The sequence below is a fragment of the Marmota monax genome, unplaced genomic scaffold (genome assembly GCF_021218885.2).
Source record: "Marmota monax isolate L192 unplaced genomic scaffold, Marmota_monax_Labrador192_F-V1.1 WCK01_AAM20220418_F8-fsc00006, whole genome shotgun sequence".
Taxonomy (NCBI): Eukaryota; Metazoa; Chordata; class Mammalia; order Rodentia; family Sciuridae; genus Marmota; species Marmota monax.
This window is the reverse complement of record NW_026693712.1, coordinates 30601306-30745484: the sequence shown is the minus strand read 5'-3', so window position 1 is coordinate 30745484 and position 144179 is coordinate 30601306. Positions and strand designations below refer to the sequence as shown.

The following is a 144179-nucleotide window of genomic DNA, read 5'->3' as shown; positions in this document are numbered from 1 at the left end:
TCTATTTTTATGTGGTGCTGAGGATCAAACCTGGGGCCTCTCACATGCTAGGCAAGGGCTCTACCCCTGAGCCACAACCCCAGCCCCTTGGAGGCCTCTCTTTTTACTCTCAGAATTGTTCACTCTGAGGGTCAACAATTCACCAAATGTGGTTCAGGCTTTTCTGCTCCAGAACTGGTTGCTTCAGTAGTTTCCCATTCATAAGTTTCTGCTATTGTTGGACATGGCTTCCTGTAAATAAAATTGTCTATCTACAATTAAAATTTTAGTATGCCAGTTTGCCTCATGTCCTCGTCTCTATTAGAAACCCAAGAAGAGCTGTCAATTTTTCTACCTTTTTACCTGTTATTAGGAGAGAATGGTGAGTTAGGAGAAAGTGGTGATCCAAGCTCCTTGTATGTGAAACTGAAAGTCAGACATGCAAGTCTATATTTAACACCACATAACACCTCAAAACTTCTTCTAAGCTGCATAGCCATAAATATACAATTTGCATTTCCTGAAACAATGGATAAAGTCATTCTTGTTCTGCATCTGACCAGCAGAAAGTATTGTCAAAGTTTTGAATTTTTGCTATACAAATAAGTATGTAATAATCATGTCACTATTCTTTAAATTTGAGTCTCTCTAATGAAAAAATGATTTTGAGCATTTGAAATTTGCATATTTGATATACATGCATCTTCTGTGAAGAATGTGTTCAATATTTTGTTACTTCTTTTCCATTGCCTTGCTTATTTTTTTTTAAGTTTTAATTAAGAGTCCTTTATATATTCTGGTTATGTGTCCTTTATCGAACAGTTGATTTGCAAATATTTTTGCATAGTCTCTTGTTTATCACTTCATTTCCTTTATAGTATAATTTTTAGATAAAATTTTATTTTGATAAAATCCAATTTACCTTTTTTCCTCTCTCAGTAATAACACATTTTGATTCTGTGTCCAAAAGAAATCTTTACTTATGCCATAGGGGACTCCAACTTTGCCTCTCTCCCTCGGAGTTGAAGGCTTTAATTTACCTTAAATTGACCCTTAAAACATTTTGCAAAACACTGGCTGCACTTCAGAGCTACACCTTGGAGAGAGACTCCTCAGTCTTCCCACTCACCCAAAATTTCTAGTGAATACCTGTTGAATTTTCATGGGAAAGAGCCTGAGAGTGAGTGTAAATTCCCTCTTTATTGGTGGCATAACAGGTAAAGGGCATCCTCTCACTGTAGTCCATACTCATCCCATATCAATTTGTTCCAAAATTTGCCTATATCTTACATGCATATTCCAAGAACTCAGTCTCCCCTACGATATACAGTTGAAAATATTGGGCCGTTTACCAGTGAAGAGATGTGTTTTTATAAAATATCTGGTAACTTGTTGGTCCTGTGACTTCAGTTCTCTAATAGGTATAAAAAATATATGATTTTTAAAGTTTACTTAACTTCTTCCTGTGGTTAGAGTGACAGACTTTTTTCCAGCTTTCCATACCCCAGGCAGAAGCATATCCTTGAATAATCTTTTAAATTGTTTTTGAATTAAAAACTCTGCAAATTCCTCAAAGGATTAAACAAACTTTATATGTATGTGTTTTGTGTGTAGATGCATATACAAGAAAAAAAGAACAAAAAGACAAGTTTCGTTTTTATTCAAATAAGTAAAGGTACAATGAGATTAGATTAATGAAGATTTTCAAAACTCTAAATTGTCATACAATTTATTACACAATTTAGGTTAATTTCATAATTGATTTATACAGCGGCATTTTCTATTAGATGCCAGTGAGCATAATGAGATATAAAATTATAAGACTACATGAAGCTTGTTAAGAGGACAGGAATATATATCAAACTTAAGTTACTGTTCAAGGAAATTACTGATTACTTGTCCTCTATACTAGATTATTAAAGATCAACATTTGCAAGCATAAAGTGATAAAAATGTATTCTAAGGACACCATTTCTGCTGTAATAAATGTAGTTTTATTGTGTATGCTAAATGAACAAATATCGGTCTTTCATGAATCTTGCTCCTGAAATAATTGAGGGCTTTTGGTATTTTGCCTGATGGAATAAATTATATAGTTTTTTTCCAAGCTAACTACTGAAAGAAATAGTGTTCCCTTCCAGAAACAACCTTTTTTAAAAAATCAAAAAAATGAAAAAAAATAAAAGGAATCATTAAAAAGATGGTGTCCTTGTCCCTCAAAAGACAGGCCAACTGTTAGCATCAACATAGCATTGGCTGTGGAGAGCAGTCCAGCAACATGACTCCCCACTGTTGAAAGCCTGCTGAGGAAGTGAAAGATTGATCTGTCAGGAAAGAGGGAAGGGAAAAGGTCACAAGTGGTGTGAGAAGAATACAGCATGGGAAGACATGCCATGTGTCTTGAATCATGCATCCCTCCTGAGCAGGATTCAAGCCACACTGCAAGTGAGAACTGGTGTGATACATTCCTCTGGCTAAAATAAGCATTTTATCAGATCTACTCTGGGAATTCACAACTCTTCACTGTGAACTCTCCCAGATTTAGAAGGACATATTCATTTGAATCATCAGAGAGAAATGAACATCCTGCCTAGTCACCAAGAATTTAAAATTCATGGAAAAGGTATTTTAAATTTAAAATACATGCTTAAACATTTTTTATTTGTTCTAATTAGTTATACCTGACAGTAGAATGCATTTCAATTCATTGTACACAAATGGAGCACAATTTTTCATTTCTCTGGTTGTACACATGTAGAGTTGCACCATTTGTGCAATCCTACGTGTACCTAGGGTAATGATGTCCATCTCATTCCACAATCTTTCCTACCCCCTGCATAATTAAACTTAAAAAGCATTGGAAGTATTTTGACTGGTTAAGATTGTGTAGAAATTTATCCAGCATGATAGATCAAAACTCACCAAATTCACAAAGCAAAACAATTTGTCACCAAATTCACAAAGCAAAACAATTTTTTTTTCCATGGTGCTAGGAATCAAACTCAGGGTTTCACATATTCAGGGAAGTACTCTAACCTTAAACTACATCCCCATCCTGCAGAATTTCATAATGTGTCCTTTCTTACTTGTTTTTTACTTAAGTTTCTATCGGTCCTGAGTTTCACCCTCACCTCCTCATCTTTTCCAAACTTTCCACACTTGTCAACCCTCTTTACATGTATAAATAAATAATCTTTCCTCCATAGATTATCGATTGTTTGCTTCTCTTGCATACTTACCCAAAGTTGCTGATGTTTGAATCTAGAATTAAATGTTTCCTGTCTCACTGATGAGTCAGTCTTAATGTAAACCTTTCTAGAAATTAAATAGATAGGAAAAAAAGAAGAAAAAAGAAGCAGGTATGGAGACCAAGACTCAATGACTCAGCTTATTCTGGGTGATCAAATTTTACTACACATATTTTGCACAGACTGAATATGTCAACACCCCCTCTTTTATTTTTGCACTGTTAATGAAATAAAATTTTTCAGAAAGTACAAAATTGGAAGAATTAACTAATTATGTTATTGTGGCTTCTAATTCAACATGCAGAAATTTCCATAATACTATTATTACTGACTTATTGAAACCAGCATGTAGCTTCATTATTCAATAAAGTTTGCCTTCAAACAAACACTTTTCAACCTCTATTCCCATTATTCCAGCCACATTTTATAAGTATCAGGTGACGACTTTTGAGTCACTTTCAGGGACTAATATTTATATTCAGTAAGTCAGATATACCTTCAAGTACTAAAAAATTTCATCCATCCTAAATTAATATTTAATCACATTTTCAATACAAAATGTTCCTCATTCAGTACAGACTGAACCACTGTTCAGGAACTATAATGGGAGAGGTAAAACCTCATCTTTTACTTCTACTTGACTTTTTTCTAGAGCCTGTTAGAAGTTTAGAGAAACAATGTGAAATTTTATATTTGGATAAAAAAAAAAAAAACCTCTGCATAGTGCATATAAATGTAGGCTTTTTTTGTGCAAAATGGGTAGCATTTTTTGCAGACCCTGTGAGAACTTTTGCCTTTGGTATTCCCCAGATAAAGGATATATATTTTTGGCCTGCAGATTTTTAACCCATCACCGCTTGGTACATACTCCCTAGAGGATTTAATGCAGATTTTTACTTTTGGATTCTATTTGCCCAACATACTGTGATATTAATTTACTATTTTTGTCAGTGAGACCAAGAGTAGAGAGCAGAAGCCGTTCCTTTCTATCATGTTGTCTGATTTCAGTACCTTTATTATTTTTAAAACTCATGGTAGTTCTATATTTGTTAATGTTTTCGATTCTACTTGCAAATGCAATGTATTGAAGATAAAGTGATATATCTTCAAAGCACTGGCATATTCTAAAGAAGTGAAAATTTGTGACTCTCACACATACCATTTCAGTAAATATATGCAAAGCTGATCAGACTCAGCCTTCTTCCTTTATTTTAAGAGCATTTTTAATGTTCATTTACAAGACATCTTGAAAATACAAGTCATCAACTCCTTACAATCTAAATCTTTCTCTCTACAATCCTGAGAATGTCATGAAGTTTCTTTTTTTGATAATATCAAATATAACTACACAATGACAAATTCACCCTACCTATGTAAATTTACTCTGCCTGTCAGTTTTACATTTTTTATTTTGTCACTGACCAGCTAAGAACCTGAATGTCAGTTTTATTCAGAATAATAAATTCAGAATTGCCAATGACAAAAGATGCTATTGTCACCTTCTATTTATATAAGAAAAACTAATAGAGGGCACTGGATTTTATAGACCTTACTCTGAAGCTTTTCATCATTGCAAACCCAAAACATTGCAAAAAGCAAAAAGACCAAGTAATCCACAAATAGACAAACAGAGGTCACAAGAAAAGGACACAAAACACAAAGTCTATGCAGACTGTTTAAAAGATCAAACAAACAAAAAATACCTCCTTTTTTTCACATGCTGAAGTTTGCCCAAATTGCAAGATTCTAAGAAATCAGGCAAATAAATATGAGTGTCATTTGCATGCTAATTTACATACACTTTTAAATAAAAAGTTCTACACACCCTGTTTGTAAAATTACCTGCCTACTTCAAAGGGAAGGCTGCCTGGTAGAAAAGGATGAAGTCCTGGGCTACCTCGAAAGCAGAGCCAACATAGGAAAAATCGTAGTATGCTAATCTCTCTCTCTCCTTCCTCCAATGTTCCACATGGGTGAAGCCAAGTTGAAACAAATAATAGACATAGTTTTGAAAGAATGAATACATGCATATACATACAAAAAAATACATGGGGGTTTCATCCAATTTACAAAACTTTACACCTTTATTTTGCTTTTCCCAGTCAACTCTCCAACTTTCTACATGTCTATTTGCTGCAGGATGCAGACCTGCACAGAAAACATCACAGAAACACCTGCTTTTTTCTTGTTTGGTTGAGCCATTCAGATTCCCCAGCAGGGTATGAGAAGAAAGAAGAGTGGTGGAGAGGTGATAGGGATGTTTATTCTCCAGTTCCTTCTGTGAGAAGCCACCTTAGATGAGCAGTGTCCTCCGTAATCATAACTTCTCTCAAGGTGGACTCTCTCCTTCCTTTTTCTGGGTTATAGAAGACACATCCTTCTCTTGTAAAGGGTTAAAATGTCTCTTTCTATCCCAAGAAAACAACCTTCTTTTCTGTTATTTTCATACACACTTGAAAAAAATATTCTTTATTTTTGTGGTTCTTGGGAAAATATTCTTTTTAGTAAACATTTTTTAAAGTATGCAATTTGGAATATATCAGCAATTCTTGCTGGAATCCTGGCTGAAAGACTTGAGGATAGATAATATTCCTGCTTCATTACACTTATATACTAAATGGATAAAATAATGCTAGAGAAGGGCACAGAATAAATATTTAATTTATGAATGAGCAAATAAAGTCTGTCAGTGGAACTTATACTTAAAATTAATACTAAAAATTCATGTTTGCTTTTGTGTTTTCTCCTTTGGTGATTATGGGGCAGGGCAGGATTTAGACTGATGATAGTGGATCTCTCTACCTTAGGTCTTCTCTCCAACATCTCATTGGGACTCTTAAAATAGCTTTGGTTTCTGTTTTTATTTTAGATCTCCTACTGTTTATTCCCTGTGTAGCATCCAGGACAGTTTCTTCAAAAATGTATATCTTAACTCTATAGCTTCCAAACTTTGAGATTAAATCCAAACTCCTGAAAGTAACACTTAGTATTTGCTAAAATTTTGGTGGCAATCACCATTGTCTTCAGACTTATCTATTAAATCCTTAATATCAACCCTCAAACCCTATTCCAGTTGCAAAACTTCTTCACTTCTCCAAATGTACCATGCATTCCTTCCTGTTGTGTTGACCTTATGTTTTCTGTTCTTTTTTTCCTTTTGCTTGTTCCTTGCCTGAATACTACCTACACATTCTTCAGGACCAAAAATGAGCACCTTCTCACTTTAAGAATTCTATGGCATTTGCAGAAGCCTCCTGAGCTCCCAGGGCACCACTGATGCATTCACTTTGCAGGGCACAGCTCATCATGAATTAAAATGTGCTGTTTATTTCACTCTCTGATTTTAATTTATAAGATATGCCTGGCACACTTAAAGCTCACAATAAATACCTGTATAATGGATGGATGAGTAAGTTAATCAATAAGATCAATGTGAACATAGTTGCTTCTTGATTTGAATCCTGTTCCCAACCCTGATAACCTGAACATCCTGAAGATTTTTTACTCTGACAATTCTCTGGCATGTGTCTCAAGAAAAACATATAATAAAAAATTAAAAGAAAAAAAAACACACAACAACAACAACAACAAAAAAAAAACTTTTGTTAGAGTAGATGTCCATCAGTCAAATACATTCTAGAAGTATAAAAGAGAAAATATCTTAAGTGTAGAGTAGACTTAAATGAGTAATAGTTATCAAATGACAAAAATTAAAATGCTTTGTGTTAAGGTCTGTAAACAAGTCTGGATGGCGCCTGGCATTTTGCCAGAGGGAGTGGTTTGTTAAGTAACGCCAGGGAGCCATTAAATGTGGAGATTCCTTATTGGTTGACTGCTGTATCTAGTTTATGCTAATTAATATAAGCTGTGTGGAATGTATAAATACCTCTGTTGTCCTACAATAAATGGCTCCCACTCCTGCTGTATCAATCTACACAAGTTCCTTGTCACACACACACACCCCCACCGTTAGTTTGCTGCAGCCGGACTGCGGCAGCTTTAATTTCTATACTTTAAATCTATTAGCTACTTATTTCATAATCTCTACAGAAAGCTGATATTTGAATGAGCAAATAAAGTCTGTCAATGGAACTTATACTTAAAATTATTTTGTGTACTCTTAAAGTTTTGGAAGAGTCAGAGATTTTGTTTTCATTGCTGTCAATATCAAGTGACTGTCTAACATGACTGAAAAAGAAATTTATTAGAAAGTTGCCAGGGAACTCTGAAATTCAGTGGTAATAACCAGAGATTCAAATCCAGTTAACAGGAGAGAGGCAGAGATGTTCTGAAGGTCACGGCTGCTGTTGCTGCTACAGAACATTCTCATGGAAGCCACCAACCACTGCAATGCATGAACTCCAATTATTTTTCTTTGCTCTGTCCATTAATCTTGTGCAGGGCATCTGGATATAACCTCTCACTACAGTTTTGACAACGGGAGAAGCACAATTCCTTAAAAAGAAATCCAATACCATTACCAACAAAATAGAGACTAAACTCTGAGTTAAGGAAACGAAGCCATTATGTGAAGCAGCAAATATCCACCAAAATTAGATTTAATTATTTTTTTTAACTTGGAAAATGAACAGTACCTACATTAGTAAATAACAGAGGTAATAAGAACTTTAAAATATAGAACATAGAAATAAAATAAGTGCATAAAAGCCAAAGGGGCATATTATTACTTTTTTTTTTAAAGTTTATATACAGGCTCATTTTTTTAAGAGAGAGAGAGAGAGAATTTTTTAATATTTATTTTTTAGTTCTTGGCGAACACAACATCTTTGTATGTGGTGCTGAGGATCGAACCCCGGCCGCACACATGCCAGGCGAGTGCGCTACCACTTGAGCCACATCCCCAGCCCCATATTATTACTTTTAATAGACAGAAATTTTAGATATTTATAGTATATAACATAATGGTTTGACTCAGGCATACATTGTGGAAAGACTAAACCAATCTAATTGACATGTATTATCTCACATAATCATTTTTAAGGTGTATGGTAAGAACTTTTAAAATTTACTCTCAGATATTTTCAAAGGGTATTATTATAATGTGTGCTTCAGATCCCCAAAATCCCATTAACCTCAACATAAGTTACCATAACAAAACCAAAAGTAAAAACTCCCTTTAATATTTGAATTTATTATTTATTCATTCATAACATAAAATAGTTAGATGTTTTAAATAATTTTTCATTGAAAGATTTAAAGATTATTTTAATTTTTCCTCTATAGGAAGCACTTTCAGTGGAGGAACACCTCTAATCAAGAGGGAAGCTTTTGGGAATAAAAAGAATTGATATACCAAAAAAAAAAAATTACATTGTAGAAACAGTGTAGAAAGCATTTAATCAATAAAATAGGATACATTTGTGTTGTTCTTTCCATGATGTGCACACTGAACACTGTGATTTTTGTGTTCCTGTTTCCAATAGCTTTCAGAACATAATTATAGAATTATATGTTGTCTACCCAGGGTGGATGCTTAATCTCAAAATAAAAAGATCAAAAAAAGTTTGTTCTGTTTGTTTTGGTCCCAACTTATATCAATTACAATGGCTATTGGTTAGGCACAATTTTAGCACAGAGATTAAAAGGTTAGACCTCGTTACATGTTACCCATGCAAGGAAAATTCGATATTTCTCAGCTTTATTATACTACCCTTTCCCCATCTGCCTTCAATAGTTACAGCAATAACTATTGTCTCCTCTAAGGAAAGGATACGTCAAAGTGATTAGGTCCTGTCAGCACAGACTACAATAAAACATAAGTACATATTTTTACAAGTGTGCTCCCTACCTTTACAATGCTTTGATTGTAAGCAAAGTTATGCCAAAGGCATTTGTTTAATGCTACAAAACACTGAGTGTTACTTTGCATTTTGGCATGAGATTGGTGCCAATGACCCCAAATAAAAAACAGGGGCTTGCAAGGCGCAGTGGCACATACCTGTAATCCCAGCAATTCCAGCATTTTGAGAGTCCACGTCATGAGGATCAAAAGTTCAAAGTCAACCTCAGCAACTTAGTGAGGCCCTAAGCAACTTGGAAAAACCCTGTCTCAAAATAAAAACAGCTGGAGGCGATGGCTTTAGCTGAGATACTGACACAGTATAGACACCATCACCAAATAGCTGAAGAATATTTGCTGCTGCTGGACGTGAAGCAACAAGTCCTATGTGAAGGATTTCAGTCTTATCCATTCATTAAATCCAAACTTCTGAAAGTAACACTTAGTATTTGCTAAAATTTTGGTGGCAATTACCATTGTCTTCAGACTTACCTTTTAAATCCTTAATATCAATCCTCAAACCCTATTCCAGTTGCATAACTTCTTCATTTCTCCAAATGTACCATGCATTCAGACCTTAGCACTACTGAGATCCATCTCTGCACATATGTTCAGAAAACAGAATCAGGATGATAGTCTCACATCCTGGGAAAAATATAGAAGAAGATTAGAAGATAGAAACTGCTGCTTGGTCCATCAGTGATGGTGACTTTCACCTTTCTCCATACCAACACTGTAGTCCCCTGATCCTCAGCTACCACCTCTTCTGGTCTCAAATGATTATATGGTGGTATGACCAAAATTTTTATCCCAGTGGGAAATGGACCCCAAGTCATCTTACTGTTTCAGGCAGGAGTTACTATAATTACTCATTCTAGAAAATATGAGGAACAAAAGCATAATAGAGTTTTGTTTTCTCTCAGCATCAAAGGCTGGCAGTTCAAGATCAAGCCTGGCAGGATTGGTTTATGGTGAGGGCTCTCCTCCTGGCTTTCAAATGGTCACTTTCTGTCTATCATTATGTGGCATTTCCTCTGTGCACATGCTGTGTAAAGAGCAAGCTCGGAAATCGTTTCTCCCTTCTCTAAGAACACTGATATTATTAGATTAGGGTTCTTTAATTTCTAGAATTTATAAATGTTACTTTGTAAGGAAACAAGATATTTGCACATATTATTAAATATCTGGATATGGACAGATAATCCTAGCTTATATGGGAGGTCCCCAAATATCATCACAACTATTTTTTTATGAGGGAAGATAAAGGAGATTTCATGAGAACAAGAGAGGAAGAGGCAATGTGAGCAAATAGGCAGAGATTGGAGTGATGTGTCCACAAACCAGGGAATGTTGGTGGCCACCAGAACCTACTAGTGCAAAGAATTGATTCTCCTAGTGACTAAAGGGGAAGCAAAGCCCTAGAGTTTGATCCATTGTTACTTATTTTGAACTTTTTTCTCCAGAACTTTGAAGAGAAAAAAAAAGGTTGTTTTAAAATATAAAGTTTATGGTAATTTGTAATAGAAACTATAGAAACCTAACATTAAAAATTCCTTTCTTCTTTTACCAGGCTCAACATTTCACCAGCTACATTGTAAAATGACTTAACCTTATAGTTATAACTAGTCTCTTCTGAGAGGAGGGGTATATATCATTATCATATATTGAAAATTATACATGTTTCTAAAAGGGGAGGGTGAGACAATTGACATTTTATCAATGAAAAATAAAGAAGTACTTTTGTTTTCAAATAAAATATTGACAATAAAAGTAACTCCATATTAAAAATTGTAACTATAAATTAGCTAGATTTGACCTTTGCACAATGTATATACTTAGCTGGACCATATTGTACACAAATAAATACATACTCTTTTGATATATCAATTAAAAGTTTACTTTGAAAAATAATAAAGAAACCCATAGATTTTGAAAAGCTAATGATTCAAAATCCACCAAAAATTATTAGCTATGGGACTAAAATATACTTTTCCTCCCTTTCTTCAAATAATTAAGTGTAAAATATACTAGAGATTCACTTAAGATAACAATAAACATTCCAGTGACAGAATTCTTTTCTTTATATCCAAAGAATTCCTTTTTGTAAATAGAATGAGATTTTAATAGGAATTAAAAACTAACAAAAATGCTAGTAACTATCAAACCCACTTACTGGGGTCAAGAACTATCATAAAATTTTTCATATTCTTTCTCTCTCAAGAATCACCACAATCCCACAAGGAAAGCATTTATTTTTTATGCAAATACTGGGAGACAAAAAGAGATTAAGCCACTTGCTCCAGGTCCCTTGCCTATTAAGTGACAGGCAGGATTTAGCCCAAGGCCAGCTGGCTGTTGAGTCCTACACTGACCATCCCTTAAGCCACAGTCAAGTAGGTTCTGCAGTCAGAAAGACCTTGGTTGAAATACAGGCTTTATTATTTACTAGCTGTGCAACCTTGTACAAGCCATGTAATCCAAGTCTCAGTGATATCATCCATAAATAAGGCTAATGATAGTATACAGCTCGAAGTGTTCTTGTGAGGATAAAATGAGATAGCTCTTAAATATTTATTCCTGGGTGGCACTTAAAAGTCATTCAGTAAATGCTTATTACAGGAGTTACACTTCCAGAATGGCAATGTGGGGAGCTCTATGGACATGTTATCCAGAAAAAGAATCATAACTGCCCCAAATTATTTTAAAATAATCATTTAAAATTTGTTATTTTTTCTAAACACATACAGAAAAGAAGACACATTGCTTCAAGGAAATTTACTAAATCTGGGACAGACATCCAAGAATCTGTGACACTTAAGTCACAATGCATTCCCTCCCTTTCGCATACCTAAGCTCTGTGTAATAGAAGCTCAAATCAAGGTAGTATGGCCAAGAAAATGGGACCTCTTCTCTCCTAAACTCACAGCCAAGGAATACCACATCGTGTGGGTTTGTGTGAACCACGAACACTTCCTGTTGCCTCAGCTCCAAGTTGCAAAGCCCACATTGTTGGTGATTATAGCAAAGAGGCAAGGGCCCCCTTCCTCCACCCGGTCCTAATTCATACAGGAATGGCAATAGATTGGTGGTTTAAACTATAAACATTTATTTTCACAATTCTGAAGGCTAGGACATCCAAGATTATAGAGCTGAGATTGTGGCTCAGTGGTAGAGCACTTGCCTAGCATGTTAGAGGCACTGGGCTCAAGCTTTAGAACCACATAAAAATAAGCTATTGTGTTCATCTATAACTTAAAAAATAAAAATAAAGAATATAGCCCACTGAATTCCAACATAAAGTATATCCACAAGACACTATTAAAAAAAAACTATAAATAAACTGCAGAAAGATCAGTAAAGAGAGGGGAGTAGAGAGAAAGTAAGTGCTGGGGACTGAATTAGAGCAAATTATATTTCATGCTTTTATGATTATATCAAAATGAATCTTAATGTGTTATATAACTAAAAAGAATTAATAAATTAAAAATGCTTTTAAAAAAGAAGATTTGACTGTAAAGGCATTAAGAGATGAATGTTAACTCCTTAAAAACAATATGAGGGGCTGGGGTTGTGACTCAGTGGTAAAGCGGTTGCCTCTACCACTGTGAGGCACTGAGTTCAATCCTCAGCACCACATAAAAATAAATAAACAAAATAAAGGTATTGTGTCCATCTACAACTAAAAAAATATATTTTTTTTTTAAATATGAACTCCAGGAAGCAAGTTTACTGGAGAGAACTGGGTAAAGAGACAGCTAAGAAGAGCCCTCAAAGTGTTATACCAAACCTTAAAATTTCATAAGAGTCCCCAAAAATTACCCCTGTAAAGGAACCCAAATGACTCTGGAGCAATTAATGTCTGGAGCATTGTCAAAAATAGAGTGAGGTGCTGCCACTGAGTGGAGGCTGGCAGCTGGATCTGAGATCCACAAAAGATTTTGCTTTGTGTATAGAGTGGTGAAAAATAAACTCCAATAGAACTTTGCTACAGCTATGGTTAGGTGGATGCCCATTGCTGTCCCTCTAAAGGGCTGACGCAGAGGCTTCAACATGTGAGAAAAATAAAAATTCTTACTCTTCTCACATATATAAGTGTTATAGATATTATTATAAAAATACATCCACAGCATAAGTGTATTTCACTTACATCATAGTTACTCATAGTATTGTGAGAATTAAGCAAGACTATTCATATAAAATACCCACTCTGAAGTTTTAGCTAACATGGATTAGCATTGTCTTTGCATTTCCAAAACAGAACTTTGGGTAAAAAAAAAAAATTTATCTGTGGCTTTACGACAGAGCTAAGATAATTTGTTCCCATAAAAATTGTCAACGCAGTACCAACTATGAGCATGACACAAACAACAATAACAATATTTACAATGGCATTTGTTATTGGTGTCTATGGGCCAAGGACTATACTAAATGTTTTACACAAATAATTTTCTTTATCTTTTCAAACTTTCTCTTCACTAGTTGCTTTATAAACATAAATTCTAGATAATAAGGAAGCAATCATGCCCTAGACTTATTAAAAAAAATAAGCATACACCTGCATATTTCAAACTGCATGGTCCTGAAACAGGCTAAACATTTCTGTATAATGAATTATTCTATATTCTACAACACTGATGCAAGTACTAAGTGATAAAATGTTTATAATGTAAAGTTAATCATACATTCACCCACTGAGTGAAACAATAAACTTTGAAGGAATTGTTAAATGACTTATCTGTAAATGAATAGGATTTATTGCCCTTTAAAATTCCTAACTTCTTGGTAGGAATTTACTCAGTCTATCTGTATGTCACAGGAAGAAAAATAAAATCAAAGTGTCTGCCTTTGTCCTCTAGTGCCAGTCAATGTCATTTGAAACCTTCTCATTACTGTGCAAAGGCAAAATCCAGAGACCTGCATCAACCACTGTACTGGAGCACTTCAGAGGAGAAAAGAAGGCAAGATGTGAGGTTATATTTTGCCCCAGTCTGAATCACTCTGACGGGAGGTCACCCATCTCCTGAACCACAACACAAATATTAATACATTGTGGGATACAGTTCCTTGTTCAGGTAAAGTATCTGCCTAAAGTGCATTGTTCCTTCTATAAGTCCTCTTAACTAAATAAAACAAAGCTTTCTAACCACTGATTTTATTCAAATTGTCACATTGCCATCTTGTGGCTGCATTTGGTAGGAGAGGAAACCAATAATCATTGTGAGGCCCACACACATTCTCTTCCTGCCCTCCATGATGTCATCTCAACTCCCTGACTAACTCACAGGAGGCTAAAAATGCTCTGCTGTTCTCATAGGCAGCTATGGGATCTCATGCAAGTAGAACTTCTATAGATTATAGGAGTGTGATCATTGTGCAGGCAAAGATATCTTCTCAATAAAGTATAAAGTAAGAAACTAAGCTGAAATCTCAGAACATCATTTTATGAAGCATTACACGGAACTCTAAAGAAGAACCATGAGGCCAAAATTTGCTTATGGGCCTTTACCATTGTCTCTAACTCCAACACTGGCAGAATGAAGGTTTCCAGCAGCATCATAAATTTTCTGACCTCCAGCTCAGGTAACTACATATCAAGCTGAAAGCTCTGGCCACTCTAAATAAGGCAAACTCTCCTTACTTGTCTATTACAAGGGTCCACAAAGACCTGCCTCAAGACCAGTATAATTGTCATGCCCACTTTGTTGCTTTAAATTCCAAGCCCTATGTCATTTTAAGATATTATTTCTATGAAATCTTCATCTGAAGCATAAATAGCATGCCTTAGTATAGCTTCATACTAACATCAAATTATATTTGTGTATGGAATCAACAATTCATCAAAATTGTCAGTTTTAGTATTGAGATCTAATCATGAAAGAATGAATTTTGTAAAGTGGAAGTGAGTTGGTGTTCCAGAATATTCCAGAGCAGGACAATTTTCAAGAGAAAGATGGTATAGTTACAAAGAAAGTAAGTAACTCCTGTTAGGTTAGCTGGGGAGGAAGAAAGGGTAGTTAACAATTCAGGGAACCCAGGAGGAAGAAAGAGGGAACAATTGGGAGAGAAAGGCACTTAAGGAATAGTTACAAAGTTTGGAAGACTGCATCTTAGTGCTTTAATTTGAGACTGATTTACAATCTATTACCCATACTGGCTCTATGATACTCAGAGAAAAGAGGGTTGTAACAGCAAGCAGCAGTTTCTAACGAAAACCTCAACAGCCCAAAAGGCTGAAGAGACACAAGTACCTCCAGGTTATTTCATGGAGCACTGCTGTGAGTTCTCCAACAAATAGACATGTCCACATTCATTATATTTATTTCAAAAACCCTGTTCATTGTGGGTGCTTCCAACTGAATAATAACCTCAAGAAATAGTTCTTTATACTCTTCAACTTATCCCATCTAGTCTTGAAGCTGTGGAAAAGACTTAAACTGCTTATTATGTTTAAAGTACCATTTTCCATTTCTTTTAAATCCCTGAATTTCCATTAATCTTAAAATGTTTTATGTTAGTAGTTATGTGGATTTTTATAAACATCAGAAACATATCTCTATCTCCATTTCACAAAATGTTTTATATTCCCTGTATTTGTGCCCTGCTGTTAATAGACACGCAGTTAAAACTATACTTTGGGGAACCTCACGGTACTCGTACACAAGGATATTCACTTCAGAAGTTAACAGACCTAACATTCCACTTCAGATAATGACTTACAGTTTGATGGCAATGGCAATTTCTTAACAAGGGTCAATATAGTAGTAGTCACTGGAAGCATTTAGGAATAAAATTACAAAATTATCATGCTTTTGATATTAAAGGAAGCAATGAAAAGAAATAATTTTAATAGAAATAAGAATTCTCATCTCAAATATGAATCCTTTAAAGAACATTTGTACTAGATAATTCTTATAAAGTATCATTACAGGAATTTCTGACTTAAGGAAAAGGAAAATAATCAATAATAATAAGCTAGTGTTCTGGCTCCACTCACTTCAATCATAATTGACATCTTTATTTGAGTACAGTAGTTTGCCAAAGGAACAAACTGGAAAATAAGAACAGTGCATACTTCCATTGAAACCTTTATAAAGTACCAGCTTGAGCTAAACTTGGAGATGTACTTGTGCTTATATCTGTTATTGTGTGTCCGAGGTCCCAGCTTGCACTCACCTTGCATTCTTACTGAAAATTAAAATTAGTCAGGCATGTCTGATATCTGCTGGAGGAGAAGAACAAGAAGGTGGTTTTTTGTGGCCTGAACTGATCTTCATGAGAGGAGGTGGATGATTGAAGTCTCAGTCTGTTCCCAGAATGGAAGTTGAACCCAGTGGTAAGGATGGCTGCAGGCAAATGTAATTGAACTGTATTTATGACATATTAGACTTAGTTCTAGTCCTTGGCAAAAAGATATAAGCTCAAGTCAGAAAAGCAACATTGTCTCCAATTCTACTAAATACACAGCAAAACTCTGAGGACTGTCCAATTAGCCACTTTGAATCTCAGCTTTATGAGTGCTAGAATCCTGGTTCAGACACTGATAGTGGCATTGCCAAATTAATCATCAACAGTCATGACAGACATATATCCATGGTTTTCCCACCCAAGCCATCCTGGGGAGGTCTGGAGCTACAGAGAAAGGATGTAGTAGGTATTCATAGGGTAGCTGGAAAGGAACTAGCCTTTTTACTTCTTTTGTCCACTTCTCTTCTTTCAGATTAACATGAACAGCACGATGAAAAGCAAGACTGCTGAGATAAAACAGCACAAAGGTGAAGAGCAGCATGGGTGCAGGTTACTCACCTGCCTTTCCAAAAAAAGAGTTGGTATTGCAAAGCAAGACTAATTTTTTTGTTTTGTTTTGTTTTTTCATTTTCCTCATGTATCGAGATAATTGCAAACTTCAGATTTCAGGATTTTTATTGTTGGTGATATGCATTAATTTGAAAAAAGGTAGCTTAATTTTATGATGATCAGTTGAGTTCACAGTGCTGGCTCTGAAAAATTATGAATTTGGTCTGATAATGTAACTGATATGAAAATCATCATTGGTTAATGAATATAGAACACTCGGATAACATTCATTATGCTGATTACTTTCATGGCTTTTCTTCAATTAGTTTCACCATTATCACATATCCCTTTTTATTTTTAATTACCATTTTATCAAAATAGAAAAGATGACTACCAATCTGAATAAATCCTAGAAGAACAGGAATATATATATATATATCTGCTGCCCTGGCAACAGTGGGCATGAGGCTGCTGGTGTTCTGGCTCCACTCAGAACCTTGGTAGTAAGATCTAATGCTCTTTTAAGCCATGAGAACTCTAGCTTGAAAATGATTTGTTTCTGATATTGGGTTGATTTTTAACAATCAAATCGAAGACTTCCTTATAATTAAACAACAAAATTTGTACAACTACTCTCATTGCTATAATTATTATTGTAGGTTTGATTTCAGTTTTCCTATTTAATGCTTTCACTTCCATGTTCCCTTGACACATTTTTTTAAAAAATATTCTTAATGCCAGGTGTGATGGTGCAGCCTGTAATCCCAGCAGCTTAGGAGGCTGAGACAGGAGGACACCAAGTTTGAGGACATTTAGAGAGTCTCCAAGCAACTTAGCAAGGTGCTGTCTCAAAAAAAAAAAAAAAAAAAAGAAGAAGAAAAGAAAATCTGGGGATGTGTCTCAGTGGTTAAGCACCCCCTGGTTATATCCCCAGTAACAATAAATAAATAGATAAACAAATAAGTAAATGAATAAATAAAAATTATCCTCAATGTATGCACTATATTTGTATTTGTTTTATTATTATTTAGAAAGCAAGCATCCTGAATTTTTTAACCAGAAATTATAATAAAACACAATTCATAGATATCCTTAATAAATTCTGTATTTGTGATTATCTAAACAAGACAAAAAAATTAATTTACTTAGTAGAAAGATACTAAATCCTTCTATTGAGTATTGTCACAATGAATTAAATCATTCCATCACATATTACAAAAAAAAAAAAAGATACCATGAGAAATACCATGTGGAAGTCAATGTAAATTTAAGATTGTGCAGTTGGTCTTTATCCTTAAAAAATAATTTCATTGCAATAAAAGAGTATGAGCATTAGCCATTGTAAAGAAATCCATCTTGTTTCTTTTCTTGTGTGTACCTTGGCTCTGATGTGCAAGTTCATTCATGAAGCCATGATGTCGGACACAGATCTATTGCTTCATCTTGATTCCCCATTTACATTCTGTTTCTCTCTTGTAACAAAGAGTGTCATGTTCCCTTTATTGCTCTATCTCTATCTTGATTAGGCAGCTGTTGCTAAATTATTTAATTCTTACATTCATCATACACAAAGGAAATCAAACGTGCTTTGAGACTTTTTCAAACAGTTTATACCATTTTTAGTTTTATGATTTAGATCCCTACCTTTTCCAAAAATACAAATAATCTTTTACTCTTCCAAAATTTGTGTTTTAAAAATATTATCATTGGGGTTTCACCTCTAGCTCTATAGGATTAAATTGCATCTGACAGAGGATGGGAATAGGAAAGACAGAAGAATGAATTGGACATTACTTTCCTGTGTTCATACACAAATACATGACCAGTGTAACTCCACATCATGCACAACCACAAGGATGGGATATTATACTCATATATGAAAATATTCTACTGGGCTAGGGTTGTAGCTCAGTGGTAGAGTGCTTGCCTGGCATATCTGAGACACTGGGTTTGATTCTCTGCACCACATATAAATAAATAAAATAAAAAGTCCATTGACAACTAAAAAAAAAATTAAAAATACATTCTACTGTCACATTTAACTAAAAAGAAAAAGAAAAATTTAAAAATAAGTAAATAAATTGCATCTGACATAACTTCCCATTAGGAAAAAAAAGGATAGAAATATGAACAAAAATATTTGTAAAATATCCTTGACAATACAAATGGAATACAAAGACAGGCACAATTGAAAATTTAAGAACTTACAGACAAATTTTTGAATGTCACCAGTTGCCCACCTTGGTCTTTTGTATCCACTGCCATTGCAATGCAGTTTTGTAGGTCTTGCAACTAAAAGATACACAGCAGTTTTATGTGTAATAGTCACAACTGAAAACAACCTAAAAGTCCTATGATTAGTGAATGTTTAAATAAAGGATTGCAGAATACTACACATGGAACGTTGTTCAGCAGTAAAATGTAGTGAACTATTAATGTGCCCAACAACTTGTATGAATATCAAGGCAATTGGCTGAATAGAAAAAGTCAATCTCAAAAGGCCACATACTGCATGATTCCATTTGCATAAGACTCTTTAAATGATATACAGTTTTCCTAGTACCATTTAATGAGGAGACTGTCCTTTCACCATTATTTCTTCTTGGAGATCTTGGAGAGAATTAGCTCACTGTGTATATATAAATTAAGTATAAATCCCGTGGGTTTACTTCTGAGAAGAGGAGAAAATGCACAAGTGTAGGCTAAGGAGAAAAAATTGCAATTATATAGAATGAATAAGTCTAGAGATCTAATATACAACAGAACAATAGCTAATATTATTGTACACTGAAAATTTGCTGAGAGTAGATTTTATGTACTCTTACCACATAGACACAAAAATAGAGAACTATAGAAGAAAATGAATATGTTAATTTGTTTCCCTGTAGTAAACATTTTGCTGTTAATATAGATATCAAAATAAATATCTTAAACCTATACAATATTAAATAAACAAATTGCTAATATGAAAAGATTTTAATAAATGAGGGCTACATATTTTAATCCATAAAACAAACACTTAAAACCCTAATAAAAGAAGGGTTAATGATTTAGCTCAGTGGCAGAGAGCTTGCCTAAATTGCACAACGCCCTGATTTAGGTCCTCTGCTTTGTCTCAAAGTAAAAATAAAAAAGAGCTGAGAATGTATCTTAGCGGTTAAGCATCCCTGGGTTCAATCCCTGGTTCCCCAAAAATAAAAACTAATAGAACAAATAAGGGGGTAAAAAAATCTGATCAGTCAAAAAGAAAAAAACTAAATAAAAGTGACATCAACAAGCAAAAAACAAATGTTATACATATAAAACAAATTTCCCAGAGGCTGGGATTGTGGCTCAGCGGTAGAGCGCTCCCCTAGCACAGGCGTGACCAGGTTCCATTCTCAGCACCACATAAAAATAAAGGCATTGTGTTGTGTCCATCTACAAAAAAGATATTCTCTCTCTCTCTCTCTCTCTCTCTCTCTCTCTCTCTCTCTCCCCTCCCACTTCCTCCCTCCCTCCCTCCAAAAAAAAAAAAAAATTCCCAAGTATTCAACCATATTCTATACCATTCTTAAGTAGCATTGTACTTAGTGTGATTAGACTAAATGTTCCTATAGAAGAAAAGTATTGTTATATTGCATTAAAAACATGACGAAATTCCATGGTTTTTTAAGTTGCATATTAAGATTAAAAGTAAATGAAAGAGCGAAGTGGCACACACCTGTAATCCCAGCAGTTCAGAAGGCTGAGGCAAAAGGATATGGAGTTCAAAGCCATCCTCAGGAAAGTTGAGGCACTAAGCAACTCAGTGAGACCCTATCTCAAACTAAAATACACAATAAGGCTAGGGATTTGGGTCAGTGGTCAATCTTCAGTATACCCTGCCACCAAAAAAAGTAATTAAAAGAGGGAAATACACTATTTGAATTGCATTACTAAAAACTGTTGTGGTCACACGACGTCAAAGGAGACTTTTTAAAAGATATATTCTAAGGGCTGGGGTTGTGGCTCAAGTGGTAGAGTGCTTGCCTAGCATGTGTGAGGCACTGGGTTTGATCCTCAGCACAACATAAAAATAAATAAAGATATTGTGTCCACCTAAAACTAAATAAATAATTTTTTAAAAAAGATATATTCTGTGGACAATGACAAAAGATTGTTCCCAGTAGGATAATATAACATTTCAAAGTGTATATATACCTTCTTTCTTGCTTCAAGACATTCAAAGCAAACGGAAAAGAAATAAATGGAGATAGATATAAATCTTTAATCATAGTAAGAAATTTTAATGCAGCTTTCTCAACAGCTTTGATATAACCAGAAAATTAAAACAAAAATCAGCTACGATATACAACTTGGAACAATGTTATCATCTCTCTCACAAATACAACTAAAAAGATCTATAAAAATATGTTAGGAAAAGCCAGGTGTGGTGGCACACACCTGTAATTCCAGCAACTCAGGAGGCTGAGCCAGGAGGATCTCGAGTTCAAAGCCAGCCTCAGCGAAGGCAACGTGCTAAGGGGCTCAGTGAGACCCTGTCTCTAAATAAAATACAAAATAGGGCTGGGGGTGTGGTTCTGTGGTTGAGTGCCCCTGAGTTCAATCTCCAGTATCCCCCTGCTCCAGAAAAAAATGTTAGGAAAGCACTGATCCAGCAATTTTAATCCTCGATATATATCCAAAGGAAATGAGTTCATATGTCAAAGAAACATCTGCATTCACATGTGTGTTTTTTTCTTGTTTGTTTTATGGAACTGGGGAAGGGCTTCAGAGGCATATTTACCACTGTGTTACATCTTCAACCTTTTTTATTTTTATTTATTTTATTTATGTATTTTTTTTATTTAAATAGGGGCTGGCTGAGGCAGGCCTCAAACTTGCAATCCTCCTGCGTCAATCTCCCTAATTGCTAGCATTGCAGGCATGCACACCACATAGATCACTCCAATGTTTATTGGAGTACTAGTCACAATAGCTTTGAAATTAGTGTATCAACTGATGAATGGATAGAGAAAATAGTGAGTACATATAATGGAAGACAACTTAGCCATAAAAAGGTAAAATATTGTCATTTACGACAACATGAACTAGAGTAAATTACATTATAATGAAGTAATCCACAAAAGGAAAGACAAATACTGCATGATTTCATACATATACGGAATCTTGAAAAGTTAATCTCTTGACAACTGGCACTAGAATAGTGGTTATCAAAGTCTAGGAAGAGTAGATGTAGGAGAGGGATAGGATGGGGTTGATCAACAGGTACTAAGTTATAATTAGATAAGAGAAATAAGTTGTAGTATCTAAATGTACATTAGCATAACTATAAGTAATTATATTTGAATAAAACTAGAAAAAATCATTTTGAATATTTTCACCACAAAAGAATGATAAATGTTGAAGGAGAACCTGATTTAATTCTTGCAAAGCATGCACACGTATCAAAATATCACATGGTACTTCATAAATATGTATAATTTTTATGTGTTAATTAAAATAAATAAATACATGAAAGGTTAACAGAGCGAAACTAATGAATATCTCACCTTGTACTGAATATTATTCCAGTGTTGAGTAGTTCATAATTATACTGACAATTTGATTTACCACTTTTTAAAGTATACAAAAATAATTTCACAAACTGTTTGAGTCAGCTTTTTTGCCACTGCAACCAAAAGACCTAACAAGAATAGTTAGAGGAGAAAAAGTCTATTTGGGGGGGGGCTCATGGTTTCAGAGAATGCAGTCATAGATGACCAGTTCCAAACCTCAGGGCCTGAGATGAAAAAGAACATAGTGGGAGTGTGGGGTGAAGGAAAGCAGCTGGGGACATGGCATCAGGGAGAAGAGAGGGAGCTCCCCTCAACAAGAAAATACATATCCCAAAGGCATGACTCGAGGGAGCCACCTCCCACAGCCACACCCTACCTGCCTGCAGTTATCAACCAGTTAATCCTATAAGGGGATTGACTGGGTTAAGGCTCTTTTAACCTAACCGTTTCACCTCTAAGCCTTCTTGCACTGTCTCAACACAAGCTTTTGAGAGGTATCTAATATCTAAACCCTAACACAAACAATGTAAAAATATTGTATAAAATTCAATATCCATTCATGTTTTCAAATTATTAACAAAAATACAGACAGGAATATACTCCTTTATATGATAGGAAATATCTATTAGATCCTAGCAGTTACTTCATATTTGCTGATTTAATGATGAAATTTAAGAGCTTGCTTCTTGAAATTGTGAATGAGACAGCTAAGAGCATCATTACCCCTTTAGCTCAACTCAACATTATGCTGAATGACATAACCTATATAATAATGTAGAAACCAAACAAACAATACATTGTCATTGATTGTATACACCTAGAGTATCCAATACTCTATAATTAAATATAAATGATAGAGAGGAGGGAAGATGGCGGCGAGGGGAGTGCATTACCCCCGTGTGCTGCTTCACTGTGTGGGAGTGTGACAAGTCAGGACGGCTGAAGGATATCTTGTTGGGAATTTCCAGCAATAGTGGGGTGCGCCGGAACCTGGAGGAAGGATTTCCATCGCATGAGGATCGGCTACGGGGACTCAAACGCGAGAGGTTTGTCGCACGGAGGGTAAAACTGCTTATTCAGCGAATCGCCCCGCGGCTGGAGTCTGCAAGGCGCGCTGGGATAGAGACGCAGGGTTACAGCGCTGCAGTTTCTGCCAGACGCGCAAGCACCGCACTCAGGGCTGAATTCTGGGTTCGAGACGGGGAAGGAAGCGGTCCATCTCGGTTCTCCACACCGGTCAGACCACAGAGGAGGCCAGCAGCCACCATGTTGGTAAACTGACGTCACCACACCTGTTTTTGACTGACCGCAGCTCATTCAGGCTGCAATTCGCCTGCGGCTTGCAGACAGATTGCTAGGGTTCAGCGCCTGGGGGCTTCTTAAAATCTGATCTTATCGGAGTGAACACGGAGCGCGGGGCGGCCGAGTCCCGGTTCCCGGAGCCGTCCCGGAACCGCCCTGGCTCCGGGCTGCGGAGCCTGCGGAGGCTGCTTCTTGGACCCTGCTAATATCAGAGCAAACACGAAACACCAAGAGGCCGAGTTCCGGCTCCCGGAACTGAGCCCGCGGGGACTGCTTCTTGGAGCTTACACTTGTAGGAGCTTACACCGAGCACAGAGCGGCCGAGTTCCGGCTCCCGGAACCGTCCCGGAACCGCCCTGGCTCAGGGCTGCGGAGCCCGCGGAGGCTGCTTCTTGGACCCTGCTACTATCAGAGCATACACCAAACACTAGGCGGCCGAATTCCGGCTCCCGGAACTGAGCCCGCGGGGGCTGCTTCTTGGAGCTTACACTTATAGGAGCTTACACCGAGCACGGAGCGGCCGAGTTCCGGCTCCCGGAACTGCCCTGGACCGGGGCTGGGAGCCCGCGGAAACTGTGTCTCGGTCCGGGTCCTGCTGAGGGCAGGTCAGGACTCACCCATTGCTTGGGTTGCCTGGCAAGGGGAACGAAATGCTGCCATTCGCATAGGATACCAACATGGCAGAGATCTGATGTCAGCAGAAAGCGGTGGAGGAGAGATCTTCATCAATACCAGCGGTGACATAAGCAGTTGGTCTCCTGGTAAGGGGGGTGAGGCTCAGTCACCCGAGTCTCCTCAATTTGTCCTCGAGCCAGAGGGAAGGAGCCGGGCCGCCGCCAGCCCCCGGAGCAGGCCCAGCGGCTCGCCAGCGTGGTGACCGCGTGACCCCAATTGGAGAGGGGGCGGAGCGGAGCCGCCACCCAAACCCGCCAGGTGGGCAGACCCACGACCCAGTAGTACATGGGCGTGGTAGGAGGGGCAGGGCAGAGCCGCCCTTCGCGCTTGCAAGGTAAACAGACCTGTGACAGCCTGGCGGGTCAGGCCCAGTGGCCTGCCAGTGTGGTACACACGTCACCCCAACTCGAGTAGGGGCAGAGCAGATCCTTATCCCACGCCCGGATCAGGCCCTGCCGGTGTGGTGGTCACGTGACCCCAATTGGAGTGGGGGTGGAGCGGAACCGCCACCCGTGCCCGCAGGGTGAGCAGACCAGTGATCAACCTGCAGATCAGGCCCAGGGGTCCGCAGGCGTGGTAGGAGGGGCAGGGCAGATCCGCCGCCCGCGCCTTCAAGGTAGGCAGACCTACAACAGACCTGCGGATCAGGCCCAGGAGCCTGCCGGCGGGGTACAAATACCACCCTAATTGGAGTAGTGACAGAGCAGAGTCGCCTCCCTTGCCAGGAACAGACCCAGCATCCTGCAGGCGGGGTAGTCACGACACCCCAATTGGAGTAGGGGCAAAGCAGAGCCTCCACTCGTGCCCGAAAGGTGGGCAGATCTGCGACCGACCAGCAGGACAGGCCCAGTGGCCTGCTGGTACGACAGACACGTCACCCCAATTGGAGTAGGGGCAGAACAGAGCCGCCACCAGCTCCCAGAACAGGCCCAGTGACCTGCCGGCGTGGTAGCCACGACACCCCAATTGGAATAAGGAGAGAGCAGAGCCGCCGCCCGCACCTGCAGGAAAGATACGCAAGCAGTATGAAAAGACAAGGAAAGAAAGGACCACAAGCAATGCAGGTCAACGCAACTTTAGAAGAGGTAACAGCTGCAGCAGATGGAATGTCAGATAAAGAATTCAGGATATACATGCTTCAGATGATCTGGAGTATCAAGGAAGACATTAAACAGCAAAATCAGACAATGAAAGATCACTTCGACAACGAATTACGCAAACAAATCCAGGAAGCAAAGGATCAACTATACAGGGAGATAGAGGTTATAAAAAACAAGCAATCAGAAATCCTAGAAATGCAGGAAGCAATAAACCAACTTAAAAACTCAATGGAGAATACTACCAACAGAGTAGAACACTTAGAAGATAGAACATCAGACAATGAAGACAAAGTATTTCAACTGGAAAAGAACATAGACAGCTCAGCAAGACTGTTAAGAAACCATGAGCAGAACATCCAAGAAATATGGGATAACATTAAGAGACCAAACTTAAGAGTCATTGGGATACAGGAAGGTACAGAGCTCCAAACCAAAGGAATGAGCAGTCTATTCCATGAAATAATACAAGAAAACTTCCCAGACTTGAAGAATGAGACAGAATCCCAAATCCTAGAAGCCTACAGGACGCCGAATGTGCAAAATCATAAGAGATCCACACCTAGACACATTATAATGAAGATGCCCAACATACAGAATAAGGAGAGAATTTTAAAAGCTACAAGAGAAAGGAAGCAGATTACATTTAGGGGCAAGCCAATCAGGATAACAGCTGATCTTTCAACACAGACTCTGAAAGCTAGAAGATCCTGGAATAACATATTTCAAACACTGAAAGATAATGGGTTCCAACCAAGAATTGTGTATCCAGCGAAATTAAGCTTCAGGATGGAGAATGAAATTAAAACCTTCCACGATAAACAAAAGTTTAAAGAATTCGCAGCTAGAAAACCATCTCTTCAAAACATCCTAGCCAAAGTATTACAGGAAGAGGAAATGGAAAATAACAATGAAAACCAACAGTGGGAGGTAGGACAGTAAAGGGGGGGGGGAAACAATCAAAGAGGAAAACAAACAATGTTTAGTAACAGAAATAAACAAATATGGCTGGAAGAACAACCCATATCTCAATAATAACCCTAAATGTTAATGGCTTAAACTCACCAATTAAGAGACACAGGCTAGTAGAATGGATCACAAAACAAGACCCAACAATATGCTGCCTACAGGAGACGCATTTGATAGGAAAAGACATACATAGGCTGAAGGTGAAAGGTTGGGAAAAATCATATCACTCATATGGACTTCGGAAACAAGCAGGCGTGTCCATACTCATATCAAATAAAATAGATTTCAAGCCAAAGTTAATCAAAAGAGATAAAGAGGGACACTACATACTGCTTAAGGGAACCATACACCAACAAGACATAACAATCATAAATATTTATGCCCCAAACAATGGTGCAGCTATGTTCGTCAAACAAACTCTTCTCAAGTTCAAGAGTCTAATAGACCACCACACCATAATCATGGGAGACTTCAACACACCTCTCTCGCCACTGGACAGATCTTCCAAACAAAAGTTGAATAAGGAAACTATAGAACTCAATAACACTATTAATAACCTAGACCTAATTGACATATATAGAGTATACCACCCAACATCAAGCAGTTACACTTTTTTCTCAGCAGCACATGGATCCTTCTCAAAAATAGATCATATATTATGTCACAGGGCAACTCTTAGACAATATAAAGGAGTAGAGATATTACCATGCATCTTATCTGATCATAATGGAATGAAACTGAAAATCAACGATAAAAGAAGGAAGGAAAAAGCATACATCAATTGGAGAATGAACAATAGGTTACTGAATGATCAATGGGTTATAGAAGACATCAAGGAGGAAATTAAAAAATTCTTAGAGATAAATGAAAACACAGACACAACATATCGGAATCTATGGGACACATTAAAAGCAGTTCTAAGAGGAAAATTCATTGCTTGGAGTTCATTCCTTAAAAAAAGAAAAAACCAACAAATAAATGATCTCATACTTCATCTCAAAATCCTTGAAAAAGAAGAGCAAAACAACAGCAAAAGAAGTAGAAGGCAAGAAATAATTAAAATCAGAGCTGAAATTAATGAAATCGAAACAAAAGAAACAATTGAAAAAATTGACAAAACTAAAAGTTGGTTCTTTGAAAAAATAAACAAAATCGACAGACCCTTAGCGATGCTAGTGAAGAGAAGAAGAGAGAGAACTCAAATTACTAGCATACGGGATGAAAAAGGCAATATCACAACAGACACTTCAGAAATACAGAAGATAATCAAAAACTATTTTGAATCCTTATACTCCAATAAATTAGAAGATAGTGAAGGCATAGATAAATTTCTTAAGTCATATGATCTGCCCAGATTGAGTCAGGAGGATATAGAAAACCTAAACAGACCAATATCAATTGAGGAGATAGAAGAAACCATCAAAAGACTACCAACTAAGAAAAGCCCAGGTCCCGATGGGTATACAGCAGAATTTTACAAAACCTTTAAAGAAGAACTAATACCAATACTTTTCAAGCTACTTCAGGAAATAGAAAAGGAGGGAGAACTTCCAAATTCATTCTATGAGGCCAACATCACCCTGATACCTAAACCAGACAAAGACACTTCAAAGAAAGAAAACTACAGACCAATATCTCTAATGAACCTAGATGCAAAAATCCTCAATAAAATTCTGGCGAATCGGATACAAAAACATATAAAAAAAATTGTACACCATGATCAAGTAGGATTCATCCCTGGGATGCAAGGCTGGTTCAATATACGGAAATCAATAAATGTTATTCACCACATCAATAGACTTAAAAATAAGAACCATATGATCATCTCGATAGATGCGGAAAAAGCATTTGACAAAGTACAGCATCCCTTTATGTTCAAAACTCTAGAAAAACTAGGGATAACAGGAACATACCTCAATATTGTAAAAGCAATCTATGCTAAGCCTCAGGCTAGCATTATTCTGAATGGAGAAAAACTGAAGGCATTCCCTCTAAAATCTGGAACAAGACAGGGATGCCCTCTCTCTCCACTTCTCTTCAACATAGTTCTCGAAACACTGGCCAGAGCAATTAGACAGACGAAAGAAATTAAAGGCATAAAAATAGGAAAAGAAGAAATTAAATTATCACTATTTGCAGATGATATGATTCTATATCTAGCAGACCCAAAAGGCTCTACAAAGAAACTATTAGAGCTAATAAATGAATTCAGCAAAGTGGCAGGATTTAAAATCAACACGCATAAATCAAAGGCATTCCTGTATATCAGCGACAAATCCTCTGAAATGGAAATGAGGACAACCACTCCATTCAAAATATCTTCAAAAAAAATAAAATACTTGGGAATCAACCTAACAAAAGAGGTGAAAGACTTATACAATGAAAACTACAGAACCCTAAAGAGAGAAATAGAAGAAGATCTTAGAAGATGGAAAAATATACCCTGTTCATGGATAGGCAGAACTAACATCATCAAAATGGCGATATTACCAAAAGTTCTCTATAGGTTTAATGCAATGCCAATCAAAATCCCAATGGCATTTCTTGTAGAAATAGAGAAAGCAATCATGAAATTCATATGGAAAAATAAAAGACCCAGAATAGCAAAAACAATGCTAAGCAAGAAGTGTGAATCAGGCGGTATAGCGATACCAGACTTCAAACTATACTACAGAGCAATAGTAACAAAAACAGCATGGTACTGGTACCAAAACAGGCGTGTGGACCAATGGTACAGAATAGAGGACACAGAAACCAATCCACAAAACTACAACTATCTTATATTTGATAAAGGGGCTAAAAGCATGCAATGGAGGAAGGATAGCATCTTCAACAAATGGTGCTGGGAAAACTGGAAATCCATATGCAACAAAATGAAACTGAATCCCTTTCTCTCGCCATGCACAAAAGTGAATTCAAAATGGATCAAGGAACTTGATATCAAATCAGAGACGCGCCGTCTGATAGAAGAAAAAGTTGGCTACGATCTACAGTCAGTGGGGTCGGGCTCCAAATTCCTCAATAGGACACCCATAGCACAAAAGTTAATAACTAGAATCAACAAATGGGACTTACTCAAACTAAGAAGTTTTTTCTCAGCAAAAGAAACAATAAGAGAGGTAAATAGGGAGCCTACATCCTGGGAACAAATCTTTACTCCTCACACTTCAGATAGAGCCCTAATATCCAGAGTATACAAAGAACTCAAAAAATTAGACAATAAGAGAACAAACAACCCAATCAACAAATGGGCCAAGGACCTGAACAGACACTTCACAGAGGAGGACATACAGTCAATCAACAAGTACATGAAAAAATGCTCAACATCTCTAGCTGTCAGAGAAATGCAAATCAAAACCACCCTAAGATACCATCTCACTCCAGTAAGATTGGCAGCCATTAGGAAGTCAAACAACAACAAGTGCTGGCGAGGATGTGGGGAAAAGGGTACACTTGTACATTGCTGGTGGGACTGCAGATTGGTGCAGCCAATTTGGAAAGCAGTATGGAGAGTTCTTGGAAAGCTGGGAATGGAGCCACCATTTGACCCAGCTATTCCCCTTCTTGGTCTATTCCCTAAAGACCTAAAAAGAGCATGCTACAGGGACACTGCTACATCGATGTTCATAGCAGCACAGTTCACAATAGCAAGACTGTGGAACCAACCTAGATGCCCTTCAATAGACGAATGGATAAAAAAAATGTGGCATTTATACACAATGGAGTATTACTCTGCATTAAAAAATGACAAAATCATAGAATTTACAGGGAAATGGATGGCATTAGAGCAGATTATGCTAAGTGAAGCTAGCCAATCCCTAAAAAACAAATGCCAAATGTCTTCTTTGATATAAGGAAAGTAACTAAGAACAGAGTAGGGACGAAGAACAGGAGAAGAAGATTAACATTTAACAGGGATGAGAGGTGGGAGGGAAAGGGAGAGAGAAGGTAAATTGCACGGTAATGGAAGGAGACCCTCAGGGTTATACAGTGGAGGGGGTAGAGAGAGAGGAGGGGAGGGGAGGGGAGAGGTGGGGAGGGGGGAGGGTGGATGATGGGAAAGGCAGCGGAGCACAACAGACACTAGTATGGCAATTTGTAAATCAATGGATGTGTAACTGATGTGAATCTGCAATCTGTGTATGGGGTGAAGGTGGGAGTTCATAACCCACTAGAATCAAAGTGTGGAATTTGATATGTCAAGAAATTTGTAATGTTTTGAACAACCCACAATAAAAAATTAAAAAAAAAAAAAATAAATAAATAAATAAATAAATATAAATGATATAACAATATGTTAATCAAAATATAAAATATCTAATATTAGGCATCATATAAAATGTATAAAACCCCAAGTAAAAGTAAGATGCAATCACTCCATACTATAAACATAGCATGTCTCTCTTAATCGAATTGACTCAATGCCACTCAATCAATATCCAAGTAGATCTTTTCATGAAAATTGACATGATGATTGAAAATTTTCTACAAAAAAGCTAGGATAGAATATATTAATGGGAATATGGTAAGTGGTACCAGTTCACACACAGCAATAGAACAGAATATAGTGTGAGAAACAACCAATGATAGAACCCAATTTGTGGCATAGTTGATATGGGTAGCTGTAAAAAACACACATCTTTCTATTTGGCATGACAAGATTTATTGGATTAGGTTAAAATAACTAATTGATTGCTGCCTCACATATATGAATACTGTTTTATGTTTCTATCTTCATGGTGCCTACCTGTATGTTCAGCTTGGGGAAAAAATCATACTTGACATTCTTTCCTGCATATACATTATGTAAATATGTAAATCTTTACATAAATATTTAAATAGCAAATACTATATATTATGTAGTATATATTTAGTGTTAAATTATAAAATACACTAAAATATATTCTAAAAGAACCTTGCAGATTTCTTCTGTAGATCAGTGGCACTAATGTCCTGTCTATACCCATACCTTTTGCTCAGAACTTTTCTGAGACCCCCTATAGTCTGTTAGGGCTGCCATAGCCAAGTGTTAGAGGCTGAGGGGCTGAAGTAACAGAAATGTATTTCTTATGATTATGGGGGCCAGAAGCCCCAAATCAAGGTGTCAGCAAGGTCTCGTGAGGCCTCTCTCTCTGACATACAAATAATCATATTATCACTGTGTTCTCATTAAATCTGTTTTCTGCCTCTCTTTTTTTGGTGTCTTTCATCCTGGCCATACTACATAAGGGGTCCACCCTTATGACTTCATTTAAGTATAAATATCTTCTTAAAGTGCCCATCTCCAAATATGATCACACTAAAGATCAGGACTTCAAGATATGGATTTAGAGAGGGAGGCACAGTTCAGTCTACAGTTACACCCATTCTGGTTTTAGGCCCAACCATGTGATTAGTTTTGCTAAATTGAATATGAGATAACATAAAGCAGAGTCATAACCTAGATTCAGGATTAAAGAGACAACAATAAGGATGTATCAAGCCATGGTCCCATCTTTCCAAGAATATGATGAGAAGATTCAGTGATACAGACAGTTATAGAAAAAACAGATATCACAAAATAAGGCCCCATTGCATTAAAAAAAAAAAACAGAACAGAAAGTGACACACATATTCTTTCACTCTCCTTTAGTCTGGCTCAGATTGGGGTCAGGAACAGTATGTTGGATAGTTTGAAAGAAAGCCAAAGACAGAGGATCTTAGGAATCTAAAAATTTAGAAAGAAATCACATTGTAGGCCAACCTATCCCATCTTGTATTCAGCCATGTTAAAAAATAAATAATAAATATGTATCAAGTATGCATCCTATACTTAGAACTCTGCAAGAATTTATTTTTTGGGGGGGTACTAGGAATTGAACCCAGGGGTACTTAACCACTGAGCCACATTCCCAGGAGCCCTTTATTTACTTATTTATTTATTTATTTGTAAATTTTGAGACAAGACATAACTAAGTTGCAGAGGGCCTCACTAAATTGTTGAGTCTATCTTTGAACTTGCAACCCTCCTGCCTCAGCCTCCAGAGCTGCTGGAATTACAGGGTTGTACCACCCCACCTGGCTCTGCAAGACATTTTAAAAGAATATGGAACATAAACTATTCTCCCTGATCTCAAAAAATATACAATCACTTGTTGAGAGAGAGAAGACTACACCCATCACAGAGTAGTATTATAATAATGGGCACAGATGGTCAGATTTAAATGATACAATGAGCCTTAGGGAAACAATACCTATGTTTGGCTGCAGATTATTGTGATACACACCTTGTTTTAAGATAAATTTGATATTCAGAAAGGAAAGTCTTATGCATTATGTGTTTCAAAGTACATTTGTGCATAAATATTTCATGTCACATTATATCAATAAAGCCAAATGCCACATGAATTCCCAATCTTCTATAAGATGACACATTTATATTTATAGAAACTGAGTTTACATTAATCACCAAATAAGCATGTGTCTACTCACTTCTTAAGGGAACCCACTGACAGGTGATAATGAAGTCAATTACATGATGTCTGATCTCAACCCCTTTGGGTAGTTCCGTTGATTTCATAATTGATTTAAGTAAGAAAGATGAATGGTTTATGTGTTGTCATATGTCCTCATGGCCTTAGGCAAAGAATTCAGATCTTCAAGACAGTTTCTCCCCTTCCTATTTAGTTTTAAATCAGTGTATAAAATGTACTTGCTGCTTTGCTCTTTAGAACTAAGAGATGCACAGACTATGCTGACAGGATTGAGTTCGGAGCTCATTTTACTACACATTGTAAAACACTGATAAGATAATAACCATTTTCAATTATATGCAGTCAGGCAGCAACACTCAAAAGTGATTTTAGTAAAATCTTATTCCTATTCTCCCAAATAGGAATCCAAAGACATGGTTTTAAAAGCATAGTCAAAATGTTCCATGGACATATAAGATTTTGCCAAAGTGCAGAGCTCTGAGGCAGGATTATACCCTCTATTTGTTAACCATTCTTATTCTCTTTCTTTCTTTGCTGCCATCAAGACCCTCATTTAGTCTGACTCCTCCCTTTGCATTGCTTTACTTTGTCCAGTTTCTTTTTCTCTCTCCTTCATTAATTGGTGTAGACTGTCTTTTCTCTCTCATGTTTTCTCCTTTTGTTTCTTTCTTATTCCTGCGTTTTTTCACACATGACAACAAGCAATTTGTCTTCCCCTCTCTAGAACCAAATTTTAAGTTTTTGCATCAGCCACATGGTATGAATTCAGGAGGTAGGTGGAAACTACTCATGAACAAATAATGACCCCCCGTGGAGGCAGCAGTTCCTATTAATCAGGCAATCTGTGATAGTTAGCTGACCAATAGCAGCACCTCATATTTCAGTCCAATGTACTTGCCAACTGAATGTATCAGGCTACATAGAATCCTTCTCTGGTGAATTTTCTATTGCTATTGATAGAAAAGATGGTCTTGTTTCCCTTGTTTAAATGTGGATATGTAATCGATGTGATTCTGCAATCAGTATTTGGGGTAAAAATGGGAGTTCATAACACACTTGAATCGAATGTATGAAATATGATATGTCAAGAGTTTTGTAATGTTTTGAATAACCAATAAAAAATATTAAAAATAGAATTACCATATGAAAAAAAAGAAAGAAAGAAAAGATGGTCTTCTCTCTCAGGATGTGTTCTAAAAGACATGTTTTCAGGAATGCTCAGAACCATGCCCCTTATCCAGGGACAAAGCTGAAGGTGACCCTCTGAGAGGCAAAAATGAGAGGCTGAGCAAATCTTTGCTACATGAATTGCCCAAGTCGACTCTCTGAAGACAAGGCTTCCCTCTACTCCACATTCATGCCTTCAAGCCCTCTCCACACTTTTCAAACATTTTTTTTTATTTTATTGACTTGAATATTGTGGTGTGTTTGTTAGAGATCATACTATGTTTCAGTTACTTGAAAGTAAGTCCTAATTAATTTTTCTTCAATCTCATTCCTTGACAAGGCTTTTAGGGAACAATCTGTCAATATTCATAGAATGCAAACCATCCCCAATCTTTGACTTGGAAATTCCACTTTTAGTAATTCCTCCTAAAGATATATACACTCTGAGCTGGAATAACACAATATTATTTATACATAGTGAAATATTAAAATGGCCTAATCAAACTGAAATATTGGTACAAGAATGGATTGTATGACCTCGTATATCATTAGTGTGGAAAATAGCACAATATTTAAAAGCATAATGTATAGCATATATAAAGTGATGTGGAATAATATCCCAAATAGTAGAAATAAATTAATTAAAGAGATAAGAGACCTGTATGACACACAAAAAAAATATTGATACAAAAAAATTAAGACCCAAGTGGAAATTATTCATATTAATAGGCTAGAGTCATTAACTTGTTAAAATGTTCATGTTACCAAACAGATCCACAGATTCATTGAGTTCAACATTAAAGATCCAATGGAATTATTAACAGACATAGAAAAATAATTCTAAAATTTATATGTAACCACAGATACCCTGAAAAGAGAGGTTTTGACCAAGAAGAACAAAGCTGGAGCTGTTATACTTCCTAATTTTCAAAATTTATTGCAAAGTTACAGTAATAAAAACAGTGGCATTGGCATAGGAACAGATAAATATATGAGAGGTGTTGGATAAACTTGATATTCAAAGGCAAAAGAATAAAATTGAATCCTTGTCATACCATGCACAAAAATCAACTAATAATGGACTAAATACTTATTTAAATATAAAACCTGAAATATTAAACTCCTCAAAGAAAACATAGGGAAACCCCTGTTGTTTATTATCGGTGTGAAGAATGATTTCTTTGGAATAAGATATCAAAAGCAGTGACATTCAAAACAAAAACAAACAAATGAGATATAGCATCAAACTAAAATTCTTCTTTACAGGAAAGAAGAATTCTATGGAATAGAAGAATATGACTGAAAACCTTATGCCCAATAAAGGATTAGTATCCAAAATATGTAAGGAACACATAGTGTCAACAACAACAAAAAAATATGTTTTTCATACTCCATTGATCTTATCCCCTCCCAAATGTCCTACCTCCTAACAACCTGACCTTGGGGTTAGGATTTCAACCTATGCTAAGGATGGAAGACAAGAAGATAGAGGGAGTCAGGACAACTGAAGGTCACACCAAGACCATACCAGTTTCCTATAGACAAAAAAAAAAAAAAAAAAGAAAAAGAAATATATCTCTCTTTTGCTTAATCCACTTCAGCTGATTTCTTCTTCTGGCAGCTGAATGTCATTACTAACTGCTACTGGAGGGAGTTTCAAGGAACTTGAAGAAAAAAAAATCATTGTGTGCTTTTAGGGATGGGGCATAAAAATAAACTGCTAAAACTCATTCTAAAATAGACAGCTGTTCAGGTCATTAAAAGCATAATGACCATTTTTTAAATGTTGAAGAATAGTGAACAACCGCAGGTTTTTGTATTTTTTTCATCATTTTGTTTAAAAATTGACCATTTTAAAAATGTTAAACAATAGTGAACAATTGCAGGTTTTTTCATTTTTTTATCATTGTGTTTTTTGAGTTGTGTACAAATTGAAATATCATATATGTGGTCATGATGCTCTTCATAATTCTCAATGAGGCCTTGATCTTACACAATGCAAACAGAGAAATGTTAAGACTGAAAAACTACAAAAGAAATTGAGAGTGGCCCATATGAGTTAATTGATAAAAACCATGAAAACCTTCAATAAAATAAAGAAAAAGATAACTATACAAAAATTAACATTATATACTTTCATTTTACAGATGATTTAATAATTGATATCCTTTCATGGTCTTTACCAATATATTGAAATCCAAATGATAAAATCTGAATTTTTCAAATAAACTCATTTATATTTTCTAAATACTTTCTAAAGACTTTTCAAGATAGATACCATTATTAGGATAATTAAATTTTCTTATGTTGAATGATGATAAATGATAAGTATTCCAATGAGGAATATATTTCAGTGAGACAAAATAATTTTTTTCTTTTCTTCCTTTCTTCCTTCCTTTCTTTCTTGGTGGTGATTGAACCCAGGGCCTTGCCCTAGCAAGGCAAGCACTCTACCAACTGAGCTATATCCCCAGCCCATAAATTGTTTCTTAATGGGAAATAATATTAATAGATAAGGGTAAAGATTTAGTTTCTTCTCATAGCAGAGATAATAATGACTGTTGACATGAACTATTTCAATAAAATTTTAAAAAATTCCAGTTTTTATATTAAAATATGTCATTGTTTTTCACTATATTAGAGACATGGTTATGATACCTGAAATTCCAATTTTATCTCATAATTGATTTCTCAGTTTTGTTTCTTTTATTATTGCTTGTACCTCACTTTTTAGTTTAAGAAGTCAAGTAGAAACACATGAGAAATGAAGCAGTTTTAAATGTGATACATCATTTAAGATTACAGGAGGAAATAAGTTAAGAAAGGAGGTCATAGTTATCTATGTGGGGCTCTCCTAGCAGAGCACACACCTAGAAGGATCTGAAAGCAGTCAGGACATTTTCAGAAGCTCTCCTTCATTGACTTTGCCACCATTGCCTAGGGCCAGACTTCAGATTCACCTCACTAATCTGAAACTTCATCACAGACTGCATGCAGTGGTGCACACCTGTAATCCTAGCTCAGGAGGCTGAGGCAGAAGAATTACAAATTAAAAATAAGTCTCTAGTGGTACATATACACAATAGAATATTACTCAGCTACAAGGAATAATAAAATTATGGCATTTGCAGGTAAATGAATAGAACTGGAGGCAACCATGGTAAGTAAAATAAGCCAATACCCCCCAAAACAAAGGCCTAATGAATGTTTTCTTTCTGATATGCAGATGCTGACCTGGGGGTAGGGACACAGGTGTAGGTTCACCAGATTATACAGAGGGGAATGAGGGAAGGGGAAATGGAAAAGACAGTAGAATGAATCGGACATAAATTTCTTATGTTCATATATGAACACATGACCAATATAATCCCACATCATGCACAAACACAAGAATGGGAGGTTATACTCCCTGTATGTATGATGGGTCAAAATATATTCTACTGCCATGTATAACTAAAAATAAAAAATAATAAATAAAAGTTTTAAAAAGTCAAAAAAAAAGTTGTATTTATTTTTATTATTTGGTACTGGGGATTGAATCCAGGGGCACTTAACCACTAAGCCACATCTCCAGCCCTTTTTTATATTTTATTTAAAGACAGGGTGGTGCTGAGTTGTTTAGGGCCTGGCTAAATTGCTAAGGCTGGCTTTCAGGTTCCCAAGCCACTGGGATTACAGGTGTGTACTACTGCACCTGGCTAAATTGTAAATTTTTAAAGTGTTGATTCTACATGAGACTCCTAAGAGTCCCATTCTTATGGTTCATAGTGCTTAGCTGAAGAGGTTAATTTAGAAAACTCTGACTCGGACTGAAAACCTATAGATGTTAGTTGTGATGCTTACTGTGCCATAAATTTATAGTGAAAATTTAGTGCATTATTGTAGCTACTAGAAGAACCTCATTCAGGTGTTTCATAGATGTTCAGATTCAAACAATATGAATAAAAATGTTTACTATCCTCTCAGTAATGAGATCTAATACAGCATTGCAAAATACCTAAATGCAATTGAATGTCCATTCCCAAGCCACATGACACTATACAATTTAGAACTAATAGAAATAAAGATAGAATAAATATGTATCTAGATACACCTGACCAGGTATGAAAGAAAGAAGCTGATGTGCCATGTGTGATTTACAAGCAGAACATCCCACATAGTTGCCGTGTCACAATGCTATTCTTTATGTTATTGGTTTATTTGTATGTGGTACCAGGGATTGAACCCAGTGCCTCACACATGCTAGGCAGGCACTCTACCACTGAGCCACAACCTTGGCCCCACAATGTTATTCTTTTTGATTTGGTCTTCATTTACCTAGATATTCATAATCATAATTTTTTACTTATTTTATTTCAGAAAAAGAGAAAGATTTTATCTGGATATTTAGTATTACTTGACAAAACAAAATAATAATATACTCCCTTTCACGAAGTTATATATTGGCATTCAATCACACTAGTAGGAAATTAAAAATAGGCCATATGAAACTAGTACTTGTGTTAAAAAATATTTCTGTTTGTATTCTAGTGTTTTTATAAACTTGTTTCTCCCTCCATACTCCCCACCTGTCATTAGGATCTCAAGAAAGGACACAGGGTGAATACCATTCTACAAAAAAGACACTGATTAAAGGGAATGGCAGGCAGACAATAAGAGAGTGGCCAGATACATTTGAGGCCTCATAGATGTTGAGGAAAAGAGTAAGGAAGGTGATGAGAAAGGTTTGCCACATCCACATTTTTTCCCTTGGGGGAAAAAGAAAAATCCTACTGGGAATGGTGGATCTTGAGAAGAGGTGTGGGAGACAAAAGGTAGTTACATTTACCCAGGATACACCACGAAGGCTGCAAGTCTTGAGCATAGGTACAGTCAGTAAATGTCATCTATAAAGGTCTTGGTAATAAATATTTTAGGTTTTGTAGCCCATGCAGTTTCTATCACATCTACTCTATTCTGCCCTCAAGAACATGAAGACAGCCAGAAACAAGTTGATAAATGGGGCTGTATTCCAATAAAACATTCTTAGAACATCAGGTGGCAAGTGGATTTTGCTTACAAATTGCTGTTTGCATCCACTGGCCTAAGGGAAGCCATGCCGGTGGCCTTGTTCAATATAGCATGTCAGGAATCACATAGGGTATTTCTACCTGCTTTCCTTTGCCATCACTAAGGTGATACTTTCCCCTTGCTTCCTCTCCAATTGTAGGGACCATACAGGGGAGTCAATGGATTTCAAGTTCCTTTATAAAGATAATGCAATGAAACTTAAGAAACACAAAGGACTATGATAAAGAGAATGCTCTGTGTAGGGACCTTATGACTAGTGATCAAAGATGAGAACCATGCTTTCCATTAATAGATGTCATGATGTGTAATGGCCAAACATCCATTGATCAATGTGATCACTAACTCAAGAAATGCATGGGATGACTCATTCTACAGCATTGACTAGAGAAAATCACTTGATTCCACAGACTTTGCCTCTTGACACTACCATAAGATCCCTGTGAGCCCCAGATCATATTATCAGAAAAGATATTGGCAAAAAGCTGAGAATGAGAGACACAATCTTGAGAATTCAAATCATCCCAAATAGAACAAGTTAACAAGTTACCCAGAGAAACTGCTTAAATTTCTGAATATGAATTCATTTACAGTATTTTAAATTAATGTATTGAGGTAGAAGTAGGACAATAGGGAGCTTTATTCTACCTTACAGAGTTGAAGCATTGTAAGGAAGAACAGATAAATCATAGGATAGAGAGAAACATGTTCATTTTATTTATTTTCTAGGAATACTTATTCCTAGAAAATTCATTTTGTGAAGAAAGGATGTTAGTCCAGTGGCAATCATCACAATTCTGCATCCTTTCTACATATTGAGATAGAAAAAAAAATCTCAATGCAATTTTTCACCTTTAGATTAAGGCTTAGATTCACACAAGAAGATTAAACACCAAAAGGAATCACAACTAACATCTATAGGTTTCAAGTCAAGTCAGTGGGATAATGCACTCCTACTGAAAAGAAAAAAAAAAAATTAAATGATTTTTATGAAAAGTAGAAATTTGCTTCACTTTTAATATGACCTTCTTCAACCTCAAAAATTTTAGATTATGAAATTATGACAATTTTGGAAAGGCTAAAAGGGGTTTTAGAATGTGACTTCTGTCAAAGCTAGATGATACGTCAAACTGAGACAAAAAGTTTGACTTGGTTAAAGTAGTTTTTTCCATCTTCAGTAGATTTGTCCTTGCCTTAGACTAAAAAGTTTTGATGAGCACCTATGCCATCTTTGTAATATGGTGGTGGTGAGATATATTTATATATATGAGCCCAGGGACACTCTACCACTGAGCCACATCCCTGGTCCTTTTTATTTTTAATTTTGAGGCAGGGTCTCACCAAGTTGCCCACAATGGCTTTGAACTTGGATCCTCCTGCCCCAGCCTCCAGAGTAAGTGGAGGCAATCCAAATTATTTCAAAGGCAACCTTTCTCTAACTGTTCCCATGGGGGGGAAGCATTTCTTACATGACATGGAGTCCCAGGGCAAAATGGAATCTGTTTGGTCATTGCCCAGATAGTCTGGCCCATAACACTGCTGAATATAGTGTCTAGATGATATGTCAAACTGAGAAAGTTTGACTTGGTTAAAATAGTTTAACCAAGTTTAATCATGACAAAATAAAGATAAATCATCAGACATCTCATTTTACGTTTTTAATTTGGAATTTTCAGGCAACTTTTATTCTGAGATAAGAAAAGATGGATCCATAGTGTAACCTTTTCTAGTTTCATAGTGATAACCAGATATTTAGTACTTCCTTGCTAGGAGAGTTTTTTAGGGAAGAAAAACAAAAGCTCCTTGAATCTTTTTCTGCCCTTTGAAAAGTGAAGTATAATGAGGACATTATTTGAAGTGAGATGAGAGGAAAGAGAAATAGGCAAATGTTTCTGAAGATTTTAACCCTTGCTATTAGGTAGTAAACTATTGGAAAGTGAACTGAACGGAGGTGGGGCATACGGGGTGGGGAGCATGGGCGCAGTGTGAATAATGAAATTCTTTTCTCTGTGAAGCTAACAACCCTTGCAAAGTGGCACTAGCATTTTTTAAAATTCCCCAGCTCTTCAAATTTGGCAGCTTGATGAAAAGCCAAAAGGATGGATTGGGAGAGTGGGGAAAACCAATTTGTGAGTTACAGAAAGGTGGAGAGGCATCTGGAAGGGAAAGTAGCATTGCCATTTCCACTCTGAATGGCTCAACAGTGGCGTTGCTGGACTACACATCTTTGATGCTGACACCACTTCATTTCTGACTTATTTTGTGAAGAGAAGTTAAAGTAATAAAAAGTGAAGAGTGATGACAATTGATGTATTTCATACTGTTGCTTCTTTCAGTATATTTATCCAACAAAAGTAAAAGTCAAAAACTGTTTTCAAATATTCCAGATGATTTCTTATGGTTTTCTACATACCAAAGGTATCCATCAGTTTACAGAAAATTTGTCACAAATGCTATTATTTCTGAGTACTAAAATAATTTCCCCCAAATATCCTCATAGAGTTACTGAAAACAACTACTTTCTGGATTCAAGACAGACCTAAAGACACCTTTTATGCGTGTTAGCATCGGGGAAGAGGAAATGAGGTCATGATGTAACTGTGCCAACACAGCTGCAAATTCTTTCATTCATTTTATAGGAATCAGCTTGAATACCAAACAGTAATTTAACCTTCTTAAACCATCATTTCCTCATCTATCAATACACCACAAAAGATTATGTAGACTAGCCAGGTATGGTGGTACATGCCTGTAATCCTAGTGGCTCCAGAGGCAGGCAGGAGGATTGTGAGTTCAAAACCAGCCTCAGCAACTTAGTGAGGTCCTAAGCAACTTAGTGAGACCCTGACACAAAATAAAAAATATAAAAGCCTGGGGATATGGCTCAGTGTTTAAGCACTTCTGGGTTCAATCCCTTGTGTCCAGAAAGAAGGAAAGGAAGGAAGAAAAGAAGAGATAAGGTTATGCAGATTAACGTAGTTGGCATACATGAAGACACTTGTATCGATTTCAGGAAAAGTAGGTTCTGAATCTATGTGATCTTTGTTGATTCATTAATTGCCCCATATGAAGGAGATGATTTGAATATATACAAGAGTTGCCACAGTCTGGCTGGGCACAAATGCCGCAGTCTGGCTGGGCACACAATCACGAGCCACCACACAGCTTGTAGATTCAAACAGCAACTCTTTATTCCCGAACTCACACCAGCCGTCTACAATCACGTTCTGGGGAAATCCACGTTCTCTGCCCAAATCCACCTCCACTGGGCTTCTATCTCCCAAAAATATACTGTCTGAATCCCGTGAGAACTCAAGGGGAACTCAGGCAGCAGGATACACCCTATTCCCAGCAGGAATAATCTTAAACCTTAAACCTGGAACCTAAACTGGGAACGCCCTAAACCCGATTATCCTAAACCGGGAACACCCTAATCTGCCCTGGTCCTTGAGCAAGGTCACCTACATTCAATGTCACTGCAAAATGTCCTATTTCCACGAGTCCTTCCACTAAGCAACATGGGGTACGCTGGCAAGGAAATTGTCATACCTACTTGGCTAATGGTTCCCAGCAAAGAGTGTTAGATAGTAGCTAGCAATGAGCAATGAAATGCAGGCAAGGTCACAAATGTTCTTTAAATTACTTTAGGGTATTCTTTAATCTACTTCTAAAGTAGACAAGAAAACAAAGAGTGGTAGTTAACTTGTAGAACATATACAGAAGCAGGGGAGCTAGTGGGAAATCACATCAAGAGAAAAGAATTAATAGGACTAACTCTTACCAGGGTCAACTGAGGTTGATGTGAAGTTAGGAATTATGGCTAAAAGTGTCTCCAATTGTCTGGGAAGGAAGATTCCTTCAGTAGCACAGGTGAACTAAGGTAATTTCTGACAAGTTACCGACTCTAGTGCCCACATTAACATGGAATTGACTTGTACATGAAACCCCCCTCCTAAATATGATGGCCACCATGACAGTTCCAGAGAGGATCAACTAAAGTCAAAAACTCTGCCACCTGACGTAAAGGAGGAGTTAAACCCCTGATTGGCAAAGAGGACAGAAGGTGATTCCTAGTTCTCCTGGTAAACATCAAACACTAATAAATTTGGAGGCAGAGTTGTTTCCTTTGTCATTCTTAGCTTGGAGATGGCCCACTTTCTCTCTTGAGAATGTTCTCTGCTTGAGTCTCACTTTGCTTTTACTTTACTTTCACCTCATTTTCACTTATAATAAAGTTCTCTTGCCTGACTTTTGGTGTCTTTTAATTTTCTTGCATTGGAACACAACAACCAAGGTTTAGAGTTTCAGATGCCTGCTTTTCTGTGACAAGATTATAAATTGCATATTCCATATGGTCGTTTTCTAAGGCACATTTGAGATTAGATCAATAGCAAAATTTGAAGCATGACACAATAAACTTGTTAAATATTAGAATTCTCTCCCTGACAAGGGTTTGCAGGTAGTTCCTTACATAATTCCTGCCTCAGCCTGGGGGACCTTATAGTAGGAACTTGGAACTGATGAGCACTTCGGTCAGATACACCAGCATGTTTTACACTATACAAAATCTCAAATTTACTTGGGCTTTCTCTACCATGGTTCTTTCCCTGTTGTGGCTTAGATAAGAGGTGTCCCCCAAAAGCTTATCTGTGAGACGATGCAAGAATGCTGAGGAGTGAAATGATCAGATTATGAGAACTTTAGCCAAATTGGAGGATCAATCCATGATATGGACCAACTGGGTGGTAACTGTAGGCAGATTGGGTATGTCTGGAGGAAGTAGGTCACTGGGAGTGTGACTTTGAGGTTTATATTTTGTCCCTGGTGAGTAGAGCGTGCTCTCTGCTTCCTGGCTGCTTGAGTTGATTTCCTCTTCCATGCCCTTCTAACTACCTCACCTCAGGCCCAGAGCTCTGGAGTTGGCCATGAACTGAAACTCTGAAGCCATGAGCCAAAACAAACTTTTCCTCTTTTATGTTTTCTCTGTTAGGTCTTTTAGTCTTGCAAAAAGAAAAATAAACAAACAAACAAAAAATAGACTAAACCACTCCCCAAGTCAGGATGCTTCAGTATTTCTTCAGTTGTAATCTTGCCTTATCACTTGGCAAAATTGTTAACAGTCACAGATAAGACACATGAAGAATAGCAAGATCGTAATAAATATGCTATGGAACAAATGATCAACAGATACTTTACCTTAGGAGCCTGACAGATAGGGCACTCATGTGCTGTATTTGTGTGACAAAGAATATAAATTTTATGATTCATTTAATCATATAGATTTCCACATCTTCTTTAATAGAATGGGTAATAAAATAAATAAATATATGTGTTATGCTTACACTGTGAGAACAACTTGAGATTTTTTTCTTTTCTGACAGGTGTTTTATAAATTTCTCTCTGATGTTACCATAAGTCATTAACTTATGATATAAAATTATGATTCTATGTCTTTGTAAAATCACAAAAATAACCTTCTCTAGGTGATTAACTTTAATACTACCTATTTTAATATACTACAGATGTTAGTTTGAAATGTTAGTTTTAATTTTAAGCAATTAACCTCCTTGCATTTCCATTCTGAGTAAAGCATGCTCCTATGAACAGGGAATTCCCTTGGCATGTCAACGAGTATGGTAATTACATGTGCATATGTTCCTGGGAGGGACTGAGTGGTATGACTGGGAATTGACAGAATCTTGCTATGGCTGGAATGCTAAAGAGTCAAAAGGATTTGATATTATTTGAATCTATATAAATCAGAGGTATCACATTTTTTGATTTAAAATGTATTACAAAACTACAGTAATAAAAACTGTATGGTAATGACTTAAAAACAGACATATAGACAAATGAAACAGAATAGAGAACCCAGGAGAGCCGCCCCCTCCCCCTGCGCCGGCAAGGTAGATGGAACTGTGACCACCCACAGAACAGGCCCAGCGGCCTACTGAGGAGCAAAGCCGCCCCCCACCCCCCGCGCCTGCCAGGTAGGCAGAACTGTGACCACCGACAGAAAAGGCCCAGTGGCCCGCGGAGGGGCAGAGCTGCAACCACTCCTGCAAGGTAGGCGGGCCTGCGACCCACCGACAGAAGAGGAGCAGCGGCCTGCTGAGAGGCAGAGCCGCCCCCCCCGCCACCCCCTGCGCCTGCAAGGTAGGCGGAACTGTGACCACCAACAGAACAGGCCAGACCTGCAACCGACAAACAGAACAGGCCCAGTGGCCTGCGGAAGGGTAGAGCTGCCCACCCCCCGCACCTGCAAGGTAGGCGGACCTGCGACCCACCGGCAGAACAGCCCCAGAGGCCTGCAGAGGGGCAGTGCCGCTGCCTGCGCCTGCAAAGTAGGCAGAACTGCGACCACCGACAGAACAAGCCTAGCGGCCCGCAGAGGGACAGAGCCGCCGCCCGCGCCTGCAAGGTAGGCGGACCTGCTACCGACCTGCAGAACAGGCCCAGCGGCCTGCCGGCGTGCTAGGCACATTGCCCCAATTGGAGGAGGGGCAGAGCCACCGCCCGCGCCTGCGAGGGAGACTTTGCAACTATACAAGACCAATATAAATATATAGGGGGAAAATTCAATAGCACAAAGTTTCACCAAGCAGAAAGAAACGCGAACAGTATGAAGAGACAAGGAAAGAAAGGACCACAAGCAATGCAGGTCAACTCAACGTTAGAAGAGGTAATAGCTGCAGCAGATGGAATGTCAGATAAAGAATTCAGGATATACATGCTTCAGATGATCTGGAGTCTCAAGGAAGACATCAGACAGCAAAATCAGACAATGAAAGATCACTTCAACAATGAATTACATAAACAAATCCAAGAAGCAAAAGATCAACTATACAGGGAGATAGAGGTTATAAAAAACAAACAAACAGAAATCCTAGAAATGCAGGAAGCAATAAACCAACTTAAAAACTCAATGGAGAATACTACCAGCAGAGTAGAACACTTAGAAGATAGAACATCAGACAATGAAGATAAAGTATTTCAACTTGAAAAGAACATAGACAGCTCAGCAAGACTGTTAAGAAACCATGAGCAGAACATCCAAGAAATATGGGATAACATCAAGAGACCAAACTTAAGAGTCATTGGGATACAGGAAGGGACAGAGTTTCAAACCAAAGGAATGAGCAATCTATTCAATGAAATAATACAAGAAAACTTCCCAGACTTGAAGAATGAGACAGAATCCCAAATCCTAGAAGCCTACAGGACGCCGAATGTGCAAAATCATAAGAGATCCACACCTAGACACATTATAATGAAGATTCCCAACATACAGAATAAGGAGAGAATTTTAAAAGCTACAAGAGAAAGGAAGCAGATTACATTTAGGGGTAAGCCAATCAGGATAACAGCTGATCTTTCAACACAGACTCTGAAAGCTAGAAGATCCTGGAATAACATATTTCAAACACTGAAAGAAAATGGGTTCCAATCAAGAATTGTGTTTCCAGCGAAATTAAGCTTCAGGATGGAAGATGAAATTAAAACCTTCCACGATAAACAAAAGTTAAAAGAATTTGCAGCTAGAAAACCATCTCTTCAAAACATCCTCGCCAAAAATTACAGGAAGAGGAAATGGAAAATAACAATGAAAACCAACAGTGGGAGGTAGGACAGTAAAGGGGGGAAAATAATCAAAGAGGAAAACAAACCATGTTTAGTAACATAAATAAACAAATATGGCTGGAAGAACAACCCATATCTCAATAATAACCCTAAATGTTAATGGCTTAAACTCACCAATTAAGAGACACAGGCTAGTAGAATGGATCACAAAACAAGACCCAACAATATGCTGCCTACAGGAGACGCATTTGATAGGAAAAGACATACATAGGCTGAAGGTGAAAGGTTGGGAAAAATCATATCACTCATATGGACTTCGGAAACAAGCAGGTGTGTCCATACTCATATCAAATAAAATAGATTTCAAGCCAAAGTTAATCAAAAGGGATAAAGAGGGACACTACATACTGCTCAAGGGAACCATACACCAACAAGACATAACAATCATAAATATATATGCCCCAAACAATGGTGCAGCTATATTCATCAAACAAACTCTTCTCAAGTTCAAGAGTCTAATAGACCACCATACAATAATCATGGGAGACTTCAACACACCTCTCTCACCAATGGACAGATCTTCCAAACAAAAGTTGAATAAGGAAACTATAGAACTCAGTAACACAATTAATAACCTAGACTTAATTGACATATATAGAATATACTACCCAACATCAAGCAGTTACACTTTTTTCTCAGCAGCACATGGATCCTTCTCAAAAATAGATCACATATTATGTCACAGGGCAACTCTTAGACAATATAAAGGAGTAGAGATAATACCATGCATCTTATCTGATCATAATGGAATGAAACTGAAAATCAACGATAAAAGAAGGAAGGAAAAAGAATACATCACTTGGAGAATGAACAATAGGTTACTGAATGATCAATGGGTTATAGAAGACATCAAGGAGGAAATTAAAAAATTCTTAGAGATAAATGAAAACACAGACACAACATATCGGAATCTATGGGACACATTGAAAGCAGTTCTAAGAGGAAAATTCATTGCGTGGAGTTCATTCTTAAAAAAAGAAAAAACCAACAAATACATGATCTCATACTTCATCTCAAAATCCTAGAAAAAGAAGAGCAAAACAACAGCAAAAGAAGTAGAAGGCAAGAAATAATTAAAATCAGAGCTGAAATTAATGAAATCGAAACAAAAGAAACAATTGAAAAAATTGACAAAACTAAAAGTTGGTTCTTTGAAAAAATAAACAAAATCGACAGACCCTTAGCCATGCTAGCGAAGAGAAGAAGAGAGAGAACTCAAATTACTAGCATACGGGATGAAAAAGGCAATATCACAACAGACACTTCAGAAATACAGAAGATAATCAAAAATTATTTTGAATCCTTATACTCCAATAAATTAGAAGATAGTGAAGGCATAGATAAATTTCTTAAGTCATATGATCTGCCCAGATTGAGTCAGGAAGATATAGACAACCTAAACAGACCAATATCAATTGAGGAAATAGAAGAAACCATCAAAAGACTACCAACTAAGAAAAGCCCAGGACCGGATGGTATACAGCAGAGTTTTACAAAACCTTTAAAGAGGAACTAATACCAATACTTTTCAAGCTACTTCAGGAAATAGAAAAAGAGGGAGAACTTCCAAATTCATTCTACGAGGCCAACATCACCCTGATACCTAAACCAGACAAAGACACTTCAAAGAAAGAAAACTACAGACCAATATCTCTAATGAACCTAGATGCAAAAATCCTCAATAAAATTCTGGCGAATCGGATACAAAAACATATCAAAAAAATTGTGCACCATGATCAAGTAGGATTCATCCCTGGGATGCAAGGCTGGTTCAATATACGGAAATCAATAAATGTTATTCACCACATCAATAGACTTAAAAATAAGAACCATATGATCATCTCGATAGATGCGGAATAAGCATTCGACAAAGTACAGCATCCCTTTATGTTCAAAACTCTAGAAAAACTAGGGATAACAGGAACATACCTCAATATTGTAAAAGCAATCTATGCTAAGCCTCAGGCTAGCATCATTCTGAATGGAGAAAAACTGAAGGCATTCCCTCTAAAATCTGGAACAAGACAGGGATGCCCTCTCTCACCACTTCTGTTCAACATAGTTCTCGAAACACTGGCCAGAGCAATTAGACAGATGAAAGAAATTAAAGGCATCAAAATAGGAAAAGAAGAACTTAAAATATCACTATTTGGGGAAGACATGATCCTATACCTAGAAGAAATAAAAGGGTCTACAAAGAAATTATTAGAGCTAATAAATGAATTCAGCAAAGTGGCAGGATATAAAATCAACACGCATAAATCAAAGGCATTCCTGTATATCAGTGACAAATCCTCTGAAATGGAAATGAGGACAACCACTCCATTCACAATATTTTCAAAAAAAAAAAAAAAATACTTGGGAATCAACCTGACAAAAGAGGTGAAAGACTTATACAATGAAAACTACAGAACCCTAAAGAGAGAAATAGAAGAAGATCTTAGAAGATGGAAAAATATACCCTGTTCATGGATAGGCAGAACTAACATCATCAAAATGGCGATATTACCAAAAGTTCTCTATAGGTTTATTGCAATGCCAATCAAAATCCCAACAGCATTTCTTGTAGAAATAGAGAAAGCAATCATGAAATTCATATGGAAAAATAAAAGACCCAGAATAGCAAAAACAATGCTAAGCAGGAAGTGTGAATCAGGTGGTATAGCGATACCAGACTTCAAACTATACTACAGAGCAATAGTAACAAAAACAGCATGGTACTGGTACCAAAACAGGCGGGTGGACCAATGGTACAGAATAGAGGACACAGAAACCAATCCACAAAACTACAACTACCTTATATTTGATAAAGGGGCTAAAAGCATGCAATGGAGGAAGGATAGCATCTTCAACAAATGGTGCTGGGTAAACTGGAAATCCATATGCAACAAAATGAAACTGAATCCCTTTCTCTCGCCATGCACAAAAGTGAATTCAAAATGGATCAAGGAGCTTGATATCAAATCAGAGACACGCCGTCTGATAGAAGAAAAAGTTGGCTACGATCTACATACTGTGGGGTCGGGCTCCAAATTCCTCAATAGGACACCCATAGCACAAAAGTTAATAACTAGAATCAACAAATGGGACTTACTCAAACTAAAAAGTTTTTTCTCAGCAAAAGAAACAATAAGAAAGGTAAATAGAGAGCCTACATCCTGGGAACAAATCTTTACTCCTCACACTTCAGATAGAGCCCTAATATCCAGAGTATACAAAGAACTCAAAAAATTAGACAATAAAATAACAAACAACCCAATCAACAAATGGGCCAAGGACCTGAACAGACACTTCTCAGAGGAGGACATACAATCAATCAGCAAGTACATGAAAAAATGCTCACCATCTCTAGCAGTCAGAGAAATGCAAATCAAAACCACCCTAAGATACCATCTCACTCCAATAAGATTGGCAGCCATTATGAAGTCAAACAACAACAAGTGCTGGCGAGGATGTGGGGAAAAGGGTACACTTGTACATTGCTGGTGGGACTGCAAATTGGTGCAGCCAATTTGGAAAGCAGTATGGAGATTTCTTGGAAAGCTGGGAATGGAGCCACCATTTGACCCAGCTATTCCCCTTCTCGGTCTATTCCCTAAAGACCTAAAAAGAGCATGCTACAGGGACACCGCTACATCGATGTTCATAGCAGCACAATTCACAACAGCAAGACTGTGGAACCAACCTAGATGCCCTTCAATAGACGAATGGATTAAAAAAATGTGGCATTTATACACAATGGAGTATTACTCTGCATTAAAAAATGACAAAATCATAGAATTTGCAGGGAAATGGATGGCATTAGAGCAGATTATGCTAAGTGAAGCTAGCCAATCCCTAAAAAACAAATGCCAAATGTCTTCTTTGATATAAGGAGAGTAACTAAGAACAGAGTAGGGTCGAAGAGCATGAGAAGAAGATTAACATTAAACAGGGATGAGAGGTGGGAGGGAAAGGGAGAGAGAAGGGAAATTGCATGGAAATGGAAGGAGACCCTCAGAGTTATACAAAAGTACATACAAGAGGAAGTGAGGGGAAAGGGAAAAATAATACAAGGGGGACAAATGAATGACAGTAGAGGGGGCAGAGAGAGAAGAGGGGAGGGGAGGGGAGGGGGGATAGTAGAGGATAGGAAAGGCAGCAGAACACAACAGACACTAGTATGGCAATATGTAAATCAATGGATGTGTAACTGATGTGATTCTGCAATCTGTATATGGGGTAAAAATGGGAGCTCATAACTCACTTGAATCAAAGGGTGAAATATGATGTATCAAGAACTATGTAATGTTTTGAATAACCAACAATAAAAAATTAAAAAAAAAAAAGAATAGAGAACCCAGAAACAAACTTAATGATCTGAAACTGTTACAGCAATTATGGAAAACAGTTCAAAAATCAAAACTAGAGCTACCAACGGATCCAGGAATCTAATCTCTCCTGTATATATCCAAACGAAATAAAATTAGTATGCTGAGGAGGTATTTGCACCCCATGTTCATTGCAGCACTATTCATGATTGCCAACATGTTTAACCATGTGTGCTTTTCCCCCACATCCTCACCAACACTTAGTTGCTTGTATTCTTGATAACTGCCATTCTGACTGGAGAGAGATGAAATCTTAGAGTAGTTTTGATTTGCATTTCTCTAATTGCTAGAGATGTTGAACATTTTTTCACATATTTATTGATCAAATGTATATCTTCTTCTGAGAAGTGTCTGTTCAGTTCCTTAGCCCGTTTATTGATTGGATGATTTGTTTTGGATGTTAAGTTTTTGACTTCTTCATATATCCTGGAGATTAGTGCTCTAGCACTAATGTGTGGAGCAAATAATTCTTTAAGACACACTTGGATCTAAATATTCCCCATACGATTGAACCACAGAACATGTCTTTCTGACCAACTTCTGTTTATTCCCTTGCCACAAGCTACTAGTATTGCATTTTAAAACGAAATTAAAGTTGTGCTTCTGGGCATAAAAATAAAGTATTCTGTTTGCACAAATTTATATTTCTGTGGTTAAGAAAACTTTTTAAACATCTCAGAAATTTACGCCTATAGAAAAAAAATACATATAGGTGTGCTTGTGTGTGCACACATGTGTACACCCAGCCAAGGCGGGGAGTTATGTTTAGCCATTCCATAACCAATTTGTTTCCAAAAACTTTCATATTAGTGCTGGAATGCACCAAGTTTGGGAGTACAAGATGAAGAAAGAACTTGACAATGAGTGCAGACTTTGATTCTTCCGTTTGGAGCTTATTATTTGGCATCATGTGGAGAGTAGACATAGAGTTATTGTCAGTATCTGTCACGACCCCTTGCCCGCAAGGAAGACGCAACTCAGGAATCTTCTTTCAGCAGTTTATTCAGGCCCTTGATATTTCTTCTTCTCCCTCTCGGATGCCCCTCCCAGCCTTAATAAAGCATCTCAAGCCCCAATGCGAAGCTGCCACGTGGAGCTTTCTCATAGGGTGGTGAAAAACCATGTGCCAACTCTCCCAAATAAGGAGTTGTTTGTCACAGACCACAGCGGAGCCAGCGCCATCTTGTAATGGCGACCATGGTCTGCAGAAACGGCAGAAGCGGCTCACCACAGTTCCCCCTTTCTGTTTTCTTAAAACAATACAGGCGAGAGTAGAGGTCCTATCCCACTGTGCAGAAGTGGCTGCATAGTATGGCTCAGTCCTAAGTAGGGCCCTTCCCCAGATCTGAGGCCATATCAGCCGACGCCTTTTTTCGTGGGGCGGGGCGTGGACGCGTCTAACCCGCATGCAATAGGACATGCTCTCCTTGAGGTCCACGTCAAGGATCACTCAAGTGCAGTGCCTTGCCTCGCATCCTGTATCGTGACGATGGTGGACGAAGGGGGATAGCTGAGGCTGAACTGTGGCTGTTTATAACGACAAACAAGTTGACAGCACCCTGAAAGAAAGGCACGGACTTTAAGACGATAGAAAAGCACTAGTGTGGAAACCCATCTGCGTGCAATGGCAGTAAGACCGGCAGAGTGCAAGGGCTTTCCAACACTAAGAGAATAACAAGGAAAGTCATGTCGATCCCAGTGCAATGTTATAATAACTTGGGGTGTAACGACCATGTCAAAGGTTTACTGTTTAAGATGCGCAAGCCAGACTTGAGGTGAGTTGCCATTTTCTAAAGCTGCAAGAGCTTGTATGATCATAGCCTTATCGTGAGCACTGTGGGCCTTAAGGCGACAGAGAAACCACAAACAGAGAAACATACCGAAGCAACACATTGCACCAAAAATGCCTACCCCCACCCACTCCTTAAAAAAGGAAAAGGCAGAGGATAGCCAACTGGTGAATTGACCCAAAGTCACTGGTTCGACTCGGGTACTATTCAAAACAGCCATCTGAGTTAGTTGAGACTGGATCAAGTTTTCTGCTTCCATGGACCAGGTTCCGGATAAATACTCTCCGATGATGCGGGAGGCATTTCTGGAATCATTAAATCTGACAGAGGTTATACATAAATGTGCACGTTGATCAATACAACCCAAATGTACTAGATAAGACAATTCCTCAACTTGAGCTTGAAGCAGATCTATCCTTTGAATAGCAGCCAGAATCCCAGATAAAATATGTTGATTAATTCTACTTTGAGATTCAAGTATGGTGGATGTTTGTTGAATAACCTGATTAATAGTGGCAGCAGTTTGAACCTGGCTGGCCATGGCTACTCCAGCGGTAACTGCTGCAGCAGCAGACACTGCCACAGCTGTCACTATAGCTGCCGTAATTCCAAAATCTCTACGGGCTCTAATCAGTTCAACAATAGGAAAGGATTCTGGATCTGCAGTAACCGGGATCGGGACAAAGGTTGGAATTTTCATAATCATTGCCGTAGTCCAGGAGCCATTCCAACACTCAGACAAATAACAGGTAATATTAGAACAATTAAGCATCCCCTGTGATGTATCATTAGCCAAAAGAAACAGGAACGGAGATCGGAGACAGACTGCTGCGGAGGGTAATGTAGCATTAAACAATTGTGAATTGTGTGAAGTAATTTTAAGTCTCCTACCTCGCTCCGAGTCTTGGGTACTGCCAGAAACATTAAACAGCCAACTTTGGACTCCTAATATTTCCCTGGGGAAACACAAGCGCGGACTAGACTAGCCCAATCTGAGGGAGTCATGCAAAATCTAGTAAGTCCCTCCACCTGAGTGAGAGTGAAAGAGGCATCTATGCCATAAGTGCGGACAGATTCTGCCAAGGTTTTAATTATCTTAAAGTCTAAAGGCTCATGATATCTTCCCCTGTTATTGTCCTGAAATACAGGGTATGCAAGACCCATCTCAGCGTTAACAGCCCTCCATGTTTGGGCATGGAAAGCTCTCCCCGAAACACCCCCACCATACGGCGGTGGATCCGGGGGATCGCTTTTCTTGAGCCCCTGTTTATTTCTGTTCCCTTCTCCTATAGCTAAACTCTCTAGCTGACGAGACAGCCTCCCGAGCTCTTCCTCCTCATCCTCCTCTTCCTCTGACCCACTTTCACATGGGGGTGTGCGCAGCGTACTGAGATCTGGATACAATCGTCTCCTCCCCTGTTTCACGCTCCGCACACTCCCATCCTTTTGAGATACCTCACTTCTTGCCGGAGACAATCGTCTCCTCCCCTGTTTCACGCTCCGCACACTCCCATCCTCCTGAGGCACCTCACTTCCTGCCGTCTCCGATTTCTCCTCATGTAATTGCTCTAGAACTTCCTGTCCTTTAGTAAGTGCTTCCTGACATCTGCCATCTGTAAGGCAACTACGGACCATTTTCCAAAGGGGTATCACCCCACCCTCTAATATGCCCTGCTCAGAAGCAAAGTCAAGATCTTTGCCTAATTTATCCCAACTAGGTACAGTAAGGCTGCCCAAAAATGCAAACCACGGTGCAGCGATATCTATCTTCTGTAAAAATCTCTGTAAAGTACTATGTTTCACTTCCAGGCCCTTGGAACGTAACAGGCCATCTAGGGCCAGGAGAAGCGGACTTGAAGATGCGGCACCCATGACACAACAACAAAAGAAGCACAAAAAACAAAAGCGAAATGACACAACAAAAGAAACACAGAAAACAAAAGCGAAAGTAGAAGCGAAAGTACACAGTGCAGCTGCAATAAAATGTAATGCTCTCTCTTTCTTTACAGAGGAGCTGCCCCGCTTTGGTCGCGGATCCCACTTATTGGGACTAACCCCGCTTTGGTCGCGGATCCCACTTACCTGGGACTAACCGGTGCACCACCCCTGACTGCTGAAAGTTCTGGTTCCCGGGTTTCGGCACCACTTGTCGCGACCCCTTGCCCGCAAGGAAGACGCAACTCAGGAATCTTCTTTCAGCAGTTTATTCAGGCCCTTGATATTTCTTCTTCTCCCTCTCGGATGCCCCTCCCAGCCTTAATAAAGCATCTCAAGCCCCAATGCGAAGCTGCCACGTGCAGCTTTCTCATAGGGTGGTGAAAAACCATGCGCCAACTCTCCCAAATAAGGAGTTGTTTGTCACAGACCACAGCGGAGCCAGCGCCATCTTGTAATGGCGACCATAGTCTGCAGAAACGGCAGAAGCGGCTCACCACAAGTATCTATTGCAAAATTTCAGACAAATTGTAAATCTCACCTTGACACATAGGAAAAAGTCTTTTTAAATTGTGTGCTTCACTTTGAGATCCATCAATTTCTGATCATCCTTTTCATAAGTACATGGAAGAGGTAGAAAGAAAGAGGATACGCTTGTGCAAGGTACATCAAAGTGTGGAAAATCATAACTGAAAGAAAATTTTAGATATTACTCTGAAAATGTTTCCCCCTAGAAATAATTTTCCTGTATGAATCAATAGGTTTCTAACTTTAATCTTTATATAAAAAAATATTTGAAGAGTTGAAAATAAATAGTTTTAAAAGCTTGGCAAACACAAGAGTATCACCAATGCCTGCCTCTTCACCCAGCCCTCATACTCAATAGCCTACAGGCCAGAAGTAATTGTTTTCCGGTCTGTTATTCATTTTTTTATATATTTACTTTCCATTACTCAATAAAGTTTTTTGTCAAATATTTGCTATTATCTTTCCACTCCCTGTTGTAATAAATGAAAATATTAAGGCTCTTACAATCTAGCTTGCCCTACACTTTGTCCATCAACTATAATAAATTCTTTTCCAATCTCCATTTATTTATGATTTGTATTATCAGATATTTCTAAGCCATGGAATATATTACATTTCCATTACTTTTCCTGACATTCTCTGTGGTGATGTTTTTCTGACAATTTTTCAAATTTGAACCTCATTTATTTTTTAACCTCAAGCTGTTATCCCTGAAACAGTCATCTTCTCAAAGCAACTATTGGTGAAATGTTAATAAAAACAAAAATCTTCCCCCAACCCAGAAATATCACCACAAATGGAGAAGGGAAAGAAAACAATCGTATTATTGAATATTCATTAAAACCCAAGCCTTATGTGCATCATAGCACAATTCACTAAAGAAGCAGCAAGAACAGAAGGAATCCCTACATGTCCATGTTGTCAAACAGATGCATCCTGTTATGTTCATATTCTCAAGATACAGAATAACTGATCCTCAGGTAAGAAGACCTGGCAGCGTCATTTGTCACATGTAGGATGAAGACTTGCTTTCTTAGGTTTACATGGCAACCAGAGAGACCATCTGAATTAGCTAATTGGCTTTATCCAAAAGATAAATATCTCATGTCATTATAATAGGAGGTAGTTTGGAGACAAGGAACCTGCCTGTTTTAGGCTTCCACCTTCCTAGAAATTGGCAGGTAAAGGCTGTCTTTCTTGATCATTTCATTACAAAGGATGGTTCCAGGTCTTTGAGAAAGACATACATAGGTCATTAACTGGAAAAGGGACCATTTGGCTTTTGAAAAGACTTACTTGTCTTTCAAAGAGACAATTACATGTTTTGTGAAAGGGGAATGGAGAAAAATCAGTTCTTATTTTTATCAGGAAAGAATGCTATTTTGTACTTTTAATTAATCCTGCTATTTTAAATTTGTATTTTTCCTTATGTACCCCAGTGTTCAGTAACAAACTCACAGGGGACCTGTGAGATATTAAAAATTGTTTGGAAAAGCACTAAATTACTTGATATCTTCCAGGCTCTGTTTAAACTGCTAGCTTGAGGAATTCAGAGACTTGATTGCTTAGTTCTTTTAGGTGATGCCATTTCTCTGCCAAAGCTGAGTCTTCAGCAATTGCTAAGATAAAGAGCAATTACTTGCAAAAAAAAAAAAAATGTGAGATAGGAAAAGAAGGTGACAGCATTCTATGAGTCCAAGGTTTGAGAAGTTATATAGTATTTAACAGGTGTAAACATTAGTAATTGTGCTTAAGAATAGAATAATTTTTTTTTTAATTTCAATTTATGTTTTTTTCAAGTAACCATTAAACTTCAGGGAATAAATTTATTAATTTTGACCTATTAGGTTAATAAACATAATTGTTATCCCATTGAGTCTATGTTTCATGAAAAAATGAATGAGACAAAAAATTTGCTGAAAACTGAGAAAATCTGGAATCCCCCGGACTAATACCTAATCTCTGCAAAAGTACTATACCAAGTAAAAGAATTACAGTAAACTCACCTCAGTCTGGGCCTCTTTTCTTCATAATTTCATTAACAAATATCTTTCCCTTCCATCCTCTGAGACTTTATTAGATTAGGAGGTTTCTTAGAAAATGATTTTATCTAGGCAGAAAGAACACAGATCTGAGGTGGTGCCTAACTTAGGTTTCATTCCTTTTACCAACTCCAGGGGCCACTGCTATATTGTCATAGGAATAATGAAGCTTACTATTCATAGTTATATATGGTGATAATTAGTTAATGGATAAGCATCTTTTGACACAAACAGAAACACCTAACCATGGAGCTCAAATCCTGGGTCAAAACATTCACTGCAAATTGATAAAATGCTCTGACAATGCAGCACTCCATTAACTACACAGCTATTGATGTATAAATCTGGCAGTTTTGTGACTGGCAAAGAGGATATGACATTGGAAAATTCTTCAGGTAGGTAAGCACAGCCTGTTCAACCTCCACCCTTTGAGACTTCATGTGCACAATTGCATATCTTCAATGTAGATAATTACCCAAGTCATAATAAAGGAGATAGAACAGAAAAGACACAGGAAAAAAAAAAAACACAAAAAGAGTTAATCTGTATGTTATCATCACTGGATTCATGAACCATTGCCAGTGAAGGTTATTCACTTTAACGGGAATAAAACACAATAGCAATGTGAATTTATTAATCTCCCATAAGAATTTCCTTCCATGCATTACATTTCCATCCCTCATTTCTTTTGTCTCATTTCATGTCTTCTATTATTTTGACCTTAATAAGCTTACTCCCCAATCTCTTATTGGCCTACATGCAAGCCACTTACTGTCAGTAATTAGCTTTAATGTGCCTGGGCCTTGTTATCTCAATCTGTGCTGTTTGCAGCCGTGTTTTATGATTACTCTTCTTATATCAGAATTTAAAGCATAAAAATAGGATCAATGTCTGTTGAGGACACTGTGGCTAACTTTTTTCAGTCTCTAGTAACTAATTGCTTTGTCATACTCATTTTCTTAAAGCCACAAATCCAGACAGATATGCTGTCTAATTAAAAAACAATAGGGTAAGTCAGATTAAAAATTAAGAAGTGCTTTTGCATTATCAGGTCCCTAAGTCCAAAATCAAATACTAAACAACTACAGGTTATGCTGTATAAACTTGTTTAGAGAGACCATGGGCAATTTGAAACCAATTAAAATAATTTGCATTCCTCTTACCAAGACAACCTTGACATTTCCCTCAGAGGGATTGTTTTTTTATTTTTTGGTGTGTTTATGTGTGTGTGTGTGTGTGTGTATGAGAGAGAGAGAGAGAGAGAGAGAGAGAGAGAGAGAGAGAGAGACCTGGGAATTGAACCCAGGGCCTTGTGCATGCAAGGCAAGCATGCAACCAAGTGAGTTATACCCCCATCCCAGAATTAAGTGTTCTTTATCAGCCTCATTGAGAGGTAAATATCCAAGAGTTATTGCTGAAGTCTTTCTCAAGGACCCAGAAGATATCCCATTTAAACTAATCATCCAGGAAGGTAGGGCTGGGATCTTCCAACGTCCTTAAGACGACAAGAGTCTGACTTCAGAAGCTCCTTTTTTTTATTAGTTACACATGACAGTACAATGATCTTAACATTTCATACATTAGAATCAAATGGGGTATAATTTCTCATTTTTCTGATTGTATAGGTTACAGAATAACTTTGGTCATACAGTCATGTATATACATACAGCAATAATAATGTCTATTTTATTCTGCTGCTCTTCCTATCCCCCCTTCCCCTCCCCTTCCGTCCCATCACTTCTCTCTACCCAGTCTAATCTGACACAGTTTTTTTTTTTTCTCCTCTCAACATCATACATGTATTCTGTATAACCATGAGGGTCTCCTTCCATCTTCCGTGCAATTCCCCTTCTCCCTCCTTTTCCCTCCCACCTCTTTTCCCTATTTAGTGGCAATCTTCTTCTCATAGCAAGCTCCGTGTTTCAAGTCCTGCAACTGCTTGTCTTGAAGATGTGAGAAAGTTTACTTTTCCTTTGGTAAGGCTAGTGGCAAAAACAAATGGTCCATGATCCACCTTCAACCAATCTCATAGAAACTCTACCACTTTTTGTTTCACTGGGGTGTAGTTCAGACTGAGTTCTGATCTTTCTTCCCTATTGTAATAACTTTGAATAAAGTTTACTTGCCTGTTTAACTCTGAGGCAGCTTTTTGTTTGACACTCCAATGTCCAATAATTATAGAACATATTCAAAACTATCAGTTCATTTCATAGCTTTTTCCCAGGGCTGGCTCTGGTGTATCAACTAGGTGTTGTGTAGCTAGAAGAGAATTCAAAAAAAAATAAAGCATTTACATGTCCAGTTTATATCAGCAAAAAACTCATATTTCATATTATCAAATTATAATAACAAATTTGTGAAATGATATTTTAAAATAAAAGTACATGAAGGAATGAAATTATTGTGTCATTCTGATTTTTCCATTAAATTGTTTCTCAATGATATATATAGAAAATGGATAAAAATATAATGACTATGACATTCAGCTTATTCTGTTTTAACATAGTAAAACATAGAAACATTAATGTTTATTTATCATTGTTTCCTTGAAATTATCATCAGTATATACAATGTTTGATGCTAGTTTACAGTCCATCAAAATGAAGAAATGGATGGCATCAGAAGGGAGGTAGTTGTTAAGTGCAGTTCCTGACAGATTGAGTTTAGGATGCCTAAGATTTACCCCAAGGGAGATGCCCGCAAAAGCCTGCATGTGGGGAGACAGAGCAAGGATAAAGACGGGCATTTCGAAGGCAGGAGAGGAGAGGAAGAATTTTCTATAGAAGGAAGAACTTTGAATTCTTTAAGTGAACAAGAGATGGGAGAGAGGAGAAATTAATATTTCTAGAGGCAGAAGTAGGTCTAACTAAACCAGTTTGGGGACAGAGCTGTGAAGTCATTTGTGATTAGGTATTGCCTTGTCACATTATGTTAATCCATCAATTTCTGTATCGCTACCACAGCTGGCACTTTCCTGCATAAAAGTTTCAGATATGGTTGGTGACTCTCCCATTTGTGTTCTGGTGAAAATTTGAACATTCTTAACAAAGACTTGGACTTGTCACTTTTGCCTGAAAAAGTTCAGTATGTGGCTAAAAGCAGGATCAAAGACCTGGCCTCTCTGCCTCCATTTTTGCATCCGTCCCCTTTGCTCCCAGTCACCTTGGATTCCAGAAACAAGATCTGATCTAGTGGAAGCTATCCTCTAGGCAACAGCAATTTTCTTACCTGGGATAAGACCCTGCCTGACCAGTCCTGAGATAGTAAACAACAGAATACATCTGATTAAGACCACAACACAATAATTATGGGTGACTTCAACACACCGCTCTCGCCATTAGACAGATCCTCTAGACAAAAGCTGAATAAAGAAACTATAGAACTCAATGATACAATCAATAACCTAGACTTAACCAACATATATAGAATATATCAACCATCATCAAGTGGATACACGTTCTTCTCAGCAGCACATGGATCTTACTCAAAGATAGATCATATATTATGCCATAGGGCAACTCTTAGTAAATATAAAGGTGTGGAGATAATACCATGCACCATATCTGGTCATAATGGAATGAAACTGGAAATCAACGATAAAAGAAGGAAGGAAAAATCCTGCATCACATGGAAAATAAACAATATGTTACTGAATGATCAATGGGTTACAGAAGACATAAAGGAAGAAATCAAAAAATTCTTAGAGATAAACGACAATTCAGACACAACATACCGGAATCTATGGGACACAATGAAAGCAGTTTTAAGAGGGAAATTCATTTCCTGGAGGTCATTCCTCAAAAAAAGAAAAAAAAAACAACAAATAAATGAACTCACACTACATCTCAAAACCCTAGAAAAGGAAGAGCAAAACAACAGCAAATATAGCAGAAGACAAGAAATAATTAAAATCAGAGTGGAAATCAATGAAATTGAAACAGAAAAAAACACTGAAAAAATTGATAAAACTGAAAGTTGGTTCTTTGAAAAAATAAATAAGATCGACAGACCCTTAGCCATGCTAATGAAGAGAAGAAGAGAGAAAACTCAAATTACTAACACACGGGATGAAAAAGGCAATATCACAACAGACACAACAGAAATACAGAAGATAATTAGAAAGTATTTTGAAACCCTATATTCTACTAAAATAGAAGACAGTGAAGATATCGATAAATTTCTTAAGTCATATGATCTGCCCAGATTGAGTCAGGAAGACACACACAATTTAAACAGACCAATAACAAAGGAAGAAATAGTAGAAGTCATCAAAAGACTACCAACCAAGAAAAGCCCTGGACCGGATGGGTATACAGCAGAGTTTTACAAAACCTTCAAAGAAGAATTAATACCAATACTTTTCAAGCTATTTCAAGAAATAGAAAAAGAAGGAGCTCTTCCAAATGCATTCTATAAGGCCAACATCACCCTGATCCCGAAACCAGACAAAGACACTTCAAAGAAAGAAAACTACAGACCAATATCTCTAATGAACATAGATGCAAAAATTCTCAATAAAATCCTGGTGAATCAAATACAAAAGCATATCAAAAAAATTGTGCACCATGATCAAGTAGGATTCATCCCTGGGATGCAAGGTTGGTTCAATATACGGAAATCAATAAATGTTATTCACCACATCAATAGACTTAAAGATAAGAACCATATGATCGTCTCGATAGATGCAGAAAAAGCATTCGACAAAGTACAGCATCCCTTTATGTTCAAAACATTAGAAAAACTAGGGATAACAGGAACTTACCTCAACATTGTAAAAGCTATATATGCTAGGCCTCAGGCTAGCATTATTCTAAATGGAGAAAAACTGAAGGCATTTCCTCTAAAATCTGGAACAAGACAGGGATGCCCTCTCTCACCACTTCTATTTAATTTAGTCCTTGAAATACTAGCCAGAGCAATTAGACAGACAAAAGAAATTAAAGGCATAAAAATAGGAAAAGAAGAACTTAAAATATCACTATTTGGGGAAGACATGATCCTATACCTAGAAGAAATAAAAGGGTCTACAAAGAAACTACTAGAGCTAATAAATGAATTCAGCAAAGTGGCAGGATATAAAATCAACACGCATAAATCAAAGGCATTCCTGTATATCAGCAACAAAACTTCTGAAATAGAAATGATGAAAACCACCCCATTCACAATATCCTCAAAAAAAAAATAAAAAAATACTTGGGAATCAACCTAACAAAAGAGGCAAAAGATTTATACAATGAAAACTACAGAACCCTAAAGAGAGAGATAGAAGAAGATCTTAGAAGATGGAAAAATGTACCCTGTTCATGGATAGGTAGAACCAACATCATCAAAATGGCGATATTACCCAAAGTTCTCTACAGGTTCAACGCAATGCCAATCAAAATCCCAACGGCATTTCTTGTAGAAATAGATAAAACTATCACGAAATTCATATGGAAAAACAAAAGACCCAGAATAGCAAAAGCAATTCTAAGCAGGAAGTGTGAATCTGGAGGTATAGCGATACCAGATTTCAAACTGTACTACAGAGCAATAGTAATAAAAACAGCATGGTACTGGTACCAAAACAGGCAGGTGGACCAATGGTACAGAATAGAGGACACAGAGACCAATCCACAAAATTACAACTTTCTTATATTTGATAAAGGGGCTAAAAGCATGCAATGGAGGAAGGATAGCATCTTCAACAAATGGTGCTGGGAAAACTGGAAATCCATATGCAACAAAATGAAACTGAACCCCTTTCTCTCGCCATGCACAAAAGTTAATTCAAAATGGATCAAAGAGCTTGATATCAAATCAGAGACTCTGCGCCTGATAGAAGAAAAAGTTGGCTCCGATCTACATATTGTGGGGTCGGGCTCCAAATTCCTTAATAGGACGCCCATAGCCCAAGAGTTAAATACAAGAATAAACAAATGGGACTTACTTAAACTAAAAAGTTTTTTTCTCAGTAAGAGAAACAATAAGTGAGGTAAATAGGAAACCTACATCCTGGGAACAAGTTTTTACTCCTCACACTTCAGATAGAGCCCTAATATCCATAATATACAAAGAACTCAAAAAAATTAAACAATAATATAACAAATAACCCTATCAACAAATGGGCCAAGGACCTGAACAGACACTTCTCAGAGGAGGACATACAATCAATCAGCAAGTACATGAAAAAATGCTCACCATCTCTAGCAGTCAGAGAAATGCAAATCAAAACCACCCTAAGATACCATCTCACTCCAGTAAGATTGGCAGCCATTATGAAGTCAAACAACAATAAGGGCTGGCGAGGATGTGGGGAAAAGGGTACACTTGTACATTGCTGGTGGGACTGCAAATTGGTGCAGCCAATATGGAAAGCAGTATGGAGATTCCTAGGAAAGCTGGGAATGGAACCACCATTTGACCCAGCTATCGCCCTTCTCGGTCTATTCCCTGAGGACCTTAAAAGAGCATACTATAGGGATACTGCCATATCAATGATCATAGCAGCACAATTCACAATAGCTAGACTCTGGAATCAACATAGATGCCCTTCAATAGATGAATGGATAAAAAAAATGTGGCATTTATACACAATGGAGTATTACGCAGCACTAAAAAACGACAAAATCATGGAATTTGCAGGGAAATGGATGGCATTAGAGCAGATTATGCTAAGTGAAGCTAGCCAATCCTTAAAAAACAAATGCCAAATGTCTTCTTTGATATAAAGAGAGCAACTAAGAACAGAACAGGGAGGAAGAGCATGAGGAAAAGATTAACATTAAACAGACGAGTGGGGGCAGAGAAAGGGAGAGAGAAGGGAATCTGTATGGAAATGGAAGGAGATCCTCATTATTACACAAAATTACATATAAGAGTTTGTAAGGGGAAAGGGAAAAAAAACAAGGGAGAGAATTGAATAACAGCAGATGGGGTAGAGAGGGAAGATGAGAGGAAGGGGAGCGGGGATAGTAGGAGATAGGAAAGGTAGCAGAATACAACAGTCACTAATATGGCATTATGAAAAAATGTGGATGTGTAACCGATGTGATTCTGCAACTTGTATTTGGGGTAAAAATGGGAGTTCATAACCCACTTGAATCAAATGCATGAAAGATGATATGTCATGAGCTTTGTAATGTTTTGAACAACCAATAAAAAAAAAAAAGATCACCAGTTTGGCAGTTGTGAAAAGCCCCTAACTGAGCAAACCTCCTAGCCCTTGTTTTTGTTCCCCTTTTTATAAAACCTCAAAGTCATCCTCAGACCCTGGAAGACAAGGATAAGGACATTGGTCCCATTGTCTTTCCAGCGTAGTTGCACTAATTAAAATGTGCACAATTGCATATGCTTCTCACCATTATGGTTGAGTAATTGGAATTGACTTGTTGATTCACAGAATCAGGCCTCTGGCCTAAGACTTCCATAACATCTTCATTGTTTTATCATAAACACTGTCTGATGAGGAAGGGGTGCTATATCTGTATGTATCTGTATTACTTGTTCTAGTCTGACTCTGAATGCCTACATAATAAAACTCCTGGTGAAATATTGAATTGTCTTTAATGTTTAATAGAATTTATTATTTATACTTCTATTTAAGCCCAGCACAGTGGGGCATGGCTTTGATCCCAGCAGCTCAGGAGGCTGAGGCTGGAAGATCACAAGTTCAAAGCCAGCCTCAGCAAAGGCGAGGCACTAAGCAACTCAGTGAGACCCTGTCTCTAAATAAAATACAAAATAGGAAAATAAGGCTGGAGATGTGATTGAGTGTCCCTGAGTTCAATCCCTGGTACCTACCCCAAAACAATTTTAATATATTTATATTTTATAATATATATTATATATATTTCTATTTACAAAAATCCAAGAGCCTATTAATAATATGAGCAGAGTTCTTCTTTCTCTCTCTCACAAGTTTTTGAAGCTTAAAACATTCCTCGAATTAAGAAAAGGGCATGTAAATGTTTCTAGAATCTGAATGTATTGTCCTTGATTTTTTGTTTAAATCTTTGATTGTTTCACTTATTAATTTTCCACATACATACACACACTTCATATTACCAGTTAGATTTTAGGTTTATGAGAAAGTAATTCTAGTCACAATGTTGCATATTAAAGCTTCAGATAACTTGGAAAAAACTTTGGTAAAGGCTATTTTATATGAAAATCACATTACATAATGTGTAGATTGCATGGCTATCCAAAATAATTTAAAATAATGAAACTTGCACCTATAAAAAAAAAAATTGTTGTTAGCTACTAGTTTATCTTCTAACTGGCAATATTTCAAAGGATCTGCAATGAGAAAGTAGTATAATGAGAATAATGCTGCTGAGAAAATGCAAATATAATTTTATAGAAGGGCCAGAAATACTACATCAGGAACAGAAACAGGTTCAGGGGGAAAAAAAAAAAAAAATCCTTTGTTGAAGTAGTAAAAGCAACACTACCACCTTGTGGCCAAAAGATAAATTGCATCCTGGAAAGAAGAAAATATAAATTTAACAATTTCTGTCCTTGAAACAATCCACATTTTTATGCCTACTGCCTCAAATTTTCTTATTTAATAAAATATAAACATAGAATTAAAAAAACATTTAGGTTAATACCTATAAGAGTTACGCGTTTTTGTTTTTGTTTTTTTTTTTTTGTTTTAACCTGTGAAGTTAACTTACTCTAGCGAAAAACAAAAGCCACAGCTGGGTAACCACAGATATCTGGATATCTTACATTACCTTTATGGCCTTGGCAGATTAGTTTCCTTGAGTTTTAATAGTCTCACATGTGAGTGCCAAAGGTGTAATTCATCTGCACGTTTCCTTATCCATGGTAAATAAACAATAACTGATAACTACCTTATTTTCATGTGAATTATCTGAAATTTGCTAAACTTCTGTTGAAAGTATTTTCATGGAAAATGTTGTACAACAAGTTTTTTCTGCTTATAATTTTCAGACTTTTGAATCACCTCTCAAAGACATTTTGTGATTATCAGTGTATCATTTACTCAAGAAAAACCATATCCATTAGATTGACATGGTCCAGCCACACACACATACACCACATACCACCTCCCGATCCCCCCATCCATACACCCCCACCCCACACACATACCACACCCTCCACACATCCCACACCCCACACACACCCCACACACCTTACACACATCCCCACACACACGTGCACACGAGATGTATAAAGGACAAGGAGTAGAGAGTTGAGAAGGAAAACAAATTCGGACACATGTGATAGTGATTTGCTCTTCCTGTCCTTAAGTAAGCTTTGGGTTCTCTAACAACCAAATGACAAATTGTCATTTGGTAAACAAGTGGGTTCTGTGTTGTTTGAAAGAGCTCAGGAATCCAGAGCCGCAGAGCACATTGCCAGGATGTTTTAAGTCTGTCAATGCCTTTCTCACCTCCAACTTATTTATCCAAAACCTGTCCCTATTATTTTTATGGGATAATAACATTAGCATCACATGGTTCCTGGTGCTTAATCCAACCACTCTTGGAGCTCTCCATGGAGGATCCTGTAGAGTTATGCCCATGTTAAGGAAGTTGCTCACCTGTTCTTGAAAAGAAGGAGTTTACCAAGCAGGGTTCACTAATTTTTATTGTCTCAGAAAGGATGAGCCTTAGGCAAAATTTTACAAAGTGTCCGTCTCTCTCCAATGCTTTCTAACTTTCTAGCACATTTTTTACCTAACTCCTCGCCCCACCACCCAGAGCTTCTGTATTTTCACAAGCTCCAGTTACCTCAAAATTACCCCTATTTCTTCCCTCTCTTTTACTTTTAAAGTATATTTATAGTCTCACAATGATCAAAATTAGAAATAAGAGAACATGATTAAACCATTGACCACACAATGTGAGCATGCCTACCCACAATCTTCTACAATGCGTTAGTTTATATTTAGTAGTTTCCAACCTGGATTCATCTCAGAATCTCCTGGAAATATTTTTAGCAACTTATTTTATTTATTTATTTATTATGTGGTGTTGAGGATCCAGTGTAGTGTCTCACATATTAGGCAAGCGCTCCACCACTGAGCCGCAAACCCAGCCCCACCTGGGAAATGTCTAACAGGCAAATGTAATTAGTCCTGGGTAGAACTTGAGTACTCTTAGTTTTAAAAGTTCTATAAAGTACCTAAACTGTCATCATTATTGCCATCCACTCCACTTAATCTCTGCTTAATTAACGTTAAAAGTAAGAAACAGATTTTTGTATTGGTCTGAGAGGAAGAAATGTAAGAAAATCTTAATGTTTATTTCCTCTGAATACGTATAATAGGGTACTCATATACCAAACTAACTAATAAAGGTGAAACCTGCAGGATGTAAACTGTAAGGGCCTTATTTCTATCCCACTGCTGCCTTCAAATTCATCATGTATGACTTACTTTCCACACCCTCATGGCAATATTCTTAGATTCCATAGCTATGGAGCCATTTTAGAAATTAAGGTCTCATGTCTCTTATTTCCCCCAAATTAGAACTGACTGTGTTCTTCTGCATCCAGAAATGCATGGAAGAAATGTTACCAAAAGCTTTGTCCTTGTCCCTGATGCCAACCCAATTATGAGGACTCAGTTTTGAGAAAAAGGAAAAAGAAGTTTGTTTTACTAGTAAGAGAGAAACACAGGAAACTCCTGTCCCAGAGGCTGTGATTCTGCCCATCAAGGGGAGCAGGGACTTTTAAAGAGGTGATTCAAAGGCTACATTCTACCATGTTCTCCGTCAGAGTTGTAATGCACTTTTTTAATTTGGGAGAGTCATTTCTGAGATTTTCTAGTACCATCCCCAAAGTCTGAATTACTTCATTCTTAAAGCCAGTGTGTGTTCCAGGACTGATAACACTGCCTAGGATGGTGAAGAAAGGTAAACTGTTTCCCCTGGGATTAGGGAGAGGGCGAAACTAGAAAGGAGCAGGGAGAGAGGAAGGGAAAGAAACATGTCTGTTTAAAAAATAAGTTTCAGTGGCAGAGAAGCAAGGGCTATATTCAAAGCATAAAGGGACCACTGCTACAGAAAAAGAGGAAGAAAGGCAAAAATATGACACTGTCAGGCCTACTTAGTCTGCTCTAGGATATCACTGACAGACCACTGTGTCCTCCATTGTGGCAGGCCTTCAAAGGCTGGTTCATTTATGGAATGCAATTGTAGGTCCAGGCTGAACTGAGGGTCCCAGGTATGTTGATGCTCAATTGACCTGACTTCTTACAGACATTACCCATTTTTGTTCTAGCTTCTGGTATGAGCTCTTAGCAGAGAATGGTTAGGGACAAGTTCCAGGAAAACTGCACAAGTTACATACACAGTAACACATCAAAGCATCTTAACACATGGGAAGTTCTGATCCCCAGAAGTTGCAAATGTATCTATTCCTCTTTGTATTATGGTCTAGAAAGGCTTTTCTGTGTTCCTTTACCCTTTCAACGTATTAGGGCACAAACTCCATTCTTCTGGTGGCATAGCAACTCAGCAAATATTAAACTAGGGAAGAAATATTAGCCTCAATTCTACAGACATTTTCAATTTTCATCACTAGTATGATTCTCTTAGGGCCTTCTCTCCTTTGACTTGAGGGAAACCATCAATAGCTGTTTCCTTAAAAAAATAAAGTATTTTAACAAATTTTATGGGGGTAAAATTATATACAGTAAAATATCATTTTTAAGTTTAATTATTTTTAAAAAGACACTAACAGTCATTATTGTTGAGTCCTTTTGCAGATGGGATAGATATTTTTCAGTACAGCAATAACTGTCTCTCCAGAGATTTCCAGTTTTTTATAAAAGTGTTTTTCAGAAAGGAAGGTCTGTTTGTTTCTCCCAGCATCTTGGCCTCAGGCAGGCTGCAAGACTGGCCATTTACATTGATAGTATCTGGAGAAATGCCCGGTGGCCTTTGGTTTTACTGTGTTCCACTCCAAATCAAGTTAGCCTCCTCCACCACCAAAACTGCTAGTTTTTACTCTGCCTCCAACGCATAGTAACTATAAAGATAAGAGAATGGGAGTAACCCCAGCTACCACACCCAGGCATTCCCATTGTTCTTATCAGAAATTTAGTGGTTTATTGGTGAATACATATATCCTAATTTATTATATGCCTTTGAGTTCCTGAGACATGAAATAGTTAAATAATTCTTCCTAATTATGTTACATCACCAAATTTTAGGAAAGCATCTGATAAGCTTCTCCTGCCACCATCCCAAATGTTTTTCTCAGTAAATCAGATCTTTACAGCATATGCGGCAGTGATAGACTTACTTATGTGTGTATCAGGTATGGCAGATTAAATTCTAAAGATTCCCTTCCCTTGGCCTGTTCAATGAAACACTCATGCAAATGGTGTGGTAAAGAGAATTTGCAGATGAAATTTGCAGGCCCTTAAAATAGAGCTTTTATACTGGATTGTCTGAATTGGCCCAATCTAAATATATGAGCCCTTTAAAAGCAGATAATTTTATCATGCTAAGTGGAGAAAAATGCAGCAATACAGAGAGCAGGAAAGGTGTGAGAGAGAGGGAAGTCAGAGAGATTCAAATCTTAAGGAATGGCATGTCCTTGCTTGTTTGTAGATGAGGAAGTGAGGGCAGGTGCAGGAGTCAAGACATGTGGATGATCTCCAGGACCCAAGAACAGTAGCTTCCAGATATTAGCCCTCAAGGAAACAGAGACCTTACTGATAAAATGGTCTGAAGCTGAATTTACCCAACAGCCTGAATGAGCTTGCAAGTGTATCCTTACCCAGACCTTCCACAAACACACAACCTTACTTTGGCTTCAACTTGAGAAGAACAGGATTGAAAACAAGCTAAACCAGTGTGCCTGGACTTCCAACCAGCACAAATGAAACTTACTAATGAATATTGTTTTATGACACTAAATTTGCAATAATCTGTCATATTAGCAATAGAAAATCAATGCTTCAATATAGGACAAATGATTTGTAGATAATGAGAGCCAGGTTTCTCACTCTCAGAGGAAGGGTTTACAGGTAAAAATAAGGGAAACTGAAATGAACTCAGTGGCACTAGATCTCAATTGGAGGTATTCATGTGCATATTCACATATGAAAAAAAAAAGAAATAGATGTTGAGATTTGTGTTGACATGAAAATCTTGGTTTTTAAAAGCCATCTTCAATACAAGGAACTAGGAATTCTGGTAGAAGGTAAAGTACAGGAGCAGAACAACCAGGAACATTTATTTATTTATTTATTTATTTATTTATTTATGGTACTGGGGATTGAATCCAGGAGTAATTTACCATTGAGCTATACCCCTAGTATTTTTTTTTTTTTTGGTACCAAGGATTGAAGCCAGGGGGCCTTTACTACTGAGCCACATCCCCAGCTCTTTTGTGTTTTATTTTGAGACAGGGTCTTGCTAAGTTGCTTAGGGCCTCTCTAAGTTGCCAAGGTTGACTTTGAACTTGAGATCCTCCTGTCTCAACCTCCCACGTCACTGGGATTACAGGTGTGCATTTAGCTTTTTTAATGTTAAGACAGCTTTTTGCTGAGTTTCAGCATTCTCACTAAATTGCTGCGCCTGGCACGGAATTTGCAATCCTCCTAACTCAGCCTCCCGAGTCACTGAGATTGCAGGCAACACTGTGCTCAGCTAACCAGGAACATTTTATGGTGCTGAGCTGTACAAATATGCTCAATAATGATGTGCATTTGAAACAAACAAAGAAACAATTACCAACATGATAGTGTTCCCAACTACCGAACGTAAGACAATTTAATGAATAAAAATAATATTCCACAGAATAAAAAAAAAATCAATGTATACTTACACAATTGAGCAAACTTATCTGGGATAGCTCTTTCTTAGAGTAGAATCCTAATTAATATAAACTTAAAGAAGTGATGGAAATAGAAAATCATTGTTGGCAAAAAACAGATTAGAGTGCATGTAAGAGTCATCAACAAATGTCAGACTTGGGTGAAAGCTTGCTGAGAAATAAATATTTGCATGGTCTCCAAGTATATACACAAGAGATATTTCTTAAAAACAAAGAAGGAAATAAAGTTAGACCAGTCATTGCTGGCAAACACAAAACTTATCAAAATGATCAAAAATCTACCATATACAGTCATCATATTGATACAATGTGCTAGAAGATCAGGGGCACCATTTTTAGAATTTTTGCCAAAAAATATATATCAGTATTAATCATTAGGAAACATCAGACAAACCCAAATTAAAGGATATTTTACAAAATCATTGGACAATCCTTTTCCAAAACATCAGGATCTTGTGTAGTAGCCAGCTTCTAGGATTACTCCAGTGACCCAGCCTTTTCATTTCTGTGGTTTCCTCCCACATTGTATCAGACGTGATAGGCAGACTTCTAAAGATGTCTCCCCCTCCCTGGTTGTTTCAACCTATGAATTTAGGTGCTGTGGTGAAGCATCTTTGCATAAGTGATTAGGCTTGCCATGGTTCTCTGAATGACAACAGAATGCAGCTTTTAGAAGGGATATGTCACTAATACTAGGTCCCACTAGATACTATAGTTTGAGTGTTGGTTGTTCTACCACTCTCCTTTCTATCCTTCACCCCTGCCATGTCTTCAGGCCCTATGAAGGGGACCACATGTTGGGGAATGGAGCTCTCTCACAGCCACATGAACACCCCTTCTTACAAGCAGATGATCCCATCCCAGGCAAGTCTTTCTAGGATTATAGTCCTAATTAACTTCTTTACTGAAAACCCAGCGGAACTGCTCCTGAATTGCTGACCCACAGACACCATAAGAAAATAAATATTTTAAGTCACTGAAGTTTGGAGTTAATAAATATTCAGCAATGGAAAAGAAGCACAATAAGAAAGAAAGACTGAAGAACTATTTCAGATTGGAAAAGACTAAGAAACCATGAGAAATAAATTTAATGTGGGATTTTAGGAAAGAGCCAGACTAGGTAAAAACTATTAGAGTCCCATGTGATTTCTTCACAAGTATTTTACTGAGCATTTTGATAACCAAGATGAACTAAATATGTCCCTTATAAACCATATTACTTAGCCTACTCATATAAATCTTATGTCACTCTGTCACACAGAAACTATCATGTGCAAGAATGTTTCTAGTATATATCTAATAACAAATGTTTTCTATTAAATACATCTGTTGAGTTACCAAAAATCATTGAATTCGTTAAATTTTATTCACCAAGTTCAAATGTGCACCAAGGTCCCTTTCCCATCCATAAACGTGTTTATATTCACAAACAGAGACAAGCCAAAATTTCCAAAACTGTGTTATTTAATAAGATCAAATGCTTAAAATAATCTAATACAAACTTTCTGATTCAATGAAATATATGTACATTTATTTTGTATAATTGTTTACAATAAAAATCCTGAAAGAAATTTATACCTATATATTCCTCCAATTTACATGGTAAAGTCAAATATATTCAGTTTTTCTATATATAACAGTTTTACATTTGCATTTTCTACAATTAAGACAAAAATGTCTTAAAAGTTTTAAGATATATATCCAATTATGTACAAAATCCCATATGTCAACATATAAGTTCAACCTTACTTTAAAATCATTACAAATTGTGAGAAACACATATTCTGAAAAAATTTGTCCTAGAAGTAGCATATAACCTAGGTGGATACAAAAGTAAAAACCCATATAACCTAGGCAGATACAAAAGTAAAAATGATGATTATAAATTATAGTAGTGTCTGTATCACCTATTGTCAAAGGAGGTATTCTTTCTAAATATATATATCATAAATAATGAATCCTTTTAAAGGCTAAAATTATTGGTTTATTCTATTTTCATTAAAATGTTTGTTAAAAATGTTATCATCTTATAAAACAGAGTATACTGAATACAATGTAGCCCTTGAGTACAAATGCCAATTATTTGATGACTTGTTCAAACTGTTTCTATGCATGGGGTGATTTTTTTGTTCTTCTCCCTAAATTAATTGGTCCTAGACTCACATGTTTGTATAATTACTTTCTATAGTTTACTTTCTTATTCTCATTTCACATTTCTATCAGTAAGTGTCTCAGATTTACCATTAGTTTACTTGCTATGAAATTTTCCCTTGCAGTTCTTTGTGTCCACACTAGCACCCTTCAGCCTAAATTCTATTTTAGCCTTGGTCCCAACAGGTAGCAGCATCTGAATGTGTCTGGCTGGGTGAGAGGAAGAGTCTCACATGAGGTAATGACATATTTGTTCCCCTAACTCTCACATTTGATTGCCGAAATTTCCCACTTCCCAAATACCTGAATTTTTGGCTTTCCAGGTTTAATTTTTGGTGCTTAAATGTTCCAGTTTAAGCAGCTCTATCTATCCCTCTGCTTCCTGACCTTCTGCTCCTCCCATCTAATAGCCAGGTATGCTTGCTTCATAACACCTCCATCCTTCTCCTTGAATTTCAGCTTATGAATGCTCCTAGGATCCTGAATACTCATCTATCACAGATTTCCACCAACCAATCTCTTAAATTCTGCAAATGTCTAGTCCTTCTGATCCTGGCTTCCCACTAGGTCTTTACTCTCTCTGTGATAACCTCATCACAGTCTACTAAAACCCTGCTTGGAAAAAAAAAAAAAAAAACCTAGGGGAAGGCTCTGATGGGGGAAATCTGATAACACTTTTCTAGTCAGTAAAATTTTTAACAATAGTAGAAGTTGCTTTGGTTGATTTGAACTAGTTCCTCTATATTCTGAGTAAATTTGACATAAATATGACCTACATAAATGAAGTTTATTTATAATTTTATCAGGTTCATGAAATACTTCACCTTTATACTAAATGCAGCAAAGAACAGGGTTTAATGTTTTAATCAAATAACAATAATAGATGCCTTCTATGTGCAAAGCCATATTGTAGGTAGTCTAAGTAATGTGCTAGGTTATCAGGTTTAAAATTAAGAAAAATTATTCTGTATACAAGTAATATCACATTAAGGAATCTTTTTATGTCTAATTGGCACTTTTCATTGTGGAAGCTGGTTCTTTCTTCTGAAATATATATAATTGAATAATACTATCACAGAACAAAAAAATAAGTATTAAAAATCAGCAACATAAAAAATCAGCTACTGGAAATCTTATGTTGAAATGAACTTGTATATTTGATGTTGAAATTTTTCATATACTGGGACACAAATAAGGTAACTAACTTATATTCTAAATAGTTCAACAACTTAACTTTAGTAAAATAAAGATCAGATTAATATATGTAATTTAAAAACAAATTACATTGTAAAGCTGCCTTTAAATTCATGGGCTTTCACAATTCCAAGAAACAATGACATAACAGTGATTAGTTTAAATTTTTACATTACAAGTTTTCCAAATACGCTTAGATTATTAGAGACAAAAATTAAAATGCAACAAGTTGTAAACAAAATAAAAACTTTTCATCATGGTGTTTTTTAAATATGGATTTTAAACTAATTTTTAGCTATTTTTCTTGCTATTGGTTGGAGATTTCATACCTAGACAGTGAAAAATAAGTGAGCCTGTGTGTGTTTTGAGGCTTTGGTTGGCTTTGAAGGCACAGGTCTGTTTCTTGTATGAAAATCAAGAGTCCATACATATGCAACAAACACATGTGATTATAAACCATCAGTGTTTAAAATACCATTGACTATACTCGGTAGATAATGCTGCTGTGGCACTGTGTTCTTAGAAATGGAGGTCAATTTTCCAACTGTCAAATAATCTTTTTCTCTTCACCCTTCATTTCCTGCTTTGTTGAGATCCCTTTCTACTGCAACCGTTGTCACAACTGCATTCTGATTTTGAAATGACACATCTGTGTTCAGTGGTGGTGGTTTATACAAAAAGATTGCAAATCCATTGAAGAAAATGGTGATAACTTTACAAGTAACAGCTAAATAGAAAAATAAAAATTAATTATGTATTTGGCCCTTTACTTAAATGTACAGTAATTATTGTATCCATGGTCATGATTGCACATTCTTGTCAAGTAATTGTTGTGTAGGATTAAGTAAATCCACTTTCCATTTATAACTTCAACACACTATCATATCTTAAGAAATTCATAAGTAACCAAGTGTCTGTGATAAAATAAAATAGCCTATATCATCCTTAAACTTGAATAAGTTGCAGGGTTTTCATGTTCAAATGGGAAAAAAAAAAAAAAAAAAAAAAAAACCCTTTGGAGTTCTTAGGAGAAATCTTCTACAGAAATATATCACATTTACTACTTAACCAAATTTACCCTGCTGTATTACCTAAAAATATGAAACATTAAGATTTACTTCACAAACTTTGATCTGTTTTCAAAGAACTCTGGTTTTGAAATCAATGAGGCAAAGAAAAACTAGCTCCAACCATAATACTAAGCATTTAATAAGTGCCAGTAGAATAAATTAAATGTGATCTTGCCATGTAGTTTTTCTAGAAGCTGATTTCTTTTTACTAATCATTACTATTTTATTTAAAAATGTATATTTGTAAATCAAGAATGCTCACTGATACAACCATTACTATATTTGTAGAAAGAGGAGCTACATAGATATACAAATATATTAGACTTCTCTATTTTTAAATATTCTAATTCCTTGAGTTATTTTTGAAATTTAAATTTTAAATTTATCATACTACTACACATTACATGTGCTACTCTACTTCCTTAATCTTAACTTTCATTTGCTATTTAACCAAAATATCACAGACCATAAAAGGTGAATAGGGTTAAGCATCAAGGCTAACCTTATAAACTATAAAAAATTTCTTACAACATGTCTCAGAACCAAAGGACACTTCCCTACAGCAGGTCTATGTTTTCCAAAGCCTGAACACCTAGATGACCATCATTCTCAGAATTTATCTTTATCTTTTGGGTAAACTCCCATAAAAAGTGTGAAAAAAAATTTAAAAAGAAAATTATACGATGTGTGAAATAATGAAAGTTAAAATTATACTTTCTAGTTAAGACTAAGCCTTGTGGGCTGGGGATGTGGCTCAAGCGGTAGCGCGCTCGCCTGGCATGCGTGCAGCCTGGGTTCGATCCTCAGCACCACATACAAAAAAAGATGTTGTGTCTGCCGAAAACTAAAAAAAAAAATAATAATAATAAAATATTAAATGTTCTCTCTCTCAAAAAAAAAAAAAAAGACTGAGCCTTGAAGACTGTCTTCAAAGACTCTCATTACATAGTATAGCAAATGATTTCTGCTCAGGACTCCAGGATTGTCCATCAGTTTGCATTGAACTTTCCATAACTCCTATGACTTACGGAACCAAAAATGAGATTTTTTTTACTTCACATTTACTCTAAAGTTTTCAAGAAGTCACTTACCTATACCTACTAGCATATGAGCCATCTTTATGTTATCATAAATCCAGCAAGCACCTTTAATTCCACATTGATTAATATCCCAGAGAATACATGTGCTGTCAATCGTGACACCAAATATAATTGGTCCAGGTATTGTGCCTAGAAGAATTATAGGCAAAATACAAAAGGGTAAAGGTTACAGTTTGCAATCACAAGTTTTTAATATACATAGCTATATGTGTATTTATATACATAAAAATGGGCACTAGATTGTCCATGAGAAAGTTAATCATTTCATGTACAAGGCAAAAAGACAGATAAAATACTTTAAAATAAATATATTTAATTATATATTTGTAATCAGTTCAAAAATACTAACAGAAATCTTAAGCATATATTATATTAAAATTTAACTTAGTAATTCATTGTTTTTATAATTTAATGAATATGCATTTGAAATTAGCTATTATAGATTTTAAAAATTAAAATGCTTATTCATAATATAAAAGTAAGTCTATTGAACTATAATACATGTGTTGTGTATACAAATTAATATGAATTTGTATGAGTACACTCATATATGTAACATGTTAATAAACATGAGTATTTCTTACACACACACACACACACACACACACACACACACATTATTGGAGCCAACCAACAATAGGTTGAAAATGTTTTTTAAAATATTCATCTATACTGAACACGTGCAGACTGTTTTTCTGTCACTATTCCTTAAACAATATAGTATAACAGCCGTATTGTTACATAGCATTTACATTGTTTATGTATTATAAGTAATTTAGAGATGATTGACCTATATGTATTTGTATATTTTTATGTGGTGCTAAGCATCTAAGCCAGTGCCTCACACATGCTAGGCAACTGCTTTGCCACTGAGCTATAGCCCCAGCCCAGATTGACCTATATGGAAGAACAGGATATGCCTAAATTATATAAAAATACTAAGCCATTTTACATTAGGGACTTGAGCATCCAGTGATTTTGGTATCTGCAGGGGTTTGGAACAAATCCTCCAGTGACACTCAGAGATGACTGTAGTCAAGACACTTCCAACAGTTACAAGTCAAATGTCAGATTTCCAGTAGTACTTCTGAGAAAAAAAAACAGGCTATATCTGCTCTGTGCTTTCATGACATGTAGCATGATAGAGTCAAAAATAACTTGATTGGGGCTGGGGCTGTAGCTCAATGGTAGAGTGCATTCCTAGCATGTGTGAAGCACTGGGTTCAATTCTCAGCACCACATATAAAAAAATAAAAAATAAAAAAAGTCTATCAACAACTGAAATTTTATATATTAGTGCAATTGACTGAAAAAGGACCATTTTCCTGGTCTCATTTCCATTATTAATTGTGTAACTATGGACAAAACCCTGAATCCTTCAGAAACTTAATTTACTCATCAGAAAAATAAGAAATTTGTTTTAGGTAATCTCTAATGTTCTTTTTATTTTTATTTTAATAAATTATCACAATATTATGTTTATTATATTTCTTTTTTATTCTTCCTACATCTGCAAATTCCCATATCTAAAAACTTAGAAAATTCTCTAGACTATATTATTTCTCCCATCGGTTCTTAGTTTGTAAAAATGTCTACACCACTGTTGCTACTGACATATTTTAACTCATTAATTTTTACTGTTAATGCATCATAACAGTGTCACAAATAAAGATAAAAACAGGGATAAATTAAATTATGTATTAAAGATTTTATTTTATATTCTAAGTAAATTTGATACATCTTATAAAGTTATATTTGCAACAGGGTTGGAAACAACCCTGGGTTGTGAAAAGTTGTCATCATGCTATCATGTGGTATATAATTAATGTTACATCCTGAGTATTAGAAAATAGCTTTCTTAAATGACAATTATATAGTTTTCCTCTTTATTTTAATTATTTTCTTGGCATATACCATATAGAAATAGATTCATAAAATCAATGAACCAAAATAGCCAACAATTACCAATGAAATGACATACCTAATAATCGAAGTAACATGAACTGTATTCCTAATGCTAGAGATCGTTGATTTTGATTAACACACCTGGAAATATTAAATGCAAGTGAGACCAAAAAAGGTTATATAGAATAATCACTCTTCGAACAAGTTCATATCTATATCAGTTTAGCATTTTGATATAAAAGTAAATGTGCATATAAATAAACAGGTTATTTAAAAGATCTTATAGTTTATTCATTCTGGGATTATAAAAGAAGAAAAGTTTCATCAGAATTAAATAACACTAAAAAACATCACCAGACCCTATGAATTTTAACAAAGGTAAAGGAGAAGAGTCACGTTTAAATGTTCCCTCTACACCTAATCTCTCAAATATTAGGTATGGAGGGAACATTTTCATATATGAAAAACCTATAGCTAGCATCATAATTAATGGTGAGAAACTGGAAGCCTTTCCTTTGAGATAGGAATATAATATCACAATTTCTGTTTATCACAGTATTTGAATTCCTGACCAAAGTTCTTAGGTAAGAAAAAGAAATAAAAGGCATAAAAATTGGGAATAAAGAATTAAAACTGTCTTTTTACAGATGATTTATATTAATTATTTATATGTGTGTGAAAAAAAATATATATATGACTCCACCAAAAATATTAGAATTAACAAATGAATTTAGTACAATTCTGGGACTGATACAATAACAATAAACTATTCAAAAATTAGGTAAATCTAAGTAATCAATCCCATTTACAATTGCATAAAAATATGTAGGAATAATAGTAATCAAAGGAGTATAGTTTGTGCACTAAAAATATAAAAAAAATAATGAAAGAAATTGAGGAAGACACAAATAAATGGAAAGGTATCCTATGCTCATGGATTAGAAAAATTAATATTGTTAAAATATATCTACTACTCAAAGTATTCTACAGTTTCAATATAATTCCTATCAAAATGCCAATAGCATCATTTACAAAAAATAGAAAATATAATACTAATATTCATATAGAAAGATTCAGAATAGTTAAATCAATCTTGAACAAAAAGAACAAAGCTTAAGGCATCATACCAACCAATTTCAGAGTATAGTACAAAGATATACAAAGGAAAAAATATGATTCTGGCATACAAGATACACACACACACACACACACACACACCACCCACCAATTGAACAGAATAGGAAGCCACAAAGTAAATCTATATAATTGACCTTTGATGGAGGTATCAAGAACATACTATGGGCAATTAAGATTTTCTTCAATAAATTGCATTGTGAAAACTAAATATTCACATGAATAAGAATGAAATTGGATCCTTAACTCGTAACATGAGTAAGATCAATTCAAATGGATTAAAGACTTAACCACAAGACTTGAATATTTAAAACTTAAGCAAAAAAATAGCATATAACAGTACAGTTACTTAGCATTAGTCTGGTCAGTGAATTTTTAAATGTATGAAACCAAAAGCATAGGCACAAAAGCAAAAATAGATAAATGAGATTATATCAAACTAAAATGTTTCTACACTGCAAAGGACACAATCAAAGTGAAAAGGTAACCTATAGAATTGAAAAAATATCTGCAAACCATACATTACATGAGGGGTTAACATCCAAAGGAAATCAGATTCTAAAACAAGAAAATAGCTAGAAAGAGAATCCAATTCAAAAAATAACCAAAATATAATTTTGCAAGGAATATATACTAATGGTCAGCAAGAATATGAAAAAAAGTCTCAACATAAGAAATCATCAGGGAAATGTACATCAAAATCAGAATAAACTAAATAAATTAAATAAACTCACACCTATTGGTGTAAATATTATAAAAAAATATATAATGGATAACAAATGTTGGCAAAGATTTAGAGAAAAGGGAAACATAGCATATATTAGAAAGAATGAACACTGGTATGGTCATTATGAAAGGTAGTATACAGAGGGTCCTCAAAAATTAAAATTAGCATGTGATTCAGCAATCTAACATCTGATTGCATATGAAAGGGAATGAAATAAGTATGTCCAACAGTGTTCATTGAAGTATTCCCAATAGCTAAGATATGGATTCAACCTAAGTGAATGGATAAATAAAATGTGACAGATGATACTATTCAGCCTTATAAAGCAAAGGAAATCTTGCTATTTGTTACAATACGAAGAAACTTGAAGATATGTTAATGGAAATAAATAAGATAAAGACAAAATACTACATGATCTCATTCATATGTGGATACTTTAAAAAACAACAACTTCACATAAGTATAGGGAACAATTAATGATTGGCAGAAGCTGAGGGTGAGGAAAGGGGGTGATGTTAGTCAAAGGGTAAAATGTTTCAATTACTCAGGGCAGGTTCTGGAGATGGGATGCACAGCATGGGGACTGCACTTAATAACACTGTATTGTATGCTTGAAATATGTTAAGAGTAGATGGGAGGGCTGGGATTGTAGCTCAGTGGTAGAGGACTTGCCTCAGTAAGGCAATCGTGAGCCACTAGGTTCAGTCCTCCGCAGCACATAAAAATAAATAGATAGATAGATATTGTGTCCATCTACAGCAAAAAAAATTAAAGTAGATGGCGAACATTCTCACCACACACACAAATGATAATTATGTAAGATGATATAAATATATATATGTGTGTGTGTGTGTGTGTGTTTGATTGTTATAATCATTTCAGTGTATATATATTTTAAAATATTGTATTACACACCTTAAATATATTCAAATTTCATTTGCCAATTAAATCAAATAAATCTGGAATTTTAAAAAAATAAACTAAAATTTATAAAAAAAAATGCTGAGTTTTTACTATCATTTTTAAGTTGCAAGCACATAATTCTTATTCCCTTTCTAACTTTGATACAGAAATCATACCTATGGAATAGGGTATATATCTGAGACAGATTCAGGGATGAATCTGAAGCTCCATTTGACTCAACAATAATTCTTCAAGTCATAAGTGTCAAACATTAAAGAGACACAATGTTGATCACAAGAAGAAAATCATATGAAAGATAAAAGACAACCACCAGTCTTATAAAACAAGTAGCTGAAAGTAATTTCTATAATTTTTCAAAAAAAATTAAAAGCATTTTCCTCTTCTCTAAATACTTCCAATTTTCATGTTGTGTAGTGTTAACTACTTAATGTTTTCAGAATAGAATCCAGAAACATTTTTTTCATCAAAAAATACATGAGGGAGCTGGAATTGTGGCTCAGTGGTAGAGCACTTGCCTGGCAGGTGTGAGGCCCTGATTTCAACCCTCAGCACTGCATATAAATAAATAAAAGATCCACTGACAACTAAAAAAATATTTTTAAAAATACATGAAAAGGTAGCAAGTGACTATTATGAAACAAAATGTTGAAACAAGAAAATCTACAGCTTGCTAGGAAAAATACAGAAAAGGCTGGTGAGTCCAAGGTAGGGCAGCTAGCAAATAGTTTTGTAAAGCTCAATATGGAAAAAAAAAAAAAAAAAGGAACAATTGAAAGCATAAAAAGCAAACATCCAGGTGACAGCCAGCTCCTTATTGAAGCCCTGTCTCCAGGAGGATTTACTTTCAGAGCACCTCATGTTTAAGGCAGAATGCATGTCATTTCTAATTCTGGCTTACAGGGAGTGCTCTTCATTTCCATGATGCCCAAATTGAATTAAATGTATCTTCAGCTCACACAAAAAGAAGCTTTATAAAAACAGGCAGAGAAAAACCAAGTACATCCCAGGTAGTCAAAGTTAAGATGCTTTCACACAATCTGATTTAAACTCCATATATCTGGGGATCTGTGAGGTTACTTTTCCAATGCCACAGAATTAATGAGTTTGCAAGGGCTGAAGTTGCCACAGAGTCTATTTTTCTTTTAACTCAACATGTCGCCTCAGAAAATGCAGATTCACAACTGATACATACCTTAATATGGACACAGTTATTGGAGTACCAGCCATAAAGGTAAAAATAATTGCAACAAAGAAAATGCCAAGAAATATGGGCAAGTTTGCACAGTGAGTTTCACATTTTCCTGCTTTAGCTTCAAAACCAAAATTATCTGCCATAGGTGTTATTTCTGCTTTCCTTTCAATACAGGAACAGTTGTAATATACCTGGAAAAGTTAGATATAAAACACTGTATTTATTCTGAAAATAGATTGTTATCATTGTAAATAAGCTGATCTCTTTAGACTTGGCAAAACTTTGCATACTGTCTTAATCCATATACAATAAATAATGATGAGAAAGAGTAATTAACCCTAAAAAATTAAGTAGAAACAAACCATACATTTGCAGTAGAATCATCTGTAGTTTGACTTGTGTCGTTACTTCAATATGTAACTTACTACTGTCTCATAACTTACAAAACAAATTGATAGCAGTTATGTGATCTCACACACTTTAGGTTTTCATTAGACCATAATTGTTTAAATAACTTTATTCTTTTCCACTACAGAAAGCGAAGACTATAGTAACAATCTTATTATCTGCAATAGTTTAACAGCAAACACTAGAATTGTGACAAGTGTCATAACTAACACATCCTAAGGATTTGGAAAAAACAACTTGCTTCTAACTGTAATTTTTTGAACTTATTGGAATTACTTTAGTGCAAGTAAAACTATCCTTCCTAACACAGTAGGTTGATGACAACAAAAGAATAGACATGACAATATCATCATCCTACAGACTATTTTACATATATACTTAGTATGTATAGAAATATACTTATGCATATAATGATAATATGAAATATTAAAAGCTAGCATGATCAAAAAAATCACATGGTTTTCCTTTGTAGAAAAAATAATTCAGATAAGTAAAAAGTTGGTTAGGCTATGCATGATGGTGCTCGGGACCATCTGTAGAAGGATCACAAGTAGAAGGATCACAAGTCTGAGGCCAGCCTCAACAATTAACCAAGATGCTGTCTCATAATAAAAAGGGCTGGGGATATAGCTCAGAGATAAAGCATCACCAGCTATAATCCCCGGGACCACAAAAGGCAACTTAAGAAATAGATAAACAAATAAAATAAAAAATAAAAAGTTGGTTAGCCACAATTTTTTCTTAAAAGCATTTTAAATCTGAACTGCATTCCTACTATAAATCTTTTAACACATTTTAAATCACAGCCACCATCAAAAAAAAGTCAGGAAAGTCAAAGAAAGTTGATGTTTTATAGTTCCAATAACCAGAGACCTTTCTTCAGTGCTAAGAAAGCAGTTTTAAGACCACTGGCATGGATACAGGAAACCAAATATGAAGATGAGACCTCCAAAACTAATACATACTAAGCAATTAGATGTATCAAATAATAAAGTAATTAATTTAAAATTGTAAGAGGGTAAACTGAAAACAGGATTTTTTATTATGATAAAAACTTCACAGCTCTCTTACATAAAATACACATTTGCCCATGAAGTCTGTTTTTGTAGTTGAGGGCACAGGTATAAAATATAAGATGAATATTGTTGTGAGAAAATGTGCATATGTATTTATTACTTTTTATGCATTTTTCATATATTTATTTTTTTATTTTGTCTTTTTTGCATTTTGCCTATTTAAACTATTCCATAAGAACAAATGTCTTGTGAATCAATGGTTAGTGATGTGGACTTGCTGAACATAAAAATCCAAGACAAAGACAATATTTGGAAGTCAAAATAACTTGTTCTTACTATACAATATCCAGATGGCAATTTTCTGTGTAAGGAGGTAATCATCTTATTACTTGGTCAAAAATACAAATGCAAATTAACCATATCAAAATCATCAAAGGTACTCCAAGTGTGCTCTGGGTGTTAGATTTTTCATCAGCATTTCCTTAAGCAGGATGGTATTTGTGTCTGTACATTTTTAGTTATGCATTTAAAATCTTTCTAATAATTTAACTCTTTAATATTTATATGTAAGAAAATGCTACCTACTTATCCACCTCTCAAAGGAATAGCTACCTGCTAAGTAGTTCTGATTCTAAGGTATCCACCAAGGTCACTTGTGGAATTTGATTCTTTTTAACTGATACAAACACCTGGTTTTCTTTAGGTGTTTTGAAGCTAAAGCAGTTCCAGATATCTACTTGATTTGAAGGAAAATAAACCTCTGGGGATTAAATTCTTTAAACTTCTTCTGAAGTTTTTTAAATTTTCTCTAGCTACTTCTTGATAATGATCTAATTATCAAAAATATAATTCTAAAGATTAAACTTCCATACAATATCATCAAAATATTTTATCAGGTATATTATGAGTTGCCACTAACATTTATATGACAGATTATTAAATGTTGTTTGATAGTAATTTAAAAGTATATAGGATAGAAAATACAAAAAATGTTCACTGTTTCATATTTTGTTTTACCCCAGGCAGGATGCTCACATGTTGAGATACACATTGAATGTAATTATTACACATAAAACCATTAAGGATATGTGTGTGTGTGTTTGTGTGTATGTGTTTATATATATACAAATGAACATATAGTGTACATAATTCACACACATACACTCACACATGTTGGTTTGGGAAGAAATTGGAAGTCTTTCTAATAACATAAGTGATGTTACAAAAAATATGTGAATAATTGCCAAATTGATATTTCAACAAGAACCACTTGAGTCATAAAGGAAGAAAGGTGTTTATCATCAGCAGGTTTGGGGTTTCTTAATGGAGGAGGGACAGGAAGATAAAGCAACTCCACTATAGGATCAAAAGAACTATCATAAATACACACATTGCCTCATTAAAGGTAAAGTAGCAGACACACTTACCTTTGTTTTCTTATCTGAAACAGAATTTGAACAACCTGCAAAGCATGGAGAAAAATACTGGACTCCATCTATTCCACAGAGTGGATAATAATAGGATCGTGAACAGCTACAATTGCTATTACAAGGGGCTGTCAATTTTCCCAGTTCTCCTGTTCTGTAAATAAGAAAAGACAGAAGATCAAATTCTCTATGACATAACTTTTTTTAAAATTTGTTTTATTTTAGTTACACATGACAGTACAATGATCTTGACATATCATACATTTGAATCAGATGGGGTATAATTTCTCATTTTTCTGAGTATGTCATAACTTTTTTGTGATACTAAGATTTGAACCCAGGGCACTCTATCACTGAGGTACATTCTCAGCACCACCCTCCTTTATTATTATTATTTTTTTTGAGACACAGTTTCCCTAAGTTGCCCAGGTTGGTCTTGGCCTCTAAGGTCACTGGGATTTCAGTTGTGCACTACCACACTCAGCTCTAGGTCTTAACTTTTAAAGTTCAGAGCATTGTCATATCTTCACATTCAGTCATTTATTCATTCACTGAGCACAGATTACTGACCATATAACACAAAATTTCCACCTTTGCACATACGCTTACTTTCTTGTGATGAGAAGCAGTAAAAATAATAGTTTTATAATGCCTGCCAGTGATGAAGAAGGAGGAGGAGGAGGAGGAAGAGGAGGAAGAAAATCAGAATAAGCAAAGAAGGCAGATTTTCATTCTGGTGATAGACAATGATTGTGTAGACTGGTTCTGTGAATTGTGGGATGTTAAGCAGCATCCCCAAACTCCAGCCACCAGATGTCTGTCAATAGTGTTTTCCTTGGTTTTGAAAGCCAAAAAGTCTCCAGACATTTGCCAAATGTCCCCAGGTATTATGTTCCCAGAATTTTTATCCAAAAAGGATGAATAAAATCATGTCATTCAATATATTCAATTTACCAATGGGAAAACTGAGGCCTTGAAAGATTAGGTTACTCTTCTGTATTTGCCAAATATACTTTTCCTGATCCCCAGGCCTAGGGTCATTTTAAAACTGCTTAACAGAAAGCAATATCTTTCATGATATAATGAGTTACTTTAATCAAAGATGCTTCCTCAATGCATCATTCATTCATTCAACCATACATATTGAACAAGTGTTAGGACCTATGCTAGGTAATGGGAATACAAAGCAGCATAGGATAGTCCCTGCCCTCAGAGACTTCAGGGTCTAGGAATACAGTAATACATAGACAATTGCATAGTAACATGTAACATGAGTATGGTTAGATATTTCCAAAGTGCATTCTAGAAGAACCAGAGACAGTCACCTAACACTAGCCAGAGTTTGGAGGAGAGATACTGGAGGAGCTACTGCCTGAGATGAGTCTTAAAGGATGAGTAAGATATGGCTGGGCAATGAGGTGGAGAGGGGTTCAGAAAAAGCTGGCACAAAGGTATAGTAGTGAGAAACAGCATCCTGTGGATGTGGAAAAATATAAATGGTGTCTGAAGTCAAGAGTGAGAGGAAATGTACTTGGAGAGGAATTAGGGACCAGATTAAGTAGGCTCTTCAAGGGCCTTGTTACAAATAATAAACTTTAACCTACGGGCAAAATATAATAAGTATTTTTTTTGGGGGGTGGGAGTACTGGGGATTGAACTTAGGAACACTCAATCACTGAACCACATCTCCAGTCCTATTTTGTGTTTTCTTTAGAGACAGGGTCTCACTAAGTTGCTTAGCGCCTCATTTTTGCTAAGGCTGGCTTTGAACTCACAATCCTCCTGCCTCATCCTCCCAAGCTGCTGGGATTACAGGCATGTGCCACCACACCAGCCAATAATAAGTATTTTTATAACAAAAACGACATTGCAGAAGTTCATTTTCAAAAAGTAATCCTAGAGGTTGTGCAGAGTATGGACTTGAAGAAAGGAGACCATCTAGAAGACCCCAGACAACAGGTGATGACTATACAAAGTAGAACTGTTATTTTAAGATAAAAAACATGATTACATGTAACTATTATTTTGACTGTCTTCCCCCCACAAAGAGATAAGCCTATGTGCAAAGACAGATATTTCATTTTTTTCATTCAGTGGTCATATGTTGAATGAAAAAAATAAATAAATGGCAAGATATGGCAATGCTCTGACCTGTTCATTAAAAGTTTATAACTTTTAAATCAACCAAAAATATGAAAAAAATCATAACTTTTAATGAACATAGATAATTTGATCTTTTGTTTTATTTACAGTACAGGAAAACTGGGAAACAGCCCCTCGGAATGCAATTATAACTGTGATTCTATTGTATTTTAAAATACAAGAAAATGTGCAGGAAATAGGTTGGAGAAAAATTTTGGTTGTGCAGTCAGTAATATCTGATGATTTGCTAACTGATTGAAGACTGAAGGATGGAAAAGTCAAAGGCAACTCCCAGTGGTGCAATAGAGAAGGAGAATCAGTTTTGAAAAATAGGTAACAAGTATGGTTATATATGTACAGAGATTAAGAGTCTCAAATTTGGTAAAGAACACTAGCCTGAAGCTAGAAATCTTAAAATCTATTTGCATACAAATATAGCTAAAACCAGGAGCCTTATAAAACCAGCCAAGTAGAGCCTTGTGAGAAGAGCTTAAGGTGTAGGGGGCCCACCTGCTAATGACCGTGCAGTGAGCTCCAACTTTGCACTAAACTACCAAAGTGGTAGCAATACATCTAAAAGTGTTTCTAAAATGCACTTACCAGATATCTAACCAAAAAACCAGGGCCAGAGGTGAAAGGGAGAAAAACAGAAAGAGAGAATGATAAATCCATGCCACCTTGAAGCTAAGCTAACTCTTTCACACTGGAAATCAAACAGTAAATGAATTAGCATATCCAAGTACTAGCTGATAATATTGCTAAACTGAAAAATGGCATTTTAGTAGGTAGAGAATGAGAGGTTCGTGAAGGAGATAGATTAAAGAGAAAGGTAGAAAACACACCATAAACAAGTGCATGGGAAGTGTGAAGGAAAGTGTTGTCAAGAGTAGATTATTATAAGTTATCTGTCACTCTGCCTGGAGTCTCTCCTTAGTCTAACCTATTCTACAGGCTGTTGCCAGGTTTATGATTTTATTGACAAACACAAACATTACCACCTCAACCCACAAAAAATTTCCAGCACAAATATAGAGAGAGGACTAGAGAGAAACTAACCCTTCACCTTTAGAAATAGCCTTAATACAATAATTTTCAAATTTAAATTTTCTAATATATAATTCTCATGTTATTTATAAATAATTACTGAGAATACACAAAGTATAAGATAGAACTGTGAAAACTACAGTGCATAGAATGTACATTTTATTATGAAGAGTAGGTCACTTTAGCCTACCTATTTTATAAAGATTTATTTTGTAAGGCAAAGGAGAAACTATTAGTAGAAAAATAGTAAGAGTTTGCCAAGTATATGGTTTATATGTACATACCTTTAGAATTACTTTTAAATATTTTACTTTAAATATTTTAATGTTTTAAAAATAGGCATGTTTATCACAAGTAGTAGAATTTAAACACTAAGTTTTTATTTAAATTCAAACTATCACTCTAAAATTATGCCTCTACAATAGGCAAGTAATTCCCTGAAACTATAGCAATAATAGTTATGCCTTTTTCAAGAGCTATTTCATAAGCAAAGAAAATGTAGCTATGGATAAATTCAGAAAAAAATATTGTATGTACTTACTATGGAATATCATATTTTATAAGGTTTTAAATACAAAATGAAACACAAATCACCATCACCAGCACTAATTACCAAATTAAAACACAAGGATTTTATCAAATGTCAAGGCAATATAAAAATGTTAGAAAATTGTATGTGGCAGAGTAAAGATTCTCTGCACCTCTATACTAGAAACTGCATCCTCACAACCTTTCTCTTCCTCCCTGAAGTGGCCCTTCTTGAGCTTCTTGATTTGCTCTTTCCTTTTTCTTATACTCATGTTTCTTGGATGAAGCTATTTTGACTAAGTGGTCATGACATAAACATTTTAATGTGCAGGTATAGAGGCTAAAATTAAGAATCGGGGGGGGGCACAGGGAAAAATAATCAGACATTGTCACACCTACTTTGTGACTTCAAGCCCTATCTCTATTCATAGCTCTCTATACACACATACATAAACATGGGTGAATGTGGGTTTGTGTATGACACTAACTTTCAGGGTTTTTTTGCACCACCAAGAGATGTGCATATATATTAATCACTATCTTTGTGTTCCAGATTTTGACATACCTTGATAATCAATCCCTATATCCTCCTCAAACTCAAATAACACACCTTGACTTTTTTACTGATTATGCTAAGGAAAGCTCACCTGGTAGTAACACTTGTGCAGAACAGAAAAATATCAAGTGAATTCATATCTATCTTGTTACTTGGAATAATAAACTATTTAAAATTTTGTTTTTCTAAAAAGAATATAGAAAAAAAAGTGCTTTGTTGTGATAAGTTCGTGTAAAGTTTATAAGGATGAAAGTCAGGTCTACACAACTTACTTCTACCTACTTTTCAACATTCCTAGATATTTTTCTAATATTTCTAGACATATAACATAAGAAGCCCCATTCAAACTGATCCTTGAATCTAGCCTTCACTTTTTAAAGCATTTACACCTTTGGCTTAACATGGTTCCTCTCCTCTATCTTCCCCTCTTCTCTAACCTATCAATCTCAAAATTCTTGTATCTCTAACTGATTTAAACTCAGTTTTTTATATGGCCATGAATTCATTCTGAATCTAATCAAATCAAATAGAAAGCTCTCCTTTTGATTTACACAGCACTTTGTACATCCTCAATGACTTAAGTCATTGTTCATTCACTATTGTGCTTTCAAACCTCTCCTTTAGAATAAGGATTTTGCAGAGCAAGCATTCAACAAGTGTTGAATACATGTTATGGAGCTTAACCAAACACTACTTTAGAACACTGGGCATCACACTGATGTGAAGGAATGACAGACATGTGAATAACAACTACAAATCATGATTATTGGTATTGGCAAACTTTCCAAACAAATTACAATTCATTTTACCATCTGAAATGCTGAATAACACAGAATTATGGTGTCCTGGACCTGGAGTACCACCTCCCTCAACAGCCTCATGCATATCTAATGAAATAATTAAAGCACTACTGTGAACTAGAAAATGCACTGCTGTGTAATGCCTCCTCCCTCTCGTGTCTTAGGATTTCAAAGCAAAATAAATAAGGCAAAGAAAGAAAGGCAAATAGTCTGGTTAGAGGTAGAAACACATTTATAGCACAGATTAGCAAATTACATATTTCTCTCCAACACACATAAATTTCTAAGTAAATACAACAATGGTATAACTGGGACTAGCCTCATTTTAATCTTTTATTTTATTTTCAACCCAACTATTAAGAAAATTTAATATTATGGAATAATCTTAATTTTAAAAAATTAATGGGAAAATAAAATGTGAAATTCTACCCACACTGTTTTCTTAGTTTGTTTTCTTGTTGCTATGACAAAATACCTTAGTCTGGGTAATTTACAAAGAATATAAATTTATTTGGCTTATAGTTCTGGAGGCCAGGAGAAGTCCAAGGACACAGTGCCAGTATCTGCTCAGTATTTGGTAAGGGCCTTCTTGCTACATCAGAGCATGGTAGAGGATATCATAAAGCAAGACAGAGAAAGAAAGCCGGCTTGAGGTCTCTCTTCCTCTTCTTATAAAGCCATTAACATCATCAGGGAGGTTGTACTCTAGATACTTCCTCTTATTCTAAGTATCTTCTAAAGACCTTACCTCCAAATACTATTGACTGGCCTGGGGATATAGCTCAGTTGGTAAAGTGCTTGCTTTGTGTGCATAAGGCCCTGGGTTTGATCTCCAGCACCACAAAAAAAAAAAAAAAAAAAATACTATTGCCCTATAAAGATGGAAATTATTTCAACACATATACTTTTGGGGAACACATTCACATGGTAGGTGTGAATCTCTTAAGCAAATATTGTGTTGTATTAGTCTTAGTAACCCTGAGGCAGGTATAGTGCCCACCCAGTATGTGGTATTTGCTTCTTAAAAGCTCTTTGAACAAACGCAATTTTTTTAAAGAAAATATCAATTATTCAGACTAAAAGCAAAATAAAACAAAAAATTCTACATGCTCTTTCATAGAAATAAAAAGCCTTCTAAGTAAAAAAAAAGTCAATTAATCATAATTTAAGAATGCATATACTTGTAAATGCATACATAGTTTGCTATTCTGATAGTAATATAAAAAAGCATTGAAATATATTTACCCATTATATGATTCAGACACACCAGCAAATGGCTCATTTTCACATTTGGCATAAATAAATATAAGACTCAGCACAAGTGCAACTCCAGATGTGAACAATGCAAATTTCATTGTATTTTTACATGTCATTTTGAACTTTGAAACAAGAACACCTCCTAAAATCTGACCAAGAGCAGCTCCAGGAATCAAAACAGCTCCTAAGGAGAAAAAAGGCGAGAGAGAAAACACAGGAATACTGAGTAAATCAGACTGACAACTGGGAAAACGTAAAAAGCAAGCAACAATATGGTTTAACATACAGAAGTTTTCAGCCAACATAAAAATACTGCATAAATGAAAGTAGTTTTATTAAGTAAGGGTTTAGTAAAATTAACTATTGAACATGAAGATATCCTCTTTAGCCTGATAGAATTGTCTATCTCAGATTCATACAATGAATTGTCATAAAATCAGAAACTTTTATCCAAACAAGTATAAAGTGTAGAGGCTGGGGTTGTGGTAGAGCGCTTGTCTCACACGTGTGAGGCACTGAGTTCGATCTTCAGCACGACATAAAAATAAACAAAATAAAAGTATTGTGTTCATTTACAACTAAAAAGAAGAAAAAGAAATTGAAAATGTTTTTTTTAAGTATAAAGTGTATATTTCAAGGTGCAAGATATTCAAAATTATATATTATCCTACTGAAAATGTGTTGTTGTGGTAAAGTAAAATTATTAGATTAAGTTAGGACAAAGAAAAAGTTTTACCTCCAAGGGTAGCTGCAAAGCTGGATGACAGTCCAAATTGATTTTCTATAAATTTAGGTAAAAATGTTGCAAATCCAGTAGTAACTAAGGCTTCTGAAGAAGTTGATAAAACTAAACACATAAAGACAGTATTCCTCATCAAATTCTAAAGAAAAAAATACAGTTCACCAAATGAATAACTAAGATTATACTGCAAAGTGCAGCATTAAAATGGTAGCATTGTGGAAATATCAAAACTTTTAATAAACACAATATTAGCCTTTAAAATTACAGCATTCTCTCCAGCATCAAAATATAACTAAGGATAATTAATAGATTTACATATGTATCAGTGAGAAAATGGGTAGGTGAAGCATCTAGAGAATAGAGACTTCATCAATGCCATGATCATGCCTTTATTACACTCAACAGGCTAGAGACAGAAGGTAGAAGCTCACTTGGAGAGGTTTCCTTACCCACACTTATTATTATAGATGCATGTACTATATATCCACTTATTTGATTTTTAATTGTGTTTTGAATTCTTATGTCCACTAAACAAAAACCTTGAGACTATGAGCACAGATGAGATTGGTCTCTAAGGATCATAATGACACTCATAGAATCATTTCATGATTAAAAGGAGTCTGAAATTTAGAATAAAGTTGAGCAAATAAATAGGTGTCTTTTTACTGGAATGCTTCTAATCTTTATGCTTAAGCATTAACTAGAAATCAGATACATGAAAATTTTTGCAAGTTGACACATGGAAAATCAATATCATACTAACCTAGAATTTCAACTGCAACACATTTACATAGAAAAGAACAAACAGTACCCCAAAACTCCTGGAATTAAAGTGGGATGACCCTCAAAATATTCATTTAGTCAGAAGTATTATTCAGACATTCAAGGATATTAGGTGATATCCCATCTAAGGAAAAGCAGCAATAAAACTCCGTACTCATAGAGAACTGAATCAGTATAGGAATTTCTACAAAGAAGGTATAAGGATAAAAAAAAAATGGAAACCAATAATTCTTGAAAGTACTTTTGTAAATTATAATTTATAAAATAAGTTAAGGAAAATATATGAAACAGAACAGACTTACTGTAAGAGAAAATAATAGTAGTTGGAATTAAGTTATGAACAAGCTTACAAGATGTGCACATGTGGAGAGGAGAGGAAAGGTGGCTGAGGGAAGAAGTAAAAGGCTTCAGTGATAAGTGATCAGGCACTGCATAAGGGAAATAAGAGAGGAAAATGGGCTAGTGTGCCCAAGAGGGACCACAGATTATTGATATCACCAATAAAATAACTCATGCTTTTTCAGCTATTCTACTCTGGAATAGTTGTTCTCAAGGGGAAAAAAACTAAATCTGAAGAGATGTTGATAAAATGTAGAATTTCAGTAAATGAGCAAACAAAAATATACTACAAAAAGGTTTGTATGTGTGTTTTACATATGCATTATGTACATGCAGATGAGGGATGGAAGGAAAGTAAGGGGAAAAAAGTGAAAGTGAAAACAGTTTATTTCACCTTCAGAGCAGCTGGGAAATCTTTAAAACTTTTTCCAAAATTCTCATCTGTGTGTTGCAAGGAACTACTCTTATTCTGATGAGTCTGGGAAATTTTTCCAGCTTGAATTTTTGCTGTACCTGGGGAAAAAATAGTAAACGTACTTGCTCTATCATTTCACTCACCATTTCAAAAAATGCTTACTTTTTAATTGACACAAACATCCACAGCTATGTAAATTCCATAACAAAAGAGGTCAGTTCCTCTCTGTCAACAAAATAGTACAAATATTTATGTCTGCGATGAGGCCGCCCCAAGAGCTAACTTTCATTACACTACCTAAGGAAGTTCCAACCAGTCTAACCATTAAAATGAGACAATTTTGCTCATCTCCTATAAACTTTCTTCATTTCAAGTCTCTTAACATGTTGTCTACATTTCAAATGTTTCTCTTTCTCATCATTTATATATTAAAGTACATTGTAGCTATTTTCTCTTTTCTTCTAAGATGCTTGGCAGATGAAAAATAATATTTACTATCACAATGTCCCTTTTATTTTTAATTTTATTATTTAATTTTGTACTGGAGATTGAACCTAAGTGCACTTTACCACTAAGTTATATCCCCCAGTCTTTTTTTTTTTTTTTTTTAAGTAAAAGTCTCACTAAGTTGCTGAACGTCTACATTGGTGTGGCTGGTCTTGAATTTGCAATCTTCCTGCAAATTCCCAGCCTACCAAAGTAGCTGGTATTACCAGGCCTAGCTTCATTTTTCAATAGTACTATGTGAATAAATCTGAGAAAATAGTCAACATATGGAATCATAAATTGGAGGGCCTGCAATAAAAAGAAATCAATGAGTTCATCTACTTTTAATCTGTCAAGTTCTCTTTTGCCCATTTCCAAAAATTAATCATCTATTTTATTACAAATGACAATGGGAATCACTAAATATCCCCAACCTAGAGAAGAGTACTTCTATATATACCTATTTCAGATACAGAGGCAAGATCTCAGAGAGGACAATGAACATTATTTTCTATTAAAGTTTTCCTTTTGGATACATGTCTAGTATTAAGATATGATAAAAATGAATGTATGGCAATATGACTTCAATGATAATTGAAAAAAATAAGCACTTGTACTTTCAACCACAAATAACTAACATGAAGGATTTGAGGCAGAAGGTTCCTTGAAATTAGTCATTAACAAAATGCAAACTAAGAATTTTAAAGATATTGTGTCTTACATATAATAAAGCAGGACTCCAGATAAAAGATAAAAAACAAATTTAGTAAGTAGTAAGGAGATGAATATATATATATATACACACACACACATATATATACATATATTTTTAATGAGAAATACATGCATATTAAAATTGCAAGTAAACATTGTCTAAAATAAAGTTAGGTATTCAAAAGTTTGCATATGCACACAACTGAGATTCTATACAAAAGTAAAGAGGACAAATGTACAGTCTTATTAGTCATATAGAAAACAACATCTGGCTGGGCCCAGTGACTTTCACTTATAACCAGCAACTCTAGAAGTAGAGGTAGGAGGATGGCAAGTTCAAAGCTAGCCTCAGCAATTTAGCGAGACCCTAAAAAACTTAGTGAGATCCTGCCTCAATACACAAAAGAAAAGGACTGGGGGTTTAGCTCAATGGACAGGGTCCTGCTTCAATCTCCTGTACCAAAAAAAGAAAAACTATATTATTGCTAGAATTGGAAAAAAACACTCTGGTTTTAAAGAGAACTTTTTTACCTGGTAAATGTTTTGGGAAGCAAGAGAAAGGTACTATCAAAGACCAAGCAATGAAGCAAGATATGAGAAATCCGATCCACCAAGCCCCCAACCATCGTGGATCATCCTCAGTGATACCAGAGCTAAACCAAAAAAAAAAAAAAAAAGGAGGTAAAAGCCAAGTCAATGTTGTTAATTAAAACTCAGTTATAATCATAGACTCGAAAATTAAAGATAATCAAGTATGATATTATCATAATAACCAAATTTTTATTGATGCCTTTTTGATAATCAGACAATGGTAGCAGACATTAATAAGTTAAAAGAATAATTATTTACAAAGTTTTTTAAAACAGTAAATGTGACATAAAATTTTAAAATATTTAACAGTTAATAAGTATGATGGATATTTGAAAACATATATAGAATTTTCTGAGGATTCTTTATTAAACCATGGCTGTTTTTACCCGCTACTGTGTTAAAATTACTTAAAATTATTATAATTATTTAAAATTAATTAAATATATCTCACAAAAAAAAATCACTGACCTACGTTGAAAGCCCACATTCAGGGCTTCACATTTGGCATTTACTTAAGTATAAACTCGTCTAAAATGATTTGGAGTCACTAATATTTCCACACATGCATACTGTGTACCTTGATCCTATCCACCCACCCATCTTTACACTTACTCCCCTTGTCCTCTGGCACTCATCTCAAGTCCCTCACAATCACTGTTCTACTTTCAAGTTGATTTTTTTTTTTTCAGTTTCCTCATATAAGAGAGAGCATGTGATAATTTTCTTCCAGTATCTGTCAAAGGATTACCAATACCTTTCATTTTGCTATAAGTGACAGAATTTTATTTTTCTTCATGGTTGAATAATTATATATATATATATATATATACATTATATATATATATGTATTTCTGATATATATGTAATATATATATGTATTTATTTCTGATATATGTAATACATATATGTATATATAAACACATATAAATATATGTGTATATATGTTTTCTTATTTAATCCTGTCATATATATATATATATATATATATACACACACACACACACACGTGTGTGTGTGTGTGTGTGTGTGTGTATAATATTTTCAGATGTCCACTCATCTGTACCTAGATTGATTCCCTATCTTGGCTATTGAGAAGAGAGCAGTAACAAACGCGGGTATGCAGAAATCTCTTATTTATTCTATTCACTTCCTTTCTATGTACACCCAAAGTAGCATACCTGGATCATTTGGAAGTTCCATTTTTCATTTTTGAGGAACCTCCATACTATTTTCCATAGTGGCTATACAAATTTAAATTCTCACCACAGTGTATAAGAGTTTCCTTTTTTCTCCACATTCTTGCCAAATTATTTGTATAACAGCAATTCTAACTCAGATCACTTGCCATTCTTTAATTGAATAACTTGTGTTAAATTTGTGTGTTCTAAAAAAAAAAAAATCTGGATATTAACAATCCTAAATCAAATGGTAACTAGCAAACATTTTCTCCCATTCTGTAGAGTTGTCTCTTTGTTGTTTCCTCTTCTGTGTAGAAGCTTTTTCATTTGATGTAATCCAATTTGTCAATGTTTGCTTTTGTTCCTGAAATTTTGGGGTCCTACCCAAAAAATCATTTCTTATTCTGTATCCTGAAGTACTCTTCCTATATTTCCACTAGTAGTTTCAGAATTCTAGGTATTGCATCAAAATCTTTAAACCATTTTGAGGATTTTTTTCTTTGTTCTGTTTTAACTTATCTTGTCACAGTCTCTAAAAGGTCATACTAAGACTAAAAGCTCTAGGGGGACAAAATCACATACGAAGGACCACATTTCCTTATTCATTGCTTATAATCAAGCAAAGGATTGTGCAGTTATGATTCCCAATGGTAAAATGAAAAAACAGATTCTCAGCAAAGGTCATTAATTTGTCTATTCAGGAAAAGGTAAAGGCAGGTAATGTGGATTTTGCAATCAAAAGTTCTACTTCAATTAATGTTGTGGCTACTTACCAACCTGTAAGTATCAGCTGCTTTAAAGGATTATTGGGAAAATTAAGTAAGAAAACATGTAAGTTATGTTTATTGGAAACATTTGCTCTCTGGAATATAGTATAGGATAAATATTATATATCATTATTACTATATTGCCACGTTATTAAAATAGTGATCTCTCTGACATTATAATTATAATTGTAATCTGTATGACATTATCAGAGCTACCAGAAAATTTATTCTGAGAATCAAAGCCCCATCAGACACTTCAGGCTAGCTGTCCCCAACTAAATCTACAGAAAACATGACTACTTTATATTGAATTGTTGATTTTGAACAATGCATGAAATCTTAGAAAAAAATGTATTTCTAAACATTTAACCACATAACCCTATTAAATATCCTTATTTATGAATAAATACATTATTACACTAAGAGATGGTATGGTATTTATTCATGAAGCAATGTAGCCAGAATAAGATATCATATAAAAGTTGTATATGGTCAGTTTTGTGGCTTAAAAATCCCATGACATATTGAATAAGTACTGTGAAAATTATGATGTTAGTATATTGAAATCAAATAGACTCAAATGAAAGAAAAATAGATATTGCCTTGCCTTTCTCCCATAGCAACATCAATGTACATGGTTAACAGTTGTCCTCCCAAAACATAGCCAATGGCTGGGCCTAAGATTGACATAGAATAGCCGATTCCTAGAAAGAAAAAAAAAAAAAACAGACATTGGAAATAGCCAAATGTACAACTTTGTTTACATCTCTAACAACAGTGAAAAAAGACAAATATTTTGCTATAGAAAAATATAAGTAAGGAGGTCTACTTCAAAATTACAAAAAAAAAATCAATAAATATACTATTTGATGGTATCATTTTATCAATAATTATGTTAAGGAATCTAAAATGTATGTCAGTAGAAAATCTGTCTAACTGTAATAATTACAACAAGGCAAAACAATTGCAACTCCATGGAAAGTTAGATTACGTTCACTGGTTAGCATGAGTAGCACATCTACTATTATTCTGTACTAAGAATGATAATTAGTGTTTACAATCTCAGGAAATAAAACAATGTGAAACAAGAAGTCTCCTCACTTTGCACCCACTTGGAGAGTATTTAACTTGCCATACAAAAGATTTTGAAACTTCTATCTGCCGTTAATTCCATTTCTTAATAGATATTCATTTAAACCTCTTGTTTTTAGACACTTTCCATTTTAACTATAGGCAAGATTTAATTGAACTTATTTGTGTCTATTATATATTTAACATTTTCCTGTGTATAAAAAAAAATTAACTGTATTACAAACGTACAGACGACTGCTGGGTTTTTCATTCTTATACAAAAAAAAAGAACAGGAAACTTAGTTTTTACCTAAACTAAGTACATCTCAATGGCAAAAATGACTAATGTACTAAATCAAGTCTCCAAAATGAAGCTCATGGAAGATGATCTGAAAACATAATTTTTATCTATCTGTCAACTTTCTTAATTTATAATATAGCTGTGTTTTAAAAAGTAAAAATTACTTTAGTAGAAAAATTAAACTATATAATTCATAAGTAGTTGTGCACATATAAAGAATTCATACTCAAAAATACTTTATGAATAAAAGGGCATGCTTAAAAATGCTAGAAATCGGTAATTTATAAATTCTTTTTGGTGGTGATCTTGTTTGTTTGTTTTGGTACTAGGGATTGAACTCAGGGGTGCTCAACCACTAACTCACATCCCCAGCCCTATTTTGTATTTTATTTAGAGACAGGGTCTCACTGAGTTGCTTAGCGCCTCACCTTTGCTGAGGCTGGCTTTGAACTCATGATCCTCCTGTCTCAGCCTCCAGAGCTGCTGGGATTACAGGCATGCACCACTATGCCTAGCTTAGTGGTGATCTTTTAAAGAAATGATTTCCAATTCAGTTAAACCAACAATTTTGTAAGGACATCTTAAAACTTTTGTAAAGCATACAGTTGCTATAGAAGTTTCCATATTACAGATGTACCCAGATCTGGGCATATGGATCAGTGGTAAAATGGTTATCTAACTGTACAAAGCCCCCAGCTTCAACTGCCAGCACTGGAGGCAAAAAAAAAAAAAAGGAAAAAAAAATTAAAGGATGTGCCCAGGTAGAGTTAGTAGTCTGTCAGGGCCACTCCATACATACTGACTTTCAGTACTACAGCAATGAGTTTCCTATGATAGAATAAAAAACAATAAAGAGAAAAACTCATATAAAAATTAATCAGGTTGGGGCTGGGATTGTGGCTAAGAGGTAGAGTGCTCGCCTAGCATGAGCAGGACCCGGCTTAGATCCTCAGCACCACATAAAAAAATAAAGGCATTATGTTGTGTCCATCTACACCTAAAATATAAATATTTTTAAAAAATTAATCAGGCAATAATTAGATGAAGCACCTTGCATAGTCTGGTTAGCTCTAGACTTTAGGGAAGGAATTTTACCTAGAATTAGTTCACAAAGGGGAAAAAAAGGACTCATATAAAAGTGTTAATCTAAAATGAAAATTTAAGAGTTTCTATACACCCTCTGGTTTTTGTTTTTTTGTTTTTTGTGGAGTCTATTCAAGTTAACGTTGATATAACCAGTCACAATTGCCACACCCTGTGTAAGTTCCCCAGGATTTAGGCAACCCAGACAAAAGGCTTCTCCAGTGGTTCTTTCCATCCAGGAAGGTTAGCATGCCCAGAGGAGGATATAAGCAAAAATCATTATGCATTTTATTAATCATCTGGTTGTAGCAGTGAATAGTTAAATAAAGGAAATATTGCATTTACCTAATGGAAATGCCTATCACATTACAAATAACTTTTTACCAAGCCTGTTATGCTTTAGTTATAAAATGAGAACCGTTTCTTTGCCTTTTGACAAAGATCAAGAATACTCATAAAGTAAACAATAGGACAAAATGATCAGGGGATGATTATATTAGAGGTTAAACCTACCTATATAGAGAGAAGACTTGTGAGTGGGCACAGAATCATCAATAAAGGCTGTTCCCAGGGTGTAGAGAGGGGTCCCTCCAGTCCCCAGCAACAGTTGCCCCAAGATGAAGACATACAAGTAGTTAGAAAGCGAAGAGTTGGATGAGGTACAACTGGTGCTATTCCTTGTTGTTGAGCAAGTATCTTTAGTAAAAAAAAAAAAAAAAAAGTGAATTTACAGAAATTCATCAAGTAAATATCTAGCGTACAAATGATTTTTGCTTAACATAGTCCTTACTTTTTTTTTCAATCACTTCACTTTGATTATATTTTTACTTTCTAAAGTTGGATGGTATCAGTCTCTCTGCTGGTTGCAACCCATTTTACAGCCCCAAATGAAAGTTTCTGTTAAGTAATGAAACCTACTGCAAACATCTTACAAAGAGCTAATTCACCTCACTGAAAGATAAATAACAACCAAAAAAGAAAAGCAAATTGTATGACAGAATTCTCCATAAAAATATCATAAGAATATAGTTTCTAAATTATCACATCATGAACCTCCATACTGCTTTCCAGATTGGTTGCACCAATTTGAAGTCCTACCAGAAATGTAAAAGTGTGCCTTTTATCCAACATCCTCACCAACATTTATTGTTGCTTGTATTCTTAATAACTGATATTTTGACTGGAGCAAGATGAAATTTTGAGCAGTTTTGATTTCCATTTCTCTAATTGTTAGAGATGTTGAACATTTTTTCCTATATTTGCTGCCTGATCATGTATCTTCTTCTGAGAAGTGTCTTTTCAGTTCCTTAGCCCATTTATTGACTGGGTTATTTGTTTTTTTGGTTACTTGGTTATTTGTTTCTTTGACCCAGCTATCCCACGCGTCGGTTTATATCCAAAGGATTTTAAAACATCATACTACAGTGATGCAGCCACATCAATGTTTATAGCAGCACAATTTATAATAGCTAAATTGTGGAACCTACATAGATGCCCTTCAGTAGATGAATGGATAAAGAAACTGTGGCATATATACACAATGAAATATAACTCATCATTAAAAGAGAATAAAATCGTGGCATCTGCAGGTAAATGAATGGAACTAGAGAATATCATGCTAAGTGAAATAAGCCAATTCCAAAAAAACCAAAGACTCAATGTTTTCTCTGATAAATGGATGTTGATCCATAAGGGGGGTAAGGAGAGAGAACATGGGAGGAATGGAGGAACTTTGAATAGTGCAAAGGGTAGGAAAGGGAAGGAAGGGGGGATGGGGAAGGAAAGATGGTGGAATGAAATGGACATCATTACCCTAGGTACATATATGAAGTCTAGTTTGTGTACAACCAGAGAAAAGAAAAATTGTGTTCCATTTGTGTACTATGAATCAAAATGTATTCTGCTCTCATGTATAACAATTTAGAATAATAAATAAATTTTTTAAAAAATAAAAATAAATAAAATCACATTATGATACTTAAAAAATAATAATGAAAATCACCTCTTAATGTTGAGAATTAAAACATGGAAGCATGCTGATATGGAAAGAATATATATGGGCTGATAAAATTGAGAAAAGACATGAAAATAAAACAATAAAACTATCAGAAATGAGGATCACACTGGAATGATCAAAAGGAAATAAAGATTAAGAGAATTATAAGGAGAGAAGATGCAAACATGAAGAATATTAAAGAAAAATTAAAATACCACAATTTATAAATGTGAGAGAATATTATATATAAGGATTCAAAAAATGCAAAGAAATACCTAATCATCTAGAAATATTATATATATATATATATATATATATATACACACACACACACACACACACACACACATATACATACATACATATACATGTATACATCTTCCAGGGTAAAATAAGGAAACTTCCCTGAAATAAATGAAGACTAATCTATAATTTAAAAAGACATAGAATGTCTGAGTGAAATGTGATGCAGGATTTTTGAAACCAAGATATTCCCTTGCAAATTCACTGGATTTTAGAAGGTAAAGAAATAGCATTTTGAAAAACAAGACACAAAGGTAAAGTTATTTATGCAGAGGGAGATAAAAATCAGTATGTTTGGCAGGCATGATGGTGTATGCCTAAAAATCCCAGAAATTTGGAAGGCTGAGGCTAGCCTCAGGCTAGCCTCAAGAACTCAGTGAGACCTGTCACAAAATAAAAAGGACTGGGTATGTGGCTCAGTGGTAAAGTGCCACTATATCAAAACAAATAAAAACCCAGTAAGTGTGTACTTAATCCAACAAAAGAACGAAGGAATGCCAAAAATGTATTAAATAAAAGATAACATGATGCACAAACTTTATACTCAAACTCTTTCAGATATAAAGACAAAAACAAGTGTTTTAAACCTTAAACATCTTAAACCTCATAGAATAAATCTTGTTTGAAAAAAAAAATTGCTAGAGTACAGTCAATCTTCCAAGGAATCCTCCATTCAGAGTTGAATGTGGACCTGAAGAACTTCAGAAGCAAATACAAAATACTTTATTAAATTGGACTGTTATAATATCATTTTATAAAATGGATTCAACTACTCTTTGTATACTGTTGAGGAAACTATTTGAACCTACGATTTTGACTTTCAATGGAAAATCAGTTTTGAAAACACTCTCAACATTGCTTAATAGGGAGGAATTGGATAATAGCTACCGAAATACAGGTAGATAGAAGAACCAATTCTGGTGTTTCACAGAGCAGTAGTATAACAAAGGACCACTTTATGTTTTGAATATAGCCTTTACTGCTCTTCCACTGCAACTTATTTTTTTACATGGGCATTTTTCTTTCTCTCTCTCTTTTTTTTTTCTCTGCCCCTCTTCAGTCTCTCTTCCTTCCTAACCTCAGGGGAAATAGGATTACTCTTCTTCCCCATCTTAGGCAGATTTACCTGCCCTTGACCACACACCTACCCAAGGAACAAAGTAAACCAGACTGAGGATGGAACCAGAAGATCTCAGAAATGACTATCACCCAAATTAACAAGTCAATCACAGCTCCAACAGAGAACACTTGGAATGTAGCCTTTGAATCACCTCAGTTCCTGCAGAAGAATCACAGCCTCTGCCACAGGTGTCCCAGTGTGTTTCTCCTTTGATACCAAAGCAATAAACTTCCTTTTCCTTTTTCTCAAAGCTGTGTTCTCATTGGATTGACATCAGGACCAAGAACTAAGCTTTCGGTTACAGTAGGGACATTATTAGTTTACGACAACAACCTACTATAAAGATTATAAAGACCCTCAAGAAAGGAGTTTAAAGGCTCCAAATAAAAAGAAATGACAAATGTGGAAGAGCATAGAAATACTAATCGCAAAATTTTGAAATGGCTAACAGAACATAGAAATACTAATGTACTGACTTTATCATGACACACTGTCTGCATGTGAATTATAACACTGTCCCCCATACTTATGTAAAGTACTATGTAAATTTTAAAAAATCTAAATTGAAACAAACAAACAAAAAAGAGGCATGTTATTTGACAACACACCACAAGGTGGAGTCCCTATGTTGTTTATGAATTCCGAATAGGGTTGCCATTAAAATCACAGATTAGAATTTCACTTAATAGAGAATCCAGTGGCAGGTCCTTCCTATAATATTTGCAGAGTCTGCAGCAAAAGAACAAAATCCATATACCATATGTCAGAATATTTATAAGTTAAATATCAAGCTCAGCCCAACCCTTAATCCCACATAGACCCAGAAACCCACAGCCTTGTTCCCAAGCATTTGCCCTAAACACCTGGAAGCTGAAGAAATCTCTTTCCCTTTGGCCCATCCTGTAGCCAGGGGTAGGGAAGGATGGATGCTGCTTCAGGGCAGTGGAATTCCACTCCCCCAGTCCCTTTTCTGAGAGAATTTCTAGGAGCTGCCTGAGTCTCCCAGGTTGGATTGAAGAGGCAAGGTTTTACAGAGAACTCACTCACTTTAATTACCTGCATCAGGTAGATTGAGCTGGCAACCTTTCCTGCGGCCTCACTTTCTCTCTTCCAGGAAAGTGTAATTTTCTTCCCCTGTCCCCACTCTCTATTTCCCAGACAAGGCCCTACAGGGTAGAAAAACCTGCTGGATTGTTATATTTGGTCACCCCCTCCCCCCAGTCACAAGAGCACCTTCCTTCCTGGGAAGCTCAGCTCATTTCTGCATCTCCTTTACAGCCTTTTTCACTAACCCTGTTACCAGTCTTTCAAACCTTTCTTATAAAATTTGAAAAATAAAAGATCTTTGAATGTCAATGTTTGCAAGGTGTGGGGCCCTCTTGAGCACTGGGCTCAGGGAAGGGTCCTTCTTCCACAGGACAAAGATGGCTGGTGGCATCTAAAACATCTAAAACAGCAGAAAGGAAAATGTTCTTCCTGCAGGTGAGGATCAGCAATACTCCCAAGTCTAAACTCATATCCTTTGTCTGTAACAGGAAATGAGCCAGGGAGCAGCAAAGCAGTTTTGATTCTTTAAGGAGTGTGAGTGGGAGGAGTTTACACAAAGACTCTCACAGGCAGCTCTGCCCTCTTTGTGGGAATTGAAAAGCAGGTAGCCTTTACCAGCACAGCCCACCTGCCTGGGATGACAGCCTGATTACTCACCATCTCTGGGGGCCTAACAGGAACTGAGTCAATGAAATAATTTTCAAAAAACAGCTACTGCAGCCTCTTAGAAAGATGTTATAAGAAAAACCAGCAGCATAATTATATTAAATTAACATTAGGCCAAAAGAAGTGTCTTTCTACGTTCCGTTAGCCATTTCAAAACTTTGCAAATGTAATGACCAATTCATTAGAAAGAAACATCTGAGAAGAAAAATAAATAGAAGAATTAAAACTAAATTAAATTAATGTTAGGGCATTAGCCCCAAAATATTTTCATGGAGCAAAGGAAAATTTTTAAACATAAATTTCATATTGAAACAAAGCAATTGTTTATGTGAAAGAAGAAAGCGAAGCAGAAACAAAATTTTTTAAAAAAAGATGAAATATGCATTGGCAGGAAATCTAAAAGAAAAAAAAAATAAAACTCCATAGAAATGAAGATACAATGTAAAGAGATCCAATGTAAAGGGACTAAGAAAATAGAGCAATAGACACACTGAATAGAAATGAGAAAAGTAATTAAAAGAGTGATTAAAAAATTAATACATAAGCTAGCCAATGGGGATCATGTATACATATAATCGAAGTATCTGAGAAAGAGAACTAAAGCTGTGGAACAAAATATGCAAATATAAGATTTAGGAAATGATAGTAAAATCTAAAAATATGAATGTAAATTAATTTTTCATAACTGGGTACTAAGGAAATATGACCTAATGAGTCATCCCCAAGATACAGCATAGGCAAGACTTTGAAGAGACTCCAAACCATAGGCACTGGGGCTTGAGATACTTTGCAGATAATATCAGCAGTACACAGTATGTCACACATTAGAAGCACTTCTAAATGATTTCAGAGTTGACAATGGTGAATGAGTAGTTTGTGTGCTCCCTCCTAGAAACTAATAAGGGATATAGCGTGCATCGAAACAATCAATGAGTACAGATGAATGAATCCATGACCTAAGAGTTTGAATAGACGGTATTATATTTCTTGCCTTTTTTTTTCAGCATTTTTTTGTTGTTCTTTTAATATCCAGTTAGCCTAAGGTTCTGTATTTTAGATAAGCAGATTGACTGTTAATAATTATCTCAAAAATGTTTGTCATTTTATCTTGATAGAAATTATTATAGAAATGTTTTCAATTTCCATCTCAAGTTATTTAAGTAACTATCAAGCACATACACACACCTCTTCCTTTTTCTTGCATGACACACATGCACAGGCCAGGGTAGCCTCTGGTATGTCCAAGGAAGAAAGGAAAGATTGGGGGTTTTACAAAGACAGAGAAATCTTCTGAAGTTAGTATGAAATTTATGGGTACTTTTGGTGCCCAAGGGAGCTTATAAGCACTGCTTGGTGAGCAGTAGCAGTCACTATGTGAAAGCCAGATTTTTTAAGTTATAGTTTTCAATTATTTGTAAATTACTAAAATAATCTTAAAGGTAAGGCCTTCTTTCCCTTTATCTAAGTGAATTTGTGTTTATCATTGCTTTGTAGAACATGACTGGGCTGTTATTCACAGCTACTTTTGTTGGGTGCCAGAAAGCTTGCAAACTCTGTAAAGCAAGCTACACTTCCTCCTCTGCCTGCCAGTCATGGGGAAATCTCTGTGAGGTCTTTACAGTGAGGACACCTAAGTTTTCGTAGTAAGGCTTGGTTAATTTCTGTAATGATGACCTTTCTCCATTTTCAAATGGGAAATGCAAGACACTAAAAGCAAATAGGACAGTTTTATGTGAGCTGATTGCTCACATAGATGCTTATGATTTCCATAACTACTTCTGTCATTTCATTTAACAATGAATGCTATGTCGTGCATCTAATTTATGCTTTGTTTGACAGAAAGCACATACTTCATAATGGGAAGTACAGGTCACATGGTGAAGGTAAGCATATTTAAGTCTGACCTACTAGTATCTAGGCAGAATTCAAGATCTGCTTTTCAAATGAAGAACAGTTGTAGGCAGGAGACACTATAGTCTTACTATAAAATCTTGATATCCCTATGATTTCCCTATGGAGACTCTCCAGAAGCTTCCTACATCCTCTCTGCTATAAACACTGCCTGTACCTGGTGCAGAACTTGCTTTGCTTCACTTCCTACTAAACTTTGGCAGCTTCATGCATTATCTAGTAAATGGGCAGATGTATGTGCACAAACGAGGTCATGGATGCCTCCAATACTCCAAAAGGTGCACCAAGTACTATGTTTCCTTATGCGCAAGAAGCACAACAGGTAATATGACATGGCCCAGGCTGCCAAACTACTACTGCTACGGTAGGCCTCTAAAGGATTTGTGGTTTATCTCCTTTCCTCTGGCATGCATATGTTTTTCTAAGGCATCTAAAATACTTTTCATTTCTTCATACCTAACAAGCTTCATTCCATCAATGTAAAACCCAGCATGGTGTTCTGTGGAATGATAAAATGATCATGGTACCTCTAGACCATAGTTATAGCCTTAGCACTACTGCCATTTGAGACCACCTTATTCTTTGTGGTGGAGAATTCTCCTGTGGTATGGGGTTTATGAATGTCTCTGGTCTCTTCCTACCAAATGCCAGAAGCATCCTCCTTCTCAGCTATAATAATCAAAAATGTTTCCTGACATGGAAAATTGCCCCAGTTGAGAACCACTTCTCCAGACAGAGATCAAGATGATTCTTATAGTACTGAGATAAGATAATAATAATATAATCTAACTCTTTGAGTGAAAGTGGGCCACCCTAATATTCTTTGCAGTAGTCAAAGAAAACATCTATAATGTAAATAGCTACATATTAAGTATCTAAAACTGTTTTGGTTTCCTTCAGAGATAGCACCAACTGTGGTTAGTGTCACCACCAGACTATGTTTACAATGATCTATGTCATGCTCCATTACTTTACCTTTCATTTGCACTAGAAATTGTGTAGAAAAAAAAGGGAATATTGTTAGGAATAACTACTTCTAAGTCTTTCAGATCTTTTTTTTTTTAAACCTTCATTTTATTTATTTATTTATTTGTTTGTTTTTATGTGGTGCTGAGGATGGAACCCAGCGTCTTGCACATGCTAGGTGAGCACTCTACCACTGTTTCAGATCTTTGATGGTGTCACAAAACTCTTTAATTCCCTTAAGGATAAAGTACTACTTCAGGCTAAACATCTTATTTGGGGACTGGTACTTAGCCCTTCTAACCATAACAGCTCTTAGTTCACAAATTCTGCCAGCTGGTGGATCAGTACTTCCCTTCCCTGTCAACATTCTGCTGTAAGGCTTCTAGCCCATCCAAGACGGATTTAGAACAGACATATTACATACTCCTGGCCCTGTTGTAAAGTCCTCCAAACAGATCTGTTTTCCCATGAATAATGAATTCTGAGTCCATGGACTGACTTAGACTTGGGAATCTGACAGAGGGTTGTGAAACTCCATTATGTAGATTTAGATCAGGTTTTTGTTCATAGGACTTAGAATTATTATATTTATATTTGAATAATTGGACCAACTTTGCCTCTAACGCATAGTGTGGTCATTTAGTTTCTCTCTCTCCAGGCTCTGAATGAGCAAAAGAAGAATATGCATTACAAGGTCCATTCTATAGGTCTTAAATTAATTTTTGAAAAGGAAGGGTTACTATGAAAATATAAGATTAATTTGGATTTCATAGCAAAAAGGCCCTGGGTGCTAATTCTAATTATTAAACACTTACAGAATAGCTAATATGAGCCACAGCTATTTCAGTTACTGGAAAGATGAACAAACTATGACTCCTATACTCCCAAAAAACTAAGTTTGTATAGTAGCAGTGGTAGTTTATAATATATAAATTAAAGCCTGAAATTTTCAGAATTTATATGATCTAAATACTACAGTAACATTTTAAAAATTATACAGAAATGCAAAATAAAATTGAAATTGTCAGAATACAACAGATCAAACTGAAAACAAATATGTAGAAATCATAAACTAAACAATGTACTAATGAAATTAAAGTGATACATTAGATCTAGAGAATAAACTTCATTTTGAACTAGAGATTTATCACAAAAAAATATATCCTGAATATAGGTGCATTTAGCAAAAACAAAAGCAATAGTATTTTATGGTGTTTCAGATCACAATATTATAGCACTTAAACTACACCCATAAAACAAAAATTTAGAAATGTCCAATCATATTGTTACATAATATTTTAGTAACACCAAGTCCATAAAACATCAGAAAACTCTAAAATACTTCTGTTACAGATGTATTGTTTGTATGAAATTCAACTTGGAAAACTGACTAGATTGATAATAACATTGAAATGATAGGAAATATCATCTACAAAAATAAAGTGGCATTGATATAGATAATTTTCCTACTTATTCAAAATAAAAATCCTCCACATATTATTCCTAGTGACTCCACAAGCATTTTAGTAATATTAAGTATCCTTGGACTTCTTTCAATAAATATGTGATTTAACTTTGTTCCTTACGTTTTTGAAACACTCCTTTATTTCTTCTTTCCTCCATTCCTTTAATCAACAAATACCTGTTCTCCATAATATATGGGATAATATGCTGGAAAATGGTGAAATCTGGTGTGCTGGAACCCTTTTACGAGTTATATATTTTAACATTCTACACAAACTTGTGGTACATTTCTTTTCTGACCCCATCCTATAACAAATAACAAGCAACAACAAAATTTGTGGTAGACATTGGATCTTTGCCAAATATTCTAGGTAAAAATGAAAGGAAATAGAAAGACTAAGACTTAGGAGTAGAGAAGACCAACTGCTTCTCTCATCTTGATCCTATAAAAGATCAAAGATGGTCCTACTCATTACCTATAGGACTGAAAGGATTAAAGTGAAACCAAGAAAATAATTTTAATTGGAAAACATGGGTCAAAGTAAAAATATGCTTTCAGTGAGACTGACAGGATTACTAAACTCTAGAGAAAGATATGATGTTCGGAAAGATAAGAAAGGTGAACTATCTGGGCACAACAGCACACACCTGAGATACCAGTTAAGGCAGGAGGATTACAAGTTTGAGGCCAGTCTCAGAACTTAGCAAGCCTCTAAAAAACTTAGCAAGAACCTGTCTCAAAATAAAAAATTAAAAGGACTAGGAATGCATCTCAGTGGCAAAGTGGTATTGCCCCTGGATTCAATCTCTAGTACCACCATCCTCCCTTCCCACAAAAAAGTTAAGGCATATACTAAATCTAAAAGGAATATGATTAAGAGACCAACCAAACAAAACCCCCCAGTAAGTGTGGCATTGATATTAGAAATCAGTTAAGTAAGAAATGTTTTCTTAAAAAATTGTAGTGCCCAAATTACCCCCAACATCTAAGAGAAATTATGATTGATAAGTGTTTACATGACCCTGAGTTCCCAACTCTATACAGGCAGGAAACAGTCTGAAAGGACTCCTCCTTGGCATTCAAGACCGATGATCTCCATGTGCTCTCCTCAAATGTAGCCAAAGATGGTAAAGAAAAAAAAAAAAAAAAAAAAGACCCAGAGAAGAATGATGAAGCCGTTTACTGGAGGAATACTCATAACACCCTGAATTCACAATTTCTACAAAACAGTGACTCTGGTTTTTCTTCTTCTTTCAACTACCAGAAGGAAACAGAATGCTAATTGTAAATAAAAAAGAGTCAAAAAGGATGTTCTCTTTTCTTTTTAATGTGTATTGCTAAAGGAATATAGCTAGGAGAAAAGTGGGTTAAAGATACATGAGAGACAGTAGTTGAAGTGTACACCAAATCCAACCTGGAATAAAGAAAGTGGTAGCATACAATGGGAAAATGCTAAAAATGTCCATTGTTTTGTTACATGAGATAAAGAAACAAGGATGAAGAGAATAAAATCCAAGAGTTTTATGTCCAATGGCCATTATTATCTCATCAATTTGCTCAATAACCTTCTTGAACTATGTAGCTTTCCTGTGAACATTTACTGATGCATTCATGAAAGGTGTCAAAATCTGAAAACCCATTCCATTTTTTAGCAATACATAACTGTCTTCTTTTAAAATATCAACTACAATTTATTTTAGAGTGATCAAATATTGATACCTACTTTATTCCATTTATAGCTATACTTACTATATTAGATAGAAAATAAACAAAGCGATTACTCTTTCTTCCAGTCTAGTGGAGGGGGAAGCAAAAGGTTTCAAGAGAAATTATGGATTTTCTCTAATAATGAAAAGTTCACAGTTTTTATCTAAAGGGTATCTAAGTATTTTTTGAACCAAGAATTATTCATTCATTTTAATATATTTATTTAGCACCTACTTTATATACTATCCTAATGCATGGGAAGTATAGCAATGAACAAGAGACCAATCTACTTTCTGGTCCCACTGAACTCATTGTTTCATAAAGATAGTTTAAATTTTAGGCAGATGGCATACTCCAGAGACACTATATTTGTTTTCTAACATAGGAAAGTAGCACTGCACAGCTCCAAAAAACAGCAGGCACTTAGACCAGAGAATGCAAACTATGACCCATGGATCTATTCCAGCTCACTGAATCTTTTGTAAATAAGAATTAATTGAAACACAACTGTGCCCATTTATTTCTGGGTTGCTATGTCTGCTTTCATACCATAAAACAGTAAATTGCAATGAGACCACATCATTGTAAACCAAAAATATTTACTACCTTGCACTTTACAGAAATTTTTTCTGATCTGTTAGACTACAATATAATTATTCAGATATTATCAATTTTTCATAAAATTCTTTGTTTTACTCCTCAGTCTCCATATGTACTAATTTTTGTTTTTTGTTTTTTTTTTTACTGTATAAAGACTAAAACAAATACAATGGAGAAGAATATAATGAACTCCCTTGAAGCCAGCCATCAACTTCATCAACTATCAATCCATGATCCATCTTTTTTTTTAATCTTTTGCCCCAATTTCATTTCCTTACTTGTTGTTATGTAATTTTGCAATAAACTTAAACATCATATTATTCACCCTTAAAATTTTATTATGTGATAGGCTGCATTATTATCCAAAAGTTGTTTTCTGTTCGTCTCGGAAAAAGATTAGACTCTGCTGCCCCACTGGCATTAGGATTCCTTCACCTAGCTAGCATTTAAAATATGAGTTGCTTTACCCACCGACAGGTGAGTGCCAGGAAAGTACTTCAATCCAAGACAATTGCTTCGACAACCTGAAACTGTTTAGTCATCTTTTTCCCCCCACAACCTGCAGAATGTAAATAGTGGCTGCTCAATTTACCTGAATCTTCAGAAGATGGCTTAGAGATTAGCTGTGGCTGACTTGTAAAAAACACAGTTAATGCAAGATTCACAAGACTTCTGTAAGCTCTTGAGATCTTGGTGTTATTTGTTACTAACACATAACCAAATCTATCTAGACTATAGGTCAAATGTCCCTCACTTAGCCACTCAACAAGTATATTCTGAGTGAGGATATTTTCCCCAAAATTATGCAGAATGCTAGCAATGCAATGATAAATAGAACAGACAGAGAGGATTTCTCTGAAAAGAGGGCATAGATGTGTTTTTCTTTATTCCTTCTCTAAGTACAACTAAAAGTCCAGAACAATATGCACTTGTGTCGGTATATGTGTGTGCATGTGTGTGTGTTTGTGTGTGTGTTTATGTGACTGAAGCTGAAGAGAAGACAGACCAGCTTGTGATAATTGGTTACTCAAGAAACAACACTATAGTGAGTTCCTGAGGTTTTATTTTTGCCTTATCTATGCCACTGTTGGAGCTAAATGTCAAAAGGTGAAGACAGGAAAAAAAAAAAAAGGCCACAAAAATACCTGATTATTCTAACAAAAGATAAGGAAAGGCATAGCCTGCCATGGAAGAAATCTCTGGACAGTAACCACTCTAGTCAAATACCACAGCAAAAAAGCTATAGTTGCATGCACACCCACACCGGCAATACACAAAAAGAAGCTACAACAAGGTGCCCAGATCACCCCTCCAGGCTGGTGCCAGAAAGCTGAGAACAGATATAGGGTTTGATCTCCACTGAGAGGTAATAAGCCCCACCCTGGCCAGTGAGTCTTCAGCAGTAGCCTGCATTTCCTTCTTCATGTATCAATAAGGCACTCCTTTCCCTTTCTAATTAGGTGATGTAAGAGGAAGGCTAGTGAAGCCAGGACTTTCAGAAGAGCCCAGTGGGAATTAGGCCATATGTCTCCTCTGTGGTGTCAAAGACATCATGAGGACAAGTATAGGGAGTCACTCATCTCCCTCTCAGACAGAATGGAGTCATTGATGTTCTGGTGGAGATCCAGAACTGCCACTACTACTCGACAACAACAAGGAGGCTGTTTCCATCTTGGGTACTACTTGAGGCTAACAGTAGAACCTTGACTTCTTTGTAATCTGGGCTCACCCACCTCCACCTCCAGGCCATTAGGGAGCACAGCTAATGCAGAAGTTTTAAATAAGGTCCTGAGCTGAATAATGTCAAGTAAGGCTATGATAACTTATGTACATAGAATCCATACCTAGAGCAAACACTCAAGAAGCTAAACAAAGAAAGGTACTTAAAACATAGATAAACAAAATAGAATTCTAAAAATTGTTCAAGTATCCCACAAGAGGGCAGGAAGCATAAAATAGATAAATAAAGAAGACAGGAACCACACACTTTGTGTTTACAAAGTGAAATATAAAAGTGTAGACTTAAATGTTAATACTTATATTGCACCTAACTGGTCTGAATATAATTGAAAGGCAGACTTTGGCAGGGTAGCAGAAAAAAATAACCCAAACAGGTGCTATCTCCAAGAATTTCACTTCAAGGGGTGGTTCAAATTTATCCAAATGTTATTAAAACATTAATCAAAATAAATTCAGAATAGCTATATTAATATTAGAACAAAACTGACTTCAAAGCAAAGAAATTTACCAGACATACAGAAAAATTGAATGAGAAAACAGTCAATCTACCAGGAAGACATACGAATCCTGAATACATATTCATCAACAAAAGAGCTATAAAACATGAAGCGTAAACAGATGAAATAAAAGGATAAAAAGCAAAACCCACAATTATACTTATTAAGTATTATACTTATTAATTATATTGCATACTTATTAATTATTATTATGTTATATATTAATATAATATACTAATATAATATTATATCATATATTATATATTATAATAATAACTTTTATATTATTAATAAAATTAATATTAATAACCTTATTAATGTTAATATTAATTAGTTTATATTAATACTGATATTAATAGATATATTATAATTATAATATTCATTATATAATATAATATTATATCAGTATATATACTAATATAATATACTAATTAATTATTATTATATACTTATTAATCATTATACTTATTAATGATTTCAACACCTTAAAAACAATTCATAGAACAACTATTTGGAAAATTAGCAAGGATATAAGATGACTTAACAACTTCAATTACCAAAAGCATCTAATTGACATTTATAAAATATTCCAAACAAAGACAGAATACACTTTCTCATGTAGTGCCTAGAGAACACACAGCAAGATAAACCATACTTTGGACCATAAGGCAAACCTCACTAAAATTAAAAGAACTATTATCTTAGGTAATATGCTTTCTGACTTCAAAAATACCAATTCAAAGAAGATAGAAAAATCTCCAAATTTTGAAAACTATTAAACAACAAACTTTCAAATAATCCATGAACCAAAGAGGGAGTATACACCATTAAGTACATTAAATAGGATGAAAATGAAAATGTAATACATCACAATGATAAGAAAAAGCTAAAGCAATGCTTAGAGGAATATTCATAGTAATAGAATGCACACGTTAAGGCAAGTACAGTTGTGCATACTTGCAATCCCAGAGACTTGGGAGGCTGAGGCAGGAGATAGCAAATTCAAGGCCAGTCTCAGCAACTTATAACATCCTAAGCAACTTAGCAAAATACTGTCTCAAAATAAAAAATAAAAAGTGATGAGGCCTGAGCTGAGTGTTAACGTGCCCCTGGGTTCCATCCCCAGTACAAAAAATAAATTAAAATAAATGTGTGTATTAGAAAAAAGGAAAATTCTCAAATTGATAGTCAAAGCTTCCATATCAGCCACCTAAACAAGTTTCAAGGAAAAAAAAGTGTGTGTGTGTGTGTGGCGGGGGAGCCTAAAACAAGTAGAAGAAAAAAAAATAGCAAATCAATGAATTGAAAATAGTAATGAAAACTAAATTTGTTCTTTGAAAAACTGAATTAAATTGAGTACATCTAACAAGAGACTGACAAAGAATAAAACTGAGTAGACAAATATTATCAATACCAGGATGAGAAAGAAAAAACCCAATGGATTCACAATAGACACTACAGCCAAAAAAGGGGATGCTAGGAAGAGCTATATTTGAATATCCCCATAACCATTAGGGAAATTGAAAATTTATGTCAGAGGGGATTGTAATTTTAATTGAAAAACTTCCAAAACTGAAATTGATGGCCCAAATGGTTTCACTTGGGGAATTCTAACAAACATATACAGAATAATTAAAGTTAATTCTAGATAATTTATTCCCAAATATAAATGACACTTCTCAATTCATCATATGAAGCCAGTAATTCCCCGAAAAAAAATCAAATAATGACAGGACTAAAAAGACATACTAATATAATTTACAAGTGCAAATACAAAAATTCTTAACAAAATATCACCAAATAAAATGAACTAATGTCAGAAGTATAAACCATTGAAAAATGAGGTTTATTCTGGAATGCAGGACTGCCTCGATAATCCAAAATTTCACACACACACACACACACACACACACACACACAAAAATGTACTCCATTACCTCAGAAGATAAAAAAGTAATAATCATGTGCTCATATCAGTTGATGCCAAAGAATTTGTAAAATTCAACAATGATTTATGATTAACAATTCTCTGGGGAAAAATAATAGAATGTAATTATATCAGCTTGATAAAATTCATTTATTAAAAGAAGTGCAGCAAAAGTGAAAAGTTTTTCCCCCTAAGATAAAGAACAAGGTAAGAATGTTCAATTTTGCAACCCTTATTCAAAATAATACTGGAAGTTCTATTGTGTTTAATGAAGAAAAAAAATAAAATTAACGGTATACAGAATGTAAAGGAAGAAATAAAATTTCCAGTTTGCAGAAAACATGATATGCTCAATATTATTTTAAAATTTGCCTGGAAATAAAAAAAAAATAAGTAGTGAAATAACTTTGAAAAACATGAATAAATTTAGAAGAACAAATTCATTTTGAGAATTATTATATGGCCACGTCAATAAAGACTGTGATACTGGTGGAACACAGATCAACAGAACGGCATAGAGATCCTAGAAATAGATTCATAGAAATAGGCCCAACTGATTTTTTGTAAAACTACAAAATCACCCTCAGGGTTATACAAAATTACATACAGGAGGAAGTGAGGGGAAAGGGAAAAATAATACAAGGGGGAGAAATGAATGACAGTAGAGGGGGTAGAGAGAGAAGGGGGAGGGGAGAGGAGGGGAGGGGGGATAGTAGAGGATAGGAAAGGCAGCAGAATACAACAGACACTAGTATGGCAATATGTAAATCAATGGATGTGTAACTGATGTGATTCTGCAATCTGTATACGGGGTAAAAATGGGAGCTCATAACCCACTTGAATCAAAGTGTGAAATATGATATATCAAGAACTACGTAATGTTTTGAACAACCAACAATAAAAATTTTAAAAAAACTACAAAATCAATTCAACATTAGAAGAATTTCATATTTTAAATATGGTACTGGAGCAATTGAGACACCTATAGGCCAAAAAAATGAAACTTGATCTAAACCTCACATCTTGTATACAAATTAGCTCAAAATGTTTCATAGAGTTAACATAAAAGTAAAATAGACTAGGAAAAAAAATTTTAAAGCAGTAGGACATAATCTTTGGAATCTAGGGCTAGGCAAATGGCTCTTGGGCTTGACAACAAAGCATAACCCATAAAAGGAAAAATAGATAAAGAGGATGTATTCAGAATTAAAACTCTGCTCTGTGAAAGACCCTTTTATGGGAATTAAATGACAGGCCATAAAATTGATGAAAATATTTGCAAAGATCTAGTACTTAGAATACATACATAACACTCAAAACTAAACAGGAAAAAAAGAAGAAGAAAAATCTTGTTAGAAAATGGAAAAAAAATATGAACAGATATTTCACCAAGAAGCATATACAGATGGCAAATTCACACAGGCAAAAAATGCTCACTATCCTTAGCCACTAGGGAAATGTAAATTAAAACACAGGAGATTTCAGTATACACCTATCAAAACAGCTAAAATAAAAACAAAATAATGACAACACCAAAAAAGGGCGGCAAGGATGCAGATAAACCTGACCACTCACACATGTTGCTGAGAGAAACATAAAATGGTACAGCCATTCTGGAAATCAGTTTGGCAATTTTCCAAAAAACTAAGCACATAACTATCATACAACCCAGCAATTTTACTTCTGGTTTTCTATTCCAGAAAAATGAAAACTATGTTCATACAAAAGTTTGTACACAAATGTCCATGGCTTTATTTGTAATAACTAAAATCTGGAAACGGTTCAGATAACAAGTGGTTAGACAAAGCATGGAATATCCATGCCCTATAACACTAATCAAAAATAGAAAAGAATGAACACTTGATAAACACAGCAACCCAATAAATATTCAGAGAATTATTCTGAACAGAAAAGTCAAACTCTAAAAGGCTGCATACTGTTCAATTACAAAATGGAGAAAAAAATCTTTAAACATAAAATGTTTAATCAAGTATGTATCATGTTTATCACATACTATTAATAAAAAGTGTTAAATGTAAATATTCAAGAATACTTAAAAAGCAAAACAAAATGCTTATAGGAATAAAAATGCTAACAATTTGCTAAATATTATATTAACCTAATCCCCAAGTAGTTTTTCCTGAGAAAAGAATAACAATGTATAGATTTTTTCTCTTTCTACTTCTTAATATTATTCAAATTATCATCAATGACCCATAGAACATCTTTAACCACAAATACAGAATGTATTTTAAAAAAGTAGATTCAACTAAATAAAGTATCTAAAAATGAAATAATATAAAAGCATGAAGAACCTTATCTCCATCTTAATACAAAATGATGTCTAACATACTAGAAACAAAAAAGTAGATTTCCATAGGTTCTAACTTGCTTCCTTAAAAACAAATTTTAAATGTATGTGTAAATGTGATGTAAAGATATTTTAATATGCATAAATATTAAACTGTGTGGATGTGAGGGTATGCATGTTTGTTAATTATTATGCAATTAAATTTCATTGTGACTATTAGCAAAAATACATGTATACATGTATGCATTTTAAAAAGGAACAGTGTTAACAGTGGGTAATCCAGGTTGTATTATCTGAGAAACACTTATTCCCTTTCTTACTATATTTTTGTTTGTGTTTTTCTATTTTCTGAGTTTTTTTTTTTTTTTTTTTTTGTACCAGGGATTGAACTCAGGGGCACTTAAGCACTGAGCCACATCCCCAGCCCTTTTTGTATTTTATTTAGAGACAGATGTCACTGAGTTGCTTAGGGCCTCCCTAAAATTGCTGAGCCTGGCTTTAAAGTAGCCATCATCCTGCCTCAGCCTCCTGAGCTGCTGGGATTACAGGCATGCACCACCAAGCCCAGCTATCTTCTGAGTATTTTACAAGGTATGTATCATGATTAAAATAAAAAATAAAAATAAAATTTAAAAAAGATATTTATAGCTTCATATCTCATAAGAATAAAATCCTGGAAATAAATATAATTAAAATCCTTTCTCCTGGCTTACTTTGAAAGTGTTTGGCTAGACTTTGAAAATATATCAAGACCAAGTGGCACCTACAAAAAAACAAATATACTCTATGGAAAGATTTGCTTATTTATATTACTTTGAAACTACCACTGATAGTTACTGAAAAGGAAACAAAAAAAATGTAATTATCAGGATCATCATTATTATTCATTGCTACAATTTACTGAGAACTTTCCAGACAATGGGCATGTCCTTAACAAAACATATGTCTAATTTCCATAAGGCAGGATCACATAGTTCTATCACACAAACTCATCTCTACCTGACCCTAATATAAGTGCTATATTGTTTATTTTCATTAAATATAATGTGTAATACTAGCATTAAAATAAAATAGAAAAAATACATTAAAACTTGCAATGGCTAATTTGTGTATTTTTTAAGAACAATGACTAAGAAAATAGAATTTCCTTATTTTTTTTTTTTTGCCACAAACCACATTTTTACCAATCTTTCTGAGGAAGCTACAAAAAAAAAAAAAAAATGCTTCATCATTCTCCTATACATTTTTTCTAACTGACACAACTATGCCTATGGCCCATTTAAATATTCTGTCAGAAAGTTTTAGTTTATATGTGAAGATAATTATGCGCCATCAAAAATCCCACATTTTTGCATTACCTTATAAGCACCTTTAGAGAAATCAATTTTTTAGCAAGTAATTATGACAAAAACCAAAAGCAGAAAATCAAAGTGCTTTGCTCTTTCAAAATATGCTTCTAATTTTAGGTTTTTTTACACATTGCAAATTTTTCAGATCCCAAATCTCACCAATAATGGTCATTTTTAGCCACTAATTCTTGCCTCTTTGATCACTAAACACAAATTGTAATTCAATGGTGAGAGAGACAGACAGACAGTCAGAGAGAGAAAACAAAGAAATGTCCCATTATTCTTTGGCCAAGTTTTAGAAAATGTGGGCCGCTATCAAAACTGTCTTTCCCTGACATTGTATTCTTCTTGTATATTCTTATATACAAGAATATATATTTGTATTAAGTATATTCTTGTCTTCTGTGGAAGAGCAAGTCATTAAGCTCCTAATATGTCTCCATCGAAGGGATCCATTCATTTATTTTATATTTGATAACTCAACAAACATTTTCTTTTGGGGGGCGGGGGGGTTACCAGAGATTGAACTCAAGGGACTAGACCACTTGGCCACATCCCAGACCATTTTTGTATTTTATTTTTATTTTTATTTAGAGACAGGGTCTCACTGAGATCCTCCTGCCTCAGCCTCCCGAGTCACTGGGAGGTATGCACCACCACACCCATCTCAACAAACATTTCTTGAACACCTACCTACTCTACCTCACATGCTGTTCTAGATGCTGGCTGTGAAGAAGATTCTAAATTCAACAGGGCAACTTTCACAAACACATACTTGACCTAAAACAGCATAGAGCAGATTTTCCCAAAGCATGTTCACTGAAACACCTGGAAGAGGAAAGTTAACAATGAGGGATAGAAAGCAGGACACAGGGGGCAATCATTGTAATAGAGTCCCTTGCTCAGTAAGTTCTGAACTCTACATAGCAAACTGCATTATACAGTGATGCAGCAAAGACACCTGAATAACTTTCTTTTCTTCCCAAACTCTTCAACCATGGAACATATTTTTAACACACATTTAATATCTCTAGAAACTACTGTGCACATCATAGCTTGGGAAACATTGGAACTTTTTTCTCTTGTTGAAGGCCATGCATTTTTTAAACCTCTACCTGCCAGCAAATTATAGTTTATGAGCAGAAGTAGTTCTGAGTTTATATTAACATCTCAATGACATGTCAGACTTATTTTTCTCTGCAGGCTTCTTCTCCTTCAGAAGTTTGGTCATTTGAATTTCAACAAAACTGGCAATGTTAGAGCACCTAGTATTTCATGATGGTTATGAAACTCCTATTTTAAAGGAAGATATAAAGCAATAATCTTGAGATGAAAAGAAACCTTTCTCTCTGTGTCTACAATTGAAAGTGTCATAAAATATTCAGACCTAAATTGGAATGTATTTCCCACATTGAACTAAGATAAACTGGGTATTTTTTTTTTTAAGATCAAGTCCTGAGTCTTACTATAGACTTACTGAAGCAGGATCTCCAAAAGGCAGCATTAAGCATGCATAGAAATCATCTAGGGTAATTCAGATCATCTAAGAAGTTAGGAGAAGACTGGAGATGCTCTTCTATGAAAAATCAAGGTAGCTGCATCCTGAACATCAACTATCTCTAAAAAAGTTACTTTAATCCTTTTATTTTATGTATTAAAGTTAAATTTGAATGATTTGTTTTATTAAGAAATCACTTCTCCTTTTTCCTTTATTCATTTTCATTATAATACAATTGAAATATAAGAAAAATAAAAGTGATTTCCATAAAGGAAGAAATAGTAAAAGAGGGAAGAATACTCCAAGACCAACCAAAATTAAAGCATCCTGTATTGAATTAGTGGTTGAGAAATTCTAAGGTTCTTTGCTCTAGGTCTTCTCCAATCTGGGCAGGCATTCCGTATTTAAATATAAATAAATAGGAAAAAAAAAAAAACTTTTGAGAATACAAGACAAAAGAGAAAGTATGTAGAAATTAAGTTCAATTCTGAGTCTCACTTGAATAAAAATTTTTCTAGCACAACTTTTGAAGTAGTTATTCAGCATAATCAAAGTCCTTTATACAGAACTCTCTCAAAAAATGCCAGTTATAAAGATTTAGCATTTTACTTCTGTAACAAATTGAAACTTTTATCATTGAAGCTTACATTTTGCAGGGAGAGAAGGGAGGGGATGGAAAATAGAAACAATACAACTTAGGAAAAAAAACTGATCAAGAAGAAGTACTTTGTTGGGTTTAGTAATCACTTTTCACCAATTCCTTGCTATTGAAAAATGACCTCCCTCCCTGAGTTGCAAAGAGACAAAAAGATTATTTTTCTTAGCATTATAAAAACACTGATCCAAAAGGAATTAAAGTGTACTTCGATGAAAAAAAATGTTATGTAACAAAGATTTATTTATTGCATGTTAAATACGTAAAAATTATAATACTGTTATTTTAAAAGTGAATGTCAATACCCATTGGAAGTAAAAAGATTTTTTTAAAAAAGCATCAAATATGACATGTGAAAATGTTTTGACACTACTTATTTTCAGGTTAACATGTACAAAAGTTAGCCCTAGAAATATTTGTTCCTTTTAATTTTAATACTTCCTCTTTTTGTATCCAATAACAACCAAAACTTCCCTTTGATAAATTTTATCATCTCGACTCAAAGTTAGACAATTATCTCTAACCCTTATGTCTCCATAAAAGCTTCCCTTAAAAACCTTTCCCCCAAACCCACTTTATTTTTTTACAAAACAATAAAACATTGAAGCTGTTTTCAAATACACCTTTCTACCTTTTGCTAACTCTTAACCTCTTTTTGTTATTTTCACACCTGTAGAAATTATACATGCTTATCAAATTTCATACTTTGTTTTCTTCCTCTAACTACAGTGCATTACTTTAATCTCCTCTTATAGAGATCATCTTGTCCAAAGCGAACCCTGACTTTTATTTCCCTCAAGTTCAAAAAAACATTAGCTACAAAAAAATGCACACAAGCATATGTTAATTTCCTCAGGGTTTGTTTCTAATTAAACTACATATATGATTTCAATTGAAAAATTTATTTCTTAATAGTATGCTCTTTTTTATATTATAGGTCATTATGTTTTGTTATGCTACTTTAAAAGGTTGTACATTCCCTTCCTTCTAATTCATTTACAGGAAGCTTTCAATTCACTTGTTTTCCTCTTCACACTTAAGTACCCAGTTTTCTACTCTACTCTCCTTACAGTTACAAAAATAACTCAGATTTTTGGTTACAGCTTCCCATAGTTGCAAAAGTATATTAATTTACTTGAGAAGACAAGTTATGATGCTTTAAAAAAATGTAGACCATCATACTTGAATTTAGACACTAAATTATTTAAATTCATGAAAATATTGAGTTCATTCAATATAGCTAATAACCTACAATAGTAATAAGTACAAAAATTTGAAAAATATTAAACAAAACATAATTAGAGTGCTTGTCTAGTATGTGCAAGCCTCTGGGTTCCATCTACAGTGCTGGAGAGAAAAAAAAAAAACAAAAAACATAAGTACTAGAATTAGTTTTATCTGGTATTAACCAGGCATAAAATCACTATGAAGTAACTTTTTCATGAAAGTCCTAAAATATGTCCTACATTTCTACATTGTAAAAAAAAGAGATTTATTATTTTTAATATTCCTTCCATTTCTAAATATCTGGGTTCTTTTAGATGTGCAATGTAATCTTAGTCCTGAATTCTATATCTACTATAGTGTAAACACCTACACCTACACCTACAAACACACACATACACACCCACCATGATAATATTTGTGTTAAGGAGAAACTTCAAGAAAAAAAATTAAAGTGGGTGCAGTGGTGCAAGCCTGTAATCCCAGCACCTGGGGAGGCTGAGACAGGAGGATCGAAAATTCAAAGCCAGCCTCAGCAACAGCAAGGCACTAGGCAACTCATTGAGACCCTGTGTCTAAATAAAATACAAAATGGGGCTGGAGATGTGACTTAGTGGTTGAGTGCCTCTGAGTTCAATCCCTCTCTGATACCAGAAAAAAAAAAATAGCAGATAGGCATATTCATATATTGATAGTTGAAAAAAGGAACTGACATCCCGTCCCAAACATCATCTATCAAAAATTAGAATGAAGAAGCCCTTCAGATTCAATGTTTGCACTTCTAGAAACTAAGCCTAATGAATAACTTGCATATTTAGATTAATATGTTGAGAAAATGTATTACAACACTGGATATATAATATACAGTTCATACTTAACAAGTCCAGACCCAAATTCTTTTTATTTTGTTTTTGTGCAATGCTAGGGATTGAACTGAGGGCCTTGTGCATGCAAGGCAAGCACTCTACCAACTGAGCTATATCCCCAGTTGGCCAAACCCAAATTCTTTATTTCCACTCCCCACTCTGTTGTCCCTAGTCTTCAACATTCTGCTATTTTGTCCCAGTTGGTCACGCCAAATATAAAGGAGTCAGTATTCATTCCTCCTTCATAATAAATCCTTTTCCTCTAAAATATACTGTCAGTCATCCAGTAGATCTCTACCACTACCACCCCTGGCCCCCACTGTTTCTGTCACCAGAACTGCAGAAAAAACTCTCAAAGTGATTTCAAAGAAGATCAATGTGCTTCCCTGTGTAATCCTCACCATTTCAAGAAAAATTTAAACGCCACCCTGGTATCTATCTGCCTCTTCAAGTTCATCTCATGCTACATTCTTCCCTGCTGCTCTCAGGTCAGCCCAAACTGACAATTCCTAAAATCAGCCAGTCTTAGAGCTTTTCTCCAATATGGAAAGCATTTTTCAAGCTGGCCCTCCTTATCCAGTTATTATTACAATAGCCTTCTCTGCCCACCCATTTACCTGTTTGTACACTATGACTTCATACCGTGTGTCCCCTCTGTCTCTAACTTCAGTCTCCAGTTACCTTGCTTATTCATTGTATATTTCTTCCCACTAGTACATAAAATCCAGATGGCATGGAACTGTTTTACTGCTGTTATCTCAGCACCATGTACAGCCCATACCAACAAATGTATGATGGCAGAACAACATAAGGCCAACCTGAGTTTTTCTATTTCAATGATCTATTAAATCTGACCTACTATGATAATGAAAAATGCCCACGTGGTCAACAAGAATTTGGTGAAAACCTGATTAGTACACAATAATGTACTAAAAATTTATGATCTGGCTTCAGTAATCTTCTTAGCTTCATCTCCCAACCCCACCCCACCCCCACCCCCACCCCCACCACACACCTTAACTTGTTGCCATTTCCCTTCAGGAAACATAAATTGTCCAGATTGGCTGTAATTCCAGTGTGTGTGGCAAGAGACAATACTGAGACTGCTGAAGACAGATCAAGCTTTGTATGGGAAGAAGTTTTTATGTTTAGTTTAGAAAATCAGAGACTTGTGCAAAGTTTATTTTAAGAACTAGAAGGGAGCTGATTAACTAGAAGAGTAAAGACCTAGAGGCAACACAGAGGTAACCACCTAAATGCCATAAACACAAAAACACTTTGCTATCATGCAATCAGTACCATGTGTTCCTGTGTGGCAGATCAAGCTTTAGATATCTCCTTACCATTGAGATTTTGAAAGGTGTTATACTACAGCCCATGCTACAATGAGGGCCTAGTTCCTGAAACTGCCCCCAGTGAAATTATGTCAAATTTGCCTAATGAAATTTGGTCCCATCTTAGATAATGACTAGAATCTTTTTCCACTGATAACACATTCTCCTTATCTTTCTTATTCATTTTAAAACACTCCCTATTCATCTGCTTGTATATTCTATTTTTACTTTAAAATGAAGTCTACTTACCTATTAAGTGCACTTTTTAAATCATAGCATATTTTATACTTTGTTATTGAGAACATGTTGCTATTTGTTATCATAATTGGGAAATGTGTCTTGGGAGCAATTAACATTTTTAATTTTTTAATTCTAACAAGCAAATATAAGTATTTTAACTTTCAAAAATAACACCTATAGTTCAGCAGTTTCCAATTCTCCTTGTATTCTGAGACTTGTCCTCACTTACCTAATCCCTGAAGGTCTCTAAATTTGTAACCATCTGATTTTATTCCTCATAATTTTAATGTTTGCTATTAAATGTCCCAGAAAGGACATAAAAATGCTAACTTGAACTTTCATTAGCACATTCCTCCAGTTCTACCATAATTGTTTTTCCATTAAAAAAAAATGATTCTTTGGGAAAAAAAATTGAAATAATTAAATTTCCTTTCTGTGCCTCTGAAGAATGTATATCACCTAACTGAAGCAACCCTGTAGGTTGCCCGGAAGTTATGTCTCTAAACTGGAGAACAAAGAGCTAGTTTCAGTTCTTAGGAAAAGTCCTGCTCTTGTTAATGTTACCTCTCTTTGTCTCAAATCAGGAATCAACATGTTCCAGGCACAGAGCTGTAAGCACTGCATATAATAGCAGAGAAGGAAAAACTAGAGATTACAGAACCCCAGTGAGATCACAACACCTGCAGACAAACAGAACACTTGTTTTGAGGAGGATTGCATGTGTATAGGTAATGAGAATCAAAGGATTAAAAACTCAGAGAACTACTGAAATGACAAGTAATGTACAGCCTGTCTCTGTAATTTTCTACCTTATACAAATTCACATGATGAAGTATGCAGTAAGCTCTGGAAAAGACTTAACCTTTTCCCCTCCGTAGAAGTAAATTACAAGAGTCAATGATCTGGTGTTGTACTACTTTCTGAAATCAAAACAAACAAAAACACAACAGAAACTTACCTTCATAAATGGACCCCAGTTGATATCGACCACTAAAAAACTGTGGCAAGGAAAATACAAGTGCCCCCAGTCCTATCATAAAGGATGCAAATGCAAGCCATCTGGGCTTGTGTCCTCTTTCACCAAAGAATGATACAAATAATGACAATAAACAGAAGGCAATATCGTAGCTTGATGATATCAGGCCAGTCAGGGAACTCTTCATCTCATAGCGCTTCTCAATAGTGGATATGCTGATATTTACTAAGCCATTTACAACAACACCTAAAAAAGAGAAAAGGAAATTTAAGTGGATTACGCTAAGTTTACTACATAGGATATGATTATTAACACAATCTACTAAAAAGTTTGGCTTTTTTGTTGTTTTTAAAAGTGTCAATTTTAAAGTTCTCAAAGTTTCAAAGATAGGCAACCTGAACATACTTCCTCGAAAATCAGTTTGCCTTTTAAATTGTATACTTGCGAATTTTCAGGTGCCCAACAAAACTGATGCTTGCCACATACTAAACTGCAGTTAATTGTCCTTAATTCATTTTCCTTTAAGTGATAAATAAAAGTCAGACTGATAGAGTCCCATGAAGTCGGTTTGCCAGTTGTCAAATGTTCTGTACTTAAAAAGACCTAAGAGTACAGAGTGTACAAGTGACCCTAAAGGCCTTAAAGTAATGCTCAATTGCTTCCTGAGACCTAACATACTTATCTATCACAACAGCTCACCTTGAGTTTTAAGAAGAGGAAATTAAGCTCTCAAACCTCTTTTTATTTTTTTCTAAAACTTATATGGATATTGAATATATCATTTAAAAGGTTATAGCGAAAAAAAAATGAGTTGAGTTTTATTTCAACCACTAGCATTCTAAATCATATGCACTGTAGAAAAAGAAAAAAAGAATTTCCTCTGCTTATTATAAATATAATGAAGGACTACAAGATAAACAAAGATTGGAAAACCCAACTTTGACTGATTTAAGTGTCCTGCCCAGGTATAGATGAAATTTACAAGAGTTTAAACATTAGCATAAATTGAAAATTAAAAGCGCCTGTTCAAATTTTAACTAGTTATGTATTTTAGTTAAGTATCAAGAACTGTTTTCATTATTAATTAATACAATGAGTTTACACATGGCAAAATCTTTAACATCTCTTTAAATGTTGCTGTATCAAGACTTTAATTAAAAATTATTTCAAGAAAATTGAAATTGCAGCTTTCAAATGTGTTAATATGGTTTTTACTCTTATGCCAGTTTAATAAGACTTTAACAATTTCTGAGATTTCAAGATAAAATATCTGAAGTACCTAGGAAAGGACAATTTGGAAAGCAGTATGGAGATTCCTGGGAAAGCTGGGAATGGATCCACCATTTGACCCAGCTATCGCCCTTCTTGGACTATTCCCTGAGGATCTTAAAAGAGCTTACTATAGGGATACTGCCACATCAATGATCATAGTGGCACAATTCACAATAGCTAGACTGTGGAACCAACCTAGATGCCCTTCAATAGATGAATGGATAAAAAAAAAATGTGGCATCTATACACAATGGAGTATTACGCAGCACTAAAAAATGACAAAATCATAGAATTTGCAGGAAAATGGATGGCATTAGAGCAGATTATGCTAAGGGAAGCTAGCCAATCCTTAAAAAACAAATGCCAAATGTCTTCTTTGATATGAAGAGAGCAACTAAGAACAGAACAGGGAGGAAGAGCATGAGGAAAAGATTAACATTAAACAGAGAAGAGTGGGGGGAGAGAAAGGGAGAGAGAAGGGAAAGCATATGGAAATGGTAGGAGACCCTCAATGTTACACAAAATTACATATAAGAGGTTGTGAGGGGAAAGGGGGGGGGGGACAAGGGAGAGAATTGAACAACAGCAGATGAGGTAGAGAGGGAAGATGGGAAGGGAGGGGAGGGGGGGATAGTAGGGGATAGGAAGGTAGCAGAATACAACAGTCACTAATATGCCATTATGTAAAAATGTGAGTGTGTAACTGATGTGATTCTGCAATTTGTATTTGGGGTAAAAATGGGAGTTCATAACCCAATTGAGTCAAATGTATGAAAGATGATATATCATGAGCTTTGTAATGTTTTGAACAACCAATAAAAAAAAAGAAAATATCTGATAATTTGAAAATCCCCCCACCTAAAAATCAACTTCCCACACCTCTCATACTTATTAAATATCTGTCATTAGAAATCATTAGGGAACAACTTCTCTTTGAAAATAAATTGGAATTTCCTCTGGAAGGACTACACTTTAATCCTATGAATCCCTAAGTGAACTCTATGCTATACAAATTCCAAGAACACTGCTTTTAAAAACACTTCCATGAAATAACACACACATTTCTTGCTATTGTAAATGCATGGAGATAGGAAGCACATTAGGAAGTTAAGTGCTAAGAGAAATCCTGTTTGTCTTTGAGAAATGCAGAGTTAAATAATTTCTTCAAATTTTGCTTTCCTTCCCAATTAAACATCTATTAATATATGATGGAAATGGTCTTCCCAAGGATTATGGCAATGATGTTTTCTGTCACTGAAACTTAAACTGAAACATGAATTAATTTATTGGATCACATTCATCCCAGATTATGCTTCTTAAATTGGTGATTTCTCTGTACATGAAGTTTCAGGCTAAAACAAACATTTTTCTAAGTGCACCAATTATATTTTATAATAATTTAAAACAAGATTATATATTAAGTTTAAATGACATTCTAAAATAATTTAGAAATTTCACAATAAATTTTAAGGAAAAAAAAACAAGGTAAGTTTCGAGTTTTTGAATTTTACATTCCTTTGACACTAAGACATTTCACAATCACTGACTCTTGACAAGTAAGTTGAGAAGGAGACCTGAGGGGAGGACAAGAAACTAAGCTTCAATGTGTCCTTCAGTCTACTCCACTTTACACATCCATACACTGCTCCCCAGGAGTCACCTTAGGATAATGTCCCACTTAGTTCATTCCTTGCATTATAAGCTACACCTACTCCTCTCACCTTCACTATGCTTTCTTTCAAGGAGGTCATTCACCTTCCACCATCTCTCTCTCTCTCTTCTCTTCTAAACTCGTTGAGATTGCATATTCCTGAGGACCTAAATCTGGACTTAATCTGTAACTCCCAAGAAAACCAAAATGAAATTCCTGGAACAAAACAGATCCTGGATAATTCCTGTGCCTGAATGGCTAGGAAAGCTTCACCCTTCCACAAGGCCTGAAGCCTTTGCTAATGTACTCACTGGAATGCAATGGTGTCCAAAGCCCCTATCTAAATATACTCACAAAATGTGAATGCTTATATCTAATCTATACTACAGATTTTAAATTTATTTCCTTTCCGAAGGGACCTATTTTCATTTACAAATTTATTAATCCAGATGGAGAAATAATGGAAAATAATCCCTTTAATAAAGAACTCTGAAAAAATAGGCTTTTAAAAGTAGAATGGATTACCCCCGGGGCTATATCATTCCCAGAGATTCTTCTAATCTTTCCTGGAGGAATCCAATCAGCTTAACCAAGGAAAAGCACAAAATAGCACAAAATAGTAAAAAGCTTGTATAGCAAGTTTTTATATGTTGCAATAAAGAAGAAGCTAAAACGTGGAAGGCTGAACCTGGTAGGCTGTCGTCGGTGGTGGTTCCAACAAATTCCAAGCCCACCTCGCCTCGCACAGCGAGTCAGCGGCGCGGGGATCCCTGCACCTGCCCCCTTCTCCCTGAAACCTCGCCGCGCCTCGCTAGCTCTCCACCCGGCTGACGCCCCCTTGAGAGAACTCTTGACTTTACCTTGAGTGAGGGCCAACAGGCAGTAGTGAATCAGAAACCCTTGTGGCGTGTTGCAGCGCTGGAGACACTGGGGATGCAAGTTGCTCCATCCGCAAGGCCCCTCCTCAAACTCCGACTGTGGTCCGGGGCGCTCTTCGGAAGCCGGGGCAGTTGATGAAGGCAGAGGAGGTTCCCATGACTTGTGGGACTCCGGAGACTCCTGTGGCTGAGAACTCTCCCTCTGGGTGTCGGAGGATAAAGCAGAGACTTCCACCTGGGAGGGCGACGCAGACAAGCGGTGCGGGGTGTCTGGGCTGGAGGGAATGAAAGCCGGGTTCTCAATGCCTTTGGTTCCCTTCATTGTCGTGAACTGTTCTCCCGACTCCAGTGCCTCGGAGCAGCAAAACGCTAGGTTCCTTTCTGGCTCCTCCCCTGGACAGGTGACAGCGCCCCCGTGCGGAAAAGCGTCCCACCTCCCGGCCCTCCCACCTCTGGCAGTCTCGCCGCCACAGTCATCCGGACCCTCCCCCAGAAGCTCACCGCTGCCTGGAGCTTGGAAGGCAGTCACCAGACTGCATGATAAGTGGGTGGCGCTAGGCTGCGCCATACCTGTCACCTCTGGTGTCAGGATAGGGCTTATAAGAAACAGCAGCGTAGGCACGCGAGCCCGCCCGCTCCAGGTGAGAAGTGCGAGCCGCCCTACCCTCAGTCCCAGGCCCTTGGGGTTCTTTCTTGGAGCCCAGGGACAGGGAACAAATAGGGTTTCTGGGAGTCTGTGGCCAAAAACTCCCCCTGGGTGCTGATATGAAAGCTGTAAACAGAGTTGCATCAGGAGATCTTTCAAGAAAATATATTGCGGTTTTCTTCCTTTGCTACTTACCGAAGCAAGAATCCTGGACTCCAAGAATCAAACAGCCACACATATAATTTGTGATTCCATGAACGTCGTGATAAAACTTTTACCTGTCATCTTCCTCAGAAAGCATACTAGCTTCCCATAACAGCCACTTTATTGGCAACATAACCACTTCTTAGTTTTTATTTCCTCCAAACTCAAAGAGTAGACATCGTGAAACTGAAAACTTATATTTAACCTTCTCTGGACAGTATGTTGCATGTCTAAGATCAACAATGCTGATAATCATGTAAATAATTATCATGTATCAAATAATCCTGTATATAATTTTTACCCATGAAATTATAAGCAGAAACTTTAAAGACCTTAACACTATGTGTGATAGGAGTTGCAATTTGTTCATTCTTTAATCACTAAAAAAAAAAAAAAAAAAAAAAAAAAATCCTAGGTTGTAGACACTCTTAGGGTATACCAGCAAACAAAACCTGAGAAATAGGGCTGGGGTTGTGGCTCAGCGTTAAAGCACTCGCCTAGCACGTGTGAGGCCCTGAGTTTGATCCTCAGCACCACACAAAAATAAATAAGTAAAATAAAGTATTAAAAAAAAACTGAGAAGTATTCAGACCCTTATGTACTTAACATCCCAATAGGAGAGAGCCAGTAAATAATAATACATAGTGGGAGATACATAATATGATAAATGATTTGTAAAATATTTCTATCAATTACTTATATTGTAGTTTCTGAGTTGAGGGACTGAGTTATAAAATATACATTTACTTTGAAAAGACATTCTGTTCCTGTTTCCTAACAGTTAAAAAAAAAAAAAAAGTCTAGCCTAGAATATGGGGAAGGAGTAGCAATAAAAACTAACATTTTTAAATGTCTACTATATGCCACATTATTAATCCTTGCATGATCATAACTATTATTACCTACATTTTACACATTGAAGAAATCATATACCAGCAAGGATCAGTAACTCTCACAGCAATAAGTGTTCTGCCACTTGTTAAGGATTTGTTCTCAGTTCTCTCAGCCTGGACATTATTATTTTCTGTTTTTAAATAACCACAGTCAGAATTATCACATTCTGAGATATCAGAACTCATATTTCACCTATATTTGTGAGGTTTGGGAAACTTATGCTGCATTGAATACTTCAATTTTGGAGGTGTCCAAATGAAATGTAGTATGTAACCCTCTTAATTTCCCCACTCCATCTTTTTTTTTTTTTTTTTCTGTTTTCTTTTTTTCATTGTACCGGGATTGAACCCAGGGCATTCTACCCTGAGCTATATCCCTAACCTGTTTTTATTTTTATTTTAAGACAGGATCTGGCCCAGGCTGGCCATGAATTTGTGATAATCTTGCCTCCCCTCCCAAATATCTGGAACTTTGGCACTCACCACTCTGCCTGCTTAGCCTTCCTTTTGACAGAAATGAATTTAAATTTGGCATCTATAAGTATAAGGAGAGATCACCATTTTAGCTATAGAATATAAATAATTCATTCATAGTTTTATTTGAGGAAATGTGGACCTGAAAATATACCTTAAGACTATTCTGCAGCTTTTAATTAACAAATCCAAACTATCCAATCAAAATCAGAGTATTAAAATCATCATACACTTAAATTCACACTACCAAGAAATCACTTTTACAGTGTTAGAGTGTAGGATTTTGTTGAAACACTGGCAAAAGTTCTATTGCTTCATACTAAGCACCTCTTGCTCTTACTGAAAGTATTACCAACACCACTTTCCTATTACCTTACATTCTTGATGCTGCAATGATAGAAGTAAAGGGACTCAAGTTTACAACAAAGATTTTCAAACACTTGCCAGTTTTCACATCTGATAATTCAGTGGAAAATTGTCACATTTTAAGTTAATATATTGATTATTTTATGATAAATATGTCTCTAATGAGAAATGTAAATGTACTTGACAAATTGCTATATTTTTGAAGTAGATCTCATTTGCTATATTTTAAGGGAGAGAGAATGGGGGCGAAAACAGTGGCTAAATTTTATAGTAAGCTACAACACTGTACATATAAGCAGATATCTCTTCTATTCTCTGCATTGTGCAATACATCTTCCCTATCAGTAATTGAATTAACTAAGGTAAAGCGGCATAATGAGAGAAGCCATTGACATTAGTCACCTAACTCCCTTTTCTCTGATTCCATGATTGAGAGCCTTTATGATTACATTTTGGCTTTTCAGGTTGATTGGTCTACTGGATAAAAAAATGTACTGATATGCCTATTTTGAGTACTATAATTTCCCCTTCTGTGTACTCTATTAATTCCCTTCCAGTGGCAGACCAAATGTAAAATTTTTTTAGCATTATAATACTAAAAGGCTCATAGAATACTAATCTTGAGGATCTTGACAGTACCTCAATATGACCAAATACTGATATTAATGAAGCCTTAAAAATCCCAGTGTAAACATTTTACTAATACAGAGGATCTTCTTTAACTAATTCAAAGCAATAAATCCATCTAAATAATTTAGTATTCTTTATTTTTCCCATTTAAATGTTTCACAGAATATATAATGAAAAATAACAAAAATTTAAGGCTAAATTATGTATTTTAATGCTGTTTTGAACTACAATTGCACATAAACATATTTATTTTGAAATGAAATGCAGCTATACTTTCCTTTTATACCAGTCATAAATTATTGAGATATATAGCATAAACATGACAGATCACAATTTTTGAAAAGTTCTTGTGTCAACAGTTAATGCAATAATCTCTTAAGAAAGCTAACCTTGTTGATACAAAAAATTCCCTACAATGTAAAAATTAATATACAATGTCAATTTAAACTTTTTATTGATATATTATTACAATTTACTCAAAACACCATTGAGCTTCCTAAAGTATACTTATGATACAAATATAATATTATTGCAAAAAAACATAGTGAATTTATACATATCAAGAGGTGTTTTTAACTAAAAGAATTCATTGTAAATTAATAATGAGGATATTATACCTAAAATGTATTTCTTTGCTACTCAATATCTGATTTCGATGCCTAATAGAACCTTCAATATGCTAGGAAGATATGGAAGATATGTAATCACAATAGCATAATTATGACAAAATGTCATCATCATTGATTAGAAAAACAGCCAAACTTCAGCCCTTGATAGTTCTGTAATTTAATTTAGTCATTACTTTTCTCTTAGCAAAAGGAACTAGTACAATGATAAAAGTTGTTAAAATTTAGATTTGTAGAACCACAAAGAACATTAAGATACCATTTGTTCCAGAAGCCTACCTCCAGGAATTTTAAAGTCAAATGTACCCACAAGCTCAATGCACTCAGAACCAAAAATGAGACCAATTATAAGTAAAGAGAGAGAGGTGACTAAGGGATTTTCATATATTCTTTCATATGAATCTTTTCTTAATTTACTGGGAGTTGGAAATAGTGTGAGGTTGAGGGAGCTAGAAAGGTATTATTTAAAAGCAAAACAAAACACAAATACAAGTAAGAACTCTAGTGAACTGTGTTTAAGGTAGTGGACAAACTTTTATTTTTTTTTTAATTTACATTTTGTTCCCTGAATGGTACAGGTTGCTCCATCATAGTCAACTTTGAGAAAAAGGAAATTAAACTCAGGAAAGTCGCTGCAACACTAGCCACCTTCATAATCCCCTGCCCTAGGTCTGCCTTGTCTACTCACCTGCCATCTGTCACTGTGGACCTCTGGACTGCTCTAATACTCAAAACCCTTAAATGTCCAGACTCCACCTGATAGAAAATAAGGACTTTGGGTTACTTCCCCAACTTTGCCCTGTTTCAGTAGGAAGCATCTTGGAGATATCATCGCCCATTTTTCCCTAGAAATGGAATGTAGAAATTGACAGTGAGGAAATGTAACCATGGTCCCCTTTAAGCTTTGAATACAGCCCTTGCTGCTCTGTCTCTGCAACTTATTTTTAAATTGACATGTTTCTTTCTCTTCCTCTCTCCCTGCTCTACCTAATCTCTCCCACTTCCTGATGTCAGGGGGGAAATGATTACCTTTCTTCCCCATTTTAGGCAGATGTATCTGTCCTTGAAAACCCACCCACCACAGGAATGAAGTAATCCAGACTTTGGGGATGGTACCAGAAGATCTCAGAAATGACTCTCTCCCAAATTAACAAGTGAATTACAACTCCAACAGAGAACATGTGGAATGCAGCCTTTGAATCACTTCTTTAAAAGTCTCATGTTCCTGCTGATGGGCAGAATCATAGCCTCTGGGACAGGAGTCCCCTGTGTTTTTCCTTTGCTAACAAAGCAATACACTTTTTTTTTCTTTTTCTAAAAACAAAACAAAACAAAAACAACAAAATAAAATAAAATAAAACCCTTTATATTTCTACTTAATAATTAACAATTAGCTGTGGAAATTCTTAGAGCATACTCTTAAAGTACAAGCATGAAGATATCAGATCTCACAAAAGAAGTATGAGAACAGAGAATGGCTTCAGTGAACACCAGAAAATGCACAGAATCAAACATCTATTTTCTGAGGTTAGGTAGAAATGTTGCCAAAAGCTTGGTCTTTAACCCTAATTCCAACCCAATAAGAAGTACATGGTTTTAAGAAAAAGGAAAAAAAAAAATTATTGCTTTGCTAGCAAGGAAGAAACACAGGGGACTCCTGTCCCAAATGCTGTGATTTTGCCCAGGAGCAACAGGTACTTTTAGAGAGGAGATTCAGAGAAAAGGAGATTAGGGAGGAGAGATCAGGAAGGAGAAGATCAGGGAGGAGAAGTTTAGGGAAAAGAAGATCAGAGAAGATCAGGGAAAAGAAGATCAGGGAGAAGTTTGGGGAAAAAGAAAAAAAAAACTTTAAGTTTCAAGGCCACAATGTATATAGTCAAAGCATCAAGTGAACCCCTGTTACAAAAGATCTCTGTATTCCATTTTATCAGAACACATGAGAATTTACTAGACCAAAGGATTACAAAACCTAAGCTCTTCTAAGGCAAAGTGAAATCAAGACAAATTTTTTAAAAAATTTGATATTGATATCAAAAGTATAGCCAACACACTCTACTGTCATGTTTATCTAATAAGAAGAAATTTTTAAAAATGTATAGCCAGGGCTGGGGTTGTGGCTCAGCATAGAGCACTTGCCTGGTGCGTGTGAGGCCCTGGGTTCGATCCTCAGCACCACATAAAAATAAATAAATAAAAATAAAGGCATTGTGTACAACTAAAAGAAATAAATATTTAAAAAAATGTATAGCCAATGGAAGGACTTTGCTTCCATCAGAAATGAAGTAACAGGGACCAGATTTAGCCTGAAATATGTAAAAGAAGAAAAAGAACACACTGGATATAAGATGCTGATAAAGAGTAACCCTTAAGAGACAAGAAGGAAGGCAAGCAGTTTATATCTTGAGAATGTTTTCATGTGACTGAGGGGAGGGCGGGAGGTGGGAAAGGACACAGCTCTGTCAAGTATGCAGCCAAGGAGACAGATCTGATGTCTGAGGAGACCTGTGGTTAGAATACATAGAGCATAGTACTAGAGAGGGAAAAGCCACATGGAGGAGAGGTGCAGAGTATGCTCTACGCAGCAAAGTGTGCATAGCACATAGGTGAGAAGAAACTATTCTAGTGACAGGAAAGAATCATCTGAAGGGTCAGAGAGATGAGCCAGTAGTCACACAGGGCCAAATAAAGGTGAAATAAAGTTTTCAGGCATAAAAATCATAAATAAATAAATAAATAAATAAACAAACAAACAAATAAATAAATCCATCACCCAGACACCTGCATATAAGAAATGTTGAAAGAAGCCCTTCAGAAAAAGGAAAAAAAATGATGATATATAAAATTTTCTTATTATTTTGATCTCTGTAAAAAATAAGTTAGTGTTTAAAGAAAAATAACAATGTGGGGTTCATAAGATATGGGAAGGTGAAAAGTATGACAATATTAGTATAAAGATTAGGAAAACAAAAATGGAAGCTATTGTGAGTATTTGACTTCCCAGTCAGTGTATTCAAAATAGGATGAAATGATTAAGTCACAACTCTCTAATCTAATCACTTTACCTCTGAATATTCCTGCCTTAACAGGAGCTTTTGGGGGACACCCATAACAAAACCATAACAGTAATTACACTTTTATCATATAAGAGAATACTCATATTCTCCTACTGACTCTCAATATAATTTTAAAGAATATGAAGTTGTGAATATGGCAAAACATAAGTCATTGAAAAGTCTGAGTAGAGTATATGTACTGGGCTGGGGCTTAAGCTTAGTGGTAGAATGCTTGCCTAGCATGTGTGAGGCATTGGGTTCTATCCTCAGCACAGCAAAAAATAAAGCAAAATAAAATAAAATAAAGAAATAAAATGAAGGCATCCTTGTCCATCTACAACTACAAATATATCTTTAAAGGAGTATATTTAATAATATTGCTACTCCTATAATTTTTTTTTTTTTGGTAATTTTACAATTAGCACAAAATTTGAGATGTAATGTTTGAAAAACAAATATCTTTCATAAAACCCTTTAAAAGTTTCCAATTATACTCAGAATACAATAAAATGCCATTTCATGACCTACAGGGTCTTGTATATTTTAGCCCTTGGTTATATCTCAGTCCCTATGGCATACTGCTTTTACTCCTTGCTCAATACATTTATCATTAGGATCTCTTTCTTTTTCCATCAATACAACAAATCTTCTCAGCCTCGAATCCTTTAAACTTGCTATTCTCTCTACCCAGAATATTGTTCTTTAGGATCTTGTAAAGCTGACATTTTCTCAAATTCAATCTCAGCATAAATGTCATCTTAAGGAGGCTTTCTCTGGTTTGATTAAAATAGTCACACACACACACACAGAGAGAGAGAGAGAGAGAGAGAGAGAGAGAGAGAGAGAGAGAGAGAAACATATTCTCTATATTATATCACCTTGTCCTGTTTACTTTCCTTATATCTTTTGTCACAATTCACAGATATTTTGCTCCCCTGTATTATCATCTTTCCAAAACCAAAATAGGTTTGTATTTCTAATTTTAGCATGATAAACATTTATTTATGAAATCCTACTCCTAGCATGACAAACACTTATTGAATGTAATGAATCAATCTGAAAGTAATCCACAAAATTGTAAACATTATAATAACCATCATGATACCTGTCATTTATATTGACAGTAACATGCTAAATTCTTTATGGTTACAATTAGTATGTTAACCTTCCCACTCTTACTTGGTGTGATAGGCAGCTTCTGCAAGGACTTCCAATGACCCCAACCGTGTGGTTCTCACAACTCTTGGTCATTCCCTTCTTTTGTAAGTGCTGGCTAGAACTATTAACTTGTTTCTTACAAATCAAATATGGCAAAAGTTGTGAGATGACAAAAAAATAGCAAACATACTAAAGTGAAATTTGGTAGATATGACCTTGGTTACATTATCAAAGTTAAATAATATTAGTAATACATATTGACATCAAGTACCCTACGGGATGCAATGGAAAGGGCTAATCACTCCTGCATTCTTATAATGCAAAATCTCAATCTATTCATGAAAAAAATGTAAAGCAAATCCAAATTGAAGAGTAATTTACGAAGTGACTACTAGTCATAAAAGTTTGTAGATTATGAGATAAAATAAAAACCTGAGGAACAATCCCAGATCAAAGAGGATAAAGAGCTATGACAATAGAAGACACTGTCATGTCCGAGATGAGATCCTGAAATGGAAGAAAAAATATTGGTTAAAATGCTGGTGGCATATGAATGAAGTTGTAATTTAGCTTAACAAAAGTAATGGAATGTTTGTTCTTAGAGTAGGCTGTCAACAACAGTGACTCCTCTTGCACTCTCTCATTCTGCCTCTAATGAAGTAACTTGCAAGGAGCTGACCTATAAAGAAGTCTGCATAGCCAGGAACTGTAAGTGGTCTCTGGTCAATTTCCAGGAGGGGCTGAGGCCCTTGGTCCAACAGTCCTTTAGGAACTGAATACTACCACAACTATAGTAGTGAGCTCAGAATCAGAAGCAGAAACATGGAGATGACTGCAGCCAACACTGATTCCAGCCCCTTGAGATGCTAAGCCACAGAACCCAGGTAAACTTCATCCAGATTCCAGGCCCACAGAAACTGGTATGATAAGTATTCACTGTATTAAGCCACTACATTCTGGATTAATTTGTTATTTGATAAAAAATTACTGAGTTACATACTGTCTTGGTTACTTAGTAACCTAGATACATTATTCTGTACAATTACGCCTATTTTGACAATGAGGAGAGTGGCTTTAAAATGTTTGTAACTAGAGGCTGGAATTATGGCTCAGTGGTAGAGCACTTGCCTAGCATGTGTGAGGCACTGGGCTCAACCCTCAGCACCACATAAAAATACATAAATAAAATAAAGATATTTTAAAAATGTTATATAACTTGCCGAAAGGCATACAATTAAGTGACAAAACTGAAATTCAAATCTTATTTTTTTCAGAGACAAAAATCTATTGTCTTAATCATTGAATTATAATGTGACAAAAGGTCCTGTATGATAGTAGATTTATATATATAAATATATATATATGTATATATGTGTGTGTGTGTGTGTGAAACAAAAATGATCATGTTATGGCCAGATTGCAATAAATCACCAAGTCAATCTAAAAATATGGAATGCTTCACGAATTTGAGTGTCATCCCTGCACAGGGGCCATGCTAATTTTCTCTATATGGTTTCAGTTTTAGCATATGTGCTGCCTAAGTGAGCACAGTAGTTACATTTTTGCTAATGAAATTGTTTTAAGCCAGAATTTTTTACAAAACGTTGGAATCTATTTTCAAATAAATTTATGAACATAATACTCTTTAACATGTAATTCTGTTCAAGTAAAACTGTTTTTTTCCTTTGACAGGGTGGCGTTATTATCATCACACTCCAAATGGATGATAACAAGCAATAACACTGAACTAGCAAATTCTCTTAGTTACTTGGAGGTACTCTCAAAACAATCAGTAGCCCAATAATAACAGAAAATATCAGAATTCCAAAAGATTCTTTATAGTTACATTGAGGGATTTCAGAACTGCTCAAGGAGAAATATATGAAATTAGCTTTATTTGGGAAACACTTGAACAGGATTGCATGTGAGGAAAGTCTCTCACAGCATACCATGTAGAGGCTACAGCTCTTGGTAGGCAGTATCCAGAAAGGAAGGAGGGCAAGAGAACTCAGAGGGGAAAAGAGGAACATGGAGGAGACTTTCATGACTACTTGATGTTCCGAGCACTCCAGCCAAGAATCAGGATCAGATAGCTGCAAAAGGAGGCAGCAGTGTGTAGGGCTTATCTGATCTGTGGTTAATGCCTGTTGAGCAATTTCCCATAATATGGAAAGCACATAGGCTATAAATGTATAAGAATCTGTTTATCTGGGCTATCTTGGAAACACCGGAAGTGTAAAAATTTGAATTTGGCACTAGTAAGCGTAAAGAGTTAAGCTCAGGAGTTGCAGACTACCAGGAATAAATAAACAACCCAGGGGTCATCTCTGGTTCATTCATATAACAGATCCACACTAGAGTTCTACAAATTGACTTGACCCAACAAGCAACAACTTGCTTTAAAAACCTTTAGGCTAAAATAAGATCATAACTTTTGTTACTTGGCAGGCAAATGTGAAGTGTCAAAGAAGTGTTTGTTTGTGCATATGAGAGCCTCAAAACACTTTGAGAAAAATATTGGCCTCTCCCTGGGCATTGATGTGTTCTCGCCCTGGCACTTGCAGGAGGAACTGGGGCTAACTCTAGGCAAAACAAAACAAGATTTTTAATGTATAGTTACATCTTACTCTGTTTTTTTACTATCTTGTATTTTTTAAAAAGATGACTTTTTAATGAGATACACATTCTTCACTGCAGTCACTAACCACAATTTAGAATTGCAAATCTGTGTGCCAGAGGGCAGATGGAATACAAGGGTTGAAGGGTAATATTAATTATGAGGTATAAAATTTTAAAGCTCTAGTGTCAAACCAGAACTCTACGAATAAGAAAAAATTTTGTGCCTTATAGAAATATCTACACAGAGCTATAATTTGGTAAATGTATTTTTAGTATAAACTATGTCAAGACATATTGCAATAAAAAAGTCACTCTTCAAATTGTGGCATGTTAACGTAGTAAAGACTTTATTTCTAGCTCCATACATGTTTAACAAGCATTTGGGGGATGTTTGCTATATGATATACATTCACTCAGGAGCCCAGGTTAACTGAGGATCTACCATCCTGCAGATGTACTATCTGAACCATTATAGACACAGTAGCCCAAAAGAGAATCTCAGAAGTGATCCATTTCATTTCTGTTCACATTTCACTGAACAGAATTAGTAACAGCAAAATTTAAAGGAGACCAAAAAAATGTAAGTGGGAGATGTTAATAGAATATTGGATGAATATTATCTCTGGGACAGTGCCACTCCTACAAGTTTTGGGAAACCAGTATGATAGCTACACTAGTTCCCTATTGCTTTTTTCACAAATGACCAAAAAATAGTCATTTAAAAAAAATTGTGATCTTATGGTTCTGGAGAATGCAAAATGGATTTCATGTGATGGTATTTCTAGACTCTGGGTTCCTTCTATTTACTGCAGCACAATTCACAATAGCTAAACTGTGGAACCAACCTAGATGCCCTTCAGTAGATGAGTGGATAAAGAAAATGTGGTACATATACACAATGGAATATTACTCAGGATTAAAAGAGAATAAAATCATGGCATTTGCACATAAATGAATGGAGTTGCAGAATATAATGCTGCAACTCCAGTGAAGTAAGTCAACCCCCAAAACCAAGTGCGGAATGTTTTCTCTGACATAAGGAGCTGATTCATTGTGGGGTTGGGAGGGGGAGCATGGGAGGATTAGAGGAACTCTAGATAGGGCAAAGAGATGGGAGAGGAAGGGAAGAGGCATGGGGGTAGAAAAGACAGTGGAATGAGATGGATATCATTACCCTAAGTACACGTATGAAGAGATGAGTGGTGTGAATATACTTTATATACAACCAGAGATATGAAAAATTGTGCTCCATATGTGTAATATGAATTGTAATATAGTCTGCTGTCATATACAACAAATTAGAATAAAAAATTTGTACATGTAAAAAAAAACCCAAAAATATTCAAAGTAGTCTTTCTCACATCCTGTCACTGACATTGGCTCTCTTGTTCCTCTCTGACATTTAAAAACCCTTGTGATTACATTCAACCTGGATAATGCAGGACACTTTCCCAGTTTTAAGGGTCAGGTGATTCCAACTTTAATTCCATCTGTTATCTCACTTCTACTTTGTCCTATAACATACCTGATTTATAGCTCTGGGTATTAGAACGGGAACATCTTTGGGTGGCCATTTTTCTGCCAACCCAAATAATATATTAAAAACATTCCTACAGTTTCTTCATACCTGCTAATAATACTTAGTATTTTGTGCAATGCCTTTACATAAAATTCACATTTAAAAACTGTAAGTATGGACTGATAGACTTCCTTGTATCAGTTCATAGGAATGAAGTAATTCAATACATAATACATTTTCTTTTTGTCTTAGAGGCAAAGAAGAATAAATGAATTTGGTAATACTTGCCATAGGCAATTTTTTTAAGAAAGAGAGAGAGAGAGAGAGAGAGAGAGAGAGAGAGAGAGAGAATTTATTTTTTAATATTTATTTTTTAGTTTTCGGCTGACACAACATCTTTGTTTGTATGTAGTGCTGAGGATCAAACCCGGGCCACACGCATGCCAGGGGAGCATGCTACCGCTTGAGCCACATCCCCAGCCCAGGCATTTATTTTTTAAAGAAAAAGAAAATTTGTAGTTGTAGATGGACGCAATACCTTTATTTTATTTACTTATCTTTATGTGGTGTTGAGGATCAAACCCAGGTTCTCACATGTGCTAGGCAAGCACTCTACCACTGAGCTATAGCCCCAGTCCCTGCTATAGGCATTTTACAACATCAGTTTCTGGAATAAATATGTCCTGTTTTCCTGGGTTGTCTTATAATTTTTTTTTCCTTTAAAAAATGTTCCCTGCTACTTCCAATGATTTTAGAAGCAAAACTGTTTTATTAAGTGCATTTATAGAAAAACAAAATAATGTTAGCTTTGCTCAATCAATAAAAATTATAGAATATTGGATGCAAAATGAAAGGAAAAATAAATATTTGCCACCATTCTGTAGAACAAACTTATTTTGTATATTATGTACAATCGTGTAGAAAGCACAGCAGGAAAGAATATTCGAAACAATAAAATAGTGTCCCTTCCCTCAGGAGCATAACATTTATTTGGAATGACAAAACAATGTATATGAAGACACGAGTATGTCCAGCAGGAGATACACAGACTGTGGCTTATGAGAAATGTTGAGTTAAATCAGGAGGAAGAATGATCGGTAGTATGTGAAGTCTAATGGGCCAAGAATCAATGTCAGAAATATTTTTAATTAAAAAGCAACAGAAGTGTTTGTGTCAGATGATTTATTCTTTTAATAAATTTTATGATGGAAGAATTTTTTGTAGTTGGACACGATAAGTTTATTTTATTTATTTATATGTGGTGCTGAGGATCAAATCCAGGGCCTTCCATGTGCAAGGTGAGTGCTCTACCATTGAGTCATGACCCAGCTCCATGGAAGAATTATTTCATTTGGTAAATGCAGCCTTGATATCAAAACAAAAAAAATGTTACTTCCTGAAAATAAAAGTTATAGAACAATTCTACTTAAAAGTATATATGCCATGATTTTATCCTCTTTTATTGCTGAGTAATATTCCATTGTGTATATATGCCACATTTTTTTATCCATTCATCTATTGAAGGAC

At 35.5% G+C, this 144179-nt stretch overlaps 1 protein-coding gene and 1 non-coding gene across 2 annotated transcripts; both read right to left on the bottom strand.

Annotated features, from left to right (window-relative positions):
* Positions 1-72562: 72562 nt before the first annotated feature.
* Positions 72563-130855, bottom strand: Slco4c1 (solute carrier organic anion transporter family member 4C1). Its single transcript, XM_046460386.2, has 13 exons — positions 130447-130855; positions 126646-126909; positions 100779-100961; positions 98418-98514; positions 95806-95927; positions 94054-94172; positions 92532-92676; positions 91784-91979; positions 85469-85622; positions 82618-82808; positions 78717-78781; positions 76727-76864; positions 72563-75292 (listed from the first exon to the last, which is right to left on the bottom strand). The coding sequence occupies exons 1-13, from the start codon at positions 130784-130786 to the stop codon at positions 75132-75134; spliced, it is 2175 nt and encodes a 724-aa protein (XP_046316342.1). The 5' UTR covers positions 130787-130855; the 3' UTR covers positions 72563-75131.
* A 9101-nt stretch (positions 130856-139956) lies between these two features.
* Positions 139957-140063, bottom strand: LOC124103786 (U6 spliceosomal RNA). The gene has a single exon (XR_006855271.1). It is a non-coding gene; the product is annotated as a U6 spliceosomal RNA (small nuclear RNA).
* Positions 140064-144179: the final 4116 nt, after the last annotated feature.

Bases quoted from the DNA above. Each gene is read 5' to 3' on its own strand.
- Slco4c1 (XM_046460386.2), bottom strand. From the start codon at position 130,786: ATGAAGGGAACCAAAGGCATTGAGAACCCGGCTTTCATTCCCTCCAGC. The intron at 85,623-91,783 runs GTAAATATATTT...TCTTATTTACAG, and splicing joins GTGTCTGAATCATATAATGG to AACAGGAGAACTGGGAAAAT. The intron at 75,293-76,726 runs GTAAGTGACTTC...TTTTCTATTTAG, and splicing joins TCATATGCTAGTAGGTATAG to CTGTTACTTGTAAAGTTATC.